The sequence below is a fragment of the Clarias gariepinus genome, chromosome 6 (genome assembly GCF_024256425.1).
Source record: "Clarias gariepinus isolate MV-2021 ecotype Netherlands chromosome 6, CGAR_prim_01v2, whole genome shotgun sequence".
Classification (NCBI taxonomy): Eukaryota; Metazoa; Chordata; class Actinopteri; order Siluriformes; family Clariidae; genus Clarias; species Clarias gariepinus.
This window is the reverse complement of record NC_071105.1, coordinates 13075685-13194270: the sequence shown is the minus strand read 5'-3', so window position 1 is coordinate 13194270 and position 118586 is coordinate 13075685. Positions and strand designations below refer to the sequence as shown.

Sequence of the window (118586 nt, the reverse complement as noted above, 5' to 3'; positions counted from 1 at the left end):
GCATAACCATAAATAACAAGATCAAATGATAATAATATTTTAATTAGTGCACATATAATGTAATAGAGACATAATTAATAATGGGGAAAAAACACTTCTAATTTTATAACAAAAGAAAATGTAATCGATGAGACGGTAAATAATTAAATTAACTGTCGGTATGCGTACAAACAGGACTTTTATTGTAAAAGGCAGTTTTACTGCGTCCATCTCCATTCATGTGGATTGCTGCTAATTTCACCCCGTAGTTATGAAGCAGGACTAAATGACGGACTCACGGTAGCGTATTTTTAAAAATTATATCTAATAATTTGTGTTCTCTTACTTATGAAATTTGTAGGAAAATACACGATTGTGTTGCATGATATAAAATTCTGTTGGATATAAAATACGACACTATAAAACCCTTATCACTGGCTGCAGCGATTATTTGTTTGCTAGCTAGCAAGCTAAGTTAGCCAGTGAATGTTAGATTACAGCAGGGTTTGTCTTGTTCGCATAAGGTCGGCGAGAAATACAAGATTTGTCCCAGAAGTTCATGATCTATAAGTTTTTTATGGGTCAGGATTTAATAAAGTGTGTGGGTTTCTTATAAGTTTGTGATTAGTTAGCATTGCTATCCCGTGTCTTTCTGACGCCGCCTCTAACCTGGCCGTGTATTCCAGGTGTTTATTTATTACTTTTTTGTCGGTTGTGTTTTTTGACAAGCATGTACTTTAGCTGGAATTCTCCTAGCTGTTTGTTTGAAACGAAAAACGCAGGTGAAGTTACCCGGTGATTAGCTGTATGCTAGTTCTGAATTAGCTAGAGAGCTGGATGTTTCTCTTCAGGAACATAAATATTTGTCGTGTAAAGCGCTGATACTGAGTGTGTGTGTGTGATCTGTTCATGTTGCTACTGTTTACCCTTATATTGCTTATAGTTTTAGGTTAGCTGGTGTTAGTTAACTAGCTCGGAAGCTGCGGATGTGGTGGTGTTGTGCTCTGTGTGCGCGCGTGTATGTGTGCGCGTGCATTCGCTGCTGCAAGCCGAGCTTTGCTTTCATGCGTTATAGTAGCAGCACGCAGGACTCGTTTAAATTAAGACTCGTCGAATCCGAAAGTAGGGATAAATTCTCTGCATTTGCGCGGACAGCCTTTCTTCAATCGATAATCTACGGGAAATATAACACAAGTAACTCATTCTCTCAAACTTTAAAGTTAGGTTATAGGCTTCCCATTCCCCCCCCCCCCGATAATCCCGCCTTCTATGTTATGATTGGTTACAAGAATTCAGTCTCGTCCATGATTGGTCAGATGTTTTACAGCCTTTGCAGACTCTACATTCACTCTTCATGGAATTAGTAGCATTTCCCTCCTAGAAAGATTAAGATTCAGTTATTTGTCACATGTAACTTACAGCACAGTGAAATGCTTTTTTCCCCGGTAAGGGGGGAAAAAACAGCACCCTGTATCAGATAAGGTTAATTAGTAGACGAAGAAATTAGTTTTTTTGTGTGTGTGTTTGGAAGGTTTATGCACTGCCCGAAAAAACAACAACAACAAAAAACATAGTGGAAACATACTGGTGGCTTAATATTGTAGACAATCAGTTGATCCCAGAGGCAGTGTTTTTATTTTATTTTTTTTTTTTATTGATTTCTCAGGACACTAACCTACTGCAGTATAACTGTATAATACTGTATAATAAGCGCAGCAGGGTTTCACACATAGGAAGAGCTGTGATATTTATATTGTTCTAATTTAAAGTCCTTCTCTAATTAGTTCTTTACTTCTTGTAGGTCGTTGAGGTAAAATGAGTTCTCAGCAGTTTCCTCGGGCTCCCTTACCTCCAGTAGGAGTGGGACAAGGCCCAGCATCTACTGGCAACAGCGCTGTCATTTCAGGAGTCCAAACAGGTAGCTGTTCATCTCCAGTACATTTCAGATATAGTTTTAAATGTTTTTATTAGCTGCACATTAATGTTTTTAATTACATGTGCACATGTAGTCTGCGCTAATGCACATTCACCCTCAAATGTCATGCATTCTGTAATGTTACACCATGTGTAGTTGTTGTATATGTATTTGTGTACATAGTAGTGATGTTAAATGATAAAAAAAAAATCTAGTTAATCGTAATCATAAACTGTATAAAATATCTAGATTAATCACATGCGTTAAAGCGATGATATTGAGAGCTTTAGTATATACATGCATAAATCCATACATTCATACATGCTGTGTTTTAGGATTTGACCTACATGGTAAAGGCACTTTCAACCTGAAAATATTTACCTGGGAAGTATTTTATATTCAAGCTTAAAATAGTATACAACTATAGGCTGATTTAAAACTAAATTCAGTTATTTAAGCAGTTATATGAAGCTATATTATTGTATATGTTGTACTATTTTCTTTGCTCTTGGCATTATCTGTAGTTCTGCATGTAGCCCTCTATTGGTTCCTTTGTTGAGCTCTGGGTCCCAAGTGTTGCTGTTGCATCACACTATTTAGATATGTTGGATGAATAAGATTAAACCAATCGCTGATTAATATCAATCAGTGGTCAATTAATAATAATTTTAACCAAACAGTAAGCCACTTCTTGCACTTGAGTTTCCTTAAAATCAATTCCAGCTCCATACACTATTAATACACCTGGAGTATGGTACACACAAGTACACTTAAAAAAAAATCTTGCATAATAATTTATTACAGAAAATATTAATTTTATAAACATGATGAAACTGTCAAATCAGAACAACTCTGCCATTGTAGGCTAGCTGGTATTTCCCATTATGTACGCATACTTCTTGTGAAATATTTAGCTTATCACACTTTTCATGTCATGATTTTCTTTTGCTGTTGGTTTACTTGTATCACTTTGTTTAAAACCAAAGTATGCAAACATCCACAGTTATCGGTTTCAAACACGTGGACATTTTCCCTGCACAGCAGCTGCCCGGGTGCACAGGAAATAAATGCAACAGGGCGTGTTTTATGGATTGCAAATTTTCATGTTAAATCTTTTGATATTCTCAAGAAATGAACCGATCATCATGTATAGTAGTAGTGTAGAAATTGCACATTTGAATTTACTAAACTCATTGTTGACTTCCTGTAGGTGGAGAGGAAAGCGGCAGAGAAGCAGACCACCCTCAGGACTCTATCCCTGGTGGCAGTATGACTGGAGCAGCCTTGCAGTTTCGTGAGGATAAGCAGGAGACTGTGGTAGTTAGACCATATCCTCAAGTGCAGACTTTGAGCCAGACGTCGGCTCTGGCACAGCATGTGTCTATCCAGCCGAACACCACAGTCACTGTAGCTGCGCCACCAGCTCATCTCACTCCCGGACAGCCGCCTGCTTTCACTGAAGGAGCAATCAAGGTACCAGTAACTCATAAAGTGCAGCTAAAGTATATTATTTAGGCAGAAAACTTTAAAGTTTTTTTTTTTTGTAAATAGTAACAGTAAGTTAAGCATTTATACTGAATAACTGGAATGGATTTGTTTTTATTGTTTCTTTCTACAGGCTGGCCTAAAGTCTGCTATGCCCAGTCGACTTATTGCCCCAGCTCCAGCAGCTAGTCCGGGGCACCTTTCTGGCCCAGCAAAGGTGCCTGGTCATATTACAGTTACCCTGGAAAGCAATATGCCTTCAGCCTCCATCCCAGTGGCAACCATCAGCGGTCAGCAGGTAGGCCCAATACACTCTGTGTTTGTCCAGCTCTGGGGAATTTCTGTTTAAAAGTCGAGATAATAAATGTTCTTATTTTGTTGTCCTGCAGGGACAGAGTAATCTGCATCACTTAATGGCAGCCAACCTGCAGATTATCAGGGGGAACACACCTGCCCTGCAAATCAGCTCTCCAACCGCTCCACCTCACACATTCACTTCTCACCTGCCCAGAGGTTAGCTCACATACAGGGGTTTACACTTTAGAGGTGCAACGATTACTTGCAGTGTTGTTGACTAACAAGGCACACACCTTCATGAGCAAAAAGTGAGGGAAAGTAAAAGGAGGGAAAATGTCACTCGTACCTCATGCAAAACAGCCGCTAGAATCAGAGGGAAAGACTTTGTACTGGAGGGGACATCAGCAAGCATTGCTTTGTTGTGAAGGACTTGGGAATTAGGAAAAAATTAACACCCGAAGAGAATGTGGAAAATTAGTGACTATTTCTAATATAAAATTAAGTGAATTTCTCTCTCTCCGCACACATGCCTTATTGATGGCTTTTGAGCTTTGCATATGCATTCTCTCTGATGCTGTTGTGATATGTACTTTTTTCAGCTCACAGCACAATACATCTTAATAAGTATTCATTATTTTGATTTAGTTATCACATGCACAAAAAATCCTGATGCTAAATTAAAAGCTGATAACTAAATGAGACCTATTGAGTAATTTCTAATCTGACTAATCCTTTCAATAATCGATAGATTAATTAATTTTCAAAATATTGCTTAATGTGGCATTGTGTGTCATTAAATACAAGTAAAACTATATGTTAACTGGAGAAAATTTTAATTTTTGGCACTAATTTGATCAAAGCATTTGCATGAACTTTCAGTAGTGAAGGTAAAAGCTTTACTCGTTTTTAAGTACCTTATAATGAAAATTATTTAATTCTCAGAAATCCTAAACTAAATTTTATTTTCTTAAGGGACGCAACTTTAACTCTAAAAAAATCTTTTTTAGGTGCAGCTGCTGCAGCTGTGATGTCGAGCACTAAAGGTCCTACTGTTCTGAGACCCGCTTGTGGTGCAAACACAGCACCTGGTCAGCCTGCAGCTTTACAGCACATCATCCATCAGTCTATTCCGGTATGCCTCCTGCTCCAATATTCTGCTCAGAACCGTATCAGCACACTCACTTTCTACTCTTACTCACTGTTCAGTGCCCATGGCTACATTCATCTTTATCAAACTAATTTATCCAGTTAAATTAGTCTTAATCAGTTTACTTTTATGTCTATAGCTACGTTTACACTGTCATTGTTAAATGTGACCCAATTCCGATTTTTTGCTTATATGTCGCACATATCGAATATGTTCTATGTCCATGTAAATGGGGGAAAAACGCATGCATTCCGATATTTCGAGATCGGTTTCAGGCCTCCTTCATATGTGGAAATAAATCAGATATGTGCTAATGTGATTGTCGTGTAAACGGACAGATCGGATTTTCTGAGGCATTGTGTTCTGTACATAAACGACTTCTACGGATTACCGAACCGGAAACCTGTATACCGATGGTAATTTTACAACTGCAAATGTTTTACAGTCTCGCCCTGCAGTCACCACCTCCACTGCTGTGCTGTCCACTGTGGTAGCCCCCATTTCAACAGCCAGAACTCAGTCTCCTGTTATTAGCCCTCCTGTTACACACACTGCAGAGATAGTGCATGGGTTAGTTGCTATTTAATCCTTTCAAAAGTACATGCTAAAGTGGAAAATGGCCATAACATCTTAGTGATATACTGTTGCTTTTTCAGGCGCGCAGGGCTTACAATCCACCCTCCAATCCCTTCTGCCACCATCAGTATCCAGAGGCCTCCGACACCGAGAGATACAGCCACACGCATCACCCTGCCTTCCCATCCAGGAATGGGAGCTCAAAAAACCCAACCAGCACACACGATGGCCCAGGCAAGGCCCATTCTTAACATCAGATCTGGCGACATGAACACAACCAGCCATGTTTGTCTGAAAATAACAGTAACATATTCTTGATGATGTACCTTACTTTAACATTGAGTTCTCAAAAATTATATTTTTATGAAGCAGTAAAGCTGATTTGTTTGAAAATGCAAGGAATTTGTAGCCTAAAAAGTGCTAACTAGGTTTTAAATTTTTTTTTTATTATAAGGACTCTAATGTGAGTACATTGTTGTTTCCAGAAGCCTATTTTCAGCACTGTGACTCCTGTTGCTGCGGCAACTGTTGCCCCCCTCTTAGCTACCAATACTGTCCCATCAACTACCACGACAGGTACGACTTTTCTTTTAAACCATTTACCACTGAGCAAAAATATCACCACTTGTGTATACTAAATCTATCCTGTGTTCCAAAGGTTCTGCACCTCACACCCAGATGAGCAGCAGTACAATTGTCACTATGGCGATGGCTTCCCACTCTTCTCATGCCACGGCTGTAACCAGCTCTGCCATTCCTGTTGGTAAGCACCCAGCACTTATCAGCTTTATTACTGTTTATATCCTTTTTCGTAACATTCTACCAGTTACGTTACTTTTTTTTTTTTTTTTTTTTTAAAGATCCAGACAGGAAATCATGTAAGGGCAATGCCCTAGAATACAGATATTATTTACAACAGTAAAGGTTTTAAATGCCATGTGTTTAAAAAAAAGAAGAAAAAAAAAACTTTGCTAGGTTTGCTCATGACCTGTGTTTTGATCCAGCTAAAGTGGTTCCTCAGCCGATTGCACACACTTCCCCTCGGATCCAACCTGAATATTCCGGGGAAAGAACAAACCTGATCCCCATCTCTGGCCATCGCTCATCCCCTAACCCCGTCACTATGGAGGCCCGCAGTGACAACAGGTGAATAAAAAAGATCAATGTTTATTGATTAATTAGGTATTTGAAGAGTCTTAAGATTTGATAAACACACAACTTGTTTTATACACCCTGAGTTATCTCTCTACCTTTCTCTCTCTTTGTATATAGACCCACCGTTCCAGTCCAGTTCCAGTATTTTTTACCCACAAACCCACCATATGCCTATCCGCTCACGCACACCTATACACCGATCACTAGCTCTGTTTCCACTATTCGACCCTATCCAGGTAAACGCAGTAACTCAGAAAATAAGGTTGTATGTACAGTTGTGTTCAAAATTATTCAACCCCCAATGCTGTAAAGGGTTTTAGGGTATTCAGTGTACATTTGTAATTGTGTGCGGAAAGAAATCTGATTTTTTTAAAGAACCAAATGCAACTAAAATGACATCATGTGTCTGATGAAACAAAATTATCATTTTCATTTTGAATCATTCTGGAGGACAATGCAATAGTTTAAACCATGTATCCTGAAGGAGGTGCCATGTATCAGGATGATAATGCACCAATACACACAGCAAGACTGGTGACAGAGTGGTTTGATGAACATGAACGTGAAGTTGAACATCTCCCATGGCCTGCACAATCATCAGATCTAAATATTATTGAGCCACGTTGGGGTGTTTTGGAGAAGTGAGTCAAGGAACTTTTTCCTCCACCAGCATCACATAGTGACCTGGCCACTATTCTGCAAGAAGAATGTCTCAAAATCCCTCTGGCCACAGTGCAGGACTTGTATCTGGTATTCCCAAGACGAACTGATGCTGTATTGGCCGCAAAAGGAGGCCCTCCACCATACTAATGAATTATTGTAGTCTAAAACCAAGTGTTTCAGTTTCATTGTCCAACCTCTGTATATATGCATGTGTGGCGATAGTTTATAGCCATTTTCAGTTTGTTTTTTACATTGCATTTGTAAGTTCTGTTTTTGACCTGATCAGTAATTAATGCTTTTAGTCCTCCATTAATTACAAAAGCTTTCATATTTGTATTCATTTAATTGTTAATTGTATGTTTTTTGCCCAGTCACAGCACAGGCTCAGAGCTCTGCCATTCCTGCTCAGGCTGGTGTGGGTGTGGCCACTACTGTGCATTTAAATCCCATGCAGCTGATGGCTGTGGATCGCATCGGCCTCCAGTCTGCTCAAATCAGTACTCAAAATCTCCAGCCAGCTTCCATGACTGCGCAGGGCATTCAGCCTGCACCAATCGGAGTACAAGGCCTGCATGCCACCGCACCAATCAGTACACAGGGGATTCAGCAGGCACCAGTTGCCACACAACAGTCACAGCCAGAGGCAAAACCACCAGGTAGTATTTAATTATGGAATAAACGAATGAAGAAATAGTTAAGCTCTTTCCTTGAATTTTAAGAAGTTTGTGTTTAAAAAATAAATCAATTGGTGTCTTTTGTTCAACAGGTGTAGTTCTGGCTGAGAGCACTGCGTTTGTGACCAACCCAATTGGCAGTACATTCAGCGCTACGCAACCAGTGACCACTGTTGTTCAGACTCACCCCCAGGGGACGAGCACAGGTGCACCCACACTGGTCTCTTCACCCAGACCCAGCATCCTCCGCAAGAAACCTGTAAATGAGGGGTAAGTGGCCCGTGCTCAAATCCATAGGATCTTCTCAGCAGGACTATGTTTTATCAATTTCACTCTACTTATAACAAAAGTCTTAATTTTCATGCGGCTACTAAATAGACAGCCGTAAATAGTTGAATACCTGAGCTGTCATGCTCATTACAAAAAATCTTAAAATTGAAATCAGAATTGCATTCCGATTGGGTTAATATCAGTTTACATAATAGTGCAATGTCTACTTGTTGGTTAACAGAAACTTCATTCTTTTTACATAACAATAACAAAATCTTAACAATTCTCACAAATCCCACTGTAAGCCAAAACTCCATTCCCACTTAAATGGGAATTTTTGAGTCTGAGCAGCCTAGCAAGCAAAACTCACCCTACAAAGTGCTCTTACAGTCTGCTCTTATAATATAATCTGTTAGATATTTGGTCTTTTCCCCACTTTTATCATTTAGTTTTCCTTACTTAAAGTAACCTGGGAGTCCTAATCAGTGGGATATTAATTAAACATGTTTATTAGTATCAATCATTCTGGTTAGAATAGTGGAATCATGCAAAAAAAAACTTCTATTAGGTTTTATCGTATATTTTGCTCAGTGTTCGGCATTACACACACACACATTTTAAGACTTTCTACAAGCTTTCCTGTGACTTAAATACAGGCTGCCGAATATGCTCAAATGCAGTGTACTTTATTCTGTTTACCTAGTGTAGTCCACTGAGGGATCTTGTATAAGACAATTTATATCAGTGACCCAAATTTATATCAGTAGCCATACATTTTAACGAGATGGAGTGTCGGTATAATATTTTTTGGGTGGTTTTCCCAGAGCTGTGCGTAAAACTCTGATCCCAGCTCAGCCGAGCGAGCCTAGTTCTGCAAGAGTGGATAGTGCTGTGCGACTGGCTGGATCCCCACGACCAGCAGGGTAAGCACAGCCTACCCTTGCTTTACCTACTTAGAGAGAAGACCAAACTAATTATTGTTGGCAAAAGTTTTCATTTATGAGTATAATGCTGTTAAATTAATCACATAATACCTGTCATTACAAGTTGTAGAAAATTATATATATATATAAAAAATGTTGTTTTTTTTTTCTTTAAACGTCTAGCGTGAAGCCCAAATCTGACATTCATGTTGCCATGACGCCTCCGGTGATGGCCACTGTGGAGGCCCTGCCCTCTCACGGTGGAGAACAGCAGCCCCTCTCAGCTCCAGCTCAACACCTATCACAGGCCATTCCTGCTGTTCTGGCCCCACCCATTCCCCCACCTCCCTCTCAGTCCGCAGCAGTTCTGTCAGCCCTCCCCGCAGCCATGGCCGTAACTCCTCCTGTTCCTGCCTCTATGGCCAATGCTGTCTCCTCCCCCACACAGCCAGCAGCCAGCAGCACAGCAGCGCTTAGCTCCGCCCTTCCGGAGATCAAAGTAAAGCAGGAGGCGGAGTCTATGGACATGTCACAGCCAGGTCAATAGACTTAATTTTTCTGACAATCTGGAATGGTATTTAAACCTGTTTTTAATTCATGTTTTGTCATTAATATAGTATATTAAATTTTATACTATCAGATAATTGTCTGTAACTGTTAAAGAAGACATAAAATAAACAGAAAGCTAGCTTTATAGTTCTTTCCCTGTTTTAGTTCAACAGGATTTCTAGGTAGTTTTGTTTATAGGTACAATGTGCATTTAAATTAGTGAAAAGCCCTATCCAAATACAATGTTATCATCGTTATTGTACATGCAAAGTAAATTAAGATGAAAAAAATGAAAAGAGTATATAATCAATGTACTAATTTTCTTGCAGCTCTTTCCATCGCGTCATCGACGGTCCCAGCCTCCGTCTTCTCCTCCCAGGCCTCAGGCCTCACGGTGCCCTCACAGCCTGGAGATCTTCTGCCTGGCGCTTCCCCACGCAAAAAACCACGCAAACAGCAGCACGTTATCTCCAACGAGGAGGGTGAGATGATGGAGACCAACAGCACTGATGAAGAGAGGGCTAGTAGCAGAACTCCTGGGAGCAAAACAGAAAGGCCAGAGTCACCTCCTAGGGAATACGTGGGTGAGTAGCTTTCGCTGGACAAAAGACCACAAAGTACTCATAAAGGCACATTTTTTTTCTTTACAACAATCAGTTCCCTTTGAGCATGACCTAGTTTAACCATTTTAAGTAATTTGCAAAAATGATTGAGATTTTACACTTTTTTCCCCTTCATAGCATTATCTATGCATATTTATTCTATGTAGAAATAGAGATTCTGACCTTTTGTTTAATGTGTCCTCCAGATGAAGAAGGTGTACGGTATGTGCCTGTGCGCCCCAGACCTCAATTCACGCTTTTGCGTCATTATAGAAACCCCTGGAAAGCTGCGTACCATCACTTTCAGAGATACACTGACATCCGTGTTAAAGGTTAGTGGGAATGCTGCTGGCTAAGTAATGTTCTCATGAAAAGAATGACAGTTGTTAAGTTGTGTGATTTATACAGGTAGTTTCCGACTTACGAACATTCGAGTTAGAAATTTCCTCAGATACGAACAGCCCACGGTTCCTTTTCCGGTTCAATCATGAGAGAAGCTTATTAATATTTTATTGTGCAAAAAATAGTGCACCAAATACCAATATGTACCATTATAAACAATATTTTCAGTGTGTAAGTAAATAAAATGTCCCGAGTCCGGTATATTGTGTGTGTTTGTGTGTGTTTGTGTGTGTTTGTGTGTGTTTGTGTGTGTTTGTGTGTGTTTGTGTGTGTTTGTGTGTCTGGGGCAAAGGTGGGACAAAGTCATTGTTTGGCAAGTCACAAGTAAGTCTCAATTCATTGCCCTCAAGTCCTGAGTCAAGTCCCGAGTCAAGACAGGCAAGTCCCAAGTCAAAGGCCAACAAGTCTCAAGTCAAGTCCAAAGTCCTACGGTTTGACTTTCGAGTCTTTTAAAGTCTTTTTAGCAGAAAAATAAAATGTATACAGATTATGTATGGTTGTAAGATCTGTATTTATTAAACAAACCTTTTTTTATGAAAGAACATTACTCAGATACATAAAAATACAAATGTTAGTAAATGCTAGTAGCAATATAAAATGGTAGCACATATTCTCAATGAAGTAGGCTACTTCATACAAACAATAACGTTGTTTTCTTCACATAACATTAAAGACATATTTGATATGAAATATCAGACAAAATACTGACATGTTTACAGCCTACAAGTGACTCAGCCGAGGTTCATCATTCTAAATATGTCCAAGATAACAAGGGAAACACATCCTGATGGCTAGAGTTCGTCAGGGGATTAAAAAACGCTAACAATTTCAATTTTGGCCTTTACTGCGTTCCGTAGAAGCTCAGTGGTCCGCGCATATAGCCAATTTTTTATAGCCCAACGAAGCTACCTTCGGTAATATTTCGCGAACTGGCGCGTGCACGTTGTTGTCACGTGTTGGACGCTGTCGAATCAAAATAATCTACGGTACTTTGATTGGATGTCGTGCCGAGTGCGCGCATGCTCTCTGTCACACACACACGCGCACAGACACATAAACAGAGATAGAGCGGACCGTGTTAACATACTTTTTATCTTTGGGCTTTTTATGGGAAGTAGCAAGTCTTTACAAGTCAATAGGCGCAAGTCCAAGTGAAAGTCCAAGTTATTTATGTTAAAGTCCAAGTCGAGTTGCAAGTCTTTTTATATTTTGTCAAGTCGAGTCTAAAGTCATCAAATTCATGACTCGAGTCTGACTCGAGTCCACACCTCTGGTCTGGGGGGTCGGCCTCATAGGTTTTAATAAATCAGTCCAGGAACACGATGATGGAAAATGGCTGTCCTGAAGGTGAATAATCCTAATTACAGAAAATCCTCAACCAAGCAGAGTTCACAGTCCAGTATAGTGAAAAATAGCTCTGAGACAAAATGCCATCCAGTATTCCTCTTGTGATTTAAAGGTGCGGGGACAACACTTGATGTGAGATTCATTTCCTTAGCCGCTGTTACGGTTTTTGGCCACATCATGGCAGTGTTGGGAAAGGGGACGAAGATTTAGGAAAGTGGATTGATTTTCGTGTCAAAGGCATATGAGACTTACTTTGTCAGACTTAAGAACAAATCGGACTTGCGAACGTATTCCCAGAACGAAACTTGTTCATTAGTCGGGTACTGCCTGTACATAATTTTGCCATTATGCCAAGCATTTTGTGAATTGTTTTTAAAGCAAGTAAATTTAAAGGTAAAATCTTAATCGGACCTTATACAGTGTGAGCGGTTTTAAATACATGTGATATTGTAAGTGCGTGCACAGTGGAAATGGGAATCACCAGAGACCTTCCAATCGATATTATCATGTCTTTAGGGGCTAATTCAATTTGCCTTGCAATTCTAGTAGTAATTTTACACGCATTCTGATTTATTCATTTTTTTTTCCGGGTTTCTTGCAATTCTAAACAAACTTGGCAAATAATTTGCTCCTGCTGCAAAGGATGCTGTCCTGCCTGCCAATGTGTGAATAGTTGTGCACCACCTGTAGGATTATAGAGGAACTGCAACATTTTACCACCTTAAATGCAAACGTATGAAAATAAATTTAAAAACAGATATATTGGAGTCTGTGACAACATGACTTGTCAAACAAAAGAATCATAATGCATCACCAAATTGATTAGCTTAAATTCCCCACCCTTTTCTGTACTGCACAGTATCAATATTCAACATTAAGTAAGCAGTAGTACTAATAACAATTCATAGTTTCCATAAGAGGAACAACATGACGCTGACACTATTTCGACAGAAACTTTTTCCATGTCTGTAGTTACCTTTTCTGTACTTTTTAAGCTGCTTAACCTGAAAATACAACCTGAACTCGGCAAGCTTGACCCCATTTTCAGACCGGGATGACAACCGTCATGAATCATTAGGTATTGTGTATTGTGAGGATCTTTGCAATGGACCAGTGCAAGCAGCTGTCAGGTGACAAGACTACACTTTGTCACACAGTATAAGACCAAATAAAGTATAATAGGGTCAAACCACTGTTTTGGCCATGTACCAGAATCAATTTTTAGTGGCATCCAGTAGATTCTTTTAGACTATGGCACAAATGAATATTGTTGTAGCCCCTTAACAATGACGGTCACAACAGCAGCTTTACAGAAAATAAAGACGTATCTAACACACTAGTGATCATGTGAAATGTAGTATCAGTGCTGGGTGTTTCACTCTGCCAGGTCATGTGCCTTACAGATGTGCCTGACTGCTAGCGTACTGTGACAGCTCACACACTCGACTGCCTGTTACACTGTATTGTGCTTTCTGTCATGTTGCCTGACCCTAGTGTTTTATTTTCAAATGTCGTTTTTTTCTAGTTTCTTTTTCCTGTCTGTAAACCAATGTAACTAGTAGCCTAATATTTTCAAAAACACATGACGCAGTGTTGTATACTTTATATGACTTATGTGCTACTTGTTTCATTTGTTTCATTTTATTTTATCCACTTGTTTCATGCTGTCTTTTTACAGAGGAGAAAAAGAATTCTCTCCAGGACATGGCTAATCAGAGGGGGGTTGCATGCCGGGCACAGGGCTGGAAGGTGCACTTATGTGCTGCGCAGCTTAAGCAGCTGGTGAGTCACCTTAAACATGCCCCCCACAGTTAACATTCTTTAGGCAGACAAAAGCGAAAGTGTGTTTTCTTTACCAGTGCATTTGCCAAACTTTCTAGGTATGACTAATAAATAGGAAAAATAACTTCATGTAGTTTTCCGGAAATCTGAAAAGTCAAAGTATATTTTAGACGGATAAAAAAAAATTGTCCGATTTTCAGTGTAAGCAGTGGGATTAATATAGTCCATATGTAATCCTACACATGTGCAGTACATTACAGAGACAAAATTCAGGCTCTATATAATAGTGTAAAACATAAAAGGTTACTAAAATTACAATTACAGCCAGAATTATCCAAAATTATTAACATGGAACATTTTAGTAAACGTAATGTTGATAACAGCAGGGGCAGCATAACACTTAAATAGACAACAGATGTGTATACAAGTATTGTACAGTATAAAGGTTGTGAAGCAAAATATAAAATAAATAGATATGGAACTTTCTAAAAGTACAATTCTGAACATTATAGGAAAGCACAGAGAAATAGTACCAGCTCATCCTGGCATTTCCCTTGCATACATTTGTTGGATCGTTTTCTGTCCTTGTGTGACTGCAGACAAGCCTGGAGCACGACGTGTACAGCCGCCTCACCACGCTGCAGGAAGGACTCATCCCAAAGAAACGAGCAGGAGCTGACGATGACCTGCACCGCATCAACGAGCTCATCCAGGTCAGTAGGAGAAATAAAACACCATTAAACTTCTACCAACTGCTTGATTTAGAGTCTGGACATGTCAGCCAAACAGACTAAAGTTAACAAAAAAAACAAAATCAAGCATATTGTAGATGCTATTTCTATGGTATAGTTAGTGCTCTTCTCCAAGCTTTATGTGTGGAAGAGGAGACACACTCTTCACTTGATGAACGCAGATATTCATTATATGTGATGTGAATTGTCTCTAGGGTAACATGCAGCGCTGCAAACTAGTGATGGATCAGGTGACTGAAGCAAGGGACACCATGATGAAAGTTCTGGACCATAAAGACAGAGTCCTCAAGTTACTCAACAAAAACGGCACAGTCAAGAAGAGTTCAAAGTTAAAGCGCAAAGAGCGGACCTAGACAAGATGGGAGCAATCTCTCTCTCCATCATCTTCCTCTCTCTGTCTCTTTCTCCCCCCCCTCCCCAACCTTTAAGGTCGAACGAAAAAATATGCTCCTCAAAAAAATAAAAGGAACATTAAGTCCCGGTTTGACTCGAACCATGCATACACATATGAGAGGCGTTCAAGTCAAACTGGGTCTAAAGTGTTCTCTTAATTTTTTTTTGAGCAGTATATTTCGGTTCAGTGTTTGGACCATGTCATTGTTTTTCAGTTTGCTGTGCACAATCACACAGGATCTAAATGTACGTCACTCCACCTGTGTCAGTTTGAGCAGAGAAAGCAGGTTGTAAACCCTCTGTATCCATCTGGACCCCTTGTCTCAACCAATTAAACTACACAGGAGCTGCTGCTTACTGAGGATTTGTTTTCCTTTCGGTCCAACGAACATTTTTGTTTCGCCTTCCCCCAAGGAATTTTTTGTTTCGCCTTTTATAATGAACATTAAGTTGCAGTGCATTTTTTTTTTTTTTTTTTTTTTTTGGTCAAAGTAGAATTGTTTTGCTCATAGAGATCTTTAGAGACTTGCACATGCTTGATGGAGATTTTTCACCATCATGTCGTAAAAAGTGAAAATCATGTCTCTTAGACTACGTACCTCTTAATTTTAATCTTTTACTAAGCCGACTGAAGGAAAGTGTGTACAGGTATAAAGCTTGGTATTCTGCACACACAGACCCACTAGAGCAAGGTGTGTACACAACCTGAGTTTCAGTGCCTTCTATCCTGGGTGTAGCTGGGGAAATTCTGTGTTTGCATTGAACACACTTGAGGAAACATTTTCAGATCAGTTCTTAAAAGAAAAAAAAATGAACATACCCCAAATTTCATATTCGGCAGTGTAGTCGTTTCTCACTGTCCCCCATTTGCCACTATCTATTCTTTATTTTGTTGATCTTTGAGCAAAGAGATCTGAAGAGCAGCTGAGGATGGCACATAGAGGTCGGGTATGTACTTGAAAGAAGCAGTATAATTGTGTAATAAGAATGTGTGGATCGTGTAACATTTTCAACCTCAGAAGATGATAGTTGTAAAAAAAATAAGATTTGACTTGCTGTTTACTGTAAGTCCTTTTTTTGTGTTTATTGAGACTGTTTTGTGCTCTGTTAATGTGGCTCTTCATTTACAGATATAAAGTAAACATTGTGGTTAAAACTTAGTTTAAGAAATAATTTTGACTCTTTTGTACATTTTGTTTTTCTCTTTTGTTATCTGTATACTATGTGCTATTGCAGTAAAAGAAACTATGTACAGTTCTAGCTGTGCGTTTTTATGTTTTGGTAAAACTTTCTTTAATGCCACTTGTTACTTTTTCAAGATGAGTAATTTTCATTTATTGTGAAAAAAAAAAAAGTTCAGGTCATCAGAATTTACCTATGGACATGGTACAGGTGTGAAGATCATTTAATTAGCTTTTCATAATAACCAGAAGAGAACCTTAAACAAGATTTCTTTGCCAAAAATATATTTCTTTATAGTATATGGCCAAAAGTTTATGAACACCTGACAATCTTACTTTTATTTTGCAAAGCTGAAAAAGCACAATTTTATAGGTTGTGTTTTGTATGCTGTAGTTTTACAGATTTTCAGCCCCTGTGCACAAGCAAGCTCTTTGAAGATAGGGTTAGTCAAGATTGCAGGGAAGAACTTGAGTGTCCTGCAAAGAGCACTAAACACCTTTGGGATGAACTGGGACACACATGAGACTTCCTCACTGAATATCAGCCTGACCTGACCTTACTAATGCTGAATGAGCACAAAACACCACAGCTGCATTACAAAATATGGACAAAAGACTTCCCAGAAGAGTGGAGCGTATAACAGCAACTTCTGCAATCGGCTGGTCTACAAACACATGTAATGTTAAGCTTAGGTGTCAACATATGTTTGTCCACATAGTGTACAGTGCATTCTGAGTGGCAAAACTGTTGAAGTGTTTTCTTGTTAATATACAATATTTGTGCCAAGGAAACAATAAGAAACCAAGTAAATGAGCTAATCACAAGATGTTTTTTTCCTTAATAGGCATATTCATCTTCCAGGGAAATGTTTCTATTATCAACGCAAAATTCTGTTATACTCTTTCACCGCCTTTATATAGAGCAACCAGACGTATTATTGCCAGCCATTTTATCGGCTCACCAAAGTTGTATGAACGAGGATTGAAAAACATTGCCTGGTCTGACGAGATTGGATGGTAGGATCAGAATTTGGTGCAGAAAGCATGGATCCATCCTTGCTGGTGTAATGGTGTGGGGAAGATTTTCTTGGCACACCTTTGGCCTTTTAGTATGTGTATTGTTGCTGACCATGTCTACCCTTTTATGACCACGGAATAATGTGCTGTGTGTGAGAAAGCTAAAATAATTACAAACTGGTTCCTTGAACATGACAATGAGTTCACTGTATTCCAATGACCTCAACGGTCACCAGAGCAATAGAACGCCTTTGGGATGCACTAGAGCAGGAGATTCGCAATTTGCTTGTGCCGCTAACAAATCTGTAGCAACTGCAACAACATGCTATCATGTCAATAAAGACCAAAACCTGTAAGGAATGTCTGCAGAACCTTGTTAAATCTATGCCATAAAGAACTAAAGTAGGTCTAAAGCCGAAAGGGGCTTCAACCCAATACTAGCAAAATGTTCCTAATGAAGTGGCTGGTGAGTGAATATATTAACAAGAAATATAGTGTCAGACTATATTGAGGCTTCATCTAGAAAAAAAGTTGTCTTTGCTTATTTGGTATACATTGCAATTCAGTGCCCTTGGAAATTAGTTATAATCTACATAGATCTGAGTAGCTTTAAACCCTAACCCTGGACTTACAGCCTTCCAGTTGCGAGAGAAAGGGTCCTTTTATGACAGATCTCCTTTTTTTTTTTACGGCAGTTTAAAATATGACTTTGTTTGACTTCATTAAGAAAATTTATAAAAAAACAAACAAACATATAAATCTTATATAATACATACATATAATGTTTCCAGCAGACTACAGCTACATACAGGCTCCCTTATCTAGAAGTTTAATACCCCTGTAATAATTAATATCTGCATCACTCAGCCCGCAGTGCAAAGGTTCACCTCTTTTTTCCGTTACGTCACCTGAGCCAATATTAGTTTCCAATAAAATTGGCATAAAAATACTATAAGCTCCACCTGTTCCTCAGTGAGACAACAAGAAGGTGAGAGTCGGAGTCCTTAGCTTTTTCACTTTGGAAAATCTGCCAGTAAGTACAGGTAAACGTTGCAAATATTTTTAAGCAATCAAGCTTTTGAGTTTAAGGATGTTAATCTGCGTCATGATTCTAATTTGTAGTTATGCGTGTGTGAATTAAGTGATCTTCAATCTCGACTACTTACGCGCTTTTGTTTGCATGTATGTGCCTGTTAGGAGTCATTAGTATAAAAACGATTGTGTGCACTATGTAATTAAATGTAAACCTACTGAAGGGTTATAGTAGAAACGCTTATAAAATGTTGATGGACTGTCTTAATGTTTTTATTTAGAACCATTAAAGTTATAATGCTCCTTTGATCCTGCAGGGGGACAAGAAAAACTCAGTCATGGTTGTCTTAAGACAGGTAAATATATACAGTATATATGACAGGTTGGCTTAACAAACTTTCTCACATACTCTTATATATGCTATGTTTTTCATGTAAAGTGCAGTACCATTTAAAAGTTTGGACACACTTGCTAATTCAATGGTCTTTCCTGATTTTTCTTTCTTTCTTCATTGTTAAACAATGCAGAAGGCATCCACAATATACAATTAAACCTTAAACAGTTAATATTAAGATGTACCTCCTACTTATAGCTCTGTAAAGCCTTCATAACGGCTCTAATCTGAGGTGCTGTTTGTTAATCGATGACTGGTTACTCTAGATGAACTTCTCCTCTGCAGCAGAGCTAAGTTTTGGGAAGTTTCATCATGGTGCTTATTGGGTTTTGCAAATGCACTTCACAATATTGTTCTTGCAAGAACTGGTCCAGAACAGCTATCCTTTGCAGCTTAAAATAACAACTGACAGTGTTGTTGTTACTTAATTACCTAATGCAATAAGCGTAATTTAATAGGTTTGAGAGAAAAAAAAAATCCAGTATTGTTCTGGGATGCCGAAATATAAATTCATGCTTTGTGTCCAAACTTTTAACTAGTTCTACATCTATATGTTAAGTACATATGCTTCATGTTCTTTTCCAATTTTGCTTCAGGGAGATTATGTGTGGATGGACTCTAGCACAGGTGTACAGATCGGTGCTGAGGTCAGACTCACAGAATCTGGTCAAATTCAACTCATAGATGATGACGGAAAGGTAACATTACTTAACAGTGCTCTACTGATTTAATACATCAGATTTTTCATGCGTTAAAAGCAGAATGCTGTGTCATAATGTAAATCTCAGGAGCACAAGGTCAAGAAGCAGGACAGCTCCTTGAAGCATATACACACATCATCCATTAATGGCATCGAAGACATGATACGGCTGGGTGACCTTAACGAGGCTGGCCTGCTCAGGAACCTTCTGATTCGCTACAAAGAGGGAACGGTCTACGTGAGTCACTCCATGTTTTTCTCTGCAGATGAAGATGAAGCTCAGTAAATTACTGAATGAACATATTCGTCTGTTGGAGACTAGATTTCTTAGATGCTGCCCTCAGTTCTTAGTATGTGTTAATATCAGTCCAGTTTTTTTATTCTGTATACGAGTGTAGACGAGTGTCATAGTCAAAAGTTCCTTACGATTGAACTGTTAAACTTTTCAGAATTTACAATGTTTAGTAAAGTATGCCTTTATAATCAGAGTTCTTGAAGCATACTGTACTCTAGCAAATACATGGTCCATGCTTTGCAATTTGTGTTCTAATGCAATCAAAATCAGTACCTTTAAACCAACACCTATAGGCAAAGAAGGCTTGCTGTGATATTATATGTGAAGGCTAAAATCCAACATCTACATCCTGATAATGACACTTTCAAGGTTATGTAGAGAGTTATATCATTAGGTCTCATTGATGGCATAATAAAGATTATATGATGGAACTATTACACACCTAACAAGATAGATAGATAAGCAGCCGTGTTTGTGAAGTTGTTGGAAGTGCTATAATTCTATAATGACCTGATGAATTTATGCAATGAAAAACATAGTAGATGTAACCATTACATAAAGAAAGAAAATAAAATAAAAAGCCCACTAAATTTAAGGTTCTGTTGTCTGTGAATTTGCCAAGCCCCAAGACATTAGCAGGAGATCTTTTGGGTGCTGTAGGTTGCAGGGTGAAATCTCCATGGATCAGACTTGCTTATCCAGTGTATCCCATGGATGCTTGATTGGATTGAGATCTGGGGAGTTTGATGCCTAGATCAACAACCTTGTACTCTTCGCTTGCTTGCTGTGCAACGTGCACTGTGGACCATGATGCATTTGTTGTTCTGGTGCCTATCTGTCATGGCCAGCATTGACTTTTATTTTTATTTTATTTTTAGCAATTTGTGCTGCATTGGATTTTCTGTGAGATTGGATTTACTTATCAGTAATTCTGTTGTGCAACAGTTTACTTGTATATAATTAATAGTTACTGTTAATTTGTTAATGTTGGGTGATGTCAACATTATTGCTAATTGGTGTGCCTGCTAAAGACCTGTTTAGGATATATTGGTGAGGTGGAGTAAAAAATATCAGACTGGATGAAGATGAACCTTTTCAATGGCTGTCCATTGAAAGACTGCATAAATCTATAGTCCGTGCTAGAAAGAAATCAGGCCTAGCATTGCTCTTTCAGAATCTTAACCGGTGCTGGTGTGCTTGGATTCCAGAAATGTCAATAATAACATGTATTACAATACCAAAATATATATTTAACAGAAAATAATCTAATTTGCCAAAGAAATTTGGCTTATCTGTGAACAAGTTAGCTTAGCTCTGCTAGCGCATTAATACCACCTACATCTGTGTATGTCTGTGTATGAGTGACAGTATGACACTTCTTTCATCACACGTCGGCTCTACTTTCTCTTATCTCAGACATACTCAGGGTCCATTCTAGTGGCGATAAACCCGTACCAGCTGCTGCCGCTTTACACTCCAGAGCAGGTGCAGCTGTACACAAACCGGCGTCTAGGTGAACTGCCCCCACATGTGTTCGCCATAGCAGACAGCTGCTTCTTTAACATGCGCCGCAGCCGCCAAGACCAGTGCTGCATCATCAGGTGAATCAACATCATCACACATACTCTACATCTGTGTTTAATCTGAGGTCACCCTCAGTTTTTAAAACGGCTATCTTAATCTTGTAAGTTTGCTTTGTATCATTTTGTGTGTTCTGTGAATTTGTGTATTACAGTGGGGAGTCTGGTGCAGGAAAGACAGAGAGCACCAAACTGATGCTGCAGTACCTGGCAGCGGTGAGTGGACAGCAATCGTGGATAGAGCAACAGATACTTGAAGCAAACCCCATACTGGAAGGTAGTTCAATCAACCATTTACACTTGTTTAGTGAATTTACACAGTGCGTGAAGTAAACAGACACCAATAATTGAGGAATAAAATGTTTGCACCAGATAAACAACTTAGATTTTTAAACAAGTAAGGTTTAGCTATTAATACATTATTAATACTTGTTGATTTTCGGCTTTAAGACAAGAACAGCAAATGTACTTAGAAGTACCAGGTCAGCCTGGTCATTACTTCATTGATGATGTACCCTTTTTGTTAAAAAGAGTTTAAAGATTGAAAGGTTATATTAAGCATATCAGGATTCCAACCTATATATCAGAAATGTAAAAAATCTCAAATTTATTTGGAATTGTCACTTCTAGATATGCTTAAAGACAGATACAGAGATTCTTTCTACAGATATAAAGAAACAAATGTTGGTCATGATCATTTCAACCAAATTTGATTAATACTAATCATCTTTGAACTATGAGTGCATACTTACTTCTTGCATGTCGTATCATGTAGTGTCAACATCAGTGTGATCTTTTGTTTGTTTAGCCTTTGGTAATGCAAAGACCATTAGCAACGATAACTCAAGTCGCTTTGGGAAGTACATCGATGTCCATTTCAGTGAAGATGGAGCCATTACAGGAGCTCGAATTGAACAGTACCTGCTGGAGAAATCTCGTGTCTGTCGACAGGTAGACCATAACAAGTTGACACCATGTTTAATAAAATAGTTTTGGAGATATGTGTAAATGACATTTTAAAACTTGTCCAGGCTCAAGAAGAGAGGAACTACCACATTTTTTATTACATGCTGATGGGCATGCAGGCTGAACAGAAGAAAATATTGTCTCTGGGTAACGCTGTGGAGTACAACTACCTGACCATGGTATGATGCTATCACACCTGTGTTTTTAATAATTTACATTTACATACATTTAGGCATTTGGCAGACGCTCTTATCCAGAGTGACTTACATTTTTATCTCATGACACTGAGCAGTTGAGGAATAAGGGCCTTGCTCAAGAGCTCAACAGTGGCAACTTGGTGGTTGTGGGGTTTGAACCTGGGATCTTCCGAACCGTAGTCCAATGCCTTAACCACTGAGCTACCCCTGGCCTCATAATGGTTTGAATCGGCATAATGGTTTAAAGATTCAAGATTCAAATAACTTTATTAATCCCAGAGGAAAATTGCATAATGAATAATTCTGCAATAAAATAAAATTATGCAATAAAATTGAATAATGGCTTACCTAGTCATTGTGATTTTAATCCAGGGCAAGTGCACTTCCTGTGAAGGACGAGATGATATAAAGGAATACGCCCATTTCCGCTCAGCCATGAAGATCTTGACTTTCACAGAGAACGATTCCTGGGAAATTCACAAGCTACTTGCTGCCATCCTCCACTTAGGAAACATGGACTTCGAAGGTGAGAAGGCCTTCAATGGTTAACAGTAAAAATCTCACAGGGTCACATCATTTGCAGTGAAAATGATATTCATAGCATTTCTGTTTTTATTTTCATTTAAGCCACCATTTCAAACAATATGGAAGGATGTGATATTATCACTTCTACTCATTTCAAAATGGCTGCCCAGTTGTTGGAGGTAATTCTTTAAAAATGTTGCATTCAAATATTCATTATTCTCCTTTGACATTATGTCCCTAACTGGTTTCATATGTTTCTCTGCAGGTGGACGTCAAGACTTTGGATGTAAGCTTGACTCAAAGATCCTTCATGACTAACAGGGAGTGTGTGTCTAAACCTCTTTCCTCGGCCCAAGCAAGTGATGGAAGGGATGCTTTTGTGAAGGTCAGGACTCAAATTATCATTATGTAGAATTCATTAATTCCATCTCTGTTCCATTCCTGTCAGCCTTAAATGAAATATTTCTGCACCACTTAACATGGGGGTAATCATCCTGCACAGGCCATCTATGGAAAATTGTTTTTGTGGATTGTGGAGAAAATCAACAACGCCATTTTCAAGCCGCAGGCTGAGGAATCTGATACTCGTCACTCAATAGGTCTGCTGGATATCTTTGGATTTGAAAACTTCAAGGAAAACAGGTTTGGTGAATGAAATCGAGACATGCATCGATGATATTTGTCTCATGTTCTGTTTATTTATTTCTAATTTGCGCGGCTCTGTCTTTCAGCTTCGAACAGCTGTGCATTAACTTTGCCAACGAGCAGCTGCAGCAGTTCTTTGTGAGGCACGTCTTTAAGATGGAGCAGGAAGAGTACACTCAGGAGAACATCGTCTGGAAACACATTGACTATGTCGATAACCAGGGCACTCTCGATGTACTGGCCACCAAACCTCTAAACATTCTTTCTCTTATTGATGAGGAGAGCCACTTTCCTAAGGTACAAATATTTGTTGCTCATCATACATATATTGTCCTCACAACTAGTTAATTATTATTCATCTAATTGGATGGAATTCTAGTATTAAACAGAGTTTGCATAGTACTTCTATATGAAACAAATCTTTACCGGTCACTGATATAATTATGTATTTACTACTAGGGCACAGATAACACCTTGCTACAAAAGATGCATAAGTGTCATGGGAATAGCAGTGTTTACATTCCTCCTAAAAACAGTCATGACAAAAAGTTTGGAATTGAGCATTTTGCTGGGCCAGTTTATTATGACTCAAAAGGTGAATGGCCATGGACAGACCAACAGAACTCTAAATAAAATTCAATATTTAATACATTTAAAGATTTATTGAAACCATTGAGATTTTTTCATTGTTTTGTAATTGAATTTAATTCTTGAACTCATTTAAAAGGTTTTCTGGAAAAGAACAGGGATGCTCTTAGTTCAGATCTCATCACATTGGTGGAAACATCTACCAATAAGCTCCTCAAACAGATCTTCCACAGTGATGCAAGTACTGTGAAAAGTAATGCCAACACCAATATGATGATCACCTCCAAGAGCTCTTTGCATGTAAGTTAAAATTACATTTGATCTTTATGTCCATTAAATGTCAGAACATATTATTTTGAGTTTTTGCGATCATGACATTGAAACTCATTTCAGCATATAACAGACACCAAGAAGCGAGTACCCACATTATGTGGACAGTTTCGTCAGTCTCTGGACTCCCTAATGAAAAATCTGACAGCATGCCAGCCTTATTTCATTCGATGCATCAAACCGAATAACTTTAAGAAACCCATGGTATGGTCATTGCAAAAATAATCCAGTTATCTACTGTATAAAACTGTATACGAAAAACATATTTTAATAGAGCAATGAAATCAGTTTATTGATATGTTCTCTCTCATGCTGCTTTCTGTAAAAATCCAGCTGTTTGACAGAGAGCTGTGTCTGCGCCAGCTGCGTTATTTGGGCATGATGGAAACCATTCGCATCAGGAAAGCTGGCTACCCGATCCGTCACACCTATCAGCAATTTCTGGATCGTTATCGTGTCCTACTTAACTCTGTCATCTGTGACCCAAAAACTGTGAGAAATATATATTTTTTTAAGACCTAAAGTAAGGCCATAGACATATTGTTAAATTAGTTAATTGTTGAAAACTTCATTGTTAATATTTCCTGGTCCAGGAAAGTGCCAAAGCGTGCAGCAAAAGTATTTGTGAGAGTGTCCTTGGTGTTGGTGATGACTGGAAGATTGGCAAAACTAAGGTGTTTTTGAAGGTAAGGAAATGTAACATGTCACAACTGATCAGTGCAGACTTTGACTTATTAGCCAATGCCTAAATAATTCGAGCCCTTTTATAGGATTTCCATGATACCATGTTGGAGCTGAAACGAGACAAGGCCTTAAACGAGAAAGCTCTCATTATACAGAAAGTCCTGAGAGGATACAAGCACAGGTAGGCCATGTTCAAGATCAAGAATATACATATTGCTATTGTTCTATGCTCATTAAGCTAATCTCTTTGACTGCAGGCAACAGTTCCTTAAACAAAGGTCTGCAGCAGTGGTTGTGCAGAAGTATTGGCGCAGACACAAAGACAGAAAACTCTATAGGGTGGTAAGTTCGAATGATAAACTAAACCACGCTTAAATGGTGCTCAGACATTCATATTGTTTAATGAAGACTGTCTTTGGATAGGCATGTTAGTATTGTGTGGTAATCTATCCACTGATCATTTGCACAGGTACAGCTGGGATATACTCGTCTTCAGGTCGTTGTGCGCTCTCGTCAGTTAGCACACCAGTACCGACTGAAGCGTAAGGCCACCTTGGTGCTGCAGACGCAGATCCGTACCTACTTCGCCAGGAAGGAGTTTAAGCGAAAGAGAGCTGCTGTCATCCTCCTGCAGGCTCATGTCAGAGGCATGCATGCCCGGAAAACTGTCCAGAAGATGAAGAATGATGTGCGTTATCAACCAGAGAGCTTTTTGCTGTGCTTTTTGCTAGAGAGCTGTGTATAAGTATTAATACATGCTACCTTTAGTATTTAAAGCTATGCTATGACGATGTCTGTCTACACAACATCAACATCTTTTATATAATTGTATATTCCAACCTTGCCTCCCTATTGTCTTAAGGATAATTCATGGTGTCTGTGGTTCGTAGGCAATTTTATGGCCAGAGCGCAGAGACAAAGAACAGGATGTTCTGGAGGGACAGAAGAAGCCAGAGGAAATTCTCTATCAGAACAGAGAGAGAGAGGCTGCGCAACAGTCTGAGCCCATCAATGATCAGAAAAAGAAGGGGGACCCATTCTATGGCTACCTGCCCAGTCTGGTGGGGAAATGGTTTTGACTTTTCTTATATACCTTTATGAAACTGAAATATGTTTCTCTTGCATATACTGTACCTCGATAAAACCAAAAGAAAATGTGCAACATTTTACATTTATCTCGTTTGGCTGATGCTTTAATCTTAAGCCCCTTATAACTGCAACTGAGTAGTAACAGGAAACAACTAAGTAGTTAAAGGTTTAAGGACTGAACAGTGGCAGCGATGAGATGCTGGGCAATATTTTATCCTACACATACACAGTAGGATAAAATATTAAGCCTTCAGAGTCCTGGTGTATGCAACAAGCAGTACAGAGGCTCCAAATGTCTTTCAGGATCAGACTTATTGTAAAAATGTAATAAAAAAAGAATGCACAAAACAGATGGACCAGCGTAACACCTAAATTGACAGTAGAAATAGAAAAATCCAGCCAATGTGCTAGAAAACAGCATATAAAATATATACAGTATACTGTAGGTATAGCAAAACCTAGGAAATACAAAGGATTACAGTATGAACAGGCTGTTTATTGTTTTTCTTATGTATATTTGTAGGGTGGATTTTTCTCCAAAATGAGAACCGGACCTGATGACCTTCACAGCATCAACAGCGTCATCCAGGTCAGCACGAAAGGCAGCACATCATAGCCTGTTAATGGAATTAGTTGGAATCTTTATCATTTTAATAACTACATAGATTAGATATGGGGATTTGAGATAGAGCCATAGCTAGCACAAACACAGGAGCAGATGAGGTCGGCATGAAACGTACATGTTTAAAGCTGTTGAATTATCTGTGTTTAACAAATTACAAAGTGATTTACCAATAAAATAAGGTTAAACTGCTCTGTGGAAAGAATGGCCTTGCTCTTTTAGTGTTGACTGAAGTAACTCAAAGCAGGATTTTGTTAGATCTTGTACTCAAAAAGAATAAGGTCTCATTTAAGCATGTATGTCTATGGAGACATGTTACTCTGTCGTGCCACAGAGATGTGTGAATGGGAACTTGGTAACTGCATACAACTGCATTTGTGTTCACTAGTTGAAGACAGGTATTCATTATGTCCCCAGGATAACATGAGGCGCTATCAGCAAGCAGTGGATCAAGTGACGGATGCAATGGATTCCATGATGAAAGTAATGGACGACACCATGATGGATCATAAAGACAGAGTCAAAAGGTTATTCAAGAAGAATGGCACAGTCAAGAAGAACTTCAAGTTAAAGCGCAATAAACAGACCTAGACAAGAGAGGAACAATTTCTCTTTCACATTTCTTGTACTTCTCCCTCTCTGTTTGTGTTCTGGTAAATTTAAACAGAAAAAATTTAGCTCACTGTCATGTCTTGAAATTATGTTGTAGTGCACAATCAAACGTGATCTAAAGGTATGTCACCTTATTTATGGTGTTATTTATAGTTATACAATCAGGTCCATGAACTTTGGAAGAAAGGTCTTTTCTTTTTGGCATTTGGTCTCTGTACACCACCACATTGAATCTGAAGCTGTGAGCGAAGTCAAGACTATCTGATTTAATTTAAGTTAACTTTTGCGCATAAATAATGAAACAAATGGCAAAAAAGTGGTTGCATGGCTTGGTGTGGCCCTGTTTCCTTGTTGCTCCTTGATTAATCAAGAAGATAAAAGGCGGTTCTGAGTGTTACATTTGCATTTGGTAGCTATCCGCTCAGTCATTAAAAAGAAGGAATTAATTGGCAACTGCGCATGCAGCAATAGCAAAATGCCTGGGAGACAATGGAAGACAACCTAAGTGGATGATCGCAATATCCTGTCCATGGTGAAGAAGAATCCTTTTACAACATCTAGCCTAGTCAAGAACACACAAATTATGGCTTTATGAGTGTAAATACAGAAGATTCACAACAAGTGCAATCCACTGGTAACACTCAAAAACAGAAAAAAACAGAAAAAACTTAAACACATGAAAAGCCTGCCCAGTTCTGAAATAAGATTTCTTAGCCTGATGAAACCAAGATTTCAAGTTTCATTGTCATATGCACAATAAAGAAACATGTTTCACACATACAATAAAATTCTTTCTTTTGCTGTCCCCCAATGAATGCCACTAAAAAGTAAAAAATAAGCATAAAATAGAATAAAGTAAAAATAAATATATTTATTTTTGTTTGTATGTTTGTTTAAACAAGGAAGTTAAAATCATGAATCAAAGTATCCTTGATTGCATACCTTGCTTTTAATCTATCTATCTATCTATCTATCTATCTATCTATCTATCTATCTATCTATCTATCTATCTATCTATATATCTATATATATATATATATATATATATACTGTATGTATAATAAAACTGTAAAGTTGGCCTGTATGTACATTGATGATATTGAGTAATAGAACACATCAAGAGGTTTTTTTTTTTTTTTTTTTTTTGTCTGTTTGTTTGTGCGCACATCAAGTAAAAACTACTATATGAATTTTAATGGAGTTGTATTTGGCCAAGCTTGAGGTAACATATAGGTTTTGTTTCATTGCAATTGGCCCACAGGAAAAGGAAGGATATGCTAATTTGACATTTAAATGGAAAATGCACTTATTTTAAAAAAATACCTTATTCTAAAAATATGTATTCTAACTGAAACAAAATAAGTAATTATAAAATTTCCCTTTAAAAGAGTTAATCTTAAAAGTCAACAGATGGTGCTGTAAATTTTTCAATATGCAATTAATGAGTGCACTTGATATCTAATTAATAAATGCAATCTTACACCTTCATTCTGTGCACTTCATGGTGACATAAAAATTTGTTGTACATATGTACATATAGTTGTACTTTTTAAAAATGGGTTTATGAGACAAATCGTTCAATTGAAATCTACTTAATAAACGCGATCTCGCGCCTTTACTCCACATTCTCGAAAGAAAGGAATAAATACAACATTTACACAAATGCGTACTGTATTGATTTGACTTAAAATCGATCTATGGAATTTGCTTTGTGATAATTTGGATAATATTGCTGTTAGTAAAGTTTTACAGTTTTACGCAGATTTTAAGGAATTTTACTTTGTGACTTGAAATTTCATTGTACTATACCTACTCATTACTGTACTTGACTTGGCTGGCAAATACAGATTTTGAGTAGGCCTACCTATCTCAATTTGTGATTTGGCTGGGGGGGGAGGGGTATTCCTCACAGGCACAGCAGTGTATTGCTTCCTCACTGCTTCAAATTTGCCGACATCTGTTTTATACCTTGTTTATCAGTAAGTGGGTATTCTAAAGGGAAGTGTTGAAAAGCAGTTCATGACAGAACATAGAGGTTGAATATGTACTTGAAAGAAACAGTATAACTGTGTGATAAGAACGTGTGAATCATTTTATATTTTCAGCCTTAGAGGAAGATAGTTGTACGAGGGGTGTTTAAGTCACTTCAAGTCAGACTGAAGACTGAAAAATGTTGCTGTTATAGTTACACTCTTTGAAGAATTTTTTTGCGTTAGCTTCTAACGTTGCAAGGATTATCTGTTTGTTAAACATTTATCTACACAGTAAAATACAGTTTCATTGTGTAAAATCTAATTTAATGTCAAGGAAACCTCACAAAACTTAGTAAATAAACTTAAGTTTATTGGTAGTACGGCACCTAAGTCATAATCTTCAGCTCATTCTTGAACTTTATAGAGCTTTTATTGAACTGTGTGTGTGTGTGTGTGTGTGTGTTTATAACTTGCAAATTTTTTATGCATATACTGTTGTGCTCAGAAGTTTGCATACCCTGAAAGAAATTATTAAATATTGCTATTTACTTGGATATAATAAATATGACTGATAATGCAAAATATTTTTTTCTTATTTAATGTCATTAATTATCACATAGTGGTTTGACTCCTTTTTAAAACCTAATGCTAACTTAAATCACCCAAACAACCGTGATCGAAAAAATTCACATCTCCTTGAATGTTTGGCCACATTATAAACATACAGGTTGACACACACAAGTTTAAATGGCTCTTAAAGGGAAGTTTTCACACATGTGTTGTTGTAGTTGTAATTAGTGTCTGTGCATAAATAGTAAGTGAGTTTCTCAGCTCATGAGGTGATGCACTCACTTGGCTGAAAACTGCACCATAGGGAAGACGAAAGATCTGACAATGAAGATTCATAATAAGGTAGTTGAACTTCGTAAAGCAGAAAAAGGATATAAAAAGATATCTCAACACTTGAGAAAAATGCCAGCCAGTCAGTACTGTTCAAACTAAGAGGTTAGTTGATACTACTGTAAGCCATGGTTAGGTAGTCCAAGAAACATTTCACCCACGACTGCCAGAAGAATTGTTCAGGACACAAAGGAAACCCCACGAACAACTTCGAGAAAAATACAGGCTGATCTGGAAACAAAAAAGTGGTAGTGGTGTTCTAAGGAACACAAATGACCTGCATGGTTGAGATGTTACTGCGCCCAAGCCACACAAAGGCCCACTTGCAGTATGTCAGACAGCAACTGGAACAAAGTCATTTAGAGTGATGAGACCAAAATTTTACTTTTTGTTTTGGAGAGGAATCAACAAGGCCTACATTTAAAAGTAAAACATGGTGGTGGAATTCCTATGTTTTGTACACCATCCCCGCTGTAAAGCATGGTGGTGGAATTCTTATGTTTTGTACACCATCCCCCACTGTAAAGCATGGTGGTGGATCTCTTATGTTTTGGGGCTGAGTGAGCTCCAACTACAGGGAAGTTGGTCGAAATTTTTGGTAAGATGGAAGTATGGCAGACACAACAAGCAAGAATTAATCATCAACTGTAACTTCGACTTTGATCTGACAGAAGGCTGATAAATTAAAAACAAATAAAACAAAAAAAGACACTTAATGAGCATCTTGTTATTGGCTGACAGTAGCTAATACTGATATGTTCTTTTGCTATTAAAGCACATCTGCCTCATGATTTTGTTTGCTGTTTTTTCTGAGATGCTTTTTCACTCAATAAGGATTTAAAGAGGTCAAGACATATTCTTTGTATGGAAAGCGCAGACCAAAGACTGAGCAAGCAGTGCAGAAAATCAAAAATCGATAAAACATGAGCCTTGTGCCGTGGAAGAAACTCTTCCCCTGATTGTTCCATGAATGGTGTACTCTTTATCATATGGCTTTATTGCACTCATCTGTGCCAAAATTGTTTGCCTCTCTACAGGAAAGCTAGACAAGAGATGATGTTGATCTTCCATCATTGCCAGTAGAAGTAGCAGCTTACTGTATTTTAGCGCATTAATTCATCAGATCATCTGTTATATTGGACAGACACAGGGAGAACACTGGTATAAGCAAAGACTGACCCACTTGGTGTTGGACATCACTTTGGCATATAGCTACTGAGACATGCTACACGACTAGGATGATCTTCTCACAGGCAGTGCTCCAGGAGGTCTGTGCTGCTGCCTGGACATCAATACACTGTTTCCAAATTCTATAAGATTACCATTGTTTTTCACAGTCAGTTAAGTGCCATGTTCATATCTGAGCACCCTTCCAATCATTTGTTAGGGTCAGTCGTTTACTCTTGACATACATATAGGTTATCCAGCTGTTCCACTGCTGCCCATGGTATTTAGGAGAGATGGAGTAGAATGATAGTTACCCGTGTAGCTGTGGTTCTGTTGTTAGGAAATAGCAATTCTCTTTTGCCTCTTTGGCATCTCAGTGATAAAGTTTCAAGAAAAGCTACTTCATTAAGGCTAAACCTTATCATATGCTCAAAAAATAAATGAGTGTTATAGTATAGGTTGTGTGCATGCACACAAAAAGGTATCCAAGAATTAAAACACTGCCCCTAGTGGTTATCTCATGTTATTTAAACTGCTAGTAATTGGTTACTAGCAGTTTAAATGAGGCCTTCTAGTTACTAGTGAGGAATCTTACAGTAACAGCTAAGCTACTGCATAATTTTCCTAATGCCCATTTTAAATATACAGATAGAGTAACGATTCAGTAGTTTATATTTAATTTTTTTTGTCTGGTTTTATAGTATACAGAAAACCAGACATAAATGTAAAAAAAATATATAGATACAGATTTACATTTATGTCTGGTCTTCTATATGTATGTTATGAATTACTATATGATAAAATGTTAAATAAACTATTTATAATAGTCTACTTAATAGGGCTTGTGATTAATATGCTTTATTTATATGCTACTTATATCTTGTAGTTTTTTTTTTAGTTTATACCATTTCACTAGTAATGTCTGGTCAGTTCTCATATTACCCTGTGTGTATATAGTCTGTGTAGACTACATATAAGATATATGACTATATGTAAGATATACAGACTATACGCACTGTGCAATCCCATCTATAACATGTCTTTGTGTTACTGTCTCTATTGCTTATGGTTATCTGGAATTTCCTTTGAGATCAATAAAGTATACATCCTTCCATCTATTCATCGCATTAGATTATTGTATTAATTAAACAAAAGCCTTTATAAGTTTTAACCTATTACTTAAATAGAACATCATTATATAAAATGTCATTTAAGTTACAATTGGTTTTAACTGGTCATCAACAATTTCACTTTCAAATTCCTCTTTGTTCTGCCTATATATAAATACAGGGCCATTCAAATCAGTACAAAACATATGGTGAATTACACATAATAAAAGAAACAATTTTAAATTCTTTTTTCGGGATCTAAAAATATCAGTTTTACCCATAATTATACAATGCCTGCAATTTCCACACATGTGGTTACCTGATTTAGTGGCCAACCAGATGTTTACTTTTGGAGGTTTAAGGTGATTTTTAACTATTCTATCCAACACCAGGTGCATTTTGAAAGCAAAAGCAAGATTTCCCTTAGTGTACTATCACTTCTTAAAATATCCAAATTCTTGTGAATCTTTTACATATTTTGTGCTTCCTGTATGGATATGGTATTCTGTAACAAAGTAAATTTGGTTTGTAGCTCTTTGGACCTTTGACTTTTTGACTGATAAATTCTTGTGTTGATATATTTCTACATCAGCACAAGATGTTGTGTTTGAATTTGTTAGACTTGTGGTTTGACCTAATATCTTAAGACAAGTTGCTTACAATGCTTAACATGCTTATCATTTTCTATATGAAGTCCACAAGCTGCAGTAGAAATCCTGTAGGGGGCATTACATCTGATGGTCAGTATTTCATACTCAATATATTTATATCTTGCAGTTTATTGTACTTAAAGGGTGTTTAAAATCTTGTATAAAAGTGGGAAAAAGTTCATAAACATATGAATAAAAAAAAACCAAATCAACAATTGTAAAGATTCAGAGATTCACATACACTTGTTGTTCTTCTTAGTGGTTGTGCAAGATACTTTCAGTATGGATTGTTGTGGACATTTACATAAATACACTTAGAGCAATCAGGCCAGAGTAGGTTTTATGACATACATGTTTGCTAATGCCAAAAAAAAAAAGGCAAAGGACATGTCATACAGGTTTTTATACTCCTGTCTTTACATGGAATGAAGTTAGATTGGTTCTTCATCTTCTTCATTCTGTCTTTTAGACAAGATTCAACCAATCCAGCAAGAAAAGCTGTTTACTTCATTTTAGCCACAAAGTTCAGGCTAAACAGACATAGTCTGCAATTAATTTCTCATTATTAGCGCAAGAATATACCTCAATTAAGTTTTTAATTCATCAATAAAAGTAGATAGAAGAGTTTTAAAATAATTACAATTGTCCTGCTGTTGTAATGTTTCTTGGATATACTGTTCTTTGCCCCAGACAGCACTCACTCACTCACTCACCTTCTATACCACTTTATCCTGTTCTCAGGGTTGTGGGGACCTGGAGCCTATTCCAGGAGGCTTAGGGCACAAGGCAAGGTACACCCTGGACAGGGTGCCAATCCATTGCGGGGTACACACACATACACATACACACACTCACACACTCATTCACGCTACGGATAATTTGCATATCTTAGGACTGTGGGAGGAAACTGGAGTACCCAGAGGAAACCCACCAAGCACGGGAGAACATGCAAACTTTATGCACACAGAGACAAGAATCGAGCCTCGTGGGGAATCAAACCCTGGAGGTGCAAGGCGACAGACCCTGGAGGTGCTAGGCGACAGACCCTGGAGGTGCAATGCGACTACACCACCGTGCCGCCTCCCAGACAACACATGCTCCTTTTATGATGATATCATCATTATTCAATGAGCGCTTTGAAAGAGCTCTGTCCTGTTCTTTGTTAAATTTAATTTGCTTTTCCTCTTTTTATTGTTAAACAACATGGTAAGTTTGTATGACCCTAGTTTAAAAAATAATTATAAATACTTTGGTGGACTTAGGCATCAAAGGTCTGTTTACTGCTTCACATTGAATGGGTAAATGTGATTTAGCATAGTGTGGTTAATTGTAGTACCACATTTAAAGATGTAGATTACGATAGAACTTAAAAAGGTTTTCTTAAGTCTAAGTTTATAGGAGTAAATGTAAGTCTTGTAGATAACAAAGACAATTTACTATAAGCCTAAGATGTTACTTACAAGGGGCATTCAAGTCAACCTGGAACAGTTATGAGAGTAAAAACTACCTTTTTTCTCAATATAATCTATTGCTACACTAATGCAATTATCCCAGGGTTTTACTAGTGCTTCGAAGCCATTAAGGTAGAAAGTTTTTTCAGTTAGAGTCATGGAGTCATGATCGGACAGTCTGCTTCACATCTGAAACAGTGGCTTCCAAGGAATTCCTTAAATGGCCCAAATATGGGGAAATGGCTTGGAGTGAGGTCATAACTCTACATGGGATGTGGAAATAACTCCCAGACAAGTTCCTGTAATGTGCAAGCAGTGTTTCTAAATGATTGTGTGTACAGTACCCACAGATAGATTCATCTCTTCCACAAGCTGGCAAGTTGGAATAAACTTTTTGATCAGCTGAATTACTGGTAGTCTTTAAATGACACCTAAACACCTAAATGTTCCTTAAATATTGTCAATATTTGTTTATAACATCCAAATAGTGTTTTAGACTGCGTGTTGTTTTAGACTCTTGGTTTATGACCTATCAAAACGATATCAAGATGTATACATTGAAAGATTATTTAAAGCATTTCTTGTTAGTTGCTTTGAATATAGGCATCACCAATCTAAGTGAAGATGCAATTTAAATTATTTTTCACATTTGGATTGGATTAAAGATCTTAGCAACAATGGTGGATTTGGTCTCAAATGTCTGTTTATTGATTTAGACTGAATGGGTAAATGTGAGTCAGCATATTGTGGTTCACTGTGGTATGACATTTTAAGATGTAGATTGTGATAGAGTCTACTTTAGTCTAAAATTCTTTGGGTGAGTTTATAGGAGTGAATGTGAGACTTTTAGATAAACAATAGATTCTCTGCTTCTGGGCTATGTGTTGAACCTTTATAGTCGAGAAACGTTTTAGAAAATATACTATTTTGAACACCTCACCTAATCAGTTAGAGCTGAGGGAAACTTACTGGATTTGCACTTTAAAAAATGACTGGGAGGTTTTTTTCTACCACCATATTTTTAACTGCCTTATGAGTCACCTACCTACAAAATGTAGGCCACATATAGGCATTGCTCTCTGTCATCTTGTGTCTGTGTCATCGTCATTGTTGTTACACTGTTTTTCTAGCCACAACTCCTTTGAAACTATTGATGGGAATTTAACCAAACCTTCACATAACTTTTATTAACAAGCATAGATGTTCATTCACTATTTCATTCATTCATTTATTCACAAGCCACAGGGCTAACCACTTCGTCAGTGCACTGCCCTTCATTTTCTGATAACATTACTTTTTTTTCCCCCTGTACAATATTAAAAACGTAACATGTTTAGTGTCAGGCAAAACATTTTTCCTTTGAAGGACTCAGATTTAATTTTTCATACTTAATTACTGTTTTTAATATGATTAAAAAAAAATTTTTTTGGCTTGATTCCTGATCACATGATCATATCCTATTTACACAAATTTTTTCATGTTTTTGATTGGCTGCAATCTTTATATACTGTAGGTTAGTTTTTCTTGGAAAGATCACACCCTGAAGAAGGCTAAAATGGCTGAAATTTGGAGGCATTTGTATTTGTAATGACCTTTTTGTGTTATTAACCAGAATGTAACTCTATACATCTGAATCAAACATTGGAATAGTATGTTGTGTTTTTTTTTTTAAATAAATGCTAGCTGAAAGTGTCCCTGAGTGTTCCCTGGTCATATGACGCAGTTACGTCATACGTGTGCTTCGTATTAGATTTTAAGGGCACGCAGATTTATGCCTGTAATATAACCTCTGTTCTCTCTGTGTGCATTATGTAATTTTGCCAACCTATACAGCCATCTGTTGGAACAAATTTTTCTGCACTTGAAATCTTGTCCTTGTGGGCGTTCTTTCAGTTCCTGTTTTTTGTTTTATTTAAACATCTCTTTTTTACTGGTATATCTGGTGCGTGACATTTGAGAGCCTAAAAAAATGTAGTCTATACCACTACCCAATGTGACACCACCAGTGAGAGCTCTGATAAACGAGCTGTGGGATTGGTTATCTAGTGAGTTAATATCCAACATTACCTACGCAGAAGGTGCACATTCTGTAATGCCCAAGTCCAAAGGTTCACCATTTTCCTCATTACGCCACCTGTTACATTATCACGTTCATTACAATACATGCGATACATCTGCTTATTTGTAAATGCATACAAAAAAGTATAAAACACACTCATACGGTTAACTAAAATCAAGAGAGAAAACAAAAAAATCCTCATTTTTTAAATTACTGATTCTATGTAAGGTCTATCCCTATACATTTACACAGTGACATCATTCTTACTAGGGTGAATTCATGCTGTCTATTGCCATCATCATGATTGTACCAGAGGCTTTATGCACAGAGAACAAAGTCAAAGGGCCATAAATGACTGTTGTTTGCAAGGAAACGCCTAATCTCACCACCTGATCCTCACTGGATGTACAACGAGGTGACGGCCAGAGGCTTCTTTTCCCCTTGGATAATCTGTCAGTAAATACAGGTAAAGTGGCTGTTTAGTTTTGCAGATGATTTAAAACTTTTGACTATAACTGTACAAGTGTCGAATAAGTATTTGTCCCATTATGTGAGAATTAGTTGATATTTGACATTTTTTTGTACCATTCTGTATATATATATGACATAGGATGGGTTCAGTTTAGATAAAATATTGCCTTTGACATGTTATTAAATATATATGCTATATATGCTACTGGTTCTCAGCAGTTCTGACAATATGATTTCTATGAGATGTGTCAGTGTAGATTTCATATTAATTCATGTATTATGTCCATATGTAAGATTTTTTTTGTATGTTGTTTAGACAGGGGGATAAAAGAATTCAGTCATGGTGGTCTTAAGACAGGTAAGATATCACACCTGCGTTCAAAAGAAATAATTAAGTTTGTCATGAGTGATATTAAGGTTATAATTCATTCATTTTTTTCTTTAATTAATTTCCTGTAAATTGCCTAAATTCTTGTTTAGGATAATTATAAGAGGATTTGCTTGATAGTGCAACATTGTGTTACAAAAAGCTACCAATTTTATAATGTTGAACTATGAGTGAACAGACCTAAAATTATTAAAACAACCAAATGTAAATCATTAACACACATCCAGCTTAATATTAAGATATTGCATATTTTACATATAACTGTACTTCTATTTCTCATTTTGCTTCAGGGTGATTATGTGTGGGTGGACACTAGCATTGGTGTGCCGATCGGTGCTGAGGTCAGAATCTCAGAGTCGGGCCAAATTCTGCTCATAGATGATGAAGGAAAGGTAATATCACTCAATATAGCTTTTCTGCTCCAATATGTCAATTATGTGATAAAACATAATGGTTTATGTTATAATGTAAATCTCAGGAGCACAAGGTCAAGAAACAGGACAAGTCCCTGAAGCACATGCATGCCTCATCCATTAATGGGGTAGATGACATGATTCGGTTGGGCGACCTCAATGATGCTGGCCTGCTCAGGAACCTCCTGATTCGTCACAGGGAGGGAATCATCTACGTGAGTGATCCAGATAGATACAAGTGTAAAAAAACAGAAAATAAATTAAAAGTTTACAGCTCCATAAATTAATGAATGAATGTTTCTGTCTGTGCCAGGCTAGCTGCCTGCTTGTCATAGACTTTGCCCCCAGTGCTTAATAGCAGGTCTGTTTATCTCCATAGGAACGAATATGCCTTTGTTTGTTCAGAGGATCATACTGGCTGTAGCAGAGTACTGCAGCATAAATTTGTGTGGATATCTGTCCTATTTCCTTATAGAAGGTTTAGTTCCCAGAAAATGAGGGTGTGTCACAGTCAAGGTTTCTTTTCAGAGGAAATGTTCCTTGGATTTGTTTAAAAATCACCATATCCAATAAAGTAACGCATAGGATCATTTTTATTCAGCAAAATTATGGTATTATGAAAATATTACAGCAGGGTGTGACATAATGGGCTAAATCTAGTATCTATCAATAATCCGCCTATGAAACTCTATAAAGTCTAAAATGCATTGCATCTGGCCACACTGATGACATAGTGATGATGTGGGGCAAACTCCACACACCTGAAAAAAAAAAGGTTTTCTAAAATTTCTACTTTCAGTGACCAACGTGTGTATAGTGTACAGTGTGTCTATTTACATTTAGGTAAATGATAATAATGAGTAGATGATCCACCTCATTTGCTTCACTTTACCAACAACTGTATTTCATCTTTACCTTCTCAGTAACTGCTGATCATCTGTGGATGCTTTCTCTGACCATAAAAGATGCTGTTGTGATCAGTTTTACAAAATTCTTAACTAATCTGCTTAAACCTTTTAATGGTAAATTATCTGATGAAATTTTGTTTATAAAAAGTCAGAAGTTTCTTGTATTTTTTATGTAGTCTTGAGGAATAGTCCTCCAGGCTTTCTGAAATCATTTAATTGTATTTAATATGACATGATAAGGGGTGGCTCAAGACTTTTGCACAGTGCTGTAAGTGTCTGTAGGTGCAGTTTTGTGATATATTTGTCTTATTCTTTTTTCTCAGACATACACAGGGTCCATTCTCGTGGCAGTGAACCCATACCAGCTTCTGCCACTTTACACTCCAGAGCAGGTGCAGCTGTACACAAACCGGCGTCTAGGTGAACTGCCCCCACATGTGTTCGCCATAGCAGACAGCTGCTTCTTTAACATGCGCCGCAGCCGCCAAGACCAGTGCTGCATCATCAGGTCAGTCAAACACACTTGTATCTCAGTGCTTAGTCTGAGGCCACAGTGGGCAGTTTGTTGAGTTCCTGCAATGGTAATTCCAGCTACAGCTAAAGATGCATGGATTGTTATCTTTACACAGCTAAAGATCATTGGATTGTTATATGTAGTGCAAAGGTAGTTCCTATGGGGCTGTTAGAAGTAGTGGAATTTAAAATGGGTCCCAGCTGTAACTTAACCCCAAATACCACAGACAGAAAGGAATACTCATCTTAGTGAGAGGGACAAAAGAGGCATGTGCTCTCATTCTCTTGAAGAATGAAGCCTAAGCTCATGAGCCTAATAAAATTGAGGGCAGCCCTGATGACTATAAAGTTCTTCGTGCCAGTTTTGAGACTCCCCAATCCATTTAGACAATGTGGTGATGATGAAATAAATAAATCACCAGGAAGGCATGGACTTTAAATAAATGCCTTTATCCTTACATCAGAGCTCCTCATGACTTAATGCTGGCTTGTCTTGGTGAGCACATCTTACCTACTTTATTGGCACAGTGATGCAGTGGACGCTCTGTTGAGGCAGCAGTGAAGATTTCACCCATAGTGTGTGCAGCCGATTTGAAAATTTTGAAACAGTCCTTTGGAACAATATGCATTATGATCCTAGAGCAGTAAAACCCCAGTGGTAATGTGCAGAATGTTTGCATTTGGAAACTAAAAACGGCAGGCACCCCATGGATTGGACATGATGTGTAAATCAGCATCTGAAGTTCCATTCCTTTTTGTAGCGGCTTAACAGTGGTAAATACTGTATAAGGAAGAAACTTTATTAAGATTCAATTAGTTGTTACATGTAGCAATAAGTTGTCACATGTATATCCTAGTTAGGAAGCTGGAGATAGAATGTAGGGTCAGCCATGATACAGTGCTCTCGGAGCAGATAGGTTTAAGGGCCTTGCTCAAGGGCTTAACAGTGGTGGTGCTGGGGCTTAGTAACCCAGAGGCTTAACCACGTGAGCCACACAACCCTGTTGATACTCTTCTTTGTTGGTTAATTCGTAATATAGTATGTTATTCATAACGAATGACATACTACATTACAAGGTGTATTTATTACCAGAAATCTCTGTAAATATGTGTATTTGGACATCACTATGTGACTCTCCAGATTTTGCAAAGTCAGTATTACATGTAGTGGTATTAGTATGGTACTCATTTCTGATCATTTGGAACCACAACAGACCCAATATGAACTCAGTTAATAGGTGTCAAGAGCTAAGTGGCATAACATGAAGTAATTTATAACAAATACTACACCACTATAATTTTATTAACTATATTCACAGTTTATAGAATCATATTTACATCCCCAACTAATGTTTTGGGCTGTCCAGCTATACAAATATGCTGATGGAATTTAATCCAGTACATTTCAGATTTACTAAAATTTAAGAACTTTAATGTATACATTACAGTATGTATGCATAATGTGTCTTGTGTATTTGTGTGTGTGTGCTGTGAATTTGTGTATTAAAGTGGGGAGTCTGGTGCAGGAAAGACAGAAAGCACGAAACTGATGCTGCAGTACCTGGCAGCGGTGAGTGGACAGCGATCATGGATAGAGCAACAGATACTTGAAGCAAACCCCATACTGGAAGGTAGTTCAACCATTTACACTGAATTAAATATTAAAGGAAATTATCTATGTATCATGGGTTGCTTTTTATGATGCAGTGTAAATATTGGACTAAAATTATCTTTTGTTTGTCTAGCCTTTGGTAATGCCAAGACTGTTCGCAACGATAACTCAAGTCGCTTTGGGAAGTACATTGATATCCACTTCAGTAAGGGGGGTTCCATTGAAGGAGCTCGAATTGAACAGTACCTGCTGGAGAAATCTCGTGTTTGTCGACAGGTAGACCATAACAAGTTGACACTATGTTTAATAAAATAGTTTTGGAGATATAAATGACATTTTAAAACTTGTCCAGGCTCAAGAAGAGAGGAACTACCACATTTTTTATTACATGCTGATGGGCATGCAGGCTGAACAGAAGAAAATATTGTCTCTGGGTAACGCTGTGGAGTACAACTATCTGACCATGGTATGATGCTATCACACCTGTGTTTTTCATAATGGCAAAGATAATGGTTTGAATAATGGCTTACCTAGTCATTGTGATTTTAATCCAGGGCAAGTGCACTTCCTGTGAAGGACGAGATGATATAAAGGAATACGCGCATTTCCGCTCAGCCATGAAGATCTTGACTTTCACAGAGAACGATTCCTGGGAAATTCACAAGCTACTTGCTGCCATCCTCCACTTAGGAAACATGGACTTCGAAGGTGAGAAGGCCTTCAATGGTTAACAGTAAAAATCTCACAGGGTCACATCATTTGCAGTGAAAATGATATTCATAGTATTTCTGTTTTCATTTTCATTTAAGCCACCATTTCAAACAATATGGAAGGATGTGATATTATCACTTCTACTCATTTCAAAATGGCTGCCCAGTTGTTGGAGGTAATTCTTTAAAAATGTTGCATTCAAATATTCATTATTCTCCTTTGACATTATGTCCCTAACTGGTTTCATATGTTTCTCTGCAGGTGGACGTCAAGACTTTGGATGTAAGCTTGACTCAAAGATCCTTCATGACTAACAGGGAGTGTGTGTCTAAACCTCTTTCCTCGGCCCAAGCAAGTGATGGAAGGGATGCTTTTGTGAAGGTCAGGACTCAAATTATCATTATGCAGAATTCATTAATTCCATCTCTGTTCCATTCCTGTCAGCCTTAAATGAAATATTTCTGCACCACTTAACATGGGGGTAATCATTCTACACAGGCCATCTATGGAAAATTGTTTTTGTGGATTGTGGAGAAAATCAACAACGCCATTTTCAAGCCGCAGGCTGAGGAATCTGATACTCGTCACTCAATAGGTCTGCTGGATATCTTTGGATTTGAAAACTTCAAGGAAAACAGGTTTGGTGAATGAAATCGAGACATGCATCGATGATATTTGTCTCATATTCTGTTTATTTATTTCTAATTTGTGCGGCTCTGTCTTTCAGCTTCGAACAGCTGTGCATTAACTTTGCCAATGAGCAGCTGCAGCAGTTCTTTGTGAGGCACGTCTTTAAGATGGAGCAGGAAGAGTACACTCAGGAGAACATCGTCTGGAAACACATTGACTATGTCGATAACCAGGGCACTCTCGATGTACTGGCCACCAAACCTCTAAACATTCTTTCTCTTATTGATGAGGAGAGCCACTTTCCTAAGGTACAAATATACATTCATTGATGTTTACACTACACACACTGTCTTTTGAAACAGGCATTTATTATTAAAAAAAATAAATAAAACTCAATAAGACATACAAATTTCCTAATTATTTTCCTGAGTAATTTTATTTTTATGATACAATGACAATTTTAAATTAATTTTAATAACTACATGCTTTTTAATGCTCTTCTAATTGTTTAAGATCGTGACAAATTAGTTCCTGTTATCACACTTACACTATAAAAAAAGGAGTCTTTGCCTATTTAGAATTTCACTTGGTCCTTTGTGCATGGAGCATTTTACATTTGTTTCTCGTGGGTTTCCTCTGGATACTCTGGTTAACTTCCTCTTAGGACATGTAGTCTACATTGATTGGTGTTGATTGCCTTTTGTGTATAAGTATGAATCATGATCTTGTGATTGAGATGATTCTTTTCAAAACATTGGCCCCCTTATTCATGTACAATGCCTTGTGCCCCAAGTGCTACGAGCCCCCTGCGTCCCTACACAGGATAAGCAGTATATATTTTATAAAGATATATAGTATAGTATAATATAGTAGGGTTTGCTTTGCACTTATATGCTGTATGTGTAATTATTCACTGGTGTGGTTTTCTTTAATTCCAGGGCACAGACACCACCTTGCTGCAAAAGATGTTAAAGTTTCATGAGAAAGGCAAAGTTTACGTCCCACCTAAAAACAGTTATGACACGAATTTCGGAATTGAGCACTTTGCTGGGCCAGTGTATTATAACTCGAAAGGTAAATGGAAATGTCTTGCTTTTTTTGTTTTAGAGCAAAATTAATTCATTTTTGATGGGAAGTATTGAGAATTATTTCATTCTGGTCCTTTTTCAGGTTTTCTGGAAAAGAACAGGGATGCTCTTAGTTCAGATCTCATCACATTGGTGGAAACATCTTCCAATAAGCTCCTCAAACAGATCTTCCACAGTGATCCTGCTATCACTGGGAAGAGCAATGCCAACCCCAAAATGATGATCTCCTCCACGACTTCCTTGAGGGTAAATTGAAATTAGATTTGATGTTTACTTTCTGTTAAAAGGTAATTCATATAATGAACTGATAGGAGCTTTGCTACTAATGATACTATCCTTTCAGCAAATAACAGACACCAAGAAGCGAGTACCCACATTATGTGGACAGTTTCGTCAGTCTCTGGACTCCCTGATGAAAACTCTGACTGCATGCCAGCCTTATTTCATTCGCTGCATCAAACCGAATGACTTTAAGAAACCCATGGTATGGACATTGCAAAAATAATCTATTTATTCTTCTGTATGTATTAAAGTGTAAATAAATTAGATAGCTTTAAGTTGATTGGGAAATTGGTTTAATTTATTATGTTCTCATTCATGCTGTATTCTGTAAAATCCAGCTGTTTGACAGAGAGCTGTGTCTGCGCCAGCTGCGCTACTCAGGCATGATGGAAACTATTCGCATCAGGAAAGCTGGCTACCCGATCCGTCACACCTTCCAGCAATTTCTGGATCGTTATCGTGTCCTACTTAACTCTGTTATCTGTGACCCAAAAACAGTGAGAAATACTTGTCCTTTTAATTCTAAAGACACGTAAAGACATGGCTTGAGTTTGAATAGTACAACAAAAATGCACACTATTATTAATACGAACATTGAGAACGTGTTAGATCAAAAAAATATATATTTATTCTAGGAAAGTGCCAAAGCGTGCAGTGAGAGTATTTGTGAGAGTGTTCTTGGTGCTAGTGATGACTGGAAGATTGGCAAAACTAAGGTGTTTTTGAAGGTATGGTCATTTAACATGTCATTGCTGATCAATGTATACTGTGATTTATGATCCAATGCTTAAATAATTTGAGCCCTTTTATAGGATTTCCATGATACAATGTTGGAGCTAAAACGAGACAAGGCGTTGAACGAGAAAGCTCTCATTATACAGAAAGTCCTGAGAGGATACAAGCACAGGTTAGCTATTCTTTAGCTAGTCTTTAGAGGTTACAACCACATACTGTAGACATACTGTTTTGTTCCATGCTCTATGCTAATCTTCCTGACTGCAGGAAACAGTTTCTTAAACAAAGGTCTGCAGCAGTGGTTGTGCAAAAGCATTGGCGTGGACACAAAGGCAGAAAACTCTATAAAATGGTGGGATATCAAGAACTGTGATTGAATGGCTCTCAATTAGTCATACTTTTAGAAAAGATGTCTTTGATATGTTAGTGTCCTAAAATGTGGTGATGATATTTACAGGTCCAGCTGGGATATACTCGTCTTCAGGCCACCGTGCGCTCTCGTCAGTTAGCACTCCAGTACGAACTGGAGCGTAAGGCCACCTTGCTGCTGCAGGCGCAGATTCACACCTACCTGGCCAGGAAGGAGTTTAAGCGAAAGAGAGCTGCTGTCATGCTCCTGCAGGCTCATGTCAGAGGGATGCATGCCCGGAAAGCTGTCCGGAAGATGAAGAATGATGTGGGTTATTAACATTACAGCGTCTCCTGATGCCATAAAGACCTATGAATATTGCACTGCACCTTCAGTATTTATGACATTCTCTCTAAATGGCGGAGTATTGTCTTTCAGTGTCTTATTAATGATGTGGTGTTTTTTTATGTTGAAAAACATAAACTCATTATGTCTCTGGTTCGTAGGACTTTTTGTCACTGCAAGAGCGCAGGGCAGAGGAGCTAGCTTCTCGGGAGAGACAGAAAAAGTTAGAGCAAATCCTCCGCCAGAAGAGAGAGAAGGAAGCAGCTGAACAGTCCGAGTTAATCAATGATCAGGAAATGGTGGACACAATCTTTGGCTTCCTGCCCAGCCTGGTGGGAGGACAGGAGGGTCAGGCACCTTCAGGTTTTGAGGTCAGAACTAAATATATTAGGCTGCAGAATTTCACCCTAATAGTTTCTTGAAATGTTCCATGATAACTATTGTTAGTTGTATCGGCATTTCTATAAGTGAAATTATTTTAGGCTAAAATAGTCTATATTTTTATACCTAGGATTTAGAAGGAAGACGGGCTGTGTTGGAGGAAATTGACCTGGATGATGCTCCTATGGTGGAAGAGCTTCCTGAGGAAGACTACGATGATCTGGATGAGTACTCATTCTCCAAGTTTGCATCTATGTATTTTCAAGGTGCTGCTACACCCACTCACATCCGTCAGCGACTGCGCCAACCCCTTTTGTACCATGAAGACGAAAACGATGTGCTGGTAAAGCAGCTTCTTGGTTCATGAGGAATGCGCCAGTTTGTAAGCACTGCTGGATTTACTGTAGCACAAAAACTAAATTTATATTTAATTTACCTGCTTTTTAGGCTTCTTTAACAGTGTGGTGGATCATCTTAAGGTTTATGGGAACTCTTCCTGAACCTAAAGCTCAGAAAGTCCCAACAAGCAGATCAGCATTTGCTGATTACTCCCTACAGCAGGATGTGGCATCCAGGCAAGACAGACGTCTCAGCCACATGGTTGGACTTGACCAGGTAGGTTTAAACTCTACATGTAACCTAGGGACTTATTTTCAAAAGAAATTCTTTTAAAATATTTTTATTATTATTATTATTATTATTATTATTAAACTAAATTGAATTTTATTTTATTTGAGTAGTTCCTTTTAAAATAAGACAATGTTCAAAATTCCAAGTGCCACTCAAGTCAAACTGGGACTTGTGATGAAATTTCTTGTGAATGAAAGTGTAAAATTGAAAATTTCAAGCACACTACAGTTATGAGACTCATTTAAAGAATGCTGTACGTCCACGAATGACGATCCTATCCGAGGTGGCTCAGAGCCCACTGTAGTTGTTCCCGTTAACATTTAGTGGGTGGAACGCTTGATCCTTAAAAATGGACAAATAACTTGTCACCAACTTGTAGAAGAGACACATCTGTCCATAGGGACTGCACATACTCACTCACGAACATCCACTTACATATTACAGGACCTCAGCTGGGAGTACTTGCCACATCTCCCGTACAGTCCTGACTTTGCTTAAAGTCATTTTCACCTGTTCCACCTAAGCAATTAAAGGAGTTCCTAGGGCAGCATTTCAGACATGAAGGAGGCACGACTCATGGTTTACTAAAGAAAATGTTCTACCTTAATGGTATCCAATTACTAGTGAATTAGTGTAGCAGGGGATTATACATGAAAATGACAGGTATTTGTTTTATTCTCATAACTGTGTTCTGTTATTTTGCACAATCAAAAGTCCCAGTTTGACATAAAAACCCCTCGTACTCTTCCAGAAATAGAGTTTTAGACTTTTAGATTCTTTAAGAGTAATCTAGATGTACCAGTAACAAAAAGTGTCTGAACTTACACATGTGCCAGTGAATATAGTTTATTGTAAAGATGATGCATTTCTTCTTCTTCTTCTTTTTAAGAAACTGTTAAGAAACAAAAACACAAAGAGAGACTCTTTAGCACCTGAAGTGCCGCCTCAGAACAGAAAATCCTCAACATTTACAGATCTGCTGTCAGGAAAAAGGAAAACATCGACCATGACAGAGGAAGTTGTATCGGCTCGGAAAGCTTCCTCAATACCATCAGAAGGTCCCAAAAACAGAAAGTCTTCTACCTTTGCTGATCTTCTGACCCGAAACAGAAAGACCTCCACACTTCCTGAGGACGGGTTCTCAAATCGAAAGGCATCCCGAAAACCATCGATCATTGAGGAAGAGGTATAACCAGTGTTGGGGATATTACTCACAAAAAGTAATATACTACAAATGACTAATTACTACTTTAAAATTGTAATTTGATTACATTACTGATTATTACATGTAAAACGTAATCAGATTATTAATTACGTTACTTTTAAGTTACTTTGAAAACATCTGTCACGGCGTGCGCCTGTGATGGGCGTGCGCCTTAACGTGTTTACGCTCCTCGCTCACTCCGTAGGCTCCCCACGTATTCAACCCCCTCTTCTGCAGGTGCGTGAGGGGCGGGGCCGCTAGTTCGGGCCAGCTGGCGCTAATTAATGTTAACGAATCTCGGGCTTTCTCTGCGTTTAAATCCTCAGCTTTTTTTCCTTCCTCCCTCCTTTAACCCTTTTTTTTCCCCCCCTTTCCCGTTTCCTTGTAAATAAAATTACTCCTTTTCCTGTAAGACCTCGCCTCGTGTCCGTGTGTCTGTGGTGCCGCCCGAGCAAAAAAAAAAGAAAAAAAAAAGCGAATCCGGTACAACATTAAATGTAAAACTATAAAGCTGTCCGACGATTGATTACAGCGCATGCGCGTTAACTGATGCCGCCGCGCAAAACGTGATTTTTAAATGCATTTTATGTAATTTTCAAACACTACTTTTTTGTATAACTCTGTGTATAACACATGTAACTTTGTAAATGACTGCTTAATATGCATTAACTACTTTAAAATAAAAGAATAAAAATTATTATAGTATAATCTTGCTAATATGATCCAATCTGATAATATTTAGTGTACTAACATTAATTTTTGCATCTACAGCCAGAGGATGGCTCTGAGGTTTCCAAAACACCTACTGTACAGACTATTACTGAGGAAGAGGAGAACATGCTTGAAGAAGGACTCACCCTTGATCGTCCACTCACATCTCTTGAAAAGTTGCACATCATTGTAGGATATGGCATTGTCAGACGTGACCTCAGGTGAAAGAAACTGTTAATAAAAAAATATGAAACTATCAATAGGTTGGTAAATAGATGTTTATACATCTTTGGTTTCTAATTCTTAGAGATGAGATCTACTGTCAGATTTGTAAGCAGCTCCAAGAGAATGGGAATCGAAGCAGCTTCTTCCGAGGTTGGATTCTCCTTTCTCTGTGCCTTGGCATTTTTCCTCCCACTGAGCGCTTCATTAAAGTGAGTCAGGCACTCCCACTTTACAGTTGTAACTTAGTTAAGTTACAGTTTCCTTATTAGTTAAGCTTCCTCCTTTCAGTACCTGCAAAGCTTCATTCGTCTCGGCCCTGTTGGATATGCTCCGTACTGTGCAGAAAGACTGAGGCGCACAACTGCCAACGGTGTTCGTGGAGAGCCTCCCAGCTGGCTTGAGCTACAGGTAAATAGTCTTCCATCATATCTCCTTTTTAATTTGTTTTTAAAATAACATATGTTTTATTAGAGACCCTCACTAGTTCTTTGAATTGTTCCGATTTTATTTTTTACAATTCCTAAATAAATAAAAAAATGTTATGTGTGATCTATGATTTTGTTGACATTTCATCAAGGAGACAAAAATCTTAATACAATTATTTAAACAATGCAGATTTAAATTACTTTAACCAGAACCAATAATCAAACTAGCCAATCATGGACATCTTTAAACACATGTATATAATTGACAGCAGTTAAAAAAATAATCTCATAAAATTGTGAAGTACTGCTATAAGTGATATACACCAATCAGCTATAACATCACCACCACCGCCATTTGAATTGAACAGCATTGATCACCAATTATACACCAGTAAACTAGAGAAAGGATCGTGGGCATCCAAAGCTTATCTGCTGCTCGAGAGCACCAAAGGTCAGCCCGTACAATCTGTTCCCACAGAAAAGACAAAGCAGCTCAAAAATGCTTAACAAAGTCAACGTTGGCAACGATAGAAAGGCGCCGGAACACCCAGTGCACCACAGCCCACTATGTGTTGGGCCCAAAACCACCAACCAGTCCTCCAAACTCCCAGATCCCCAAATCCAATCAGCCACCACTTGTATGTGCCATACAAGTAAGTCTGATCCACCCTGCAACCACACAAAAAGTGAATCCGCATCCAATGTCCCAGTGCCAGACACCATAGCACACCCACAGTCCCTGTGGAGCCACACCCTGAGGGGCCAGCGCCGTCTGGTGGCACAAGGGGAGACCAAAACCTAGGTGGTTTTAATCTTAATGGTTTTAAAGTTATGGCTGGTCAATGAAATAATTTTAATTTATCCTACATTTAATATCACCCTATGGGCAGCAATATACATCTAAATTGTCTACACCTCTTTGGGCTTATTTGAAAAGTTATTAAAGATAAGCTTTTACAGTTCAAGCTAAATGTAATTTTACATTCCAAGTACTGTGATCTGTTCCTGTATTTATTTTTGGACCCCCTTTTTTTTCACTGATTAATTAGGCAACCAAGACTAAGAAACCAATGGCCATCTCTATAACTCTTATGGATGGACGAACTATAAGTCTGCCTGTGGACTCAGCATCTACTTCTAAAGAAATCTGCCAGATTCTCTCACAGAAAATTAAACTGCAAGACACGTTTGGATTCTCTCTTTATGTAGCTGTTTATGACAAGGTATGCCAAATCTCTGGTCCTTATTATTATATATTCATTAGATAATATCTAACGTTTTTTTCCTGACCAGACTGCTCAGGTAAAGTGTATACTTGTGTGCCCCAAAGGTATGGTCTCTCGGCAGTGGACATGAGCATGTGATGGATGCCATATCACAGTGTGAGCAGGAGGTAAAGCGGAAGGGCGGGCAGGAACAGCATGCACCCTGGCGTCTCTACTTCCGCAAGGAGATCTTCACCCCCTGGCATGACTGCAGCCTGGACAGCACCAGCACTGAACTTATCTACAGACAGGTCATTAGAGGACTGAAGTATGGAGAGTACTCATGTGAGAAGGTAATTGAGCCAACTGACCTAATTTGTTCATTGTTATGGTTTTCTTTGGATTTTTGAATGGAGAAAAGCTGGAGAAAGCTTAATTGTTTAAAATGGTTTATATTTGGCTTATGCAGAATAATTTAAAAAGAACATAAATGGTGATGCATTTTAATGCACATAGCAAAAACAATGTTAAAAATCAAACAATCTGTAGCACATCACACATTTTATGGACTAATTAATATATTTTACTATCTGTCACAGGAGGATGTAATTGTCCAGTTGGCGGCGAAGCATTTTTTTGTGCAGTATCGCTCAGATGACAGTATGGAGAAGGCTAAGAGTGTTGTCCAGGATTGTGTTACCTCCAAACTATTGGAAAACAAACCAGAGGACAAATGGGTTCAGATGGTTCACACAGCACATGTTCAGGTACAACAAATGTGCTTTTTATATACTTTTTATAACTTTTGGAGTGTTCTCAGTAACAAGTTCTCAGTTGAGCAAGTCCTAGTGAAGTGAAGAAGCTTTGGCTGAAAAACAGGAAGTTGCACAGTAACTACTTAGGTTTTACTTTTGTCTGTCAGGGTCCATATATAAATTCAAATACCAAAGTTGATCATGTAAAAGCAGAAGTGGTGGACTATGCAAGGGAGAAGTGGCCAATGTTCTTCTCAAAGTTCTTTGAGGTGTCCAGGATTTCAGGTAAAACTACTGTATATTGTGAATAATGTGTTATTATAAAGATAACGGTACATCAAAAGATTTTTACATCACATTTGATATTAACAGGCCCTGCTCTACCCAAAAACAAATTTATCCTGGCTATCAACTGGACGGGAATAACCTTCCTGGATGAACGTGAGAGGAAGTTTCTAGAACTCTCCTATCCAATGGTGAATGCTGTAAACACCAAGAGGTAGATAGCAAGCCAACTAACTTTAGACTATACCTTCAACAGATTTACAGTTACAATAATCCACTTTCATCAACATATTTAAGCATGTGATTGATCAGGTGTTGCCTAACAGTTCCTTTCTATTTCTCATCCTAGAAGCCAAACTGTCTATCTGCATACTCTGAAAGGAGACTTCACGCTAAGCACAGTCAGTGCTGCAAACATTGTTGATCTGATAGTTCTGTTCCAAGGTGGCCTAACAGAGCGCTCTCAGTATGCTGTAGCTCTGCATGAGGTCAACAGGCAAGGTCAGCTGCCTTTAAAATCCCATAACCTTTCCAATTTTCCCTGATGTCTGACTCCCAGATCTTCCAGAATATACAGTACTTGGTTTCATATAAAATACTGAACTGATGCTGTCTAAGTAGCACTGCCCCAAAGTTACACATTTTGGAGCATTTAATAGCTTAAGTCAGTATCCATCCATCTATGTTATTTGTGTTGTTTTCTAATATTTCTCAGCAACAATTCAGCAGGTGATTTTTAAAAATATATATTTATTATTTTATTTTTCAGATGATACTACCTTTCTTAGCTTTAAAAAATCTGAGCTCATCATCCTTATCAAAGACGATGAATTTTCTTCCAACCGTGGCTGGGTGAAGGGACAGAATGAGAGAACAGGACAAAAAGGCGCAGTACCTACAGATGCCATCTACATTGTTCCAACTTTGACGAAACCCACTAATGAAGTCTTGGTAAGGATTTTCTGCATAATTCACAAACTTTACCACTTGTTTATATAACCCTTTGTAAATCTGGGTTGCAGTTTTACTGTAATCAATAGGATCAGCAGATTATGACTTCTTAGCAGGTAAACTATTTATTAAACACAGTTCAATGATTGTGGTTGATGTGTTTGTCCAGACTCTGCTCAGCATGTCCCCAGATCAGAGAAAAAATATGATTAATGATACAATGAAAGGAACCATTACAGACAGAGTACCTCCGGCAACACTTAAAGAGTTCTCCATTGAGTACTTCAGGTACCTTCAAAAACTTTCTCTTTTTTGTAGAATTAAAAATGTTATTGAATTTATAATGAGAAATATAAAAATGCAAAATGCAAGGAACACAAGATTTTCTTTTTTGGAGTATGACATTATTAACATGCTGATATTTTCACAGCCACTTAATTACTCTAACCAGTTATTATAACACAATACTCATGCACATTTTTTCTTTAGACCTCCCACCAAAGATGTGAACAGGCAGGTGATTTCAAAAAACGTGGCACCTGAAAGGCTATGGGCACACTCCAGAGAGCCCATCAGACAGCCCCTGCTTAAGAGACTGCTAGGAAACCCAGAGCTCAGCCATCAGGCCTGCCAGGCCTTTACTGATATCCTTTACTTATCAAATCTTACTTAATTTTTGATGCATGATAATTTATTTGAGTGAGGATACATGCCAATTAGCTAAACAAACCATGCACCATATGAATTTGGAATTTGGACTTTAAAAGGAAATAAAGTAATGATTGAGAGTTCTGTGCAAACGTTTTGAGGCGCCCCTTATTTCTTCATATTTTGCTTTCAAAGAGCAAGATGTTATGGTATTTGAATGCAGTCTTGACGGACATTTGGCGCTCATTTTTGGCAAGTTTCTGGCTCTCATTTTTAGTCCGGTCCAATAAACTAGTGAGAAACAGATGAAAATGATCTGAACATTTTTTTTTATTATATCTTTAGGCACTTTGTGACACTTCTTTAATGTAATTCTTCTTTAATTCTTTAATGTAATCTATATCATTTCATTTAATGTAATTTAATATAAAGAAATTAAAACTGCTTTTATAGTGCAGTTAAAACTTGCAATCTGCCTGTATCATAGGAATAATTATTAATGTCTGCATGCCTCGAGTTAAGATAAGCCAGAAGTTTAGTAATAAGTATACTTAGTACTTACTGGTAGTATATACTGGTAGTAGTAATAATATATTTATGCACTGGGTATAAATTCCTTCATGAATTTCGCTTGCACCAATCCTAAAGTACATGGGTGACTATCCCACCAGACAAGTTCAGAGTGCGCTGGAGCTCACAGACCAAATCTTTGAACCAGCCACGCAGAATGAGGCACTTAGAGATGAGATCTACTGCCAGATTATGAAGCAGATGACAAGCAATAACAACCGGTAAGAAAAACTCATGTTAGTGGAAAACAGATTGAATATTGACCTTATTTATTGCTCTGTTAAAGTTATCTACAAGCTGAATGAAGAGCTTGGAATGTGTTCTGTTTAAATTGCACACTTGCAGTTATGAAAGGACAGTTGCACATAATTGTGCAATAGATCTGACACAGCCAGCTTGGTGAACTTGGTTGTACCGAGAATCTTAGCTGGAACAAACTTTTAAAAACTTTTAGACTTAAAAAGTCTACCTTTAATCTAGCTACAGCTCTTTATGATGCATTTTTAAAATTTATTGGAAAGTTTTTGCACATTGATGAGTAAACCCAGTTAGACACTTCTAGTGTCGGACTAACTGTCTCTTCTATAAGTATATAAGTAGGTGGTTCTTGGCCTTGTCTAGTGATGTGTGACACTGTAACTAGTTAATAATCTTTAATTATAAATATGCTGTTTTTTGACCTTCAGGCACAGCATGGATAAGGGTTGGCATCTTCTGTGGCTGTGTTGTGGTCTGTTCCCCACCAGTAATTCATTGCTGAAACATGCACAGCGCTTTCTGGACACCCGGCGGCGAGAGCAATTAGCCTCTGACTGCCTACGCAGGCTGCAGGGTGCCCTGAGGTATGCACGACACACCATGGAGAGTGTAGGAGACCATGCTGAGATCTGTTTGTGTATAGATTAAAGTCGTGAGAAATCACATTGACTAGGTAATAGTTACCCACTAAGACATGCACAATATCTGAGAAAATTATTTAGAAAATAAATGATTGGGATAAAACCTTGCAGCTTAAAATTCCACACCAGTAATTTGAGAATGCTTATGAATGGAGATTTTCTTACAAGCTTTAAACTTGCATAGCATGGGCCTAAAACTATATCCCTGAAAGCATGTTTGTTATGCTCCTCAGTAATCCCTTATAAGCAAGTGACCAAATAGAGCTGTTGTTCTATCATAAATACAATAATGCATCTGAAATAAAACTCCAAACAGTATAAGACAGAGAAACTTCCTTCAGCGATTGTAACACTAATTTAAACCTCAAACTCATCTGTTCTTAATTATTGTATTAATATCAACATAATAATAAGACATACAGTATATTTAAGTTTAGGTGTCTTGGTGGCTTAGTGGTTAGCACTGTCGCCTTGCAGCTCCAGGTTCTGGGTTTGATCCCTCCCTCGGGGTCTGTGTGCATGGAGTTTGCATGTTCTCTCTGTGCATGGTGGGATTTCTAAGGGTACTCTGGTTTCTTTCCACAATCCAAAGACATGCAGATTAGGTTAATTAGCATTCCCAAACTGCCTGTAGTGTGTGAATTTTACCACGGTTGTAAAGTAGATCATTGTCCTCCACGGTTCCTAGTTGATGGACCTGTTGTATGTACACAGTATCTACAGTATGTTGCATATCACATTATGACGGTTTGGCGGTTCTTTGGCATGTTTGTGTATTCTTTTCCTCAGAATGGAGCCCAGGAAGTTTCCTCCTCACCAGGTCGAGTTGGATGCCATTCAACAAAACCGTGTTAAGATCTTCCACAAAATCTTTTTCCCTAATGACACCGAGGAGGTAATGCAACACAAACTACCACATTATTACATAAACTAATTAACAAAACAAGGCCACTGTTTGTAAATCTGGGACCCAGTGATGTTGAGGTCTCTCTTTTCTGAATAGTCATTTGAAGTCGCAAATAACACCAAGAACCGGGATTTAGCCAAAACGATCAGTGCAAAACTCGGGCTGATGTCAGATGACGGCTTCAGCATCTTTGTAAAAACGTCAGACAAGGTAAGCTATGACCGTTGCTAGGGATTACCACAAAACTGAAGAGTCACACTGGATGTTAACTGGCAGTCTGTTGCATCTCCATGCAGGTTCTGAGTTTGAATGAGGCAGACTACTTCTTCGACAGTCTGAGACAGATTACTGAATGGTCTAAAAAAACTAAGATGGTTAAGGATGGTGAGTACATAGGAGTATAGTGACTACTGTACTTGGGTATTTAACAAAATTTTGTGGATTTCTAAATTCATCCTTTTTTTCTGGATATTATAATTGAATAATTACAACTGGTATTTTATTAATGCTTTACCATTAGTGATTAGGCCATGGCTAAAAGTAAGGCTTGTAATTTTTTAAGTGTGAAATAGGTGGAAATTTACATAAGCTTCTGAGTGAGCTACACCAGAGGATCTGCTACAGAAGCCCCATTTTTTTCCTGTTTAGAACTCTTGAGTCACTATGCTAATGCCATTTTTTTTATTTATTGAACACAAAGAGGGTATTTTTTTACCCTGAATTAGTAGAAGATCACAGTAGAAATAATGTTTATATATTTATTATACTTACACCTTGTTTTTCTTTATTTGACTTGCAAACTAATCCTGCAACAGTGTAACGTCAATTAAGAAAATAACCAGTCCCATTTGCAGTAATTTATTTGCCATGTGTTTACATGATTGTGCAGGAGGACCAATGAACATTTCATGTAAGGTGTATTTCATGAGGAAATTGTGGTTCAACGTAGTCCCTGGGAGAGATCAGGAAGCAGATCGCATTTTTCACTATCCCCAGGTGAACCCTTTCTTCCCAACCACATGTGATTAATTTCTAATATAAGAAGGGATCTGAGGAATCTATCAGTTTAATGATAATACTCATTATCATTATAACACTAATATAACACTAGTTCTCTTCGTGAATAGGAGTTACCCAAATATTTACGTGGCTATCATCGCTGCACCAAAGAAGACATGGTACAGCTGGCTGCTCTCCTCTTCAGGGTTAAAGTAGGAGATGATAAATCCCAGTTTGTCATGATTAGCAAGATGCTGAAAGAGCTTGTGCCTAGTGATCAGCTTAAAGCCATGTCAGCCGAGGACTGGAAAAAGGTGAGAAATTTTGTCATCATTGTCTCTTATTAAACCACAGTGTTTCTTAATGCTCAGTCCTGATTGGTCTGATGGTGTTTATTTTCTATAACACCGTCTGTGACTGCAGGTCTACTCCAGGGCAAGTACCAGGCTTAGTGCTCATAAGTATATGCTATTGTTTTTAGACAGTAGTAATGCCTCATACAGGGACTTGTCTGGTGGGTGCTCCACATGGACAGATTAAGACATGCTTGATATATTTTTTTGTTAGTTTTTTTGCTTTCATGGGAGGAGTATCCAGTTTCAGTTTTGTAACAACCAAAGGTACAGCTGTAAATATACAGTACATTTTTAAAGACAGGAAAGTCTTTGATAGAGGACTTTGTAGTGTCTAAGTAACATGACAAGCATTTTTGCCTTTTTTTCTTTAGCACGAATAAAGCTATTGTAATCTTCGCTTATACAATTACATATTAAAAAAATGCTCTATGACTTAGTCATAAAAAAATTGCCTTGAATTGTAAAACAGACGAGTAAGCTGATATGTCAGCAAAAGCAATAAAAGAGAAAGCATAATCATGGATATAAACATCATGTGAATAAGGACATACTTAACGGAATAAAATTTTAATGATTGTGTCATATCTTTGTTAATTATTGTAGGAAGTTTAAAAATAAATGTCCTTTATTGTAACCACAGCTTTGAAATAATATGTTGTTCTTCAATTCATCTTCATTAGAGCATAGTTGCTGCATACAACAAGCAGGGAAACATGATGGCAGAGGATGCCATGGTGGGCTTCCTGAAGGTCATCTTTAAGTGGCCCACATTTGGCTGTGCCTTCTTTGACGTAAAGGTAATGAAACGTGACCCTATTAGGTGAGAAGACAGTATCTGCTTTTATGATGTGTATTTAATACCCGCTTGTGTTCTTTTGATGCAGCAAACATCTGAACCCAACTTCCCTGATATTGTGAGGCTTGCCATCAGCAAACAGGGGGTTACGATCATAAACCCTAAAACCAAGGTAAATTTACTTTTTTTGTTGCTTTAATTTAATGCAATGCAGTGATCAGTTTCAAATAAGCCATCACTAGTCAGGACTGTGATCTTGTCCTCATTGATCTTTTAACCATATGGGTGTGCAGCATTGGCGATGTCGTTTAAGATGCCTGTTGCTTCAGCGTCATCAACAAAAAATGCAAAAAAAAAATTATCAGCGAACATTAAATCAGTGAAGTGCCAGTTTTCATCGTACCGGACACCCTGCCTGCCCTCGAATGCCTTCCTCGTGATGGCGTCAACGACACTATTTAACAATGTTAAATAGCAGCGGTGAAATCGTGCAACCTTTGCCTGACACCACTTTTGACTGGAAACTCTGCTGACCGTTCGTTGCGAATGCAGATGTAACTGCTGGAGCCACTGTAAGTGCCTTGGAGAAGGCTGGGCCGATTTAAAATCTATGAACACAATCACCATCTGTTTATTGCAGCAAATTCGTTTCTATCTCATCAGTGCAACCACGCCCTGGCCGAAATCCAACTTGTTCCTCCCTGATGATTTGTTCTTAGTGCTTCTATGAGCGCAGTTGGAGGATCCTCATGAACACTTTTCCAACTATTGAGAATAGACTTATTCCATGATAAGTCCTGCACTCTGTTCTGTCTCCCTCCTTCAAGAGTGGAATGATGATTGCCAGATCAGCATAAGCAGCGAATGGAGATGTTGGATCAGAATATTGCCTCCTCCCTTGAGCACCTAGACTGGTACTCCATTGATACCAGGTGCCATGTTGGTTTTTGGCAGTTTGATGGCCATTTTCACCTCACTGATTGTGGGTTCCATGTTTCTTGCTGGCTCTTCTGAGGCTGAGATGGCTTCTGGGCTTCTGGGTTGACTGGTGGTCCCAGGGGTTTTTTGTGGTTGTATATTCCTTGGAAGTATTCTTGCCAATGTTGCACAGATTCATTGGGAGAACTGACAAATGTGCTATCTGCTTTCCTTATGTTGTTATATATATATATATATTTTTTTTTTTCCCCGGCTTATGTTGTTATTCTTTAATTTAAATTTCCTGCTGAGGGGCCTAAGGGTGCAACTGTATATATGGGCATCCTCCGATTCTGCAGCCATGTTGTTCAAATGGGCTTTGCGTTCGGTTCTCAGCTGTTGAGACCTCTGGACTTCTCATAGTTGGTGAGCTTTGCTCGTGTATGCTGATTCATCATGTCCAGACTTTTGTCAAATATCCACATATTCGGATCGGTAGGCCTTGGCGCATTCCACAATGGTCTTGGAGTAGATATAAAGACATGTAGATATTAAGTACTATTTGCATTCAAATTTTCGAGCTTGTGATTTTCACGAATCACTTCTCAAATGTCTGTTCCTCATTTTTAAGGATGTCCTAGCAAAACACCTGTTGAATACGATTGCAAGCTGGTGCAGTGGGAGCACCTACTTCCACATGACTGTAGGCAATCTGGTTAAAGGAAACAAGATTCTGTGCGAAACCTCTCTGGTAAGTAATAAAAATAGCTTTGTCAGTTTTTTTAATAGCAAATTTAAACCAATAATAAAAATCTTTTTTTTTTTTTTTTTACTTTATAAGGGCTACAAAATTGATGATTTGTTGACGTCCTATGCCACCATGTATTTGAATGAGAGAAGAGGACAAAGAACCAGGAATTAAACAGGAATTAACTGAAACATGGCCTGACCAGGATTTCAGGATTTTTGCCTTTAAACATACAAACTTTCACTTTTGATCTTTACGCAGAAAATTATAAAGTATATGGTTAAACAAGCTTGCTATGAATGTAAAAGAATATGTTTTGTGATTAAAATCCTCATATCAAATCATTGATTTGTGCGTGAGATTTTACATCTTTTAGATTAGACTTTTTTCTCTTCTGTTTATTGTTAAGATGTTTAAAATAAGTCTAATGCGGTTCTTTTTCTGATCATTTATTTATTTATTTTCAAATGTAAAGAGTAAAGTATCGCTAGGCTTTCTATGTCACTTGCAAAATAATGATATATCATTATAAAAAATTTTAAATGTTGCTTTGGTAAAAATGGCCAAATAAAAAGAACATTACTCATTGCTTACTGGTTTTACTGGTGCTTATTTATATGATTATAGACCCAGTGAATGATCCTTTGGAGTGATGTCTGGGAAGTTTGTTTAAATTATTGTGAATTCAGAAATAGAACTGTATTATTAACAGTGTTTGAGAACATTGAGAAATTTGTCATGTACCAAAAGTAGACTGTCGGCTTTTCTGCTTTTGTGTAATTCCCCTTTATACTGGTTTAAATGGTCACATCACACTGTTTTTCTTTAGAGCAAAAAAAACATTGCCATGGTATAAAGAGAGGGGTGTGTTTTAATGCAGATGCTTGGATCTAGCCCAATTAAGACTTGGCAGTGTATGATCAGACAAAGTCTAGAGGCGGACAGAAAGCCTAGATAGTGGTGTTATTCAGAAGAGTGAACTGTATTTGAATATCGATGAGGGAACGTCCGATTAGAGCAGAAAGAGGCGATGTGTGTACTACACAGCTGTGACATCCAGAATAAAAGACAGATTATTAGAACTGTTGGGCCTCTTTTACACATCTGTCTCAAGATCATGTGACAAGATTATTTTTGCACTCCTTTGCCCCGGTCTCTGATGATCCCCCAACGCACAGCGGGACCCAAAGCAACAAGGCCCCCATCCAGTCTGAGCGCTCTTGTTTTTTTCTCAGTCTGTAGGCATTCCTTCACAATGAAGTGAGCTCTGGGGGGTTCTCTGTCTAGTTGGAGACATTAACAGAATGGACCATCTCATCAGCGTTATCCATAAACAGGCCTGTCTAACGCTGCCTCTGTCTTCAGTGTATTGATATGCCCGAAGCCTAAGGCATTTTGGAAGGCCTTTTATTTTTCAGAAGGACTTTGGAGCATGGAGCTCAACTCTGTTGCCATGGTGCAGTGTCCGATCTCACATTGTAAAGGAATGTCATTATTCGATGTCGGCTGAAATGCACCTCATCTTCTGACTCAAGCCTTTGTGGCATGCACAAGTGGCTCTCAGAGGAGAATGGCATTGCAACAAAAAAAACGAGATCAGAGGTCACGCCAGGGCCTTCCCATTGGACTTGCTTTTGTGTAATCAAATTTGTTTCAGGCACAAAAAGCGCCATAGTAAAATATCCGGAAAACATGGCAGTGGAGAGGCAGTGCAGCTCATTGGTTCATTAGGCTCGTCCTCCACCTGGTCTCCACTCCTCCACAAATGCTGCATGCGAAGAAGCTGCTGGATAACCTTGTGCTCTCACAGCAGCTTTTAACAGCCCCACGTTCAGATCCAAACTACACCCTCTCTACCTCTTTCTGCTGCACTCGTCCTAGTCTGCACTGCTGAGCAGACTTGAGAAGAACCAACATGGGTGAGTGTTCATCTCTTTTTAATTTTTTTTAGCTTTTTCCTCTTTTTTCTAATTATTTTCATCATAACTTTTAAATGTTCTTAAACTTTTGAAATTTGGATGATATGAAAATAGTTTTCAACAAATAATCTGATGCCTAAGGAAAATATTATTGACCATAATAATTGTTATGACATGAAAGACAAATTTTCCACTTGTGCACTTCTGGATAGATGCTAAATGCATTTACATAATGAGAATAAAGTTGGATCTAATCTAATTTCCTCCTTCTATTATTTAGTCATTTTCTCATCTACGTTTTTTGAGTGTAATTACCTACATTAATGAAAATCCTAAAATCAGGGGATTTGAACACATTATTGTAATAATTTATATGACACATGAACTGGACTATGTATAAAATCTTAATGAATGTGTAACATTCTTTATAAAATTATGTAAATAGCATTTTGTTGTTTGTTTCAACAAGTTTTCTACAATGAGTTTTTGAAAGTTATTTGCATATAACACTAGCCACCCATGTTGGCATGTGCATAAACGCATAGAATCAGAACTGTAATACAACAATGTCTGACCTCATAACAAATATCAATCCAAGGTTCCCTCACTCCCTTTTATTGCTCTTGAGAATTTTCTTGCACATTTACAGCAAAGTTCTCCCTGTTTTTTTGATGGCCATTATGGTGGGTGTCCAGTTATGGAATGTGTTTTTGAACAGGCAGCTGTTAGTTGTAGGGCAAGACTCACTCTGTACTCATACTGTATTTTTACCCAACATTCATGCTCCTTCCCCTGAGAAAATGCCTTAGTGTAGAGTCTCACACATTGCTTTAGTTTTTTTTTTTATCATGTGCCCATGGACAAGCGCCATGTCCGTGTACACAGTACTCAGCTCACATACTTCGCCTGCTCTGTTCATGAGAATGGAGCCTAAGGCATCCTGCCGAAGCAATAAAAGTACAACCCGGTGTAACCTTTCCTCTTAACAGCAGTGTTTTGTAACGGTCTTTAATTTTTCTTCATTACTGAAGAGCTTGGATTGCTGTGGAAATTCGCCCCCATTACTACGACCTACTCAACATCTTTATAGAACAAACCCCAAGGATTTGAAACACTCCTTACTACACACCCATTTCAATTTTTCTTTGGATGTTTATTCAAAGAAATATTCATGCATAGCTTAACTGTTTCTCCTCAAACCAGAAATAAATCAATTTTGAGAGTTCCTTGGCAGGAGTTTTTATACTTGACGTAAAAACTTTTGTTTTATGCCTAATGTGGTTGTTTTTTTTTTTTTTTTTTTGTATTATGTACCATTTTTACAATTTTGTCTTATTTTTCACCTTTTAAAATCTCTTCATCATGAGTTTATAGAAATGTACACTATTGCAAGTGGGGGAAATTCAGAAGCGGAAGAAGTTTTTCTCACAAAATCTCAATCATTATAAATTCAGCATGGAAAAAAAAGCAGGGTGCAGCACTGGAGTCCCATGATGAAGGCGTGGCCGTCATATACAACCCACCACTCATTAATGAATATCTGCCCACATCTGCTCTCTTGAGACGATATTTCTGATTTCTCTGTATCACTGGCAAATGCCCAAACAGCTTCCTGCTAAAATGAGCAAAACATTTTTTAAACCAAAACATTTACTCTTTTCGGAAACATCTTGTGAACTCTGTTTGCACTGGCACTAAAATGTTAGAGCCTAATCTTGACCTTGAAGAGGATCCTAATGTTCTTGGCATAAGATTTGACTTGATTGAAAATGTGGCCTTGATTGAAAATGTGGAAACTCAGACAGAAAGTGTGTGTTTTTTCCTAAAATTATCTACAGTACTAATTTTGACATTTTAATTAAAACTCATTATTTATTACACCAACTGTTTGAAATCTTTTTATTTTCATCACAGCATGAGATTCTGAAATGTCCTGAAATGACTTAAAATATATTGCCCTAATCATTGGTTTAACTCTCTCTTTTTTTCCCAGTCATGAGCATGGAATCCTCTTCCACTCTGTTTCCCACACTGCTGTCCAATCAGACGACTGAGAGCTGTAAGCCTGTAGACAACACAGTGGAGAATCTCGTCTTTGGCCTCTACTACATCATAGTCTTTCTTCTCGCTCTGAATGGCAACAGCCTTGCCCTGTGGATCTTCTCCCGTCAGAGAGGAGCCTCATCTCCTGCTAATGTCTTCTTGATGCACCTTGCTATAGCTGACCTTTCTTATGTTATTATTCTGCCTCTAAGAGCCACCTACCACTTGACAGGAGGTCACTGGCCATTCGGTGAGGGTCCTTGCCGTGTAGCTGGCTTCCTTTTCTATGTTAACATGTATGCCAGTCTTTATTTCTTGGCTTGTGTAGCAGGGGATCGATACCTTGCTGTGGTTCATGCTGTGAGCTCACTGAAGGTCCGCTATGCCCGCTTTGCCCATATAACCAGCTTTGCTTTGTGGGCGCTAGTAATTTTAGCTATGTCTCCTCTATTGCTGACCCAGCAGACTATAGAAGCAAACGGCTCCACGGTGTGCTTGCAGTTGTACAGGGAGAAAGCTTCCCGCAAAGCCTTAGTCTCCCTCATTGTTGCATTCCTTCCTCCTTTCCTTGCAACACTCTCCTGTTACCTGCTCATAGTTAACAGTCTTAGAAAGGGTTTGAGGATGGAGCCAATGCTAAAGGTGCGAGCATTGCGCACAATCGGCCTGGTCATAATCATCTATGTGGTGTGCTTCCTGCCATATCATGTCAGCCGAGCCACATTTATCCTGGGTTACGGACATCCGGATCTCTCCTGCCAAACACAGCAAGGTCTAGCTCTCGCCAATCGCCTGACTTCTTCTCTGACCTGTCTGAATGGAGCTCTGGACCCACTGGTCTACCTTTTTGGAGCAGAGAAATTCAGGGCCACCGTGCAAAAACTCCTGTGCAGGGATAAATCAGGTGGATCTGCAGCAACCAGTGGCGATCTTAAAGGGACACATGAGAGTTCCCTGAGTGCAAAGTCAGAGTTCTAAGGAAACCTGGTTTTAAAATCTATATGTGTCATCTATAGGCCAGGCTACATATCCTATGTGCTCAATCTGATCCTAAAGTACATGGACATTGGGTTTGGGTGTGTAGACATTTGAACATAGTTAAAAGTGTAGACTGTCTGGCTTGTGATTTTCTTAACCAGAAGTAAAAAGAGGAAGTTATGCAAATGCCAAAGACAGTTGAGTTATTCTTACAGTTTGTCTGAGTGTACCTGAGCCTAAAAATAAAAACGGAAGAAATGTTTGTTTACTTAAAAGTAAATTACATAATTGAACACCATTCTGACCATTAATTCATAAGTTACAGATAAAGACCAGTATAAGCTCTGGATCCACTCTGACTCTGACCAGAACGCACCATGACTAACAGATCCCAGAGTAATCAGAAGAAAAAGTCATCCAACTTTTTATTCATTTTACTAACAACACATGTTTTTTCAAAATTTGAATTTTAAAGGTTTAACTAAATCAGCTTTTTAGTTTTTGCATTGCATTGTTACAGTTTGACAAATGCATTTATTTGACTTATGCTTAAAACCTAACACAATGACATGTAAAGGTTTCTAAATAACAGCTGTTCAAGAAGCAGGTGTGGAAGAAATATCTCCAAGTGAAACAAAGCCTGTATACAGTACATATGTTTTATTAGCCAGTTTTTAAACTGTTATTAGATACTGTTTTTTTTGCCAGTCTTTAACTTAGTCATGTACCAGAAAATCATTGCTAAGCAAACAATGCTGCATTGTTATCTCAACTGATATGTGTTCAAAATGTTTTTTTTTTTTGTTTTTTTTACCAAGACTGTTGTACTACATCAAGCTTTTTTTTACTCTGCAGTACTTACTGTATATGGCTATGCAATTCAAACATATGCATTGCATTGCATAACAATGTGTACCTCTATATAATTAATCACCTTGATCTGCTTATTTTGCATCTATGACTGTGAATATGAAGGTATTTATTATCCTATTTCTTTGGATGTTCCAATTTTCATTACTGTATAAACTGTGCTAGATGCACTATTTTGTAATCATGTGTAAATTAAACTGCTATTTTTAGGTGTTTTTTTTTTTTTTTTTTTTTTGAGAGCTTATGTGGAAGTTGCACCAGCAAAGCACACTGCAAAATTTTCATGTGTTTTATCACTACATACTGATTCTCCTAAATGAAATAAGAGGAGTAAAGTATCAAACTGTTTTTTTTGTAGAGTATTTGTACAGATATTTACTAGAGTAGCGTATAGTGCAGATATTAATATTGTATTAAACTGTAAATATGAACTCAACAATTAATATTTTATACCTACAAAAAGAAATCCTTTCTGTCTGCATTTTTGGTCTTTTTTTCACCCTCAGGCACATTATAGGGTAAATGCAGTGTATGGCTGGAGCATGGAGACTTTATATTGGTAGCACGGTGCATCATATGCAATAAAGTATCTATATATATATATAGAGAGAGAGAGATAGATAAAGATATATAGATATAGCTATATATAGATAGATATATAGATAGAGAGCATTCAAATCCCTCCATTGTTTTCCATCTTTGTTTTGTCAGAGCTGATAGTCCCATGTGACCCGTTCGGACTAGCAGTAGAATGCACTATTGAATGTGCATTCTACAAGATGAACGTGAGACTGTCATTTATTAACAGCATGTGGGCTTTCACATGCACTCTCGCCCACATTCATCAGTGTGGCTTTTGCTACTGTGTGCTCATGAATGCTGAAAGAGAGAAGGAGTATGGAAACCCCCATGCAGTAAGTGCACTTGGGTTCTCTTTTCATATCATGTGACTCAAACTGTAGATTGTCAGCAGAAAGTTGCTTTCTTTTTTCCTTCTCTCTCACTTTCTCACACATCAAGGCATCCTCCCTTGTCACTGCTACAAAAAGACGTAGGGGAGTCAGAAGAGTGTTGGTTGCCTATCATGCTCTCATGACACCTACACACATTTGACTTCAAATCATGTTATCGGCAGGTATAGAGCGTATTATGCATGGGACACATCATTGTTTTTTTAAAAACAAAAATATGAAGCACTGAGAAAGAAAAGGCTGGGTGGGATTTTTTTTTATAATATAATAAACTATGGACATAACATAGTTACATGGTGTAAAAACAGTATTAATATCAATATAAGATTTAATATTTTAATTAATTGATTTTAACATTAACAGCTTACATTCAACATTAAAAGTGGAACTCATGACTCAGACATGTTGATATGTTGTATTTCAATTGCAGGCAATGCGGTGATGAAGTCTTACCCTTAAAAACTCTAAAACTGTACCCTAATTTATTCCAAAAATAAATAAATAAAAGAAATACATACAGAACATCTTCCGAAGGTTATGATTTTAACTGAGGACTGATATAGTTTCTAATGACCCTAGGCCCCTGCCCCATCAGGCTTTCCTCCTTGCCGTGTTTAGTGTTGACTACTTTGTGATTCTCGTGAATGAATTAAAAGGAGCAGTACGGTCTAGTACAGTCTTGTACAGAACTCATTAACTAATTAAAATTTAAATATTATGATAAGTGGTTTAATGGGAAGTCATTGCTTTCTTTTCTGTTTTTTTCATGACAAATTAAGAAGATTTTAGATTGCATTAATTCAAAAAGTTGAAACTCTCAATATATACAGTAGTCCAAATAGGTGTTGGTGCAAGTACTAAAGAGACCATCATCAGGGCTAAATAAAAAGAAACCTGTGAGAGCGATATCAGAAACTTTGAGTGGCCAAACCACCTTTTTATTACATTGTTTAAAATAAGGAATGCATTGGTGAGCATAGCAATCCCAAAAGCCTTGAAGATCACAGACGACAACAAGTGTGGATGATCATAGAATTCTTCCTTGGTAAAGAAGAGCCCCTTTATAACATCTAGTTAAGTCAAAGAACACTCTAAAGGAGGTAGGTGCATCGTTGTCAATGTCTATAATCAAGTAGCGTCATCATCGATATAAATACAGAGGGTTTACCTCAAGATGCAAACCACCCATAACTCATTTATTCTTAGATTCAGATTCATGAGATTGCTGCTGAGGTTGTTACATTCAGTCATTCATCTTCTAAAACCTTTATACTGTTACAGGGTGTCTGGGAGCCTAGAGCCTATCCCAGATCTCTTCAGGCACGAGGTGGGGTACGCTCTGGACAGGGTGCCAATCTATCTCAGGGTATGCATACACTTTTAAAGCTGCACTCATTCACAGGACAGGGAGGCTAATAAACCTAATCGGCATGTTTTTGGACTGAAGAAGGCATGCCTCAGGTTCGTGGAGTGGTTTCCTCCGGTTGAGTACCCGGAGGAAACCACTCCACGCACCTAAGGCAGAAATCGACCCTTTGACCTTGGAGGTGCGAGGACACAATGCTAACCACTACGCCTCCGTGCAGCTAAAACAACTAATTTCTAACTTGTATATTTAGGAATGTTGTCACATTTTTTTTAAATAGTTCGTAATCAACATTATTGAATTAAATTTAATTAATGACTTTTGCTCCATACTGTACTTTTAACTTGATTCGAACTTTCTTTTTTCCTGTGATTTTAGACATGAACTATGTTAATATGTTGTTCATGCTTTAATATTAACCAATATTGTTCATGGTATAAATGTTACTTTATTACATTTATTACATTACATTATTGCAGCCTACAGAAATTGACGGTAGAAGCTTAGGGTTAAAGGATCATGACCTGCTGATGTTAGACTTGGACTTGAGGATAAATGTCTATGAGACTGTTAGTCTATAAACCCTGGCCACCTTTAAGGAAGGTTCACTGTAAAATGGAAGTCTATGAATGTGGTGCTTGTGTCTGTGTGTTGTTGTCTAGTTACTCAATATTAGACAATATGACAAAAAGAGAATCTTTTGAGTTACAGTAAGAGGCTAAGAATATGCATTTGTATGTATTGCTTGGTTAAAAGGGGAGTATGCTGATAAAGGGTTTCCTGTCCCGTGATAGGAATTTGCATTTGTTCGTGAAGCTCATGCCCTACAATATTATCTTAAATTAATGTTCATATGCATGACTGATGCAAACAAACACTGTGTTGTAAAGGTAGTACTATTAAGCAAAACCTGTCTGGATAGACAAACAACATACATGTCTTATGCTATTATGATAAGCTAGTATGCATATGTGTGGTCTGTGTAAGCACAGCTACTGCAGTTGCAACTCAAGCTTTTTTCACTACCTTCTGCAGTTATGCACTACTGTCTTGCCTGCATGCACTTATCACTAACCATCAAAGCTGCAAGTAGCAGAATCTCTGCCCTGTACATTATACATATATAGTTATTTGTATTTTATTATGCATTCCTGACATCAGCGAAATATATTCATTTACTGTAGAGTAGTGTGGTTATATAAAACTAAACGTACACAAAATTTTTACTAACATGTTATATATTTCTGCTATGCAGTGTGTGTAAACCAGTGAGCTCTCTGGCCCTCTCTCTCTCTCTCGCACACAGAATGAGGAAGTTCACCCTTGCGTTTGTGGTAGCTTCCTTTTTGCAGCTTTCGCCTCTTTAACAGGAAGAGAGACACAGAAAGAGCCAGTGTGTGTGTGTGTTTGTGTGTGTAAGAGAGAGAAAGAACGAGCGGCACTCTGACGCAAATAACGCCATGAAACGGGCCTTGGAGGGACGCTAAATCTGACCTCGAGTTTTACTGAAGCCATACCAGTGATCTGAGGATTAGTTGCGGAGAGAAGAGGTCACTGGACAGGATGTCGTCCCATCAGCCTTGGTACCATGGCAATATCACTCGGTCTATGGCAGAGGACCTGCTCTCCAAAAACGCCAAGGATGGGAGCTTCCTCCTCAGAGACAGCGAGTCCATACAAGGAGCTTATGCCCTCTGCGTGCTGTGAGTACACCGCTCTGGTCACCCAGCTTGATCATTTCTGCTGGGCCAGCTAAACATGCAGCAATGCTAATGTGTACCAAAAACCAACACAAATCATAAAAAAGAAAATCTAGTAAATCAAGATGCAAGAAGTTGTGCTTTAATCTTAAAGTTGTGTACCCGTCATCCAACCCACCTCCCTTGTATTTTTTTTTTGCTTTGGCTTTAAGGCTGTTTGCAAAATTTATCAGGTTTCTGTTTTTTTCAATTGAAGACTTAGTCATTTGTTTCCATTCTTGTCATGCACAGAATGAAACTCAGAAAAAAAACTTGGGGGAAAAAAGAGTCATGAGTGCTTGACTTAACACTACTGAATGTAGCATGTCTTTTAACATTGTCCTAATGGAAAAGAAAACTAACCTACAGTATATTATTGACGGAGACCTTAAGCATGTTTTTGCATGTCGCGACAGTTATGTAAAACGGTATATGACCGCTAACAAGAGTTGTTCTGTGCCTTTTGTCCACCACCTGAATTTATCTGAGACTCTCAGACATAAACCTAACAGCTTCTTGTACAATTGGAAATTATCACTTCTTATGTGAAAAGGTTACTAAAACATGTAGCGGTGGTTCCCTAAAATGATGCATGACAGCCCTGATCTTAAGTGACGCTAAAAAAAAAAAAAAAAGCTGCTTGATTTTGTGGAAGTTCAAGTTACATAAAGAGTTTGCCTTAGCTAACACGCTATCCTGAGTTCAGTACAGTTGTGCAGTTTTTAAGCCACATAAATACGTGCACTTGTCATTACAGTCTAATGTGCTGCAACCTGGCCTGCTAAATATGTTTATGCAAATTGTGTCTAATAATAGACACCAGCAAGTATACAAAAGTCCTAAGCTTTTCCGAATTTCAATGAACTCTTCATATCTGTGAAATGACAATATAAGTCATGCAAGTTACATTTCCTGTTTGTTTAATTCCTATTCATATCTGAAGAAATTAAATAAGCAATTCTGCATGTATAAGCATATTTGTGACTGCTATTCATATGTTTTTACACATTAACAGCATTATGAAACAGCATTATTTTCGTACATTCACAGGTACCAGAACTGCGTATATACTTATAGAATTCTACCCAATGAAGACAAAAAGCTTTCTGTGCAGGTAAGAGGATGAAGAGATACATCATCTTAACAAGGTTGGGTTAGGGTCTTAAAATGAGCTGATCTGAAACTAATAATGTAAGAAAATACAGTATAGTGCTCAAGATTAAAGACCGAAAGATTTATTTCCCTTTCTTAAAAAAATATTAATTCACTAAATATACTGTGAAATTCATTCATTCATTTATTTATTTATTTATTTATAACAGAAAGCTGGTGATTTTTTTACATTTCTTTATTTATATCACCGATGTGTATAAATAAATTAATTGTAATACAATGTGGTTGCCATAGTAACCAATAAGACTTTTATGGCAGGTTACACACATGTGTACAAACACACAAAAACACGTACATACATAGATACATAGATACATACAGTACATACATACAAGGCTTTAGTGTCAGCATGTTATCCCTTTGTAAGTTTTCCATCAAACGGGTTGAACAGTATGGCATGTCATTTATTGTCATTTAACAATAAGAAACGAACTACGTTGGCAAATTACTGTGGTGTAATTTATAAATACTATAAATTGTATTATAAATACAAGTGGTCAGGACAATGAAAAATAAATATTGTGATGGTAATGCATCATACCATAATGGTATTGATTACTTTTTTTTACACAGCATGGTCTACTGTGTTTATTTATTACGTATTCATTTGTGATACTTGGTTAAGAAACACTATACTCCACTCTCTGTTTTGATAAGATTCCACCTCCAAAAAAAACATGATCTATGGTGTATATTTTGTTGATAAATGGTACATTCTTGTATTTTTGCATTGCGAATCTCTTTAAGCCAGATGTGTGATTAATACTTAACTCAGTATGCCTCAGTATGACACCTGCTGTAGAGTCACAAGTTGCTTGTTAATATCGTTTCGCAGCAAGCAGCTACAGATATCTAACATCTTATAAACTTTTAAGGGTTTGGTTAAGTGTGTTTTTTTTCTTTTCCTTTTTTTCTGATCATGCAGCCTCATGGCAGCTGTCTTCTCAGCTGCTGTGGACACCCTGCCTCTGGTGTGTGGGTGTCTTGTCTCTTTAGGCTGCATCTATTCTTGCCTCTGTACAGCTAATACTGGGCTAACAGCGCAGCACTGCAGCTGCAACACCCCTTGCTGCATTCATTGTTTATTGTGAGAAACAGTGCAAAAATGAAAAGAAACAAATCGAACCTATTAAAACTGACTTTGTACACATATATATGCATATATACTGTATATATAACTTGGTTCTCAGAAATACTCTCCTTGCAGAAGTTAAGGTTACATGCAGTAGGTGCACTGTCATTTGGCAAACTGTAGAATAATCTTTAATATCTGTCTGCATTATAGTTCTTCCTCTTTTAGCCCTGAACTGTGGCAAAGCTTCAGTTTTAAATTATCCTTCTGTGTGGGCGTAAGGCAAGCCACAGGGTTCCTCTTGCACTGGGCCCTGAATGGAAAGTTTCTGAAATGCAAGTTTTTCATCTCTCATTAGGGTTGATAAAAAGTGGTTAGCAGTACATGTTGAAATGTGTGAAAAGTGTGTGGGAGACACTCTCTTTTAACATAGCTATGGCTATAACTGACAGCCATGTTGCAACCAAGAACACTAAAATGGACGCCAACCCAAAACGCTGTCTTAATTAGAACAGTACAGCAAGCTGTGTGCGTGAATCTTTATTTCCCCGTTATCTTCATACCAAACATCTGTATGTAACCATAAATGAGTGCATAAACAGTATGTGTCTTAGTTCGGTGTGGCCATCACAAGCCCACACAACAGTCACGCTTCACCTCGGCACATGTTTAACAAGATTGGAACTGTACTAAAGGGACAAACACCCTTTTTTTCACGGATATTCCCTCCCTGTGGAAGTGGTGGGGAGAATTGTATAAACATGTTGCTGCCTTGTTTGGTTGAGATGTGGTGATTGGGAAGGCCATCGCTTATGGTAATATTCATCCTCATATTTTAATTTCAACCTCCAGGACTGAGGTTAGAAACTTTTACTTTAAGGGGACAAGTTAGCCCAAACCAGAATACTGTACTCTTAATATAGGGGTCTCTGGTTTATATCATTTTCCTCTACTGGAGTTTAATGAGAACTGCCATACTTCATGCCCTAATGACCACAATCATTTGAGAGATCTTTTCACGCTTTGAGACCAGCTACCACACCCTAACAGATTTCTTCCTTCACTCATATCAGAAAAAAAAGAACTTGTTTAAATTAAACAGAACATTAAAGCTACTTTTTGTTTAATAAAAAAATATATATCAGTCTTTGTGATTTTATGGTGATTATTTATACATAATAGTTTATCAAGATAATTAATATGCAAGTGAGCTCCATAGTTTATATTTAAATTTCAATTACATTTAACCATTAAAGTTTCTTTAACAAGCCTTTACTGCTTTATGTATGATTAATAAATGGTCAGTTAGCTATTTAGAAACCGAGGCAGAGAAAACTTTGCCACTTTCCTCCTTTGTTTGTTTTGTTAAATCCCTAAAATAGCTTTCCCTATGTTTTTAGGCATCTGAAGGTGTCCCCATTCGGTTCTTCTCTGTGCTCTCAGATCTGGTGGACGCATATTATAAGGAGAACATGGGTTTAGTCACACATCTGCAGTATGCTGTACAGAAGGAGGAAGAGCCAGAGGAAGAACCAGGTAGGAAACAAGATTGGTACAAACATGACTGATGCAAAATACCAGCAATTGTGGAATTTAAAGACACTTTTTTTTTCTGTACGCATTGGGTTAGTGTCAGTTCAGTTTATGCAAGCAAGAACCTACTGTCTGCATATGCAATGGAGAATGAGTTATTCCTTTTTTTTTTATCTCCATACCCACAGAGCATTTCAGTTTACCTCCTCAGCTTCCACCACGGAACCTCCCATCCAGCGAGAGTAGAGATTGCCATGTTGAGCCTGTAAAGGCAATAGAGCAACCCCGTGTGTCCATTGTAGACACTTACCTTCAGCGGTTGCAGATCGTCGACTTGTCACAGTAATACATGTTTTATAACATAAGTGATCTATACCACAACATCTCAAATTACTACATCATTAAACCATTAAATTATTAAAATTAAATGATTTATAGCATAATGTTTAGCAGTACTTTTATATATAACTATAAAAATAATGATAATGAGCATATAGCCATATATTTGCAATACAATATACAAATGGTGTTTAGAACAGAACACAGTTGTGAGAGTTAAAAACTACCTTTATTTTTCTATATAACCCTTTGGTACAGTAATGCACTCATCCCAGCAATTCACAAAAAAAAAAAAAATTGGACTTCAAGCTTCACATATATATGAATAATCTTATAGATAAAACAGCCTGGTTTGGTCAGGCCTCCGAGTGGCGTAGTGGTAAAGTGCTCGCCCTATCATCCGGGGATCGCTGGTTCGATCCCTGGGTGATGCTGTTAACCTCTCACAGCCGGAGGCCTAGAGGGAGCTGATAGAGAGAGCTGATTGGCTCTCTCAGGGGGGAGGGATGAGAGGTACTCAGTGCTCCCACATTAATGACGACTCCACAAGCCAATCAGGGGCGTCTGTGAGCTCGCGCAGGCGGAGGGAGCGGATAGCGCTGTTCCTCCGAGTGTGTTACGCCGCCCCCAACGAGCGGCTCGAAAAAATGGTCGGTGACGTCACGTGGATCGGAGGAAACACGTGGGTCGGTCTAAGGCCCTCCCGACTGATTGGCAGTAGAAGCTTAATGTGGAAGCCGGGGTGGAATTGGATACTACTAAATTAGGGGAGAAAATCGGAAAATTCGGAAAAAGGGGGATAAATTTAAGAAAACAGCCTGGTTTGATCACTAATTTATGTTTTTGCGGAACAATACACAACCACATATTGCCCATCCGACTCACTTGCACATTAGAGAAACTTGACTGGGAGTCATCACCATCACTCCTGATACAGTCCTGACCTTGATCTAAATCATTTCCACATGTTTGGGCCTGGGCGGCCAATGTTTCAACATTGAGAAACCTTTGAGCAATAATAAAATGCGGGAATGAGTACATTAATGTAGCAGGGGATTACAGAGAAATATGATTAGTTTGTTTTTACTCTCATAATAGTGTTGTGTTATCCTGCACAATCAAAAGTACCAGTTTGACTTGGACACTCCACTTTTAACTAAAAAATGTAGTATTCTGTAGTATTCTGCATCTCTATCAATTACCAATTGATTTGTTTACCATACAGCATCTCTGAAGATCATCAAAAGGCAATCCAGGATTACTTCAGCTCTGCTGTAGGTCTGGATATGGAGCAAGTACATAATGGAAATCCCACTCTGCCCAACCTGAAGAAACTTCTCAAGACCATCTGCAAGAGCCTCAACAGGTATAAATCTTCTGAAATTTCTTCAAACAGCGTTTTTTTTTTTCTTCTGTTAACCAAAACATATTATTATTATTGTTGTTATTATTGTTATTATTGTTGTTGTTGTTAATATTAACTTGTTTACAGTGAGATTTCCCGTACACTCCCAACTCTCGAGGCCTTACAGAAAATTGTAGATCAGCCCATGTCACCTGGAGCTGGGAAACTTCGAGGACAGGTTACTGTTACTTACAAGCTAAAATGATTAAAATTCAAAAACAAAAAACAAAAAAACAAGAAAGTAAAATCTCTGTGATTTTTACACACTATTCTTGTTTTTGTTTTAGATCTCACTTGATGCCAGCCAGTCTGTGGGTTTTAGGCTTGAGCAACTGACCAAACTTTTGTATTCAATTGAAGACAAGGTGCAGCATTATTTCCCTTTTTGCATGATTCATGTTATACATAGTTTTTGTTTTTTCAGGCTTTCTTAATACTACTCTGTTTTAAACTATGTAAGGATTAATTGACAGACATTCTACTTCCCAGGCTAAGAGTACAGTATTTGAATCTGCGGGATATGATGGAGGCCACAGGAAGTCACTTATACCACCTGTAACATTCGAGGTAAAAAAACGGGGTTTAATGGTAATAAATATGGGCATGTAACCTGTATATTGTACTATATAACAGTAGGTATATAATATGCACAGAATAAGACACTATGTGGTACACAATTAAAACAACCTAAATAAGCAATGATGGTGGTGTGGTGCCACATGAAGGAGAGTTGATTTTTTTCCTATAACAGCACATCTTGACATTATTATCTTGCATCCTGTAAAGGTACTGAAAACCAACAAAACCCTCTGTCTTGAATATTTTTCAGTGAAGGAAATAGTTACCACTGATTGTTGTACCATTGATGCAGAGAAATGCTTTAAAATCCTACATAAGCTTCCTCTCATATTAACATTTATGCACATTCTTTCCCATGAACATAACTGTTAGTATAGAAACAGGAACATATTAGAAAGCCTAATATGGAGCCTATCCCAGGGGAGTTAGGCCATGAGGGAGCATGCACCCTGGACAGGGTCCGATCCATTGCAGGACACACACACTATCATTCAAACACTATGAGCAATTTGAGAGCGCCAATTAGTCTAATCAGCATGTCTTTGGACTGTGGTAGGGAACATGCAAATGCCATGCACACAGATCCGAAGCGCGGATCGAACCCAGAACCTGGAGGTGCAAGTCGACAGAGCCACCTTCTAATTAACTAATCAGAATCAAAAAATTTTTACATCGCTGTGATATGTGTATAAAATATACAGTACTATGCAGAAGTCCTGAGCCACCCCTCATTTCTTTATATTTTGCTTCCAAAGAGTCAGACTTTTTTGTATTTTTATGTAGTCTTAAGGAATAGTTCTCCAGACTTCCTAAAGGATTTTTTTTGGGTCTCTTTTTCAACAAGTTTTTGTGTGTTACTTAAATCCAGTCCCTGTACCTGACCAATTTCAGAGGTTTTTGTTTGTTTAATCGCACAGCAACCTATGAAGCATTCAAGTATAAAAAAATCTACCTTAAGGGATGAACCAGTAAGAAACTGGTGCAGATGTTGACAAAAAATCAGGCCAGTGATTAGTATACTAATGTACTGATGATGTTTTTTGTTTAATTGAATCTATATCATTTCATTTCATTTCATTTCATTTCATTTAACAGGAAATAATGAGGCGTGGCTCAAGACTTTTGCACAGTATTGCCTATTAATACATTACACATTACAAGCATTTCAAGCCTGCCCATATATCTGATCTTGCTCTTTGTGTGCAGTGAAAATGTGAATATGTTCCTCCATCTGGGTGGTTGTAAGCTTAACACTGTTTCTATTTAAAAAAATAATAATAATTTAATGAGAAGACTGATTTCTGTTTGTATACTCTTTTCTGTTGTAACAGGTGAAATCAGACTTATTTGGCATTTCAACCAAAATGTTCCTGAAGGTTGATGTAGAAAGTGGGAAAGTTTACTTCAAGAAGTCCAAAGATGGACCTGAGGACAAATACTATGTGCACAACAAAAGTATGTCTTTGCTTTTAAATCAAATGTCTGAAAGTGCCCATATGTTTACTAACCATTTTTCATTGCCCTAGTGTTTCTTTCATTAAAAGTGACGTATTAAAGCCATTGGGTTACCATATGCAAGATGCCTTTTTTTTCTGATTTGCAAACATGCTGCAACAAGTCACCATTTTCTATCAAGTATTTAGGGAAGTCATTTGTGTCAAATTAGGTTAATTTGGAACTTAAATAAGATGAAATGACTAATGGCATGAATGTGTTTGTCATTATGTAGTCTTGCAGTTGGTGAAGTCCAAAAAAATGCACACCAAACTGGAAATAATGGTAGAGACCGAGAAGGAAAAGACCCAGCGTAAAGAATTTGTCTTTAATGACACAAAGGTGAAGCGAAACAATGAATATGTTTAATCTGAAGTAATCCTTAAATAAAATTATATTCTTATATTATTTAAATGTTTGAATTATTATTTTAATTAATTTCAATTAAAAAAAAGTCACAGCATACATCGACTTTGGGATTCAGGCCGCACCTGCATTTAAATATTTGTATGTCTGAATTTTTCAGAAGAGGGAAGGTTTCTGTCAATTACTTCAGCAGATGAAAAACAAACATTCAGATAAGGCTGAGCCAGATATGATCAGCCTGTTTGTTGGCACATGGAACATGGGTAAGTGTGTCACACCACTAATTGCTCTATACTAAGTTTCTACTTTAGAAACCTTAACCCAACTTTATACCCAAGACAGAAATTCTAACCCTTTAGCTCAGTTCATAATCTAACTTGAATACTGTTGACTTGACCTAAGAATTGCTTATAGTCATAAAAAAAAACAAAATAAGCTTATACTAGTATAATAATTATAATGTTAATATGTTAATAATACTCTTATTAACAATATTCTCAAACGTTAACCATACTTAGTACTGTGAAAGGATAATGATTAAAATCAACCTATGCTGTTTCTTTAGCTCTTTCTGTTTAGGGCCCTAAATCCCTGCTTATCTTTCTGAAGTCAGTAATGCCATGGTATCCCCGGAATATCTGTTCAATTTAATCTCATTGAGTGCATTGAATTTTAGTGAAACATTCAAAGTGCTTTCTTGTTTGCAGGTAACGCCAGCCCACCTCCCAACATTACATCCTGGTTTCAGTCCAAGGGGCAAGGGAAGACTCGCGATGACACAGCAAGTCAGATCCCACATGATATCTATGTCATTGGAACGCAGGAAGATCCACTGGGAGAGAAAGACTGGATAGATATAGTGAGGGGAACGCTCAGGGACATCACAAACATCAGCTTTAAACAGGTACAACACTTCATATATGGTACATGAAAAAAAGTTGACATACTACTCCTCGAGATAAATTACTTATTTTTTAAATAAATGAATATATATATATATATATATTTATTTATTTTAAAAAAAGATAATTTCTCTTGAAGGAGGTAAAAGAGGCAGGTGCTCAAGCCTCAAGGACTCAAGATGTCTTTGTGTGCGTGTCTGGTGAAGAAACCCTTAAATATCTTGTTTCATGTTATAAAACACCACATAATTTGGGAATATTTTACATTTTAATAAGATGCATCAATTCCCTGCAGTAAAAAAAAGTGTGTAGTTTTCCTAACTTTTTTTTTTAATAAAATGTCCTCCCCTTGCTACCATATTTTTTTACCAGATAGCTACACAGACACTGTGGAACATAAGAATCATTATTCTTGCCAGGCCGGAACATGAGAACCGTATCTCCCACATCTTCTGCAACAGCGTTAAGACTGGAATAGCTAATGCTCTGGGTCGGTTAATCTCTATCCTAATGAATAAAATATTATCATAATTGAGAGTGGATAATTGGATATGACTGGAATACAACTTACATCTTTATTTGTACATTTGTGTTTGCATGTGTTCAGGCAATAAGGGAGCAGTGGGAGTATCGTTTATGTTTAATGACACCTCCTTTGGGTTTGTTAACAGTCACTTGACCTCAGGGAGTGAAAAGAAGATTAGGTAACATCTTAAATTTATTCTTGTGCTCATTTTTCAGAGTAATATAACTCAAGAATGTAGATAAGAAACCAATTAAGTTTTTTTTTTTCTATTAAGTTTTGATAGAAGAGTTGCAATTTTAATTCTTGCTATATTGATTTTATTTATTGTTTTACTATGCTCGACAGACGAAATCAGAACTATGTTAACATCCTGCGCTTTCTGAACCTGGGAGATAAAAAACTAAATCTGTTCGACATCACTCATCGCTTCACACATCTTTTTTGGCTTGGGGATCTGAACTACCGCATTGACCTTCCACCACTGGTAAATATAAATGAATTTGTATTCATAAACATCCAAACTGCAAATCAGTGTACTTTTAAGTGTAGACAGTATTTAATTATGTGAACTGGAATAGTTCCTTAAATGTGAGAGCTTTATAGCCTTTATTATTAAACTAAATGATTAAGAACTAAACCAAATATAAGAAACCAATTAAGTTACTAATCATTGCATTTGTTTGTCCCTCAAACTTTTGACTTTAAACTGTGGACATCTATCTGTTTCTTTGTCATTCTTTCTTCATGATGACTAATGCAGAAAACACTGACTAAGCACAGTTAAATACAACATATGCTAACATAACCAGACAGGAAGGCACACTGGCTTTTGTCCTTTTGTTTTGCATTTTCCAGGAAGCAGAGAACATTGTGATGAAGATCAAACAGCAGCAGTATCAGGAACTGTTAAACAGAGACCAGCTCAACATGGAAAGGGCAGATGGAAAGGTTTTTCTATTCTACGGTGAGAACCGAGCCTTTCCTTTCTTTCCCAAACAAACGCACAATACCCAAGAAATTCAGTTGTGGCCCAAACTTACTCAAGACGTACAACTTGACAATTTTTGTTTCAAACTCCCTCTGCGTAAAAAATCCAGTTCACACATTAATATGGAACATATAAAGACACTATACATTATTTAGCTATAAAACATACTTCACTTCTGTCCCAGAAGTATAATATAAAACGTTTGGACAAGACTTCTTATAGCCTAGACAGCATGACTAATTCAGTCCTGTCACAAACTCTTTTTACACTAAGGCACAGGAGAAGTTTAATTCTTGCCCAAACTTACTCATCACTATACAACTTTAAATTTTGCATTCTGGCCCAAACTCCCTAACACTAGAAATTCAGTTCTGGCCTTACCTAATACAATATTATTAAACTTTTTGATCTATGCCAGATTCTTTCTGTATTAGACTACACAACTTATTTAGGTTGCTCTAGAAAGGTCCACATGTGTAATTCTGTTCTGACACAGTTTTTTTTTTTTTTTTATCACTATGCAACTAACTCCCTCTACACTAAACCAAATGAGAAACTCCATTATAGTTGAAGTTTATTCATACAAAATTCACGTATGACCAAAATACCTTTACAAAAGGCCACATACTGTAACAATTGCAAGTTTGTATAAAACACACTGTGTATGATACAGTTATTCTCTGGTCCAAATTTGTCAGTTTGCTTAAGGCTTTGTGAAAACTGATTCCCCTTGAGTCTTTTGCATGACCCAAACTACTATTTATGCTTCTTTACAAAAATATTACAATTCCAAAAACAAAAGGAGCAAATTCTGAGATCATTCTTAAAATACTTCAACTTAATTTTCCATGTGCATGTAATTAACATTACAGTTGGCCTATAACTGAATATTTTATCAAAAGCAGTGCTGTTTTTATCAACGGCAATGGTGTTTAAATTAGACTTTAATTATGGCTCTTCACTAAAATCACGTCACAGCTTTTTGTTGACAAAGATGTGTTTTGTTACATTGCAGGTTGATTATGTAGCTTGGTATTATCATTAATGTCATTAGATTTGTAAAAAAAAAAAAAATGACAGGTAACAAAGACAGATCTTTTGGCATGATGTATTAGACCTTTCTGAATAGTTTTAAAAAAATTTATGTAAATTGTTGTGAAGGGCTTATACTGGTCTAATATTGCCTTATAAATGCATTTTTTAATCATAATTTCTCCTTCTATCTACGTGTTTTCTTTTACAGAAGAAGAAGACATCACGTTTCCCCCAACATATCGTTTTGAGCGAGAAACTCATGAAAGATATGTCTACACCAAAGCCAAAGCAACAGGAGTACGTATATTTGTTGTCATTGATTTTTAGACAGCTTAATAAAAAAAAGTCATAGAAAATATTTCTTTTTTAAACGGGTTTTCATCTGCACAGCCAGATATAATGCCCCCACTGTACTTAGCTCCAGCTCATTCTGATAAAAAGTGTAATTAGTACTATGCTGTCTTTCACAAAATTATTTTAGGTTTTGACATGGTTTTAAGTCGTGTAAATGGTTAAAATATTAGAGGTCATTCGCTTACATACTCACACATACTCCTCTCTTTATTTTACCAACAGACTAAATATAACTTGCCCTCATGGTGTGACCGTGTGCTTCGAAAGACCTACCCACAGGTTCATGTGGCTTGTCACTCGTATGGTTAGTTGAAACATTTCAAATATTGAGTTTTTTTTTGTATGGTGGGAACTGGTGCACCAAATACACATTATTATATCAATTAAAATGTTATTTAAATTGTATTCTTACAAACCATTTCAGGATGCACAAATGACATCATGACAAGTGATCACTCACCTGTATTTGCTACATTTGATGTTGGAGTGACTTCACAGTTTGTATCTAAGAGTGGTATGCTTTTTTTGCAATTTATCTAAACACGTTATACACACTATATGACATTTGACCATCACGCCTACATGGGCTATTGAATATTCCTGTCGAAATTTAACCATCTCTATCAAAACCTTCTCTGTTATAAAAGCTAAATTATTCTGGGAAGGCTTTTCACTAGATTAAGTGATTTAGAATTAGTGATTACTTACCGTTCCAACTTTAATAAGCCATGTCTTCATGAACCCCAGATAAGGTTTACATCTTTCAGTTTTAGTGAAGGGAAATCGTAATACTACAGCATACAAAGACATTAGCCATTAATTTCCCTGAATAGCCTTTATACAGTATATTAGAATAAAAGTGACCATACATTATCAGGGGCTCATATCTATTCATTTAAAAATTTAAGATTGTCTTTAAAATGTCTTCCATTTTACATGTCTGTTTTGATAAATCCAGTCAAGCTGACAAGTAAAATTGTGTACTGGCAAGTTGAGCCATGTGGAACATAATGCTGCATTTTTTAGGCTTTTAAGATTATTTACTTAGGCAAGAAGTTTGTCATGAGCCTCCTCTTATTGGAATAAGATGGTAATTAGGAAAATCTTAAAAAAAAAAAAAAGAGGCAAACAACAGCCATAAAAATACTTGGTAACATGAGCCAAGCTGGGTTATGAATTTGTAAGGGCTCCTCTATAACTTATATTAAACATTAATATATACTATAGATCTCATTATAGTCAATGACACTAAATTAAATATATCATTCTTGGATTAAGAAACCTTGCTGAGCTTAATAGATGCTGTAGTAAAACACACATTGTGGCTCAATTTAAATCCTCATTGTTTTTAGTCTTGTACATTGTTATTAAGTCCAGGGGAATTTGAGAATCATAAGTGGTCAGATAATTTGTTTAGTTAAACACTGTCTTAGATAACATGTTTTTTTTTGTTTGTTTTTTAATCAAGCTTAATGTGACAACCTGATATCAAACTGATAGCGTCAGACTCATTCTCTGTATACTGGTTTGGATGACCTTTAGTTTCTACCAACCAGTTAACAGAGTTGTTTTGGAACTCTTTAACAAGTTGCACCAATTCTAGATATACTACAATATTTAACCCATTTTGAGGGATATTATTGTCATTTTGGTGCTTCTTGTTTATACTTATGATACTATATTTCAGATCCTGAATTTTGTCTTTTTGTACTTTCAGATCCAACAAAGGAGTCTCAGGGTGCAATCAAGTTTATGAACTGCGTTGCTATTCTTAGGACTAAATCTAAGACAAAATTTTTCATTGAATACCACTCAAGCTGCTTGGAAAGTAAGGGTACTTTTTGTACAAAAAATCTGTTTGTTATTGAGTTGACAGATTAAACAGTAAATTTTTTAACCCTGTATTCATAGAATTTGTTAAGAGTCCTGAGACAGATAATCAAGAGAACACAGAAGGTTCCATAAAGGTTCGGTTTGCAACACATGTAGAGGTAATCTGCTTTCTATTATTCATAATACAGTATGTGAGACTAAATCATGGAACGATATAATTTTTTTTCTCATTTATTTTACAGCTTACTACCATCATTTCAGACCCAGAATACTTACTAGATCAGCATATACTCATCAGTATAACATCAACAGACAGTGATGAATCATATGGTAAGTGTGTTTCAAATATCAGCATGCTTTGACCTTATGCTAACCATATGCTATTATATTTCTGGCAAATGCTTTGGAATATATATTTGATACATGCCATAAAAAATAAACAAATAAAAGCACATAATGATGCATGTAATGAATATGGTTGTAATTATGTAATATTAATTGAATGGTTATTAGCAGTAAGAGAGGCTTCAGTACAGATGATTATGCACATTCCCATTTCCCAGTAGCATGAAAAGTTGCTTTGGCTTATTAACCTTAAAAAGAAAATAGGAAAGGCTGGGTAGGTAATGACTGTTTATGGCTGCTATAACATAGTTATAAGTAAGTTATAAATTATATGTAAGTATTAACAGGGCCTAATTTGGTGGGTTTCACTGCAAAACACGATAAATGGCATTTCAAAACTTTCATTCAATCTGACGAATTATATTCCTGAGGCACTTTTTTAGTCATGATAAATCCTTCTTTAAGAACTTACTATAGTGAATGAAAACATTTTATAACAAAACGTGAAGGTTAAAAACAGCCAATCCCATGACTTCTTTCTGTCATATGATCAATAAAGCAAGCTTAATAGCTGTGCAAAACATCAGCTGCCATTTTGGATAATAATGTAGCCAAGGAAAAGGACTTTTTCTTGGCTACATTATTACTACTTTTTCTTTTACAGTATGTTACCGCCGTTGCTATTGTAAATTAAACTTTTTGTATGGTTTTTAATGGTTCGAATGGGCTTCGATTTTTGTAATTAAAAGGATTTTATGTACAATAAAACTTAACACTTTTTCCCTACTTCCAATTTGCTGAATTGCATGTTTACTTTGGCACAGCTACTGGCTGATTTATTGATTTTATTGATTAATTTGATTATTTTTATTATTATTTTATCTGTTAAAATCCACACTCCACTCTCCAACAATTATTGGCCACAACGATTATAATAATATTATGTCATTTGTGCTTTTAACACTTTAAAAACATGCAAAATGCAAAAAATCTTCGGCAAAAAAACAACAACTATCAAATGGGTTTATCTGATTTTGCAGTAAAACCATCACTTTTCTGGCAACTATATAAGGTTGCACCATCTGAGGAAGTAAACTAAATAGGTATTTTTTCTTGCACACACTCTTAACCTACAAAACCTAAGCACAGTTTTAGGTTTGCTTAGTTCCTTAAATCTAATGCAGTCCCTAGTGCGTTATGTATTTTAGATCCATTTTAAAAGGTAAATTGGGTCTTTCCACATGTCATATTTTTTTAAATGTAGCTTTTACTCATTGCATTAGTGTGTTTGTAAATGGAATTACTTATGAATGAACAAGTCATCACTTATTTGACTTGCGTGCAGGAGAGACATGTGTGGCTCTGCGGGCTGCAGAGACAGCCTACACTGAGTTTACTGTCCCACTTACACATCATGGTGAGCAGACAGGTATACTAACAGGAGGCATCCAACTACGCACATCAGAAGGCAAACTGACAGAGAAACTATATGGTAAGGGAACGAACACACACCACAAACCTTTGCGGAAATTTTGTGAAGCGTGGATGTGTATGCTTAGACCCCATTATATGTAAAACAATATTTTTTTCCTCTATACAGATTTCATTAAAATTGGTGATGACTCAGGAACTGGTAAAGCCAAGTCAGGAGATCATAGCAACAAGTAAGGGTTCTTCCTTCATTTTACTAATAAAAAATATAATCTATAATATAATATAATAAAATATAACAAACACTGGAAATTTTGTCTACAAGAAAGTTATGGAATTATTAAATTTTTCATTTGATCAATATTGTAATGTTAAAGCTTCTTATTCAATTATTTATGTTAAAGCTTTTTTGTTTACTGAATCAAAGTAATGAGATTACGGAATTTATAAAATGTCAAGAGAAATTAGGTCACAAGACAGTGTATAGTTTGTTTTCCATTTCTTATGAACAGATAAATATATTGCATAATTATTTTTTACTATATAACCTGCAGGTCATCAGCCTTACCCACTGATTTTAGCAATCCTAATTATATGGATGTTGGTTATAAAAGCAGCACTCAGTCAGGGTGGAACTATACAATGCCCAGCAGACCAGGACACTTGGCTAAAGACACAGCTACTGGCAACACGTCACCAAAAAAGACAGCATACGATCCTTCTGTGTGCAGCCCAACAGGAAAGCTGACTAGTCCAACGTGCGTACAACTAGACATTAACCTATGCAGTTGCTTGTTTTACAGAAAGTTATAGATATAGTTATAGAGTCCTCTATCAGGAACATATTCTACTTAATCTTTCAAGAAGAACAACTACACATGCTGTACTTAGTAGAGGTAGCTGTAGAAGTATAAATTTTACAGACAGAAAATACACTTTTTGCTTTATTTTTGGCTATGGGCTGTTTTTTTATTTAGTTGCATAATTCAGACACAAAAGTGTCTGACAGGTATTCCCAGACTGCCAGGACAGTTTTTGTATGGTGTGTCAACATGATTTTAGACTTCAGCATTTTGCAATTTGTCAGACAGCTATATAAATCAAATCTTGGTAGTTGACTTGACCTGAATCTTTTTCATGTAAAAGGTTAGATTCTGTTAGTCATCTCAGACATTGTTTCCAGTCAGCATAAAATGATTTTGCGTATGTTTGTGTGTGTTAAAAAAATATCTTGTTAGATCTGAAGATGGGCAACCACCAGAAATGTTTGACAATCCCCTTTATGGATCAATGGCGAAGGCACGATCTGGAAAGGATCAAGAAACGCCGCGAAAAGAGCACTTGGGGATCCCTGAGATTTTTGCGTTTCCAAAAGGCCCTGAGGCTGAACCTGATCGTGCACCTCCAGTCCCAACACCTCGCGCTCGCTCATTCACCTGCTCAGAGAGCAAGGGCCAGAATGCTTCCTCAACGTCTAGCAGCAGCAACCACAGCAGCAATAGCAGTCTACAGCCTCAGTCCTTTAGCAAGAAGCCTGTGGTGCCCTCTCGCTCTGAAGGAGGTGGGATGATGTCGGGAAAGCCACCATTGCCTATAAAATCTCGCCAAGGACCACCGGAGCCCCAGTCAAAGCCCAGAGACTACAGAGACTCCTCGGAGTTACCAGGCAAGATTCGGCCTCCTGCCAGACCAGGCCAGCCGCTCCATAAAGATGGTACGACACATAATGCACTTTTATTATGTTTTAAACCAATCCAAAAGTAATGAAGTTATGAAGTGTCTAGTCAAAGCAAATGGACTTGTGTAAAACATTCACAAAATGTTTAGTACTAGTACTGAGTATTTTTGTTAACTCTTTAAGGTGCAAGTACAACCCCGCCACTGTGGAGGGCCGGTTAGAACATGGGAGGGTTGTGACAGGAAGGGCAGCCGGTGTAATAACTGTGCCAGATTTCGCAGAGCAAATTATATGATATAATGACCCCTAGGACAAAAGGGACAAATCTCCAAGAAAATATGTTACCTCTTTACTTTAGGGTATTGTGCATAGTGCTCCAAGTAAACTCTTAATGAATGACGTAAGTGCATTTTTAGGCATTTTCTGTAATTGTAAATGGTTGATTCAGAACCAATTCTGTAGGCACAGGCAAGGTAGGAATATATCCTGGATGAGATGCCTCACATGCATTCATGCAATAGTTGGCCACGATTTACGAAATTGGGGAGCACGGAAGACACATGTGACATGGGAGAGTAAGCAAAGCTCTACACGAATGTTACGCTTAGGATTGAAATAGGAACCCACGAGCTGTTGGGCGCTAACATTATTCTGGCAAAAATAAACATTTATAATGGCAGCGCCATTCAGTATAGATAACATCAGAGTCAGTGACATATTTTTGTTAATATAATGTTGAGCATCATGAAAACAGATTTTGTAGCACCACTTCTGGTGCATGTACAGTGGTTCCAGTTGAGGAACCACTATGTGAGCATTTCCAGACACTGTGTACAGTTAGTCTACTGACCTCACTTTAGGAAAGAGTGCTGTATAACAGTGTTACATACTGTAACAACACAAATAGGAATATCTTTTCAAGTGTGTATTTATTTGTGTATGTGTAGCTTTTTGTTTTTATTTCCTTTTATAGTATTTTTGTTAGTACTTATAAGTTGAAATATAAGTTATAAATGGGCATAATACCCTTATAACAGTTATGCCTTACGTTATTTATAATGTTAGTTGTTTTGATATTTAACTTCACATCATAATGGCAATAATTGTCATAACTTATCCCATATACAGTACACCAGAAGAACAAATATTCATATTAAAGGTTTATCGAGGAAGGGTGTAGCCATATGTACACTATTTTTATTTATAAAGCACATCGGAATCGGTCTGATTTGGCACACATGCTTTCTCTGTGATTATTGATCATGATTTATTTATGATTGCTATTGACTCTTCTCTCTCTCTCTCTCTCTCTCTCTCTCTATCTATCTATCTTTCTATCTATCTATCTATCTCTCTGTTCCCAGTGCATCCTGAGACAGCGCCAAGTCCAAAGACAGGTCGCCCTCTTAAATGAGCCTGTCTTTACATTCTCCAGTTGGCCATCACTGTAGGAGTTCTATACCACACTGGAGACTTCACACACACTGATTGTGATAAAAGACAATCGTCCGAAGAGGCGCATTAAAAAGCTAGACCAGCTTTTTTGCCTTATGTGTAGCACTCTTTAAAACGTAAATAAAAAGCTGCAGCGACAGTGCCATGATCTTGCACAAACTCTTTTACTTCTAACACAAATGAATGTACAGTGCACAAAATGTATCACCAGTTAAAGACAATGCATAATGATGAAACTCAGCACATTATCATTCGTTTCTTATGTGGCTGATGCTTACTGATCTACATTAACATCTCAGTGCTTTTTTTAAATCCTTGCTAGATGGACTTTCCAAGTAAATCAATACACCCTGTGTACTGTGCAAAAGTGTTGATCCGTCCCTCATTTCTTTGTATTTTGCTTCCAAAAAGTCAGACTTTCTTGTATTTTTTTATATAGTTTTGACGAATAGTTCTCCAGGCTTGACTCTCATTTTGCGTCGAGTCCCTGTACCTGAGCAGTTTTTTTTGGTTGTTTTTGTGTTAAGCCATTCAGTGACCTACAGTATGCATCATTTAAGCATAAAAACCATCTAACTTAAGGCATGAACCAGTGAGAAACAGGTGCAGATGTAGACAGGCCGAAGATTAGTATACCGGTGATGCTGAATTGTTAGAACAGATGAGAGAAGAAATGAGGTTGCTGCTGAGGTTGTTACATAAACAACCAATTGTAAGTTGTATCTTTGGGCATATTTTGAAAAAAAAAAAGAAAAAGAGGGGTGGATTAAGACTTTTGCATATTACTTTACATTGACAGTGTAAATTCCCTGGTGCTGTCCTGAGATGAATAGAGAGTAATTTATGAAGCAGAATAAGAATATGAATAATGAATAAATGAATATAATGCAATAAGTATAACAATTTTTGCAGTGTTCAGATTATTTTTAGGTTTCGAGTATGTAATCCATGGAATTAAGCAGCTATTGACATTTATGGGTGTTAGCTAAAAGCTGTGATCAGCCAATCAGCAGTTACATCTTGTGCATTTGCCCCTTGCATTAAAACTCATTTCAAATGTCTCATTTAACACAGTGTGTTTGGATTTGTCTTTTTCTTCCAGCTTTCTGCTCATGCCAGCTGTCAGTACTGATAGAGTGAAACACATTTACACCCCAACAGCTTATTTAGCTGCTATTTTATCTAAAACGTAGGAGAATGAAAATGTTTTAAGTTAAAGTAGAGATGATTTGTCTACTGCTGCATGAGGTTGCTGAATGTACCTGAAATAAGATACGTTAAAATGTTCTGTTACTCTTTTTGCGTTCAGCAAATCGTCAGGTCCTTTCAATTCTAGAGTTCTGATTGAAAAGGGAGAAATTAATCCACTTGTCGCTTTAGAGATGTATGAATACATGCAACCAAATACAGTACACTTGAATTAGTATGATTATCCAGTTAGGTACTACATACAGATGTTGCTGCAATCCTTAGTAATATTGTGATATGGATTTGTCTTGTTGTACCAAAGCAAACTGTACATATCAGCCCATTTCATCTTGTTTCTTTCCTATATGAATGGAAATGGAAAAGATTTAGTAAGTTTATCGCAGCATCTTCCTCTGAATTTACATTTCTAATTTAAATGTCATTATGATTAGCATTCTAAACATTTAAATAAATCATTCGTCCACTGACACTACTAGATTTGGTATGCCTTTGCTTGCCTTTTTGATTAAACCCATAGGTAACCTTTTTGTGGTCCTTGTGCTAGAATGCTAACATTTTTTGTTCCTTCCTGTTCGTGCAGGTGAAAAAGTGTCAGCAGATTTTGTGTGTGTTGATTGAACTGCAATGTTTTTTTGTTTTGAAATATCTTAAATAATGAAGCATAATTCTGTTAAAAAATAGATGCAAATAAAAATGAATGTAAACTAAAATTGTATGCATCTGTATATTTATAAGCAGCGTGTGTGTGTGTGTGTGTGTGTGTGTGTGTGTGTGTGGGAGCAAAAGAGAGAGAGAGAGCAGAGATAGAGACTCCTGACCTTTCGCTATTGTATTATTTCAGTGTTTCCTTGTTGTTATAATTTATATTACTATTAAAAAACTTTCAATGCTGTTACAGTACTGTGACTCTTATATCTGATTAACAAACAAACTTATCTGAACTGAATTGACAGACAGACATTTAGACCCAAATGTGAAAAGCATTAACTAAAAAATAACTAGAAAAATAATTTCTCTAAAACTTCTAAATGTATTGTGACTCAAAGTTTTGGCCTAGATCATTATGATGACCATATTATCTTTTTTTAAGCAAATGGTGGCATGGTGGCGTAGTGGTTAGCACTGTGGCCTCGCATCACCAGGTCGAGGGTTCGATTTCCGTCTCCGGGTCTATGTACGTATTAACGTTTTTATTGTTGTCACCCGTCCAGGGTCTACCACGCCTTGTGCCCTAAGTGTCCCGGGATAGGCTCCAGGCCATCCCATGACTCTGTATACAGGATAAGTGGTTCAGACGATGAATGCATTAATGCGTCTTCATGTTTTAAAAAAGTTTGTCTAAAAAAATATATTTATTTTTGGTAACCTACACAGTCAAACTTGATATCTGTGCAAATGCTGCCATCTAGTGTTGAGAGTACAGAGTAACATTTCTGGCGCTTTTGACTTTTATTTTGAATGTATAATTTACTCACACAATTTTATATGCATCAATTAAATATTAATAACCTCAGGAATGCAAAAGCGAAAGAATAAAACATATCAATTTATTTTATTAGTATCAAATCATTAGCGTTGTACAATGACAGGTCGCACATTTATGACGATGTCAACATTGACCAATTGGAGGAAAGAACGAAACAGCGGTCTAGTTTTTGACCAATGGGAAGCGGTTTGGTTGCTAGTTGTCCGTATTTGACGACGCAAGCTTGTGCACAAAACAGCGCGTGAAAATGGTGAGTTTATGTATTTTGTGTGTTAATATGAACATTTTCAGGCGAATTTTTTTTAAAAGTTTTGTTTTGTAAAAATGTTTAAAATTGAGAGTCCGAAATATATTACTTTTACTATATGATTAGTCTTGAGAATGTTGTACGAGCTAGCTAGCTTAATTAGCTTAACGTTAATACACACATTCACGTAATAGATGGCTCGCGCTGCCTTTATGTTTTATACGTTGTAAACTAGGATAAAGCACTAATGTACAGAGATATTGATCTGATGATGTGAGCCTTAATAAAGTGCTTTCTGCTCAAAGCTACAAGCATGTACCATGTCAAGCGAGTGAGCAAGCATGTCATGCAAGGACACAGAAAACCTTCAGAAAGCACCAACACAGCTGAAGGGTCTCTTTTGCTTTTGTTGCAGTTTCTATTCTCACCCCATGTCACACGAGTTTCTTACATTTTTACATTAGTCTCCCTTCCAACTCTAGAAATCAGCCCGTCATGTGGACTGCCTTTAAAATGCCCCTAGGTGTAAATGAATGTCTAAATGTGTGTCCTTAGTGCCCTGCATTGCTGTATGTGTGTTCCCTGTATCCAGTGATAAACAAGTATAAAATACTGAAGATGCAAAGATTAAATAGTACTAGGCCTGGGTACTAGGGATGGGACTCACCAGGCACCACTCGATATGATGATATCGTGATACTTGGGTGTCAATTTCGATGTGTAATGCAATTTTGAATCATTATGGTTTCTTAAATATCATGAATTGATTTAAAAATTTTCTATTTTGATGCAATCCTGAATAAGCGTTTCAGGAAATCGGCTTAAAAATCAATTGTAATCAGAATCTAGAGGAATAAATGGAGGTAACATGTGGTTCTGCCCGTGTGCGGATTCTGACCCTGCATGCGACCATCACCTGTGAATAAAATCAGCAATCAACTTGCTGCCGCCCCTCATGCTGTTACTCTGTTTCACCAGATATATTATTACCTCACAGTATAACATAAAAAGTGATGATTCTGTCAATTGTTACATTTGAATATGCTGCCCTCTGTCTCACCGAGAGGGATGCACGCTAAGTGGGATTTCAGTAGCTTTAGTGGGGGGCGTTTGTGACCCCCTTACATAATATCTTACAAATTTGATGCCTTCTGCTATTTGTACAAACCTCACCTATCCGTACAAACAAACAGAATTTTATATAAATGGTAACTTTTATATTTTGATTTTTGAATCTGGATGAGCTCAAGAAAAAAAAAAAAATAATAAAACTAACCTGTACTATAATTTAAGGGACCTTTAAGTACTCTTTGGATAAATGTAAGAATCCCTGCTCTAGATTATTGCAGAAATAATCATTATATATTTATTTATTTATGGCACGAAAGCTGTATTGATATTTAATTGTGTGCTGTCATCTTTGTCCTACAGCTTTTCTACTCGTTCTTCAAGTCCCTAGTCGGGAAAGACGTTGTGGTAGAGTTAAAAAATGACTTAAGGTAAAAAAACATATGTATTTTTTATTTTATCTCCCTTTGATATGCTCCAGACCCCTTAAACCCTACACAGTATAAGTGTTGTGGAAAATGAATAATATTGGTAATGCCTAATATTATATGATTATAGTGAGCGTGATTAGCATTTTATTGTCATCTCGCAACATGTACTAAGGCTGCTTTAAGAATCTGTCACAGCTTGTCCACTAACTTCAGTCTCTTTTTATTTGCAGCATTTGTGGAACCTTACACTCGGTAGATCAGGTGTGTTTCTATTAATAATAATAATTTTCTTTATTGTGTATTCGTTTCCATAAGCCACAGTATTTAACGCTGTCCTTTCTTCTCACAGTATCTGAACATCAAACTCACAGATATCAGCGTCACCGACCCTGAGAAGTATCCTCACATGGTTAGTAAGAGTTAAAAACGCATCCTAAAAGTCTCTTTAAATTCAGTAAATTCTGCTTAGGCTGATTTTGTCTTTGCTGTATTTAGTTGTCTGTGAAGAACTGCTTTATCCGGGGATCGGTCGTGCGCTACGTTCAGCTCCCAGCCGATGAGGTGGACACACAGCTGCTACAGGATGCAGCACGCAAAGAAGCCATGCAGCAGAAACAATGATTCATCTGGTTGCTTTTGGTGGACTTGTTTTAAAAAAAAAAAAAAATAACAGCATTGGTTTAACTTTTTCTTTTAAGCTCTGATTTTGTATAGTATTGATTTATAAAATGCTGTATGTTTTTTCAGTACATGTTAACTTGAGTGGCTGATATGTAGACAAAGGAGTTTCACTCATTACACTTCAGGTGTGGTTGATGTTTTATAAAAACACCTGGGGTTCCTTGGGTTTTGACTTTTTCAAAGTTAAGTTATAATACTTGGCCCATCATTGTTTATATGTTTAAATAAATTTTATTCCTTTTTTTTTTTTTTACTTAATCAGAAAAAAAGATGGATCCCCAAAAACACAGTGAAGTGTTTTGCTTCTGTTCTGTTGAAAATAAAACTAATATCATATTGAACAGCTGTGGTAATGCTTCAATACTCATGACTTTACATGAACATTATCTGGTAAGACCCCCATCAGGTGCACTTTTCCACAGCAACTTGTGGAATTTCTAGTTGTCTTTAAAAACAGAGGGTCTCTGTTCGAGTGTCAGCTGGGCCACGTATTACAAAACTGGATTAGTAGATTCGGGTGTCTTGGGAGCATGCGTCTGTGTGAGATTTCTTCCAGTAGTACGTGAATTGGTGACTCAAAATTGCGGTATGTGTGTCTTTAAGTGCATGGTGATCCCATCCAGGGTGTATTCCCTTACCTATTCCAAGATAGCATCTGGATTTTACATGACCAGGATAACTGTTAAATGAGGATGAATAAATCAGTTAATAGTGTTTTTGGAACTATAACATGAAATTTGGTGCGGATGTGTGTTCCTCAGGGTGCTACGTAGAAAAAAAACCTGATTTAAAGCATAATTGCTTTGCTCTGGTCCAGGGAAAAACCCTGTCCTACACATTTTAATGTTATTCTCTCGCCCACCATGTCTGATTTGACTAGTCAGCTAATTAACAGCTTAGTTAACATGGCTTTGTTAGGGCAGAGAAAATAAATTGGTAAAACTGGGTGTTAAATCAGGGCAGACATAAAAATGTGCCCTGGAAACTCCAGGACCAGGACTGCTAAGCTGGGATCTAGTGCAGTTTTGCTTAGTCCTAGTCCTGGACTATCCACTGCTGATTTTTATGTCTTCCCTGATTTAACACACCAAACTCTACTCATAAGATTATTCATTAATGAATTTTGCATAGGCTTTGTTAAAGCAGGAAACATCTGACACCTGATGATTATGATTAAACTTTTAATGGTGTAAGGTGGGAAAACTAACTGGACCATTACTAGTGAACGCTGACAGGCTCTGGGAGAGCAAAAAAGGTAGAAGTGCAATTAAAGATTAAGTAATGTCATTTAACAGAAGCAATGCCACTTTGGGGTTAAGCGAGATTGTGTTAACTTGAATTTTAGTTAATCATTTAATTATACATCTGTAAGCTTGCATTGTTGGAGGGGAAGCATTTAAAGTTAGCTGATTAAGTACTATGGTTGCTTTCATGTTGAATTCTCCTTCAGAGTTTAGAGATGCCCAGTCAGGCATTGCGTTTTCTCACTTCAAGTTTCAGTAACTTTGCCATTATGGATAGAAAGTTAAATGTTGGTGGAATTTCTCACAGATAATGTTTGCTGCTTTAGCAGTGCAGCTAATCTATCCTTATTCTAAATCAAGGGAACGTAAGAGCCTTGCTTGTTTTTATGATTATTTGTTTACACCACAGATCCTTTGCCCAAGACCAAAAGCTAATATTATCTGCTAGGTTTGGACTTTCTACTCATTGTTTGTATGAAATATTATCCTTAACTTCAGTGAAGCAACTTTTGCTAAGATTGTAGTTGTCCTCCTTTAGTAAAAGGGTGTTTACATGGCCTTTAGCTAATTTGCATAGAAATGCATTGAATTCTGTTGCTTACTTAATATCATGACCTATTATAAACTGTATTTACATGTTTATTTGTAACACTTTTTTTTTCTTCTTTTAAACATGACCAAATTTTACCAGCATTAGCCGTCCAGGATGAGTCAACAAAGCAGAAATCAACGGTCATACGTTACCTGCCAACAAATAATAATAATAATCACACACTTCAAGTTCTGGCCCGTGCATGTGCTCCCAGAACCTGATGAATGGTCTTCTTTAAAACTGTTCCTTGGAATCTTAACCCCCGCCCCCTTTCTCCTGTTGTTGTACATTCAGCTGACTTTATTTTACTACCATAACGTTGCTGAGTCTAGACCTGACCAACTGAAGCAACTTCATATCATAACTCTGCCTCCAGAGGCTTGTACAGTGATCATTCTGCATGCATCGCTTCATGCACCTCTCTTCTCTGGATCGCGCTGGAATTGGGTCAATCTGAACTCATCAAATCACATGATTTTTTTTCTTTCCTCCAAAGCTTTTTTTTGTGTTGATTAGATTTATTAACAAGTGTGCTTTTCTTTTCTTTTTTTTTTAATGACCACATATTTTTAGATGCAATCCTGTAAGTTCTCAGCACGTTGTATGCTTTTACTTTCACTTTGCTTTTTACCATGCAACTTCACCCAGTTTCATCTCAATTCATGATTTTTTTTTTTTCCAACCACATTTCTTCCGCAAAGTTAATGATTCAGCACTATCCAGGTTTTGATAATGAGTTGAAGGGTTCTTAACCCAGTTCCAGCAATTTCAAATCTCCATAGTTGATTTCTTTGCTTGATGAAGCCAAGTTTTTTGACCCTTCTAAAATGCTGACTGTTTTTGGGGGCCAGGCAGTATATTTTACTTACAGTATATCATGAATGCAGGGTATACTACAGATGACTGGTGTTTATGTGGGGTGTTCAAGTGAAACTGGGACTTGGGATGAAATTTCTCATGAATGGAATGGATTCACATTACAAGAACACGGTCTGGAGTCCTTTACAGTTCTGACATTTTACATGTTTGAGTCATTAAAGGAGTTCCTGGGAGGCCAGCATTCCTGATGTGAAGTAGGCATCACATCATGGCTCTGGTCTTGTGAGAAACTTTTCCATCTTGGTGTCCAAGCAGTAGTGAGGTGCTGTGATAAGTGCATTAGTGTAGCAGAGGATTATAAAAGGAGTTTTTACTCTCATAACTGTGTTCTGTTTTTTTTTTTTTTTTTTTGTACAGTCCTAGTTTGACTTGAACATCCATGATATTAGTTTTGTCAACTAGCAGACAAAAAATTTAATTTTTTTTTAACATTTTCCCCATGCACATGTCGACCAGATTCTATGTTTGGTTTTTCGACTTGCAGAATTTTAAGAATAATTTGTGGTCACTTTATTATTATTATTTATTTTATTTTTATTTTAATTCAGAAAGCGATCATCATGGACAAGAGTTTTGGCATGGAAGGCATTATGCAACATCCTCAGAATGCTTCAGAAACCAGCATGAATGAAGACCAAGTATGTGCTTTTCATATTTCATCTGTGAATGTACTTGATACATACTTTAATATGTTTGCACTTTAAATCAGCATTTTATTACCTTAAATAATATGTCTCCTTTAAAAATGTTTCTTGGCATTTAAAACTTTTTTTTCCTCCATCTTTTTTTTTTTTTTTTCTAAGATTGAAGGAAATTTCAGTGACAGGCCTGTGTTTAACTCCTCAATATGTGACCTATCAGATGAAGAGGTATACATAATGACAACTTTATTGTTGGATCAGCGGTCATAAACTTGTTTGTTTTGGGGGCTTTTTGTTGGTTACTTGCATGCTTGAATCTTTTTAGATTTCGACAAAGAAAGACAAGCACATGAGGCTCGGCCCTGAAGACCTCAATGACACCATTCCCTATAATTATTGACTGGCAGCATCCATAAAGTGTGTCTTGAAATATTTTCTGAACTTGCATGGAATGTTTTTATTAAACTGAACTTTTATTTAAATTTATATAAAAAAAATAAAATTTATAAATAATTACCAAGACTGAATATTGTGATTATAACATACGTGTTTAAGTTTCGGCAGCATGGTGGTGTAGTGGTTTGCACCATGGGCTCGTACTGCCAGGGTCAAGGTTCGAGTCTGTGTGTGTGTGGAGGTTGCATGTTCTCCCAATGGCTAGGTGGGTTATCTTTGGGTACTCGGGTTTCGTCTTCTCCCACAGTCCTGAGACATGCAAGGTAGGCATTTCCAAATTGTCCATTGTGTGTGTTTCTGCCTATATGTTCCAAGCCAGGTTGAGTAGTGAGGTGCAGAAACATCTATTTGTAAAAAAGGTAAAGTGAATAGCCATCCATAGTGTCCATGGAAAGAAAGAAATGAGCTTTTATTTTTCTTCTGTAGATGCATCAACTGATGTGCTAAAGAATTGTAGGAGCATTTTTGTTTTTCAGTGAAGACATCCGGCAAGAATGGCGGTGCCCAAAAAGGGGGAAATATAACCATCTTTACAGTAAATTTAAAGGGATATGGTACCTTTTGTGGTATTGGACATACAATAAACTATTGAAAGCCAGTTACTGTACCCTTTGAATTTAAATGGTTCAATTCATGGTGTTGGCTACTGATGGGGCCACTTTACATGCCAGTATATTCGCTTTTTGTCTGTCATTTGAAACTATTGTTTAATGCGTAATCCTTGTAATTTACATTAATGGACACATGGGTTTAAGTTCTTTAATCCACTATGTTTTCAATTTTGCAGTTGATTTAATTCAGTGCAAATGAGCTTGAGGCTCAGTTACAGCAGTGATCTTATGCTTTTCCTTATAATACTTCATCATACAACACCTATAAATAATATGCAGTATATCCCACTGACCATGAACATTTCATCTGTGACACAGAAGTTACCAAGTCTGCACACTACACTCTTGCTGTTTTTCTTGAATTGCATTAATTCTTTTTCTATACCAGCAGCTCTGACTGTTGTAATTCAGCTCACATGTTCATATGAATATGCATGTTCTAGTGCATTGTTTCTTTCTGTAACTCATTGACTGTAAATAGCTGCTAAAGTGCAACTGATACTAATTAACCTCTTTTGCAAACAATTGGATGTAACTGTAAGTGGAACAAGGTATGGCATGTCATTCTTTAATAAATAATCAAATTGTTGGTAAAAGGTTGTGGTATGAGAGGAATGAAACTCTTTAGGATGTACAGTTACTGGAAAACAATTACACCATTCCACTGTTGATTATTTTCCTATAAAAGAACCGTGTTCGCAAAAGGGAAATAAGAAGTTGGTGGTGCAGTGTTTCTGTTATGGGTTTTCACTACCTCCTGGATGTGCAGGTTTAGTTGCTTACTTCCTTTTTTTTTCGTGTGCGACTCTCTAACAACTTCACTATTGTTGCTGCTTGCATATAGCTTTTCCATTGCGTGTACTTACATGACCATTCAGTAGTCTTGGTTCCTCAAAGTCCTCTCCTGGAGGACCACACCTCTGCTATCACTGTGAGCCCACAAAGTCGTGAAGTATATAAAAATACCTGGAACGCTAAGACGTTTATCTACACTAATATCCCAATTCAATTCACTAGGGTAGGATAGTTCCCTGTTAAGGAACCTAAGTCTAATGTAACTGGCAGTACTATGGTTAAACTTGGCTGAGTTGTGAGAAATTGACAGAGTAAGAAGGACTTTGAGAAAATGCACGTTTAGAGGAATTCATGCCTCGAACTGTTAAGTGTGTGTTCCTCTTTTTCTGAAGCTGTGGCGTGGAATAATTTACATTTATTTAACAAACCCTTCCAAAAAGTGCTTTCATATCGCTCTCTCACCTTCATTAACAATAACATGAGGTGCACTAATATCTCAGCATGTCCTCATGATTGTGTTGTCCTGCACTCGGGGTTAGAGACCGGGCTCAACACAACATTCATACGCCTGATGTGCTCAGACCAGCTTTAAAAAAAATCCCTTCATGGCATTCTTACTTTGTGCATGTTGTACTTAATAATTTTTCTTTTTTTTTTTTTTTTGGCTCCTTGCGGTTTCCAGGGACTTTTAACACGGATACTTTTTTACTTCCTCTCAGCAAAATCTGTGTTTAACCCAAGTATATTTTAATCTCATTGGTACTTTCCCTACTGTTGTCCTCAGTTTTAAATTCCTCTTAGTATATTTTTATGTTCATACAGAATTTTAGTTTTTCCTGTTGCCTTTGGCTCGTTTGAGAGATACGTAGGGCTACTTTGTGGCATGTGTGAAAACTGATAAAAATGAACTGAAAAAACCTGCGGTGCTCCAGCATTTGACTTTGAATGCCTGGCTTCTAGTAAAGAAAAACTGCTTTATAAACAGTCCAGCTCCTGAGCTTAACTACATGCAGAGAAGGGCAAATTAATAATAATTTATATAAATATAATATAGAAATAAGTATTCTCTCTCTCTCTCTCTATTTGTATTTCCCTCTATAATAGTAATTTCACCGAATGTAATGAGGTATTTTATGTGAGGGTGTAGTTCAGAGTAATGGAGTCATTAAATTCATTACATGTTAAAACAAAGAGGCCTTACTCCAGAATTGTACATAGAAATTCAATACTTTTATTTTACATTCATACACATATACAATTAGCTTAATGCATTTTAGAAAAAGCCCAATCCCAAACAGAGTCTTAAAGATGCACAGCTCGAGCAATAATAATCTTGCTTTTTTTTCTTTTAAATTTGAACTGGTGAAAAGCATGTATAAAAACATGTACACACATGAAATGAGGGGAAAAACAACAAAAACAGGACAAGTGGTGTCCTTCGGCTGTACCTTAGCAGAGTAACAGAAAGCAATTCAGTCACCACTGAGAAAGGCACCTTGAATACACAGTGTGTATACGTAGAGGGCAAAAAGCGCAGTAATACAACCTTTACTGTAGCTTCTAGAACAATGACAAAAAATGTAAACCTTCACTTGCTAACAAAGAGTCGCGTTTCTATACAAACACAGTTGAAGTGAAATAAGCCTCGTACCGTAGCCGTATCAGTTTTTAATGCATATTTTAATTTTTAATTAAAGATTGGCTCTGCCAGCAGAGCGCAATCTTGGGAATATAACTATGCATTAGATCACACTTCTTTGCAGTTTGTTACTTTAATGAACATTGACCTGTTGCAACCCATCTCATGCAATGTTTTACACTTTGAGAGCAGCCATTATTCTCATATACAAATAAGCCCAATTATAGGCACAGCCAAAATGTGACTTTGTAAAGGAGGCCATTCTAGTGTGGTGTATCCTGTACACATAAAAATCTCTGGACACAAGTCTTTACACTGCCATAAAATATACCAACCTTCGATTAAAATTCCAATACTTTCCGAAAAAGTAACTTCTTTGATATAAAATACTGTATTCTCAAAAATTGGATTCATTTTTTACATTCCACCCTCCTTTTTTTTTTTCAACAAAATAAAGCTTTTTTAATAACTGAAAGCTTAAAAACACTCAACATTACTGTATATTTATATGCAAATATAAACATTAAAGTGACAAGAGACCTTATGTGGTTCTATGTTCACATATAGAGAAAACCCGTAGAATGGCATTAAATGCCTCGATTCTTTTACATTTTTTTTCTTCTTCTTCTTGTCTGATCAACACAGTGTGGCACTACAGTTTTAGATGATTGTCCAAATAGGGCTCAGAGGATGCTGTGGTTTGGCCCTGTGTGTGTGTTTTGTGTGCGCGCACACACATTGTGTGCATGTTCAGCAGGCCTTGGTCAAATCGGGCAGATCTGCTGTGGACACACGGTACTGGATCTTGGTGTTGGTGATGGCACCATGCTTCTGTCGCAAGTGCAGCCGAAGCTGGCTCTTATGGCGAAAGTGCAAGTTGCATTTCTCACACTGCAGAACAAACACAAAACCTTCGTCAAGACAAGTTCAGGTATTTGTATTACACTTCATGTTTGTAAAGCAGTTTCTCTCTGGTTAAGGTGCTTCTCGCTGTACTCACATGGTAAGGTTTTTCTCCTGTGTGTATGCGCAGATGACTCTTAAGCGTCTGCAGGTGCCGGAATCGTGTGCCACAGATTTCGCAGGGATATGGCTTTTCTCCCGTGTGGATCAGGACGTGGGCGCGCAGGTGAGCCACCTGGACAGGAAATATTAAATGTTGTAACAAAGGTAGTTTAGATTCTAAAATCTGACTGGTAAGACTTTGGATGTGCTAGATTTAGTGTATTAGATAAACTAACAGTCTAAAAATAATAACAACTCACGAAAGTTATAAGGAAGTACCTGAACAAATCGAGCCCCGCAGGTCTCACACTTGTATGGCTTTTCTCCAGAATGGATGCGCGTGTGGGTCTTGAGGTTAGCTGGTCGATTGAACTGTGCGCCGCAGATGTTGCATCGATACGGCTTCTCTCCTGTAAAGTGAACAGGAGCGCTTTAGGGATAGATCTATAAACTGCAGCAGAAGGTCCACTGAGATCATTGTGTCTTTCTCTTTTACCTGTGTGTACCGTCTTGTGGCTCGCGAGGTTTCCCTTGTAGCGGAACGCTGCTTGGCAACGGTCACATTTGTATGGCTTGTCGCTGTGCACCTGAAGCATGTGGCGTTTTAAGACTTCCTCCTCTATGAATTTGGAGTCACATTCGTTACAAAAGTAGGTACCGTTTTCTGTACACGAAAAAAAAAAAATACACAAATGATGAAATTATTTAGGTATGTCCACTGAAATTTAAACAGTACATTCAAATGGTTTAGGTCTAAACCAGGGTGGAAACGTTTAATAGCTTCCAGTGCTGACTTAAATAGTAATATTAACTTCTTCTTATAATTATTATTAATTAAGATATTGCCAATGTTAAGTTTTGGTTGATCTGTTCCTTTAAATGCTTTCAATACACACACACAAAAAAAAAGACTCACCACAGCTGGAGTCGGAATACTCAGAGTGCAGCTCAGCCATCTCCTCGTTAAGGCGTGAGCCGGGAGTGTTGGGGCAGACATCCGAGTGTTGTGGGGATTGCGAGCCACACGATGTGCACTTTAAGTGACTCATATAAAGAGAAGAGTGGCCGTCACCGTTCCTCTGTGAACCGTCCAGACTTCTGACAAAAGAATAATGTGAGGTTTATTTGGTTTGTGTCTTTTTTGTTGCCTTTTACATAGCCACTTCTGGCATTGTAACACTCAGACATTTAACTTTGACAAATTTTGGCTGAGGAGGTAAACAGTCACGGGCGTACTAGAAGATAAATGACCAAAAATTAATTCTGGGTTTTGTTGATAGGCAGTGAGTATGAAATTTGTCTCTTCAATCACTGCTGGACAATTCTACACAGTGGTCCAATTGTTATTTCTCAGGATTTTGGATTACAAATCCAGACTATTGTAAAATTGCACAGACTATTACAAAACAACCGGTACATTTTGCATGCATTTAAAGAGATACAGTGGATATATCACTATAGGAATGGAGGCAGGAGTGTGTGTGGTCTTGCTATAGAATATCTTTCATGCCAGTCTTTCTTTTATCAGATTGTATGCGTCCGTGTACAAACCTGCCATTGTTTATACAACAGCTTGTGCGCTTACCTGTTAATGATATTGTTGAGGCGGCTGACTTGGGGCACAGTGAAGTCATCTCCATGGTCAGTAATCTTTGTGCTGGCAGCCTGCATGTCTGGATGCTCAGATTCGGATGAGGGATGAAAAGCCAGCCGCTGTGGCGAGCGCATCTCAGGTTCATGAGAGCTGCTCTCTTCTTCCTTGGTGCTTTGATTGAGCACGATGAACTTGTATTTTTTCCAGTTGCGAGCCTTCGGGTCCTGCATGCCATGTGGGGTCGGGGGCTGAGAGGCATGCGAGAGTGCGGCATTCTTGCTGCTGCTCGATTCTGTCGGAGAATTGGGCTGGCAGTCTGATTTCAAAGGGCTCTGCGGGCTGCCAATCAGAGTCTTGCGCCCACTGGACGCCATACCAACAGTGTAGGGCTGCTGGCTAAGCTCGTCTTCAGCCAGAGGAGCCTGTTCTTTACCCACATCCCTCTGATGTTCCCGGGCCAGGCTCGTAAAGCCGTGCTTTCTAGAACTTGTAACAACGGACTGAGCCAAGCCTTGCAGGTTCTCCCTTTTCATTTCGTCGTTTCTTCCCAGCACGCGGGAAGAGTAGGCGTCAGAATGACATGAGCTAGAGTGGCTGGCGTTGGAGCTGCGTGTGAAGTCGTCTCCTGGCGGGCAGTGTTTGTGTTGGAGGACGCCTCCTTTGCCAAAGTCTGGGAAAGTGTTTTTGGCGTCTGTCGGCTTACAGAGGGGAAAAGGGAAAGCCTGCATCGGGAACTGGCCATAAACGTGATAGGAGCTGCTGGGAGTGTTGACTGTGTTAAATATGGCACTATATGGCCTTCCGTCACGGAATGAGCCAGATCGTCCAGCCATGTTCTCCACAACCTCATGTGGTCTGTAACCATGAACATCTTGAGGTAAGAGCAAAGGGCTGACCAGGAAATCTTCTCTGGGCAATTTGATGGAGGAGTCGCTGTAAAGAAAAAAAATATTATTGTATTATAAAATGTACTAAACTGTATCAAGTATAAAAACAATATCATAGACGCTAACAGTAGTGTCTCTAATATTCTGGACACAACTATTGTTAACACAACACTACTACTACAGGCTTCTACTAAGAGCATTACCAAGTTCTCCAGGCACTATATAATCTGAGAAATGTCAAAACTTCCATTATTGTTTCTACAAAAATAATTTGCGACACATACCTAGACTTAATGAATCTGTGGCACGTGTCAACAACGTGGTCCATCTGCAAGTAGATGGCTGTGTTCATGACTGACATAATAAGGCTCTCTTTCAGCGTGAGACGAGAAGTGTACATAAACTCCAGGAGGACTGCAAAGCCTTCTGGGTCAACCTTCGGGTCCAGACTGATGGCAGTCATGGTGCATTTTAGAGTGTCCGTGAATATTGAGTAAAAGAGCCCACTGTAGAAACAAAGCACACAGCACAAAGCACAGTTTAAAAATGGGGGGTCTCCTCAAGTCTTAAGGTATAAAGATCACAAACTAGGATTCCAGTGAAAATGTTCTAAACAAAAAGTTCTAGACATGAACATCTTAAGCATACCTGCATGCCATGAGGACGGTCTTGTGAGCGCGAAACTGCTGTCTGTTGACAAGAATTGTGACGTCTGTGAGGATGTCTCTGCTGCGCAGCCGGTTCAGGTTGAGCAGGACATCGCTGGCATGGCGTGTGAACTGGATGCAGCTGTCTGCTGCACAAGACATTTTGTCAAGATCTGTAACGAAAAGTCAAAGCAGTAAGTTTTGGTGCTGTTCACTACCTACTGGAAAGTGAAAAAAACATTGTGGGAAGTGGGCTGGGCAATTCCTTATCAAGATGTAGACATGCGAAATGAACAATAGAAGTAATGTGTTAGGCTTAATCAGTACTTTTTATTTATTTATTACTTTGAGTATGTGTTGTACTGTTGGACATAAATGAATCGATGCAATCCCACTGAGACCTTTCTTTTCAATAGGGCAATGTAGTTATTCTTTGTCAGTAATTATAAAAAAAAAAGCAGTTAACAATATTCACATAGTTAAAAATTTTTAATAATTGACCGTTCTGCTCCCAGATTTAATGCTGTATAACAAACTGGCTTCAAGAAAATTAGGCTAAACTAATTTATTTATTCTGTTGCTAAAGTTCCCGCCTGTATATACGATCATAATGCACATATACACAGAAAACGTATATTCATATTATTTTACACCATTTAATCTCATTAATGCACCTTTAAATTGTAAACGGTGTATTTTTTTTTTTTTTTTTTTTACCTTTTTCTCATTGCGTTTTTTGCTTGTTTATTTGTTGTATAGTCTGTGAACTAGATGCTGTAACAATGCTATTTCCTTTTGGGATTAATAAAGTACTCATCTATCTATATTGGTGTCCAAGTGATAAACTGTAGTTCTCATAAGAGCCACGAGGTGGCGACAGAGACAAAATAATCCGGAACCCGAGGACATCTCTTCTCAAATGTTTTGCATTATTAACTTCATGAATTTTCAGACATTTTATAGGCAGGATTTTACACAGACTTTATATTTCAGAAGTAGAAATCGAATTTAAAGCCAGAAATGTGCTCTAACGCCGCAACAAACGGCTAACAAAAGGATGGGGGTTGGATGTTTTATTTACTGACTGATATAAAAGTTATCACTTAAAAAAAATAAAAATAAACAATCACATTAGACGTTTTGTTTTCATCTTAAACCGTGAGAAATATAATACGAGAGCTTTTAATTGTGCTGTAAACCTGTTTGACGGGGTTCAGACATTACGTATCGGCTTTGAGAGGAATTGCGCTTCAGTGTCCTAGCAACACTTAAACTCAGAAAGGGGTGCGCGAGCGCGCGCGCGCAGAGACATGGAAATCAACAGGTCGTTAATATCAGGACTAAACCAACATAGGTGATATCTAACATTCGTTACATATTTCATATGCATTTACACACATACACACACCGGGTGACTTAGGTAAGCTATTTCAAATATTTTTTACTAGCTAACGAAAACACCAGCTGAGCAGTCCAAAACATCACGTCCATTCCATCTAACCCGATCAGTTAAATGTGATTTATCTGATCGGGCTTACTGAGGTGTGATATTCCTCACTTCAAAACAACCTGTTGCATCAGAAGCACTAATTCAGAAACTGTTCAGGTAGCTGCTCAGAGGTAGCTGGATTTCTCCGCAGGCAGATGTTTAAACAGATTGATATACTGTATACACTATAATCATAGATATAAAAGCACTTCTGAATTTCAGGGTTTTTCCCCCTTCTAAACAGGGTCCTACACTTTAATCTCTATCTAAGCTTCTCATGTCGCTTTTCATACAAAAATATATCCAAACTCTTTCAGACTAGAAAGCACTTAGATGTGCGCAAAGCCTGACATGATCAGAACTTTATTCTCTACTTTACAATTTGCACACAAAGTCGTGTAGATAGTCGTGTTTTTTGTCTAATTGGCTGCTTTATCTCACTGTAGTCTGTTACAATTTTCAAATCGAATACGGTCTAACAAAACTTTGATTGTTGCCAATTAATAAGAAAATGCATTGATCAAAACAGAGCCTGACCACGCGTTACCATGGTTACTCCGGGCGGCATTCAATTTGCACAGCCCGGTCAGGCGGGTAACAACAGAGCGCGGTTTGGGACGCAGCTAAAGGCGGGATGAGGTCATGGCGCGTTTGGTCCCAAAACCCAGCATGTCTTTGGTCAACGACCGACTGCGCGCAACACACACACTGTCCCAAACCTGCACGCGCACTTTCTCATCACTGTTGCAACCACAAGATGTCACTAAGTGTTTAATATTGGTCGACCTGACCGCTTAGTAACCAACCCCTATCAATTAAAACACAGGTTCACAGTCATGGTCGTGGAGTACCCCGTGTCCTGCGGTGTGTTTTCCCCCCTACACTAATACACCTACTTAAAATGTAAATTAGCTAATTAGTGTTTTATGGTGGACCTGTTAATTAACAGGATTAATAACCAAAAAGGCGCAGGAAACTTTAATGAAAAACGACTTATTTACACTCAACCGAGCTATTCGTATTTATTAATTCTTACAGCATATTTATTGAGGAAATACTTTATCATTACTATTAATAATAATTTTAGTATTTAAAAATTACATGCACAGTTTTCTAGTCTAGTATCAAATCGAACTATACATATCAATATTAGTGCCCAAGTGTTGGCCGAACTCAACACGCAAGGTCTGATCCAGAAATAGCAAGCATGTGCGGCGGCTTCACCAACACTGATTTATGACCCTCATGCTAAATGCCAAAGTCTAGTGCACGACCTGTTTGCAAACGATTTAGTCCCACGCTAATAACGACGCAGCCCCAGAGCACGCACAGAAATCCTGCTGATGCATTTGTCATGAGAGCGAAACCTAGACCCATATGTCTGGCTGTAAAGCGCGCGCGCTGCTTACACGCGCAGGATTCCTTAGTAGGGATCGGGGAGCCGTTTGGATTCAGACCAACTTAACTTAGAGAGGGAAAAAAAACAGTTGTGGAACAAAAACAGCGCGAGCCGCTGAGTGCCAAGGTAACGGCTTGGCTCCTTTCAATAAAGGTCCGTTAACTTCGTTTAAACGCGCTCACTTTTTAGCAACAGGTTGATCTGGGGAGGGGTTTTTTTTGGCAAAAGTGTAGAAAAAAAGCAGGCTATGTGAATGGCAGAGCTAGCTACCAAATTAGTAACGTGAAGCGTCAACAGCACTGACAGCTCCGCCGTGATCCACTATTTAACACAAAACAGATGTCCCAAAAAAAGTACAAGCACCACCAACACCACAAGCGCGCTGAGTGTAAAAATCGCCCATACAGGACAAAATAATAAAAACGGTCATCAAACTGTCAGAAGGGTCAGCGCGAGACTCACAGCCCGAGCCCCGCGCGAGCCCTAATTCAGATTCAGACAGTTAACTTAATAAACAAGCGCACTCCACCACGCAATAATACCCCTCTAGACATTTCGGTGACTTTAAACTTCAGAGAGGTTTCTTCAGTTACCTAATCCTCCGGGCCAAACACATAAGTGAGCGCGTCAACATTTTCCCCGTGTTCAAACACACACACACACACGCTCGCGCTCTCTCGCTCGCGCCGCAGCCAGCCCACGACACAGAGCGAGCTCAAAAGCCCTAATAGTGTGTCTCGTGCTGCCTGCTGCTGGATCGGTCAAGGGCAAATACCACCACCACCACCAAAACGTCCTGACACAACATTCACACTGACCCGCACTTCAACTACTTCACAACAGCCTTAGCAATAAAACAGTAACAATAATAAAAATATTCTACAGAATATCTTTAACAAAACACCTGTGCGAATGAACAGTAGCACAGAACAAGCGGCACATTATTGAGAAAAAAAAAAGAATAAAAAAATCATCACCTGGTAGTGCTTTCCTAGAAACTTCTTGCATCACCACTTCTAAGAACCCCTGTTCTAAGAATCAGCAGAGCTCAATTCTCGGAATTTGAGCTTGCGGATGTACCATTTTTACAGGGCGGGGGTGTGAGGGATTTTAACACGCGTCGCTATTTCGTCTACCTCGACCCGGGATTTTTATTCATAACATTATATTAGATCATTTAACTTTATTGATTGATATTCCAGATTGGAAATGTTTATAAAAAACAAAAAACCTTTTAAATTTGATAGGATCAGGTGGCTAAGAGTGCGAATTGCTACCTCTTACTTGGATTGTTCCAGACTCAGACGGTCACGTGACCCGAAGAAAAAAGAAGCCTGGCAACGTAAGCCGTGGAGGCTACGTCCAAAGCCGCATACTCCCGTACTAAGTAGTATGTCAAACGCTATGGTGACACCCTATTTAGTAATGTAGTACGGGAGATGTTTAAGCCCAGCCTCAAAATTCTCAGAACTAATTTGCTATTCCGAGTCCATTCGCTGCCGTGTTAAACCCTCAGCAGCTATACACTACACCGAGAGTACACGGAGCTCCTGTTCATACGGACCGAGGAGCTTAAAACCTGTCGACCTTCTCATGTTTTTAGGTTTTATTATTATTTTGTTTGATTATTATTTTTTTTTAGAAATACGTTCCACTTTTCGTTTGGATTGCTGCTAAATAATGAGCAGGGCTTTTTATTTATTTATTTGTGTTGCCAGGATTAAGCTAAAGCCATTATTATATATTAGATTTTTTTTTTATTTCCTATACATCTTGGACTTTATATTATGTCGTGTCTCTGCCTGCGTTTGTCCTTGTCGAGCTTTATGTGTGAGAAAGGTGCATGGCATTGCTGTAAGTAATGATGGATATGCTGGTGTGAGCAAGTAAAATGTGTTTGTTTTTAACATTATTGAACATTTACACTAGTGATGAGACTAGTAAAGTAATGTTGCACAACAGAGTGAATTAGCTTAGGCTCCTGCTGTGTTAAATTACATGCTTCTCAACTAAACATTGCAACTGTTAATGCTGCATAAAACTATGAATTAAGTAATATCGTGTTGTGTGCTATATAGCATTTGGATTATATTTATATATAATTGCTAAGTTGGCTTAACTCTTTACCATAATTTAAAAATATGTCTAAACATTTTCTTGCTTTCTGAAAAGAGTTTGTAGAAAGAGGTTGTATGTTGTAGATAGACAGATTCCCTCCACAATCTCTATTATGAAAGGAAAATCAAGCAAATCACAGTTTTTAGAAGTATTTTCCTGATTTCGAACATTTATTGCACTAGGTACAAACATATGCTTTATTGCAAATTATGTCTTAAACAAGTTATATTTACTGCCCCACAGCATTAATCTTCTTATCTAGCATAGTTTTTAAGATATGATTGTACATGATAATCAAGGAATGCCTTTCTAACTTTATATTTTTAGAATTCATGTATGTAACACACACACACACACACACACACACACACACACAATTGTCACCTCACACAGACTTTACCTGACTTCGAACATATATTACACTGGGTACAAACAAATACTTTATTTCAAATTATGTCAAAAAGAAATTTAATTTAATCTCCCACAGCATCAATGCTTCTATCTAGCATAGTTTTTAAGATATGATTGTACATAATCAAGGAAGGACTTCCGTTCACAATGCATGTATGTAACACACACACAAACGTCACCTCACACAGTAAATGTATCTAAACAAGGTCCGTTCTAACTAGCACCAGACTCCCAAAGTCACACAGTGGCCGTGTCGTTAAGAAAAACCGCCCAGCGCAGAGGCGAAATCCGCAGGCATTCAGCTCTGATTTTACTCTACAAGACGACAGGACTTCCTCTTACACTTTTTAAACTGAGCATGAAAAGTTTGTGTGACAAGCCTATAGGGTGGTGTGAAAGTATGTAAGAATTGACGAGGAACAGCATCTGATAGGGCCTGAAGGGTTACTTTTAGAAAAGTGAGATTTTTATTATTATGATTTTTAGACTAAAATGTATCAATGTTTTAATTTGGGAATGCAGTAATGAAAGAACTTCACTATGTTTATAGATGTACACTGGGTGATGGAGGAGATGATTTAAAAATGGCTGCATGGACAAATTGTGTGGAATTGTTAAAAAAAACACAGATAAGCTTAAAACAAGTGGACTCGCTAGTATTTAGTTAGTATTTAGTGTGTCCAAACTAAATACGTTGTCCTGTGAGGTTTAAGGGCAGTCACGTCTTAACTATGACACTTGGAAAGTAGATAGATTTAGTAATTTTATGTAAAGTATTGTAATAGTACTACTACTAGTACTACTACTACTACTAATAATAATAATAAAGAAAAATAGAAATAATAATAAAAGCTATTATTAGTAGTATTATTAGTATTATTATTATTATAAATAAAAAAAAGAATTAAACCCATAATAATATAATCAATATGACAGTGTTTCAAAAGTCTCCACATACACATTTTTTTTACAAAATGAGACTTTATTTGGAAACCATTCTCTCTCTCTCTCTCTCTCTCTCTCCCTCTCTCTCATTTCTCTTTGTAAACACACACACAGACAGGGAGTCGTCTCTTCCATTTATAATGAACTAGTGTTAACATGTGTGGTGTTACACATGTAATTACTTTTCAGTTTCCTTTACTTTTTATTAAGTGCAGTAAAATACTGATTTCTATATGTTCTCCTTTTGTCAAAGGTATTCTGTGTGTGTGTGTATGTGTGTGTGTGTGTGTGTGTGTGTGTGTGTGTGTGTGTGTGTGTAAAATTCCCCCTAAGTATGAAGACTTCTTGGACACCCTGTATACGCATACGTATCAGATGGAGTATATTAATGTCCTGTTCTTTCCAGCTGTTGATGCATAATTGAGATTCCTTGAGCTTTGTAACTGTTTTATTTTTTTTCTTCTATTTCTACTTTTTTTTTTTTTGCCAGTCACGTTCTACATACATCACTGTCAGTGAATTGGAATTATGTAATTGTCTAAACAATGTTAAAGCACAAAATGTTCTAGATAAATCTGGCTTGCCCTTTAACCCATATTAGAGTGTGTTTAGCCTGGTGACCAAGTTGGGCAAGATTCTATAACGCAGCAGCAAATTCACCTGCACTTACATTATGTGTTACTGTATCAAAAGACTAATTAATGTAATAGCTGTCAGTTAACTTTATTTGATTAGAAGATTAAGCACTATTCAAGTTGTGGGAAAACAACACATTGTATGTCTGCGTGCTTCGACAGCACTCTGTGTGTGTGTGTGTGCGCACTGATTGCACAGGCTTGCATATTTTTCAACCTGAGACCTGTTGCTGACATGGCAGAGCAGCGCCGTCTGATATGAAGAGTCTGTCATTTTTGCCTGTAGGTTTGCACATATTTGTGCATGCATGCACCGTGTAATGGTAGAGGTAATTTTCATGTAATGTTCAGTGTGTGGGTAATTCGCAAAAACAAGCTTTCTACTTTTGCAGTGCTGAAAAAGCCTTGACCGCTTGACAGCTTATTTCCGAGAATATTACAAAACAGCAGAGTGTTTGGTTCATGTTTGTATGTACCTTAATATGTAATATAATTGTAACTATAATAATTGTTGTTATTTTTGTGCAAATATGACTTTTTCAGGTGCAATAAAGCAATTTCTATTAATTACTCTGATTTCAAAACTCTTTATTTACTTGCTGTCACAGATAAAGCACTTTTCAAGTGAGACAGTTTGGTAAAGCATTAAAAATCTTTAATCTATACTTTTAATCGATAATATGACAACATATGACACACATTTTTTTATCAAGTGTTATTTTAAGATTACTATTTTGTTAGAATTTTAAAATAGTTTAACCATTTTTTTACACTTTTAAAATAACTTTGCATGTATATCTGTATATAATATGTATAAAACAGGATACTAGTGGGCTATCTCTATCTTGCTGTGTGTAGGAGCTACTGTACTAAAGCAGGTTGAGGAATAGCAGTGTCCTAGGTTGCTTGACGGTGAGTAATTTCTCAGAATTGGATATTGCCTCGACATGCACAAGTTATCTTGATATTACACCTTATTCATAAAATCTCCAAATAGGTATGTGGCAATAATTAGTTATGAAATACCATGATACTTAACAGGTACAGCAGATTGTAAGTAGTGGAAAAAGTTTGCTTAATTTGAGCACTTCAAAAACACTGGTACAATTTCCATAAATTTTAGAAGCTCTAGTTGATGATGTATTCCTAATTCTAATACAACACATGTTTAAGAAATGAGAAATAATAAAGCACAATCCAAAGCCTATTAGAATTTGTTTATTTTATTCAAAATGTTTCACCTCAGAGCCACCTGAGGACTCTGACAGCTTAATGATAGAGGGTTGATGATTGCTGATAGTTTGGTAGGTAATGGTAGAAGAGCTGGCAAAACATCATTACTTGTAAGTTCGGATGAATTTCTATTTAAATAAATCATTCTAGTAACTCGAAAACAGTATCTGTTTTGGCATGCATTTTTCACACCTTGGTATTAAGCAAAGCCAAATATTTGACAATAACTATCTTTAAATACCACAATATGCAACACACCTGACTAACATTTCACAAAAACAAATTGTTTAAACATTTTACACTCCATGCATTTCCTAAAAAACTTTTTGTAACTAATTAAAAAAGTACCATAAAAGATAAACACACACACCCATACAACTGTTAAAACTACTAAATAAAGTGCTTGAGTTGACGGCAAGAGACATCTATTATTAGCTGATGTTGATGGTGGTGATGGAAGTGGGAGTGGTGACCCCACTGCTTTATTACATCACATCTTAGTCAGTGATTTTGCTCGTATCTGCTTCCATCACTTCTGGTCATTTAAAATTCCATTAATCTTTACTTTCAGTAACTGAGATTCATTTGTTCAAGTGACATTGCATTATACACCATACTGTACTAAGCCTGCACAAAAAGTTAACTGCAAGGCAATAAATAGTAATAATTGATTATAGAACCGCACTTGGGAATCGTGTTGATGTGACAAATTTTAGTTACAGGTCTGTACAGGGAAGGAGACATGTAGTTTTATTACTTTTTTATTACAGTTTTTTGATATCATAAAGCATGATAAAGGCAGTTATGATTTGAAAATGTCATCTTACTAAATGCCCTAGAACAAAACAAAGGGACAAGTTGTTAGCTGTTTAATTGTTCTGATGATCCAGTTTTTTTTTTTTTTTTTTTGTCATGCTTCAGGTTTCTCAGGACAGTCAGGTTAAAAGATAAAAACAAAGTAAGAGAAAGTGATGGAATTGACATAGATGGCTCCGTTTTTTTTTAAGTCACATTTTGCTCATTTTGGGAAAAAAAAAGAAAGAAAAAGCAAGCATTTCATGGTATACGGGCTTAAGTGATCTCCCCTTTCTAATCTGCGGCCACCTTATCTTATTCTCTGGTCGTCTATTTACAAAGAGGACCACATATTTAACTTGGGTTCAATGATTTGTGGACAGATGTTGTTTGAACAGCGCAGTGTATCTTCTCAACGTTTGTCAGTAGTTTTGTCTAGGAACACAGGGAAATCATTTAGTAAATAAGTTGTGCTTTTTTTTTGCAGCTGCTTTACTATGAGAAGGACGTTCCTTCAGTGTTTGAGTGTTCTGCACTGATATGGGAGTCTTGCTTACGTAAAGCGCCGTCTTTCAGTTCAGTGTGTTGCAGCATGTAGTAAATATCCCCAGGGTAAACACAGTGACCTGTATGGTCATGTGTGTGGCACCATCTGCCGCACCATGATATGTGGAAGAGACTGTGCTGCTCTTCATAAAGTACACAACTGCTCTTCTCCCTGCTTACCCTTTTACATCAGGCCCCTTTTTTCCATTCAAATAAGCACTTTTCACTTAAATTATTCATGCATAATTGCTCTACTTGTTTGACTGAACAAAATGCACACATGCATGAAGCCTAACCTGACTTCTTACACAAACATTTTCATTTTTAATCAGTGAAACTCAACTGGCAATAGCCAATAATACTGAGTGTTCAGTCTGGGAAAAATATATCACAAGCTGGTTTTGTCATGAAGATGCAGTGCAGTGCGGAGGATGGAAATAACATGTTAAAAAATCTCAAAAAGAATATTTTAACATCGTTTTTTTTTTTTTGGTTAAAATACAATTGTTCTATCATTATATTATCAATAAATAAATTCAATTTGTTTTTGTTTGCAGTTAGATTTGCTATTTAAACATTAATCACAAATGATTTATATATATAATTTATATTTATTTAGATATTTCTTATTTCTGTAAATAACATCACATGTTTTGGATCTCTGCTTATGCCCCTAAATGACTTAAACTGTTTTTGTTGGTGTGTTAGTCATGCTGGCTTGGCGCAGTCACAGGGCTATTAAGGAAAGAATGTGTGAAACTTTAGTACAGCAGTTGAACTCTTATAACCCCACAAGATAAGAAGCTGAAGATCAAACCAGCCATGTGGGAAATTCAGCCTTCGCAAAACTGTCAAACTTCATGTGACTTTTTTTTCCTCCGTCTTCTCACTCATGTCTTCTTTGTTGTTGGCCTAAAATGCGATATTCTGAAACGGATGATAGCAGTGTTGCCCGGTCATAGGTAATCTTAGGAATCCCTCAGTGAAACCTGCAATTATTAAAAATGAAATCGGAACCAAACGGTCGTAGGAGCTGGAGGGGAAAAAACTGCCTGTATTAAAAATTCTAGTCAAATTTGTGAGACTATGATAACTTTATACATTTATACTTTATAATCGACTCACACACACTCTTGTGCATTAGGACATCATTACCTCAATGTTGAACCTCTGACCTTAAGTCGATAGGTTGAATTCTTTTCACTGCAGATAACTGATTACGCAACTTTTCTGCACATGCACATGTCATTTTCATTCAACGCACAATTCCTCTGTCCTACATTGCGTGCTTTAAACCATACAATGATGCTTGCACTTCGTTTACATTTGGCATATCAGAGTACACATGTTGCCAGCATTGAGGTAAGAGAGACAGGAAGACGTGTTCCAAAAATAGTCTGTTTCTGCGCTACCTTGGCTAGCTGCATCTCCGATTGTGTGGGTTGATATACGGCGGAGTTAAAGCAGACGTGTGCAATACCAATCTTGAGTCCTTTCTTTTTCCCATCATTGTTTGCTGGGTTACAGCAGATGCACTGTTTGACATGCCGAATATCGGCGATGACAGTACGCCATGTTCACAGAAATTTCACCAGAAAACCACACAAGTGCTGCTAGCATTGTGGAGTTAAAGAACTTACTCACGATCTTCCGCTTAACACCAACTGACCTACTTTTTTTTTTTTTTTAACTTGTCTTGCCTAAAGGAGGAAACTAATTCAACTTTATAAAATGATTGAAAAGTGTTTGGTTTGTTTTCACTGATGTCTGGTGAAGTATTTCATTATGGTGATAGAAGTTGTGTGATGATGTTGATATAACTGAAGTTAATGCATTCTGCACTGTTAAACTGAAACCAAAAAAAATATTCTTAATTCACAGTCAGTTCTGAATACTGGATGATATTATGTCACAGCTTGTACCATCAGTGCATCTTTAACCTTTACACACCTGGGTATTTCTGTGTTTTTTCACACCTTGGTTCATTTCAACCCGCACTTAAATCTTTCATAAGCTTTGTTTATAGTGTAAAATTATCCAACCATTAGATGGACAAGAACTAAGCAAGAACAATAACACTTATAATCCTCAATGGAAGATATTTTCTCATAGGTGCAAGGACCATATCATATATTAAACATATTACAGAGTAATAATATGTTTATTACTAATTGTTGCTTGTTGGTTTATCATATTTGACTTAAAAAAAATTGGACCATACTCTGGACTTTTTTATTTAATGATATTACATTAATACACCAATGAATAATACATCATTTAAATTATATGTATGCAAATGAGAAATGTATGGAAAATGGAAAGACATATTAATGCAGCATGAGGGAATAAAGTGGTCCATGTCATCTGAATGGACTCCTTTTAACCTCGCTTGTCATGTCTCTTCTAAAGCAGGAAACGTTTTTCTCTCTGGTTTCTGCCTGCTTGGATCGAGCAACCCACTAAACCCACCCCAGGTACTTTCAACCCAGCAGGGAGAAGCATCTCTGAAATAATTAAGGCTCCGATTCAGCACTGCCAAAAAAGAGCTCGTTGAGCTCGAAAAACAAAGAGCAGCGTCAACTTTATTTCAACACACTCGGGGGGTTGTTTTAGGGCACACCGATGAGGCTGTGTGTAATACCCGGCTGTAAAGCATCTAAGAGATTTAGCGGGGAAATGTGTAATTTACGGCGGCCCCCTACAGTGCCCAGCAACATCCGAATAAGATAATTACTGCAAAACCTTGGCAAACTTCTTCACAAAAATAAGTGACCCACTTAGATTGGGAAAAAAAACACAAGAGGGTACAGTGAGAAAGGAGCCTCGATCAATGATCAGTGAAATTTTGTCTCATTAGACACGGTCTGATTGCTACCTCCGGGTCAGATTTGCCATGTGGCAAAAACCTGCTCCATCATGAGGGCGTGATGTTAATTCCCTCTTTTTCTTTTTTTTTAATATCGACTTTTTACTTGTGCAATTTATTACATCCCTGTTTGAATTAACATGCTCCTTATAAGCAAGCAGATGAGCTTCACACACAGTTTGAGTTGTTAATACGACTTCAAACATGTGTCATAACTCATGAAACAAGAGTATGCGTGTGCTAAATTGGTTGCTGTTTTGCACACTTAACAAAACCTTTAGCACTGGGAGCTTCTCAATGCTTTTTTTTTTTTTTTGTACATGAATGGCAAAAAATTTTCCCCCGTCTCAGAGCAAAAATTTTTTCGCCAGCTTCAGCTCTCATTGTCAGCGAAGACTTGAGCTGGCCTGGTTGTCAGAGGAATGATGCAACTGTGCTGTAACATCTGCTGCTAGCGCGTACGCCGAGACCCTCTCAGTTCCTCTTCAAAAAAGCCACTTTTTTGTGTTATGAAGTTTGCAGGAGGTTTTTCCTCCCTCTGTGTCCATAGAGGGCTAAGCTCTTTACTCCTTTTTTTTTTTCACGTCAGCAGTTTACCTCCAGTTAACCATTTTTTTTACTAGACCTGTTGTCCCTTTATTGCTAGTTGCCTTTTGTGGTTTAATGTTTGGCTTAGACATTTTGAAATGCGGGCAGTTTGACCTGAAATGTTGCTTTTGGATGCTGCGAGTGCTATTAACCTGATCGAAACAGGCTTAGAACAACATCTGAGCGTGAACTAACGTATTTAGAAGTGTGACTGGGATTGATTTATTATAAGCATAACATCAAAGAAGTTAGAAATACAGTTGCATAGATTTAAGCTGGAATGAGAACGTAGTTTTAATGTGTTGCTGTTGTAGTAAATGAAAAAGGATTAAATAGCTTTGGTAGTAGTGCTGGCTGAAAAGAGGTTTATCAAAATGCACTTGATTGAATTTTTTTTTGTCACCACTAACAACTCGTTCACATCGCCATGTAAGGCAGACACACCTCATAACCTAAGACTAAGAAATTGATTACGGATAACATTTAACATTAGACTCATATAAAGCTTCACAATGATTTACAGACTTCGATATAGTAAAGCTTACCCAGCAGAAATGTGAGATTTGTGCTTTCTGGCTTTATTGTATTAATAACATTAAGGGGAATGACTGTTTACAGCTGCTCTAAAGATCTAACAGAAACTAACATGTCTCATCAACTTTACACTTATATATATATCTCTCTCTCACTCACTATCCCAGGGGACTTAGGGCACAAGAAGGGGTATACCCAGGATGGAGTGCCAGTTTATTGTAGGGAACAAGCATGCACACACTCACACACTACAGGAAATTTGGAAACACCAGTTTACCTAATCTGCATGTCTTTGGACTGTTGGAGTAAACCGAAGTACCCGGAGGAAACCCACCAAGCACATGGTAAACTTCTCAAATAAAGACCAGAAGGTGGAACTCAAACCCTCGACCCTTGAAGTGTGAGGCCACAGCACCAACCGCTATGCCGCCGTGCCACTTTAAACATGTCTATAAATTCTCCAACATGTCATTGTGAAATTAAAATGTAAAAATTAAATAAAAAAGAGGCAAGGAATGAACCGGAGTAATATCATATCACACCAACTTACATCACAACACATCACATCAAATCATTGTTTACCTATAGCAAATACACCCTAATGTATTTTATTCTTATGCTTATTAATATTTCTCCAGAAATAAGCACAATGAATCAATCTACATGCCTGAAAGTCATTTTCAGCAGACATTTGTTGGCTGATAGCTGGTCTTTAAGCAATGTTTATGTCGAGATTATAAAATCAGCCACTTTTAGATGAAATTGTGCTCAGATTTTCAGAAACCATGTGCTGACATGAACCGTTCTCCTCACCCTGATCGATAAAATCTATTTCCCCGATAGTGAAAGTGCACTTTGTGCGCTCATAGAAGGGCAGATTACTTTCAGTGATGAAAGGAAGCTGTGAGTGTCAGTATTGTTATCAGTCAGCGTTGAGCCTGTTTTCGTCACTGTGGCATTGCTTGATGAGCATATAGTAGAGGTAGGGGGCTATTTCTCTAGTTCCTGTTTTCCTATTCATCAAATCGTGTCTTCTCTCTCTCTCTCTCTCTCTCTCTCTCTCTCGTTCTCTCTCCCCCTCTCTCTCTCTCTCTCTCTTTCTCTCTCCCTTTCTTTTCAGAGCAGTTTACTCAATTGTAATTCTCCCTCATAGAGATTTAGCAGATCTGTGGCTTAGTATCAAGAAAATGTCATCATATTGCTTTTCTGTTTTGTCACAAAATGATATTAAAAAACACAGTGAAGAGACTCTTTATTTTAGACATGCAAATAAGCGTAGTGTGCACAGCGTGTGTCTAGAGAGCATCGACTCTGGAAAGAGCCGTAGGAGTGTGATTATGAGTCATGGTCAGACGACTGAAGAGACACAATCTTACCCATGCACTTCTCACCTCTGCACAATGTTCTTAAATACTTAGGGTCAAAGTTTATATTTACATTAATGTTATTCTGCTTTTTCTTAAAGACTCTAGTTAAATTCCTCCCAATCTCTTATTTGCATAAGGTATTTATCTATATGTTTATGTATCTGTCCTTAATATGTTAATATGAGTGTCAGATATATTGTTGGAAGTGATATTTTGTTTGTGCCAATGCTGATGTTTGCAATCAGATATCAATGTTCTTTTGCTTAGAGCATGCTTACAAATTTTGACTTACAGTACGTAGACTTTTACTTTTGTTCCTTAGACCCGTTGTCAGACAGCAGATTGTGGTGGGGGTGCTAGCAGTCGGAGAGTCGTCGAGACCACACTGCAATTCTTCAAATCAGACAAAAGCCTTGACA

At 37.5% G+C, this 118586-nt stretch overlaps 7 protein-coding genes and 1 long non-coding RNA gene across 11 annotated transcripts; 7 read left to right on the top strand and 1 right to left on the bottom strand.

The window, feature by feature from the left end:
- The first annotated feature begins 230 nt into the window (after positions 1-230).
- sap130a (Sin3A-associated protein a) lies at positions 231-16168 on the top strand. Its single transcript, XM_053498910.1, has 21 exons — positions 231-279; positions 1781-1897; positions 3105-3367; positions 3513-3677; positions 3769-3892; positions 4684-4808; positions 5269-5393; positions 5480-5633; positions 5885-5975; positions 6058-6162; positions 6404-6545; positions 6672-6790; positions 7589-7873; positions 7984-8161; positions 8986-9084; positions 9268-9623; positions 9963-10217; positions 10442-10567; positions 13663-13766; positions 14366-14479; positions 14713-16168. The coding sequence occupies exons 2-21, from the start codon at positions 1795-1797 to the stop codon at positions 14869-14871; spliced, it is 3192 nt and encodes a 1063-aa protein (XP_053354885.1). The 5' UTR covers positions 231-279; positions 1781-1794; the 3' UTR covers positions 14872-16168.
- Positions 16169-18109: 1941 nt separating this feature from the next.
- Positions 18110-28316, top strand: LOC128526417 (unconventional myosin-VIIa-like). Of its 2 annotated transcripts, none has more exons than XM_053498243.1 (24): positions 18110-18142; positions 18459-18497; positions 19132-19233; positions 19324-19473; positions 20947-21131; positions 21266-21387; positions 21919-22061; positions 22142-22255; positions 22646-22799; positions 22901-22977; positions 23064-23183; positions 23301-23440; positions 23530-23740; positions 23903-24038; positions 24171-24331; positions 24425-24565; positions 24695-24853; positions 24955-25047; positions 25132-25226; positions 25303-25387; positions 25515-25733; positions 25936-26106; positions 26658-26723; positions 27174-28316. In XM_053498243.1, the coding sequence occupies exons 2-24, from the start codon at positions 18480-18482 to the stop codon at positions 27345-27347; spliced, it is 3036 nt and encodes a 1011-aa protein (XP_053354218.1). In that variant the 5' UTR covers positions 18110-18142; positions 18459-18479; the 3' UTR covers positions 27348-28316. The 2 variants fall into 2 exon arrangements, with proteins under 2 accessions (XP_053354218.1, XP_053354217.1); XM_053498242.1 differs by having other exon boundaries at positions 18129-18152.
- Positions 28317-37063: 8747 nt separating this feature from the next.
- Positions 37064-59324, top strand: LOC128526416 (unconventional myosin-VIIa). Its single transcript, XM_053498241.1, has 48 exons — positions 37064-37143; positions 37465-37506; positions 37827-37928; positions 38015-38164; positions 39181-39365; positions 40880-41001; positions 41116-41258; positions 41335-41448; positions 41537-41690; positions 41792-41868; positions 41955-42074; positions 42192-42331; positions 42421-42631; positions 43262-43397; positions 43494-43657; positions 43755-43895; positions 44032-44190; positions 44329-44421; positions 44506-44600; positions 44696-44780; positions 44886-45104; positions 45284-45493; positions 45634-45846; positions 45951-46118; positions 47023-47319; positions 48109-48269; positions 48356-48482; positions 48562-48681; positions 49748-49921; positions 50029-50256; positions 50503-50670; positions 50826-50943; positions 51031-51157; positions 51293-51444; positions 51713-51894; positions 52064-52182; positions 52384-52538; positions 53180-53333; positions 53799-53954; positions 54801-54906; positions 55015-55128; positions 55215-55302; positions 55808-55914; positions 56046-56231; positions 56954-57070; positions 57158-57241; positions 58619-58738; positions 58829-59324. The coding sequence occupies exons 2-48, from the start codon at positions 37489-37491 to the stop codon at positions 58907-58909; spliced, it is 6660 nt and encodes a 2219-aa protein (XP_053354216.1). The 5' UTR covers positions 37064-37143; positions 37465-37488; the 3' UTR covers positions 58910-59324.
- Positions 59325-60500: 1176 nt separating this feature from the next.
- Positions 60501-64754, top strand: gpr17 (G protein-coupled receptor 17). The gene is made up of 2 exons (XM_053499099.1): positions 60501-60654; positions 62648-64754. Exons 1-2 carry the CDS (start codon positions 60651-60653, stop codon positions 63673-63675), a joined length of 1032 nt encoding a protein of 343 aa, XP_053355074.1. The 5' UTR covers positions 60501-60650; the 3' UTR covers positions 63676-64754.
- Positions 64755-68258: 3504 nt separating this feature from the next.
- On the top strand, positions 68259-89048 carry inpp5d (inositol polyphosphate-5-phosphatase D). Its single transcript, XM_053498537.1, has 27 exons — positions 68259-68585; positions 69672-69735; positions 72267-72402; positions 72588-72741; positions 73964-74104; positions 74231-74321; positions 74431-74508; positions 74633-74710; positions 76054-76177; positions 76452-76558; positions 76743-76845; positions 77290-77486; positions 77857-77974; positions 78092-78188; positions 78356-78494; positions 78866-78974; positions 80242-80330; positions 80610-80691; positions 80812-80901; positions 82105-82215; positions 82299-82378; positions 82463-82550; positions 83911-84057; positions 84166-84229; positions 84551-84754; positions 85235-85710; positions 87039-89048. The coding sequence occupies exons 1-27, from the start codon at positions 68446-68448 to the stop codon at positions 87086-87088; spliced, it is 3357 nt and encodes a 1118-aa protein (XP_053354512.1). The 5' UTR covers positions 68259-68445; the 3' UTR covers positions 87089-89048.
- Positions 89049-89985: 937 nt separating this feature from the next.
- Positions 89986-92592, top strand: smx5. Its single transcript, XM_053499067.1, has 5 exons — positions 89986-90074; positions 91503-91570; positions 91801-91831; positions 91920-91979; positions 92066-92592. Exons 1-5 carry the CDS (start codon positions 90072-90074, stop codon positions 92189-92191), a joined length of 288 nt encoding a protein of 95 aa, XP_053355042.1. The 5' UTR covers positions 89986-90071; the 3' UTR covers positions 92192-92592.
- A 147-nt stretch (positions 92593-92739) lies between these two features.
- Positions 92740-96123, top strand: LOC128526128 (uncharacterized). Its single transcript, XR_008360772.1, has 4 exons — positions 92740-92837; positions 95515-95604; positions 95770-95835; positions 95933-96123. It is a non-coding gene; the product is annotated as an uncharacterized LOC128526128 (long non-coding RNA).
- Positions 96124-98677: 2554 nt separating this feature from the next.
- Positions 98678-107144, bottom strand: bcl6aa (BCL6A transcription repressor a). Of its 3 annotated transcripts, none has more exons than XM_053499186.1 (9): positions 107107-107144; positions 103243-103414; positions 102879-103100; positions 101699-102640; positions 101030-101211; positions 100610-100777; positions 100393-100523; positions 100109-100246; positions 98678-99999 (listed from the first exon to the last, which is right to left on the bottom strand). In XM_053499186.1, the coding sequence occupies exons 1-9, from the start codon at positions 107135-107137 to the stop codon at positions 99859-99861; spliced, it is 2127 nt and encodes a 708-aa protein (XP_053355161.1). In that variant the 5' UTR covers positions 107138-107144; the 3' UTR covers positions 98678-99858. The 3 variants fall into 3 exon arrangements, with proteins under 3 accessions (XP_053355161.1, XP_053355162.1, XP_053355163.1); XM_053499187.1 differs by having other exon boundaries at positions 101030-101208; XM_053499188.1 differs by lacking the exon at positions 107107-107144 and adding an exon at positions 103959-107050.
- Positions 107145-118586: the final 11442 nt, after the last annotated feature.

Coding starts and splice junctions, on each gene's coding strand:
- sap130a (XM_053498910.1), top strand. CDS start 1,795: ATGAGTTCTCAGCAGTTTCCTCGGGCTCCCTTACCTCCAGTAGGAGTG. Junction 3,368..3,512: donor TCACTGAAGGAGCAATCAAG/GTACCAGTAACT, acceptor TTCTTTCTACAG/GCTGGCCTAAAGTCTGCTAT. Junction 9,085..9,267: donor GGATCCCCACGACCAGCAGG/GTAAGCACAGCC, acceptor TTAAACGTCTAG/CGTGAAGCCCAAATCTGACA.
- LOC128526417 (XM_053498243.1), top strand. Junction 23,741..23,902: donor AGGAGAGCCACTTTCCTAAG/GTACAAATATTT, acceptor ATTTACTACTAG/GGCACAGATAACACCTTGCT. Junction 24,566..24,694: donor ATAACTTTAAGAAACCCATG/GTATGGTCATTG, acceptor GTAAAAATCCAG/CTGTTTGACAGAGAGCTGTG.
- LOC128526416 (XM_053498241.1), top strand. Junction 41,259..41,334: donor AATCTCGTGTTTGTCGACAG/GTAGACCATAAC, acceptor AAACTTGTCCAG/GCTCAAGAAGAGAGGAACTA. Junction 41,869..41,954: donor TGGCTGCCCAGTTGTTGGAG/GTAATTCTTTAA, acceptor GTTTCTCTGCAG/GTGGACGTCAAGACTTTGGA.
- inpp5d (XM_053498537.1), top strand. CDS start 68,446: ATGTCGTCCCATCAGCCTTGGTACCATGGCAATATCACTCGGTCTATG. Junction 74,322..74,430: donor CTGGGAAACTTCGAGGACAG/GTTACTGTTACT, acceptor TTTTTGTTTTAG/ATCTCACTTGATGCCAGCCA. Junction 84,230..84,550: donor TCAGGAGATCATAGCAACAA/GTAAGGGTTCTT, acceptor TATAACCTGCAG/GTCATCAGCCTTACCCACTG.
- smx5 (XM_053499067.1), top strand. Junction 91,832..91,919: donor CCTTACACTCGGTAGATCAG/GTGTGTTTCTAT, acceptor TTCTTCTCACAG/TATCTGAACATCAAACTCAC. Junction 91,980..92,065: donor CTGAGAAGTATCCTCACATG/GTTAGTAAGAGT, acceptor TGCTGTATTTAG/TTGTCTGTGAAGAACTGCTT.
- bcl6aa (XM_053499186.1), bottom strand. CDS start 107,137: ATGCAAGAAGTTTCTAGGAAAGCACTACCAG. Junction 101,212..101,698: donor CTCAACAATATCATTAACAG/GTAAGCGCACAA, acceptor TTCTTTTGTCAG/AAGTCTGGACGGTTCACAGA. Junction 100,524..100,609: donor CCACAAGACGGTACACACAG/GTAAAAGAGAAA, acceptor TTCACTTTACAG/GAGAGAAGCCGTATCGATGC.